The sequence below is a fragment of the Microcaecilia unicolor genome, chromosome 12 (assembly GCF_901765095.1).
Source record: "Microcaecilia unicolor chromosome 12, aMicUni1.1, whole genome shotgun sequence".
NCBI classification, from domain to species: domain Eukaryota; kingdom Metazoa; phylum Chordata; class Amphibia; order Gymnophiona; family Siphonopidae; genus Microcaecilia; species Microcaecilia unicolor.
In genome coordinates, this window is record NC_044042.1 from 56,874,216 (window position 1) to 57,018,394 (window position 144,179).

At 43.5% G+C, this 144,179-nt stretch overlaps 2 protein-coding genes across 2 annotated transcripts; both read right to left on the minus strand.

Annotated features, from left to right (window-relative positions):
* Positions 1–4,328: 4,328 nt before the first annotated feature.
* On the minus strand, positions 4,329–78,240 carry LOC115481838 (transmembrane protein 45B-like). The gene is made up of 6 exons (XM_030221258.1): positions 78,168–78,240; positions 36,456–36,654; positions 23,101–23,313; positions 18,724–18,908; positions 18,081–18,226; positions 4,329–4,877 (listed from the first exon to the last, which is right to left on the minus strand). The coding sequence occupies exons 2-6, from the start codon at positions 36,637–36,639 to the stop codon at positions 4,766–4,768; spliced, it is 840 nt and encodes a 279-aa protein (XP_030077118.1). The 5' UTR covers positions 36,640–36,654; positions 78,168–78,240; the 3' UTR covers positions 4,329–4,765.
* A 17,201-nt stretch (positions 78,241–95,441) lies between these two features.
* On the minus strand, positions 95,442–129,737 carry LOC115481837 (transmembrane protein 45B-like). The gene is made up of 5 exons (XM_030221257.1): positions 129,539–129,737; positions 113,923–114,135; positions 98,624–98,808; positions 96,384–96,529; positions 95,442–95,994 (listed from the first exon to the last, which is right to left on the minus strand). The coding sequence occupies exons 1-5, from the start codon at positions 129,720–129,722 to the stop codon at positions 95,883–95,885; spliced, it is 840 nt and encodes a 279-aa protein (XP_030077117.1). The 5' UTR covers positions 129,723–129,737; the 3' UTR covers positions 95,442–95,882.
* Positions 129,738–144,179: the final 14,442 nt, after the last annotated feature.

The window sequence follows — 144,179 nt, forward strand, 5'->3', positions numbered from 1 at the left end:
TTTAAGTCTGTTTGGACTCAAGTTTTCAGCTAAGTAACATAGTAACATAGTAAATGACAGCAGAAAAAGACCTGCATGGTCCATCCAGTCTGCCCAACAAGATAAACTCATATGTGCTACTTTTTGTGTATACCTTACCTTGATTTGTACCTGTCCTTTTCAGGGCACAGACCATGTAAGTCTGCCCAGCACTATCCCCGCCTCCCAACCACCAGCCCCGCCTCCCACCACCGGCTCTGGCACAGACCGTATAAGTCTGCCCAGCACTATCCCCGCCTCCTGCCACCGGCTCTGCCACCCAATCTCGGCTAAGCTCCTTAGGATCCATTCCTTCTGAACAGGATTCCTTTATGTTTATCCCACGCGTGTTTGAATTCTGTTACCGTTTTCATTTCCACCACCTCCCACGGGAGGGCATTCCAAGCATCCACTACTCTCTCCGTGAAAAAATATTTCCTGACATTTTTCTTGAGTCTGCCCCCCTTCAATCTCATTTTATGTCCTCTCGTTCTACTGCCTTCGCACCTCCGGAAAAGGTTCGTTTGCGGATTAATACTTTTCAAATATTTGAACGTCTGTATCATATCACCCCTGTTTCTCCTTTCTTCCAGAGTATACATGTTCAGGTCATCAAGTCTCTCCTCATACGTCTTGTAACACAAATCCCTTACCATTCTCGTAGCTTTTCTTTGCACCGCTTCAATTCTTTTTACATCCTTTGCAAGGTACGGCCTCCAAAACTGAACACAATACTCTAGGTGGGGCCTCACCAACGACTTATACAGGGGCATCAACACCTCCTTTCTTCTGCTGGTCACACCTCTCTCTATACAGCCTAACAACCTTCTAGCTTCGGCCACCGCCTTGTCACACTGTTTCGTCGCCTGGTGGATTTCCTTGCACTGTATGGCGGGGGACCCGGGGGGCTATTTATACTCTGGTTGTTCTACACTTAGATATTAGGGAATTGTGACAGAGTTTTAGGTATTAATATGTGTGGTCATTTTTCAGTTTGGAGTGAGTGTTGGTGATTGGGGGATTATCAGGTGGAAAAAGGGTTTTTCATATTCATCCGGTTTTCTCATCTTTGATGAGTTTTTACGGTGGATGTTTTTTTCCCCTTTTCCTCCTGACTGGAACCGATGAAAATAACGGACTCCATAAAGTATAGGGATTGAATTTGATTTCTAACTGTTTCCCTATTTGGAGAGTTGAGGTTCTAATTTGATTAATTTTGAGTACTTTGATTCCTGTGTTGGGAGTCTTTAAATATATCCCTAGACAAACCACTCACCAACTGAAGTTAGATATTTTCAAACTTCTTAGAGGTGTCTCATAATTATTTAGCAAGTTTGAATTTCCCTGAATTATTGTTAGGACTTGAGTAGTGAGCCCTTGTGCCACGACTGAGCATGGTGGATGAAGAGCAGTGCCGCACTCAGTCAGGCAGCCGGACAACCCCTAGCTTCACCTGGGAAGCGACCACCGTTCCCCAGGTGCAGGTAGCCACCTCGGGATCCGGACGGGGTTGGGCAGCCAAGGACCTGGCTAGTGATAAAGGCGGGTGTAACTCAGCAGGTAATCAGGTACAGTCCAAAGATCAAGGCAGGCAGCAACAGAGCGGGTAGTCAGGTCCAGTCCAAAGGTCAAGGCAGGCAGCAACACAGTGGGTAGTCAGGTATCAGCAGACAAGTAAGCAGTGAAACACACGATGCGAGCACCAAACCTCGGTAATCATAGAAGCCGAAACAAAGATGGTGGCTCAGGCCAGCTCTTAAATAGGCCTCCAATCAGAGGGTCCTGGTCTCAGCTGTGAGGCAAGAGCTCCCATAGGGCATGCCCAAAAGAACTCAAGATGGCTGCCTTCTAGTGAGCTACCTAAGATGGCTGCTCCTCAAATGATCCTTCCAAGATGGCTGCCCTTCAGATGATCTTCCCAAGATGGTTGCTGCTCAGATGATCCTTCCAATATGGTCGCTGCCAGAAGAACAAGGTAGGGTTGCAACAATTATTTAGAAATTTCTTTAATGGTATACTATTTGCAATGTCAACACAATATGTAATAGAACATTATAATTGATAGTGAAGGGTAAGGCAAAGTTGTAACATACAGATGGGTTAGAAAGTAAGGTGACTAATTTGAAGAAAGTTGCACATGAGGTCAGAAAGATGGTTAAATATTATATCAGCTAGAGTAGGAGTGGATAAACATGTCTCGCTGCAGTATGTGCAGCCCAAGTCACTCCTTGTGTGTGTGAGTGAGACTAACAAGTTAGTTACTTTCTGAGAAGTTCTGAGAGAAGAGGACATTTCTCTGGTAAGTGAACACTATTTTGCTTTGTGCTTTGGGAACTTAAACACTGGGGGTTTAAAGGAGGAATTGTAGGTTAGTGATAATAAAAATATAAAAAAGCAAATTTTATCAACTAACCTCCATAGTCTTTTCCCCTTAGTTTTAAAACTTGAACTTTGTACCGCAGAATGAACAGCCTCTAGCAGGCACTGCTGGATCTAGTTTAGTATTAAGGGGGGAATAAAAAAGAGAGAGAAAGAGAGGGAAAAGCAAGCATGATCTAGTTTAGTATTAAAGGGGGAAGAGAGAGAAAGAGAGAGAGAAAGAAAAGAGAAAAGCAAGCATTATTAACTAGTTGCCATAGTGTACAACCTTTCCCCCATAGTTTTAAACTTAAATTTTCTTTAGAAATAGGCATTTTTCCCCATAGTTTAAACTGAAACCTTTTCTACAGGTAGAAACTTAACAGCCCAAAACTCTTGTTCTAAAAGGCAGTTATTTTCTGTTCTTTGGTTGCTGGAGAGGTAGCACATCCAGTGACCTCAATTAGGTGTTAATTAAGGTGTGGGGAAGTAGAATATTTGCATAGGTTGCTGAGTTAGCGTCAAAGATCCTGTTTAAAAAAGGCCCCTTAGATTCAAAACTATATAAAGAGGAAAGGTCTCTCTGAACTTTCTTTCTGAGAAGTTCTGAGAGAAGAGGGCATTTCTCTGGTAAGTGAACACTATTTTGCTTTGTGCTTTAGGAACTTAAAGATTGGGGTTTAAAGAAGGAATTGTAGGTTAGTGATAGGCAGAATGAAAATATATAAAAAGCAAATTTTATCAACTAATCTCCATAGTCTTTTCCCCTTAGTTTTAAAATTTGAACTTTGTACCACAACATTAATAGATAGTCTCTAGCAGGCACTGCAGGATCTAATTTTGTCTTCCCACCCAACCCTAGGATAACTCTTCATTTATAGTCAGTTATTGTAATTAGGCAAACAAGCAAGGAGTGCTCCTACAGAGTTTTAAATATATTTTATTACCATCTTAGAAGGAAACACTAAAAAAAAAATCACACAATATACCATATAAACTAAAAACATTTTTATATTAGGCTAATATCCTTAATTTATTGAAAAACTCAAAAATACTAAGATGGAGACAGCAGTCCAGCAGCAAGAAGAAAGTCTGTTACAGTTTCATATAAATTGTTTTTAGAGATTAGGCTAACATTTTAAAGTTACTGTTTTAGAATTAACCATAGCATCAGTGTAAAGTACAACTGTAGTTAAAGGAAATCAGTTAGAATAGAAGGTTTGGTTGGGGCATCTCTATCGGCCAGTAATTAGCTTCTAGCAGTACAATCTTTACGTCTATGAGGGGAACCTACAGAAAAAAAAGCCCTAAATTATCATAGCCTAGCATACAGTATATCTACTGTAGCAATCTTAGGAGACTTTACATACATCTAACTTAACAACTCACCAATACCAAGTTACAGGCAGCACTCCAGCAGTAAGGTGCTGGCTCTCCAGTCTTTTGCACTGTCACATGTTTAATTATTTTCCAGTTGGTGAGAGGTCATATGGGTATATTCGATGGAAAAAGCTCCTAACACTCTGGGAACGGGCCCAATCCCTAGAGGCTAGAATAGGAGCTGAGGCAGACAGAGGTATATAGAGGAGGCCTACCTCCAGCCTGGCAACCTCTGTGCTGCCAAAGAGAAGGGTCTTCTGAAGGGAGAGCATCACCTCAAAGAGGACTTAACCTCCAGAAGATGCAATATCCTCTCACACTGAAGATGTGTATCCAGGGGCTTCTGCCCAGGAAGGAATGGTTAGGATGGCCGTTTGAGTTGGAGATTCAATCATTAGGCATGTAGATAGCTAGGTGGCTAGTGGATATGAGGATTGGCTGGTTACTTGTCTGCTTGATGTGAAGGTAGTGGACCTCGTGTTGCCTAGATAAGATTTTAGATAGTGCTGGGAAGAAGCCGGCTGTCTTGGTACATGTGGGTACCAGTGACATAGGAAAATGTGGGAGGGATGTTCTGGGAAGCCAAATTTAGGCTCTTGGGTAGAAAGCTGAAATCCAGAACCTCTAGAGCAGCTTTTTCAGTAGTTCTCCCCATTCCATATAGTCTGTTCCTTTATGGCAATGCTTATGTACTTATGTAATAAAAGTAGAATAGCATTCATTTTACTGTCAATTTCCTTAAATACTAAGGCTTTTGATACCAAGAGATCAGTCCCTCCAGGCCTTTTAAAAACTACATTTGTGGAGATTCAAATTATGAAAAGGTAAGAGTAGGGGCTCCTCTTTCCCTCCCCCACCCCCCCTTTTTTTTTTGTTTGTTAACTTCAAAGTAGGATATGCTGTCATTTGAGAAAAGGAGAGTTGGTAAACAGAAATATAGTGATTTTTGTTTGTACTTCTGTTTTGAAATTCATGAAGCCGTTTGGAAACCTGTTGTGCTGTGTCCTCATTACTCTTCTTCAGAACCAGCCAGAAGGACGGCTTTTTCATCCTTATCTGAATTTAGCTTCCAAATCCCAACATCCATTTCACAGTTGCTCCACCTTTGTCTGTTTACAAAGCTGTGTAGAGCAGACAGGATGAATAGGTTACATAGCAGTCTATAAATGTTGTTATATTACAGTATATAACGCAGCACCTTTCTTGCTAACAGGATCTCTGCAGTTCTTGCACAGTCTAGTGGCACAGCTGAGACAGATTTCCTAAAGGATGAGTTCTCTAAGGCAGGGAGAGGGAAAGTGATTTGCCTAAGGTCACAGTCATTAGTAAGTGGAATATACTCTTCCATAGTTATTCTGAGTCTTCCCTCAAACAGGTTTTTTTTTTTTTAAATTTAAAGGGAGACTGACATACAGTTGCAGTTTCAGGTAAGCATTTCAGTTATATGCAGGCATGCTATATATATATATATATATATATATAGCGGGGTACAAATGTAACAAAATTATATATATATATATATATATATATATATATATATATATATATATATATATTATTTTTGTTACATTTGTACCCCGCGCTTTCCCACTCATGGCAGGCTCAATGCGGCTTACATGGGGCAATGGAGGGTTAAGTGACTTGCCCAGAGTCACAAGGAGCTGCCTGTGCCTGAAGTGGGAATCGAACTCAGTTCCCCAGAACCAAAGTCCACCACCCTAACCACTAGGCTTATCAAATTATACTAGATTTTGTTTGGTGGGGAGAATCTAAAGTAAAGAAGGGAAGGACATCCTTCCTCTCCTCGACTGACTACAGCTATGGAGTCAGACATATTTTCAACTTCACTCTCCCCAACACTACTTGTATGCACAAGTATTTCAGTTTATGCACAGTCTCACAGCATGGATCCCACCTCTCCCTAACTAAGAAAATTCCTGTACTGTTAGAAAATGAGCATGAAATAAAAGGTGCCATGTTTGTTCAGAGCAATAATCTGTTGGGCCTAGCATCCTGTCTCTAACTGACCATTAGCTGGCAGATCCTAACCAGGAAAATCCATTCACTGTTGCTTACTCCCAGAAGAAAGAAGTGGAGACATCCAATTCTACCTAGTTAGTAACTGTTAATGAGCGTGTCCCTTCAGGAACATGTCCAAACCTTTTTAAACCTAGCTATACCACTCAGCGCTGCCGAGAGACAAAGATGAGCCCAAGGCAGGGCCGCTGTCACTGCCCCCCTCACCCCACTCGGGCCACTGTCACCACTCCCCCCATCCCACTTGGGTCGCCATCAAAACCACCGCCCCCCCCCCCCACTCAGGTCACTGCCGCTGCCCCCATTACTGCATCTGCTCCTCCCTCGGTTTGTCACTTTTCTGCCCCTATGTGCCAGGACCTGGGTTATTACGTTAACGCAATCATCCAGGTCCCGGCACACAGGAGTAGGAGAAAGACAGACCAAGGGAGCAGAAACTTCTGCCTGCCTGCCTCCAGAAGCCTTGCCGGCCCTAGGCCCCCATTGGAGGCTGGGCAAGGGGAATCTTGCCCCCCCCTGCTACCCCATCTTGGCGGCCCTGATATCACTAGCCTATATCTTATGTAGCTATTTCATGTCATTCACCAGGGGTATTTTATGGGTCATTCCATGCCAAGTGGTCTAAACCTTCCCACCATCATGTCTCCAATTTTATTCAAATTTTATCTGTTGTGCGAGTCAGGTGTTAAACGAAGTTTCCCAAAATTTGAGGTCTCTAACGCTCATGGACTGACAACCTGTTAGAAAAGGGGGTCTAGATCTGCAACTATTGCAGTTAGAGACCTCAAATTTTGGGAAACTTTGTTTAACACCTGACTAGCACAACAGATAAAATTTGAACAAAATTGGAGAACATGATGGTGGGAACTTTTTTTTTTTTAATTTTAGACCACTTGGCATGGAATAACCCTTATGAAAAAGAGACAGACAGAAAGTTCCAAGATTTTCTGGCTAAGTTAAGTATATTGCAGAGGGTTTTCCTCAACACTGTTTAAAATCTACTTAATCTATTTAAAGCTGTATGACAATTGAACTTCAGGTGCCCTTCCCATTAGGGGGCTCATTTAGATAGTCCTTTACTGACTTAGGTCAGTTTTTTTAGGGGTAGTTTGGTTTGTGGTGTCCTTTTGAATTTATAATTACAATACAGTTTGAGAGAGGTAGTGAGTTTTTTATCCCATACGGTTTTCTCATGTAGCATGAGTTTTTGCGTTGGGGTTTTTTTCTCTTTCCTCTCTCAAACAGAACCTATGATATTATCCTACTCCTATTTATGCAAGTGATTGTGAATACTTTTGTATGGTTCCTTGCTAGGAGATTTGAGGTTCCTTTTGTTAAAACTTAATTGTTTCAAGGGGTGAATTAATTTGTTTTTTCACCAATTTGAAGGGACACCTCCATACTATCGCTACATATAATAGTCAAACTCCTCTTATTAGGTTGATATATTTTATATTGGGTTTGCCTTCTCCTTAAAAAGTTAGAGTTTTTCCTATAATTGTTTGGAGAAATGGCACAGAGTTGGCAAAGTGGGAAAAGATTCTCTGAGGATGAAAGATCTGCTATTTTACAGGCCCCCACTCTTTCTCAATTGGGGTCTGATGTAGGGTTTGAAACTGAGTGGTCACAAATTCTACTAAAGTTTAAAGAATCAGTTAGATTGGAACTTCACAGTGCTACCTTGGTTGACTATTGTAAAAAAGAGATTATTCCTAGGGGCTTACGCATGACTAAAGCCCCTAAGTTGTTTCCAGATGATCCGGATTTTGTTGTCCAATGGAATAGCATTTTGAACCATTGCTCGTTGGACCTGATGCTATTGCTTATCCAGACCATTCAAGCGAAACTGGTACAAAACAAATCCAACTTGGATGAAAAGATGGAACATCTCAAGTCCCTCGCGGATTATGATAAATTTAAAGAGGATTTTGACAACAAATTAGATAAATTTAAAAAAGAAATCAAAGCAGTCAAAATCAAAAAAATACAGAGGGACCAGAAAGATTACAGTGAGGGTTATGTCTATAGTTGGCAGAAACCAGTAAATCTAGACAAAACCCTCGAGAAAGGTAAACGAGTGGGTTTTCAGCTGTCATCTAACACGTCTAGTAGTGAGGAAGATAAAGAAGATAAGACAGACGGGGAACCACAACGAGGGGGTTCCAACAGACGTGTAAACCAACGAGGACGGGGCAATTGGAAGCCCCGCAATCGAGGAGAATCGAGCTACAGAGGAACGAGATCCCGACGGAGAGACGACTCGCTGTAATTAATCTTTCAAGCTATTCACTCACTCCGATTGAAGAAAGTGTTCTAGCTCGTGGGTTATCTTTTGTTCCCACTAATAAACATGTCCCATTTCAATTCAGAGTGGACTTTGAAAAATTCTTAAGAGTACTTCAGTTGAAATTATTTTTCCATAATGTTCCAGACTCTAAGGGAGCATATTCAGACTGTGTAGCCAAGAGCACTTGGATTCCCCCAGGTCCACTTAATTCCGCTCTTACAATTTTTAAACAATTGGTTCTCCAAGATGTACAGCAACTAGAGGATACTCAGTTTTGGGGTAGAGCCAATATGTCACGTCAGGAATTTCAAGCTTTACAGAAATTGAAATTAGAAAAGTCAATTGTGATACGTAAAGCAGACAAAGGCGGTGCTATTGTGGTCCTGGACAAATCTGATTACTTGGCAGAAATTCGGCAACAATTAGCGGATCAAAATATCTATCATAAACTTACTGAGGATCCCACTTATTGCTTAATGAAGAACATACAGGGAGTGACCAAGGAAGCTGTACAACAAGGTTTTCTTACTAAGAAAGAAAGTCAATTTTTGTGTCCGACATATCCAGTTATCCCCATCCTTTATACAGTTCCAAAGATTCATAAAAGATTGCAAGCTCCTCCTGGTAGACCTATTGTGTCTTCCAGGAATTCTCTACTGGAACGTGCTTGTAAGTACGTTGATTATTTTTTGCGACCCCTTGTACAAAATATTCCAGCGTACATTAAAGATACTTCTCATTTTCTACAGATTTTGGGTGGATTGGATGTTAGTCATGATAGTCTGTTGGTAACGTTAGATGTGTGTTCTTTATACACTTCTATACCACAAAGGGAAGCCCTAGAGGCAGTAAGGAAGGTACTTGATGAACGTCTTCGTCCTCATGTGGTTCCCACAGACTTTCTCATTCACCTTACCCAATTAGCTCTGTATAATAACCATTTCATTTTTGATGATGAGTTGTATTTACAAATATCTGGGATAGCTATGGGAGCATCTTTTGCTCCTTCTGTTGCAAATATCTTCATGGGACAGTTTGAAGAACAGTATATTTATACCAACACAGGATTTGCTATGGTGCAGTACTGGGGCCGGTACATAGATGATGTGTTCTTAATTTGGCAGGGTTCTGAACAACAATTGAAAGACTTTATTGCTAATCTTAATACATGCCATGCTACCATCAAATTTGAATGCAATTTTCATCTTGAATCAATAAACTTTTTGGATGTCCTTGTCAAGAAAGACTGCGGGGGGTTAAAGACAGAAGTTTTTGTGAAACCAACGGACAGGAACTCCTTGTTGAAGTATGACAGTATGCACCCTTACCATCTTAAACGCAGTCTACCCTATTCACAGTTCTTGCGGTATCGCAGGATTTGTGATACTACTCAAATATTCAAAGAATCAGCAGGGGAACTCCAACGTAAGTTTAAGGATAGGGGGTATCCGGACAAACTTGTAAAACAATCTTATAAGAGAGCTCTGTTTCAACATAGAGATCTTCTTATTCAAAATGATCAACAAAGCAGAGCTAAAGATACGGATAGGGTGATTTCTTGTGTTTTAAAAATTCACAAATAGATCGCCTCAAATTTCAGCTATCCTTAGGAAACATTGGAACGTTATGCTCACTCAGGAAGCGTTTCAGGACCATCATCTTAGATTGACTTATATTCGTAATCAAAATTTACAAGATCAACTAAGTATGGCAGATGTATGGTCCGACACTAGGCAATCAGAGGGATATCATAAAAAATGTGGTCACTGTTCTATTTGTTCCATTACAGTTGAAAGTACAGAATTTAAGTCTACCAGTGGTAAGATTTACAGATTAAAACATAGAACTTCGTGTGAATCAAAAAATGTGGTTTATCTTTTTAGGTGTCCATGCAATTTGCTGTATGTGGGCCATACCACTCGTCAATTCAAAACTAGGGTCATTGAACATAGACATTGTATTACTAATTCTAAGATAGAAGCACCCATGACCCGTCATTGTGAACAAGCTCAACATCAGTTTAATCAGTTACAATGTATGATTATTGATCAAGTACATATGGGTAGGAGAGGGGGGGATTTAAAAACAATTCTATGGCGTAGGGAACAGCATTGGATCTATATACTTAAAACAGTTGCTCCTCAAGGGTTGAATAGAAACATCGAATGGAATGCTTACTATTAATGAGACATCATTGGGGAGGTGTGGTTTCCTTTGCTGTTGAAGTATCATGATTGGAAACGCTATGACGTCGTGACGTTTTTATGCTATGACGTCATGACGTATTGATGCGTTTTTTAAAATAAAAGCTTTATTTCACTCAGAGTTCCGGTTTCTGCGCCATCTTTGTGATCCATGCGACTGACAGTTTAATTTTCAGTGTGAATCTGGTCTTTTAAGATGGTTATTTAGCGCCCTTCCTGAAGCAGCCACGTAGTTGGCAAAACAAGGCGCTCTTGTTGAAGGGTTGGCGGTTTTTTTCGCCACTATAGCATTTTCACAGGACTCCGGAGTCCCAACGTGGGGGGTACTTTTTCGATCGAGAGTTTTCCTGAGGGTGATTTATCTGGATTAAGTTAAGTATATTGCAGAGGGTTTTCCTCAACACTGTTTAAAATCTACTTAATCTATTTAAAGCTGTATGACAATTGAACTTCAGGTGCCCTTCCCATTAGGGGGCTCATTTAGATAGTCCTTTACTGACTTAGGTCAGTTTTTTTAGGGGTAGTTTGGTTTGTGGTGTCCGTTTGAATTTATAATTACAATACAGTTTGAGAGAGGTAGTGAGTTTTTTATCCCATACGGTTTTCTCATGTAGCATGAGTTTTTGCGTTGGGGTTTTTTTCTCTTTCCTCTCTCAAACAGAACCTATGATATTATCCTACTCCTATTTATGCAAGTGATTGTGAATACTTTTGTATGGTTCCTTGCTAGGAGATTTGAGGTTCCTTTTGTTAAAACTTAATTGTTTCAAGGGGTGAATTAATTTGTTTTTTCACCAATTTGAAGGGACACCTCCATACTATCGCTACATATAATAGTCAAACTCCTCTTATTAGGTTGATATATTTTATATTGGGTTTGCCTTCTCCTTAAAAAGTTAGAGATGTTCTTAAGGATACCATACACATAAATGGGATAGATTCACAAGTCAAGCTATTTTTACTAAAAGATACTAATTTTTTTTGAATAATTTCTTGGAGAAAAAAAGACCTTAGATCTCGCATGGACCTTAATAAGCAGGGGGATCCTGCGTGAAAGATAAGTGTCACTCCAGTTTGCTCAGCACGCTTGTGTATTAAGTGGTCCAAATATTCTGGATTGACTGATAGATGGAAAATGAATTTGCACATGAGTGGTTTTATGCACATCATGATTAGTAAATATATATGGGGGAGGGGGGGGTGTTTGACCTATGATAGATTTTTTGTTATGAGACCTTCTAATGTTGCTTGATGAATTTGAGACTTAAGATCCATACGAGATCTGAAATCTCTTTCCTCCAAGAACTTATTCATAAAAATTAGTATTTTTTAGTAAAAATAATTTGACTTGTGAATCTATCCCATCTATGTGTGTGGTTAAGTGGCAACTTGGGTTGATTGTGGTTGGTTGGAGCCATCATTTGTGTCTTAAGGATACCATAACCATGTTAGTCCACTAGATCCTTAAGGACCTGCTATTCAAAAAATTTCAAGTTCTGTTTATTTGATATACTGCAAATTTTCAGAAAAAGAAATCTTAAGTGGTTCACAATGAGCAAATGAGAAAAGGGAAAAAGACATACAAAAAAGACAACACGACAAAATACAAAAGGGCAAATGACAAAGGAAAGATTACTTGTCAACAAAAGGAACAATGGGGGAAAGGGAAAAAACCCATAAGGATGGAGGATGTCTTTCAGCATATATGCCTGAAGATAAAATACAAGGGAAAGGGAAAAACTGAAAAGGATTTCAAGGAGAAGGAAAAGCCAAGTAGAAATAATAGGGTTTTAGTTGTGATTTAAAAGTGTTAAGGGACTGCTTAAGACGTAAATATTGGAGAAGGGTATTCCACAATGCAGGAGCAGTCACACTGTAACAGGTGCTCCTAAGAGCATCTGGGAAGACCTGACAGGAAAATGGAACTGTAAGCAGGCCCTGGTTAGCAGACCAAAGGGATCTGGTAGCAGACATGGGGAATTAAAAGAGAAGCTAAGAAAGATGGTAAGCCGGAAGGATGAACCCAGGGGTCCTTTTACTAAGCTGCAGGAAAAAGGGCCATGAACTAGCGGTGGGGGCCGTTTTACTGCAGCAGGTAAAAAGCCCCCTGACAAACATGACCATGCGGTACAAGAACTCTTACCATATGGCCATGTGGCAGGGAGCCCTTACTGCCACCCAAGCAATTTCCGGGGGTTTTCTTTTTCTCCGGAAATGGTGCATGCTTAGGGCTGAACTACCGCCAGCAGCAGTCCTGATTTAGCGTTCAGTAAGCCTGCTTTGGACTTACCGACGCTTTGTAAAAGACCTCCTCAGTGAGACAAAACATTAACCCTTGTAAGAAATTCTATAAGCCACTGGAAGCATGTGTTCTGAAATGAGGAGAGGAGTTACATGATCATAGTTCTTATGATTATGAAGAAGCTTTACTGCAGTGTTTTGAACCAGTTGCAAATGGTGTAACTGATAAGCAGGCAGAGCATGACGAACTGAGTTGCAGTAGTCGAGCTTAGACAGTACAAGAGTGTAAGAAAATATGAAAAGAACCAAGATCCATAAGAGGATGAATAGAACAAAGACGTCTAAGTGTATAGAAGGAAGAGGAAACATGTCCTGGAATATGAGAATGAAAAGACGTCTAAGTGTATAGAAGGAAGAGGAAACAAGTCCTGGAATATGAGAATGAAAAGACAAAACATAAGATTATCCAGAGTAACTCCCAAAATTCTAGTTGAAGAAACATAGGGGAGAGGAACACCACTAATTGTAAAGCAAGGAGGATTTGCAACAGGAGAGTGAGAGGAGAAAATCTTGGCAACTGACTTGGACAGATTAAGTTTCAAGTGCTGTTCTGCCAACCAGTTTGCCACCAAATCTAATTTACCAGAGACTGAGGCGTAATCTGAACCAGAGCTAGAATCAAAAGTTAAGAGTAAGTGAAATATCAGCATAAATGGAAAAAAAAAGTGAAACCCAAAGATTCAAAAGGGAGGCTAAGAAAATGTTAAATAAGATGGGCCCAAGGATTGAGCCCTGTGAGGAGCACCAGAAAGCAGGGGATGGGGAGAGGAAGAAGAGTAGTGAACAATATAGGAATGGTCTTTCAGATAAGAATGAAACCACTGGAGGGCTGAACCACTAATGCGCAGATCCTTTCAATGAGCAAGAAGGAGGTGACACACCAAAAAGTCAGATGCAAAGTATAAGGTCATGTCTATAGATTCAACAATATTTTGCTGCTTCCCCAATCAGTAGTGGTAGAAGCTGCTTTGGAAAAGGCTAAGAAAATCTAATTCATACATCAGCTCCATCAAGCAAGAAAGAGCTGGAACTTGGTTCTTTTGCCAAGAAACTATCATACTATAGTTTATGCATCCAAGTATCCTGGCTTATCTATCTGTTCGGATAATTTAAAATCAGATCCAGTCACTCCCAGTTCCCATTTTTCTTTTGTATACAAAAGAACTTGCCTTGTAGTACTCTCTTGGGCTTTTGCAGCTCAAATGTGTCACCCTGCATTTTTAAATATTAAGTTTTTTAGTTTTCACACTCTAGATCTGTCCTTGAATTTTGCAAGATTCCACCTCATGTTATCTACACTTTCCAGGGTGTCTATTGCATATTTTGGTATCATTCACAAAAAGACAACCCTTTTCTGATAGCAATTTTGGCAAAATCATCACCATAAGTTAAAAAAAAAAACTTTATTATTATAATTTCAAGATTTTATCATTAAAACCTGTGCCAACAGAAAACATGCAAAGAAAAATAAAACATGAACACCACCACTATTGATCCCTTACTTTCATGTACAATATAACAGGAGCCATCAGGTAAATTTAAAAAAAAGAACAGGAAAATTCAATATTAAGAAAGGATTAACTCCCAGAGACTATTGAAACCTCCTTTTGAACCCTCCCTATTCCCTGGCAGAAATAAACTCTAAAAGCAGTTTGAAATAAAAAGAAAAACAAATTTTCAAGTCAAAGCTAACAAAACTTTAGAAAATAAAACAACAACAACAAAACCCAACTGGGCCAAGAACCAATCCGTGAGGCACAGCGCTGGTAGTGCCCCTTTCCTCACCATTACCATATGTTGCCTCCTACTCGACCAGATTCTAATCCAGTCACTCATTTTAGGGCCCCATACCAAGGACACTCAGTTTATTTATTTCTTTGTCACCTAAGCAGAATTGTGTCAAAAGCCTTGTTGAAATCTAAATACCCTTCACTTAGCACGCTCCCCTGCTCATCCAGTCAAAGAAATTGATCAGATTCATTTGATAAGAGACTACCTCTGGTAAAACTATGCTGTTTTGTATCCTGTAATCCACTGGATTCTAGAAACTGCACTATCCTCTGCCTTAGCAATGAGGAACCACATCTGCCCTTCTGATTCTAAAGAAGTATTGAAAAGGTCAAATAGCAGGGCTGCCAGAAATTCCCTATACTTCAACACCCTTGGATATAATCCATCTGTGCCCTTCACTTTGTCACCTTGTAGTTTAGCTAGATCATAAGAGCATAAGAATAGCCATCCTGGGTCAGACCAGTGGTCCATCTAGCCTAGCTTCCTGCTTCTAACAGTGGCCAATTCAGGTCACAAGTACCATTGGGTCAGGCCAGTGGTCCATCTAGGCCAATATCCTGCTTCCAACAGTGGCCAATCCAAGCCACAAGTACCTGGCAGAAACACAAATCCTCATTAACACGTTCTTCTGAATCTTTTTCATTCCTGTTTGTGTCTGTTTTCTGTAGTCCTACTCTTGGCCCTTACCACTTACCACTATGGCAGTGGTGTAGCTAAGACCGAATGAACCCCGAGCAGGAACATTGAGATGGGCCCCCTATTGCTGCCAAGACAGTGGGGATTGGGGGAGGGGGAGGACACACATTTCCCAAAGCTGACATATTACAATTAATAAATTCAGAAATAACTATTTTTTCTACCGTTATCTAAGTATTTGGTTCCAGTGTCTCTATTCTGCTTTTCTTTGTTTTTTTTCTTAACTATTTCCAGGGTTTTCTGTCCTTTTGACATTTCTTCTCTCTCTATGTCTAGCATTCATCTTTTTGGGTCCTGTCCTGTTCAGCATCTCCCCTCTGTGTCCCTCTCCCTGGGTCCTGTCCTGTTCAGCATCTCCCCTGTGTGTCCCTCTCCCTATCTTCCCCCCAAGTTCAGTATCTCTTCTTTGTGCCCCTAATTTACTCTGTCCAGCAACCCACTCTGTGTCCCTATCCCTCCCCTTGTGTCCAGTATGGTACCTGTGCCTCTTTCCCTATGTTCCCTCCACAGTTTGCATCCCGTGTCCCTGTCCCTCCACAGCCTGCGTCTCTGTCTCATCCTATGTCCAGCCTGTTTCTTCTCTTCCTCCTGCACCACACCCACCCACCCACCCTTCCTCCCTCATGGTCTGGCATCTCTCCTACTCTTTCTCCTGGTCTAGTATCTCTCTCTGTTCTCTTTGCTCCCACCCCAGTCCAGCATCTGCGCCCTTTCTTCCACCTCTGCTTTGCACCAGGTCTTTTGTCTCTTTTCCGTCTGCTCCCCTCCAAATCAGCATCTCTCCCCTACCCCTCCCAGACATTTAGGGATCTCCCTATCACCCCCTCAAATCCAGAATCTTCTCCCCCTCTGCCCCCAGGAGATTTAGACATACCTCCATCATCCCTCCCCAAATCCAGCATTACTCCTCCGGCCCCCCATACATTTAGATATCTCTCTATTGCCCTCTCCCCCAAATCCAGCATCTCTTCCCTTCTGTCCTCCACCACATATTTAGGTATGTTTCCATCACTCCTCCCCAAATCCAGCTCCAGAATCTCTCCCACCTGCCCCCTCTGGACATTTAGGCATCTGTCCCTCTCTGCTCTCCCTGGACATTTGGGCATCTCTACATCACCCCTCCCCCCATGCCTAGCATGTTTCCCTTCCTGTCCTCTATCCCCACATGCCCACGTGAGTCCCCCACCCACCGTCGGTCCTTCACATGCTGCTGTGGTCATGGCAGATGTAGGGCTGAAAGCTGCCTCTTTGGGCAGTGTGGTCTTTCCTCTGCCTAGTCCTACACACAGAAAGTTTGATCATAGAAGTGGGATGCAGCAGAGGAAAGGCCCACCGCCCAAAGAGGCAGATCTCTGTGCTGTCTCTTCCATGACTGCAGCAGCATGTGGCGGACTGGTGGTGGGCAGGGGAATCTGGAGCGAGGCTGGACCCACATGGGTACGTTGGGGTCCAACTTCAGGTGGCCCCTACTATTGGGTGGCCCTGGGCATTTTTGTCAGACTAAGTGGTAGCTACGCCTCTACACTACAGAAATATATGTTAAGCAATCATGGACAGTCATGCTAATGTCTTCAGCAACCTCTATCTGTTCTTCCCCTTGACCTTTTGAGTCTGTCAATGCCAGTTTTCAGTAATCCTTGTCAGTAATACATCTTTAAAAAGTTAGTACAGTATAATGGGAAGAGGGAAACAGACATTTTCTCTTTCATTTGCATCTTGGCTTTTCTGCCTTCTTTATTAGCTTCTCTTACCATTTTCAAAGTATTTTTGCTTGTCCTTCCTGTTTCTGCAAGCTCTCAATTTACAAATGTTAACCTTTTTTATTCTTAACTTTTCAGCTACTTATTTTCAAACACCACAGTGGTCTCTTTGACCTTTTATTTACTTTCCTAACAAAGAAGGTTGTTCTTACAATATTTTCTTGCACTTTTATTTACTGCTTTTCAACTTCTTGATATTTCTATCCAAATGATGACTCCTTGGAGATATTCCTCCTGTATCAGCCCTTAACCACATAAGTGCTGACTCCACTTCTGGAACATCCACAAGTTATTGGTTTCGGCTTAGGTGCTAACTGCGGATATTCAGCGGCAGTATAACCAGTTAAAGTGCCACTGAATATTTGCGGTTAACTGCGGACAAGTTAAATGGCCAGTAACCTCTCTGGGCCATTTAAGTCACTTTGAATATCGTGCAGTCTGTTTATAGAGTACAGGGCCACCGAGAGACTGAGCTGAGTCCGGGGCAGGTCCCCCCCCCCACGATTGTTGCCGCCACTGCCGCCCTCCCAGGATTGCTGCTGCAACTGCAAATACCTTGGCTGGCAGGGATTCCGAGGTCCTGCCAGCAGAAGAGGTCTTCCTCCAGCACTGCTCTTCACTCTGCCGCATTGCCTGTCCCTGCGGCTGCTTTTTCTTTCAGTGCATGCTTGGTTTGAAAACAAAGCATGCACGGCCTGAGGGGAAAAGCAGCTACTTGGCAGGCAATGGGCAGAGTGAAGAGCAGCACTAGAGGAAGGTCTCTTCTGCTGGCGGGACCTGGGGGGACTGCTGGCAGCCAAAACAGAGTCTCTGGCCCAAAGTCTTGCAATGTCTGCTCTCTCTGTTGCTCCTGTCAGGACGCAGTCACCCAGGTCCTGTCAGGAGCAGGAGAGAGACCCCGGCGCTGGGCCCCCCTTGGAGGACCAAGCCTGGGGAATTTTGCCCCCCCCCTCTCGGCAGCCCTTATAGAGTAAGTCACTCTTATCTGTGACTTCTGCTCTATTGCCAACTCCAGATTCTTTTCTTTCCATCTTCCTGCACATATGCTTGGAATAGACTTCCTCAGTTAGAACATCATGCTCTGTCTCTGACCTAATTCAAATCCAGGCTAAAAGCCCACTTTTTGGAGGCTGCTTTTAACTCTTAGGGGGTAAGTTATCAAGGTGTGGTAAAAGGTGAGCTTTTACTGCACCTTGATTTACTATGGGCGTCACCAACCTGCAGTACTTAGTACCAATAAACACATACCAGTAAACAAGAGAGTAGTTGATGGCCGTTAAGATCAAGGCAATCACATAATGCCAGCAGAAACACATGGTGATGAACATGATGTTGCTATGGTCTTCTTGGTTCCACTCTGGTCCTCCTGAGGGTGGATACAGCACAAATCCAATCTGGGACAAAAACAGAAAAAGACGTTAACTTTCCAACTTCAGGACCTGTGTGAGTCATATGTCTCTTCATCTTCATGGGATTATATAAGCTATAAGAGGAAAATTGCATATTTCTTGTGCTATAAGAGTGCCCATGGATCATATATGTCTCTTATAGGTAATATAGCAACCATATTTTTCAGATGTAAGATATGCAAAATTGTTTCATTGATATTTATATAAAGTAATTTTTTTTGTTTTATTTGGATTTTATTCACCAACACCATACAGGGTCTATCCTTCTTTTATTAAGTATAAAGACTTTGGGGGCTTGTTGCTTAAGATTTCATCTTATGCTACAATAAAACCCCAAGGCATACATATGTAGAATTTAACTGAACATCCTGAAAAAGAGGAGAGGAAATGTCTGTGATCTACTGGGCAAAGCCTCCTTCAATCCACAGCTACCTGCAGCAGTTCGTCAGAGCTTAAGTAACTGAAATTTGAACTTTACTGACCTGCCAGAACCAGGTTCCCTGGAGGATGGTGAGGCTGGCACGGAGGAACTCCAAGACAACATGGCCCCTCATGAATACCTCCAGAAAGGTGCTGAATGCATCACCAAATATTGCAATGAGAAGCACTGAGTGGATATGCTGGTCCAGTTGAGGGCGATTATGGACATGAAAATAGAAGAGAAATCCTGACAAAAGTAAAGGCATGGCACCCCATGACTTTGGAACTACTTAACCCAAACCAGAAAGAACAATTATACTCTTCCCCACCTCCCTCCACCCCAAGAACTATCTTATCCGGCTGCATTGCAACTTCCCTAAAAACACACATATATTGCAGTGTAGAAGATGATTTGCAGCTTGCAAATTAGGATATGATTAAGGAGTCAAAATGCTGGGACAGTTCTAAGCAATACGACCACTGAATGAATTGCACATTTTCAACATATCATTCCTATCTAACAGGGCAGTGCACTTTTGTGCATAATCCAGTCACTAGCATTACATTGAAAGGAAGGAATATAAGAGATGGCATTTTATGTTTTTTTAATACTATTTCCCGAAAGCTGCCCTCCCAGTTATATTACAGCCGGCGCTTGAATCCATACTCTATCCTAGGGAATCCCCAGCCAGTCAGGTTTTTAGGATATCCATAATGAGTGCAGTGCATGCAAATCTCTTTCATGAATATTCATTGTGGATATCCTGAAAACTTGGGAACCACCACCATACTTCCTGAAATGTGGGGTTGGTGTTACTCTTAAATGCCAGCCATGGCATTTACAGATATTTTTGATTTTTAAGCACCAGTTGCTATGCAGATGGTGACACTGAAAATCCAGATATACAGATACACACTATCTGGGTATGAGCAATATTCAAGGCCAGTACCCAGATAAATATCCGGTTAACTTAGGACAGCCTTTTTGGGTAGCAATGAGGAGATCTGTCCATATTTTTTTTTTGTTACATTTGTACCCCACGCTTTCCCACTCATGGCAGGCTCAATGCAGCTTACATGGGGCAATGGAGGGTTAAGTGACTTGCCCAGAGTCACAAGGAGCTGCCTGTGCCTGAAATGGGAATCGAACTCAGTTCCTCAGTTCCCCAGGACCAAAGTCCACCACCCTAACCACTAGGATACTCTTTTTCAGCAACATTATTCAGATGCTGCTAAAAAAAATCTGAATGTGCCCTTGGTAAGTAGGACTTATTGGGATAGGAGTGACTCTTGAATATTGGGCTCATGACCATTTTAGAAAACAAGCATGAGGATGTTATAATGCCATTATATCGCTCCATGGTGCAACCACACCTGGAGTATTGTGTTCAGTTCTGGTCACCTCATCTCAAAAAAGATATAAATGAATTGGAGAAGGTGCAGAGAAGGGCGACAAAAATGATAAAAGGGATGGGACAACTACCCTATGAGGAGAGGTTAAGACGGCTAGGACTCTTTAGCCTGGAGAAAAGGCGGCTGAGGGGTGATATGATAGAGGTGTACAAAATAATGAGTGGGGTAGAGCGGACAGATGTGAAGCATCTGTTTACACTTTCTAACAGTAATAAAACCAGTGGCACAAGATGAAATTAGAATGTGGTAGGTTTAAAACAAATCGGAGAAAGTTTTTCTTTACTCAGCGCATTGTTAGACTCTGGAACTCATTGCCGGAAAAGGTAATGACGGCAACTGGCCTTGCTGAGTTTAAAGGGGGTCTGGACAGATTCCTGAAGGAAAAGTCCATTGATAATTATTAAATTTGGGGTTTTTGCCAGGTTCTTGGGGCCTGGATTGGCTGCTGTCGGAGACAGAGTGCTGGGCTTGTTGGACCTTTGGTCTTTTCCCAGCTTGGCAGTGTTTATGTACTTATGTATGTTTTTAAGAGAATAACAGAGGCAAAAAAGGTAGAAATTAAATGTGCTAACAGTAAAATGAGTCCAGCATTCCTAAGTAATTTAGATGGTAAGATAAAACAATGGAGCACAATCACCATTAACCTTGCATGTTACCCATACACTGTGAACTCCATAGAAAAGAAAACCATACCAGCTTGAGCTGTGAGCATAGGTGCCAACATTTCAAAATGATTGTAGTTGCTAAATAGAACACAAATTTTCCCATCCTGGACATAACAAAGGAGGTTGCTAAATATTGGGGGTGCTCAGCATCCATTGGCACCCACAGAGTTGGCTCCTCTAGCTCTGAGTGCATGAGATGATGGAGAATATCAGTAGTTCAGTGATCTTTGGGCAGGAGACATCCACCAAGCACTAATGCTCAAAAGTCTGGTGCTGTTCAGCTACATGGACCATTGGTCTGACCCAGTATGGCTATTCTTATGTTCTTAATTGGAAGCAGTACACAGAAGAGGTACAAAAATGATAAATGGGAGAGAAGAGCTCACTTATGATGAAAGGAGGAACAGATCAGGGCTTTTTGGCTTAGAGGAGAGAAGACTGCATTGCTGTTTTTTGAAATTTTTTGATTCATTGCTGGTTTTTTTTTTTTTTTTTTTGCAATAATCATAATTATATGCTAGAGGTTTACAAAATCATAAGTGGGGTGAAACAAGTAAATCAGGAATATTTATGTACCAGGATTAGAGGACATGCTAATGTGTAGCAGATTTAAAACAAATTGGAAAAATTACTTTTTCCCTTAATGCACAAATTGTGGAATTTATTAAATAAGAGTTTTGACAAATTCCTACAGGAGAAGCCAACAAATAATTATTAGTCAAATAGACCTTGGAAAGCTATTGCTTAACTCTGGGAGGGAGTTGCAAGAAATGGATCTACTCTTTAGGTTATGTATGGTAATTCCTAGTGACACAGATTGGCCACTGTTAGAGACCTGTTGATTGGCCTTTGCTCTGATCCAGCATGGCATTTCTTATGTTCTTATAAATTGAAGCCAGAGGGAAGCTCAACAGAAATATGTCCTTACTGAGATGATAGTAGATGCCTGGAATAATATAGCAGCAAAAACACTTGATGATAACAATTTAATTTTCAAAGAAACTTGAGTCGGGCTGCCTACAGAAAGAAAATGTAGAAGTTGGCTGGATGCAGAGGATTGTTCCTTTTGACTGAGCTGCAGATAAAGTGCATTTTATATGCAATAGAAATTCTTCAACAATGGTTGATTATTGAAGGACTGTGGACCTATGATGGATTTTAGGAGTTTTTGACCAGTTATTATACTAGCTTATTGAACTCCATTTTCTGAGCTCCTTCAATATTTGGTATCAATTATGTTATTTCTTTATCCTGCAGTGAGAAATAGTGTTTTTGGAACAACATATCAGCAAAGGTGCCATAACCGAACCTGTGACATAATTCATATCTGTTTTGGTAAAAGCAAGGGAGCAATAATATATCAAGTTCCAAGAGAATGGGGTCAGGATGAGCATAATAGAGCTTTCATACAAGCTTAGAAATATATAGGCGGAAGAGCTGGAGATGCATGAGTACAGGTAGCAGGTTGCCTAGCATGGACGTCAGTACGGCTTGGCTATGTTACTCGGATTATAGCAACTGATCTAAGGAGTGACCTGTCAACCATGAAGAGTGGGACAATATCCTATGTAGTGGTGGGGAGAAGGAAGAACAACAACCAGAGCTATAGTAGATAAGCTAGGCCAGAGCACATGGGAAAACCAAGTGGCTCAATGGTCTTTATCTATCAACATCTACCATGTTGCTATGTTACCAATCTCTAGCTATAATTGTTCTGATAAATGGAAGTCTTTAGTCACTTGTGCTGCCAAATATCTACTAATCCCAGTGCTGAATCACTATTTCAAAAATCCTCAGGTACAGGATATGCTTTCCATAAGACTTTTATTGCCACAGTGACACAGTGCACAGGTCCTGATGATGTGATATGTGGCAATAAAAGTCTTATGGAAAGTGTATCCTGTACCTGAGTTTAAAAAAAAATAATGATTGTGTGCTGGGATGAGAACATATTTGATTCATAGCCCCCACCCAAAAAGACTGAGACTGTTTGATTTTGGAAATATCTACTAACAGCAGTAAATAAACTAAACATTAACAAAACACATTTGACCATAAAACAGAGCATCCATTCTAAACAGGAAGGGCTGGCAAATTTGGTAAATAACCTGATAAACAATTCTTGAAATATGCACGTGTCATGTTTGATAAAAGATCAACAAATCATTCAATCTAACATGACAGGGACTGGGAACCTGGAAGGATATTCACCAGAAAGGAATTTGACCTAATATGGGGGTCAAAACTCTTTGACCTTTCAATCCATACAGTACTGGCATGCAGAAGAGTCATCATCATTTATAGAATTACTAGACATTGTTATTTTTAGACTTCTTTTTTTTAATTGGTAGGATTACTGACCTTCGAAAAAAAAAGCAAGCGACAGAGACAAGCGATCCAGTCCTACGGGTACCTTGAGTGGGAAGTATGTAAGCATGTCCACCACACCAGAGAGTCCATAGAACAAGTACATGGTGGAGTGTTGCCAATTCATCAGTTTCACCCAGCTGTGATCTTCCCCATTAACAAGTTGCATGTGAGGGCCATTGGAAGTAAAATGCTCTCCTAATATTCCTAAACAAGGACAGGAAAACACAAAGGATTAAGCCTCTCTCAAAAAGCAAATTAGAGTCCTAAGCCTGCTGACTCATCAGCAAAAGCAATTCTGCGATTCCTTGTTATATAATACAGAAATGCTAATAATGAAGAAGAGAATAAGGCTGTTAACTCCACAGAGGTAAATAAATGTAGGCGCATAGATGATATCTTTCCAGTTTCAATACCATCCTGGCAGATCATGATCATTTCGGGGTGGAGGAGTGGCCTAGTGGTTAGGGTGGTGGACTTTGGCCCTGAGGAACTGAGTTCGAGTCCCACTTCAGGCACAGGCAGCTCCTTGTGACTCTGGGCATGTCACTTAACCCTCCATTGCCCCAGGTACAATTAAGTACCTGTATATACTATGTAAACCCCACAGAAAGGCAGCATATCAAGTCCCAGTTCCCGTTCCCTATTTCAGATTCTACATGGAATGTTGCTACTATTGGAGATTCTAGATGGAATGTTGCTACTATTGAGATTCTGTTGCTACTATCTGAGATTCTACATGGGAATGTTAATGTTGCTATTCCACTAGCAACATTCCATGTAGAAGCCTGCCCTTGCAGCCGCGCAGGCTTCTGTTTCTGTGAGTCTGACGTCCTGCACGTACATGTAGGACGTCAGACTCACAGAAACAGAAGCCTGCGCGGCTGCAAGGGCAGGTTTCTACATGGAATGTTGCTAGTGGAGGAGTCACCTAGTGGTTAGTGTGGTGGACTTTGGTCCTGGAGAACTGGGTTCGATTCCCACTGCAGGCACAGGCAGCTCCTTGTGACTCTGGGCAGTAGTGTACCAAGGGGGGGGAGGGCGGTGGGGGCGGTCCGCCCCGGGTGCACGCCGCTGGGGGGTGCCGCGGTGCGCGCCTGTTGGCTCTGAGCTCGTTAACTTCGCTCGTTCGCTGCAGCTCCCTCTGCCCCGGAACAGGTTACTTACTTCCTGTTCCGGGGCAGAGGGAGCTGCAGCGAATGAGCGAAGTTAGCGAACTCAGAGCAGACAGGCGCGCGCCGCGGCACCCCCCCTCCCAGTGGCATGCACCCAGGGGGGTGTCATTTTGCTGGGGGGGAGGTGTAATTTTGCTGGGGGGGGGGGGCGCATCGGCGATCCGCCCCGGGTGTCTTCCAGGCTAGGAACGCCACTGACTCTGGGCAAGTCACTTAACCCTCCATTGCCCCATGTAAGCCGCATTGAGCCTGCCATGAGTGGGAAAGCACAGGGTACAAATGTAACAAAAAAATATATCTTTTTTTTTTTTTTTTTTAATAATTGGCTCAGCAGTTTCCTCGTGTACATTTGGGCTTCCAGCTCAATAAGAACCAGCTTCTGTTTGAGCTATGGTGCTATAGACTTTTACCCTAATTTTATACCTCACTTAAGCTCACCGTGCTCATCAATGGCAGCAACAGTTCCCAGTTGGAACCATGCAGCAGGACTCCTTCCAGAATACTGTAATCATGGGTGCTAAGTCCAGCCATAGGTGTCCCCTTTGTATAATGACTGGAAGTACCTCTCCAAAGGTCTGTGAAAACCACTCCCACACTATCCCTACCCTGGCGTACTCGGAGAGCAGATTTGACCTGCAATGTGAACCCAGATCCTCTACAGTGAGCCACCAACCTAGAATATTTGTCCTGTTCTCATTTCGGTCTAATCAGGGATGCCGAAAACTACAAATTACATACTTAGGAGCATTTAAGAACTTTCAGTACAATGTTTAAATAATTTTATCTTGAGCAAAATGGTGTGGTATTAACGTTAGTGTACTAAAATATGCAGAAATAAGGATCAGAACAAGTACTAAAGTGATAATTCAGAACAAAATGTAACTCATTTCATCTTAGTAACTTATGAGCTACACTCCTGTTTTAAGGCTACTTCTTCATTCTTCTTAATGAGGGAGCAAAACTTTTGAAAGCTAGTCACAGATTCAGGCCCTAATGCAGGAACAGAAGAGGAGGTAAAATGTACTATTTTATTTATTTGTTACATTTGTATCCCACATTTCCCCACCTATTTGTAGGCTCAATGTGGCTTACATAGTACCGGAGAGGCCTTTGCAGGCTCCGGTGTGAACAAATACAGGGTGATGTTGTGGTAAGATCAAGTTCATGTGGCACAGCCACATTAGGGATTCGGAGAATGGAAGCGTACTACTCCTGTCCTGCCACTATTGCCCTAGGAGACACCTAGTCTATAGTAGACAGTGAGCTGGGCTTTGTTCAAAATTTTGGTGGGGCCATGGCCTCTTTGGCCCATCCCATTCCAATGCCTATATTTCCCATTTAGTGTACATTTTTTGCACTCCGCCTTTATGTATGCTATTTGCTTACTGCACTGGGGAGCAAAATTTGTGTTAGGTAGCCATGCATTGTGCTTTAGCACATGGCTCTAATGCACGATTACAACATAAGAACCGCATACTACATATTTAACCTTCTTCACCAAACTGGTTTGAAATTTATTTAAAGCTGAAAAATAATGGACTATTTTCAGTTATCCTTCAATATATGTAAAAATGTATAAAGAATGTTAAAAGGCTATAAAAATATCCAAAACAACAACAACAAAACTCTATTGTAACCTGTTTGTCACCAGCCTCCCTCTTAGCCATCTCTCTCCTCTTCAATCAGTCCAAAACTCTGTTGCGTGACTCATCTTCCGCCAAAGTCGCTATGCTCACATTAGTCCCCTCCTTAAGTCACTTCACTGGCTCCCTATCCGTTTCCGTATTCAGTTCAAGCTTCTTTTATTGACCTATAAGTGTATTCACTCTGCCTCTCTTCAGTACCTCTCCACTCTTGTCTCTCCCTACGCCCCTCCTCGGGTACTCCATTCTGTAGATAAATCTCTTATCCGTCCCCTTCTCCTCTACTGCTAATTCTAGACTCTGTTCCTTTTTGTCTTGCTGCACCTCACGCTTGGAATAGACTTCCCGAGCCTGTGCGTCTAGCCCCGTCCTTGGCCATTTTCAAGTCCAAACTAAAGCCTACCTCTTTACCACTGCTTTTGACTCCTAACCACTACTCACTTGACCTGTCCTTTATCCTCACCTATATATCCCCTTACCCTTAACTGTTCTGTCTGTTTACCTGTCTTATCTTAGTTAAATGTGAACTAGAACCAAAGGTGGAACTTTTATAGATAAACCAAAGTAATAAATTCATAGCCTTATAGCACTGTGCATGACTGTTATTGATTGAATAAATCTGGCATGTATATATAAGTTCACTCAAGCTTAATTTAATTACACTGAAAATCCAAACACAACCTCACACTGGCTGTGTAAAAAATCCTATGAGGCACCACACACTGTATACCTTCTGGTCAGTCTTATAGATGGAGAAAAAAAGCTTCAGTTTCGCCAACCAGTCCGCCCAATGTATCTGGCTATAAGGCTTTAAGTGCGGCGTGTCATCATCTAGCTTCAAAAAAACTCCATCCAACTGATTGACCACTTCCTAACTGGCATTTATGTGTGTCTCTACCACCTTATCAAACAGTTTCTTGTGCACTCCTAATTCCAAATTCCCATAAGTGCTTATGGTGCTTATATGAGATATAGCCGGGGACCCCGCAAAGAATCACTTAGCTTTTTCCAACTGCTGTCGTGTTCCGCTCATTTCGGTGGTCTCCGCTCTTCAACCCGACAGGGAGCCCCCGTTTCACGAATGCTGCGTCAGGGGTTATACTTCTATCTCGTATCCACAACTCAAAGCCTGTCTTCACTCTGCTGCTTCCAAGAAACACTGCTAGCAGATAGCGCTCTCAGAAAAACTGGCACCATCTTTAAAGGGATTTACAAATCTAAGTGCCAGGAAGAGGACATATTACCGTTCGTCTTAAAGTTTAATGCTCATACCGGTACTCTGAGTAAAAAAATAAGAAAACACTTTGAGCTACTAAGAACACATCCCACATTTGCTAAATCAAATATCCTATTTTCATACCAAAGAGGATGTAATTTAGGGGACATGCTTAGTCTGAATGACGTTTGGTCACCTGTTAAATTGCCGACAGAAAGAGGGAGGCATAATAAGTGTGGTCATTGCTCAGTCTGCCATATAATGATTGAAGGGAGCAAATTTATTCAGGTGAAGACAGGGCACAAATGTGTTTTGAAATCAAGGACTACCTGTGAATCCACAGGAGTGATTTATGTGATTAAATGCCCTTGTGGATTAGTGTATGTTGGTCAGACAACGCGGAGTTTGAAGGCCAGGCTGTTGGAACATAAATCTTGTATGAAATTATCAAGATGGGAAGCCCCGTTGGTAATGCATAGTGAAGCCCAACACCATACCTTTGATGATATGTCCTGCCTGGTATTGGAGCAGGTTAAACCGATGCAAAGAAGAGGCGACATGGGGTGGATTCTTCGTCAAAAAGAGCAGAAATGGATTTTCTTTTTGAATTCAGTAGAGCCTGGAGGGCTAAATGTTCGAGTAGAATGGTCAGCTTTTTAAATTTAAAAAAATTACAGAGTGAACGTGATGCAGGGTTAAAAGACAAATTGGAATCCGTGACAGAATATAGAGATACGGGAGTTACAGCTGGAGGACATGACGTAATTACGGACAAAATGAGGGCGGAACCTAAATCCCTTTAAAGATGGTGCCAGTTTTTCTGAGAGCACTATCTGCTAACAGTGTTTCTTGGAAGCAGCAGAGCGAGACTGGGAGACTGGGCATCCAAATGGCAGATGACATTTAATGCGAGCAAGTGCAAAGTGAAGCATGTGGGAAAGAGGAACCCAAACCTATATAGAGGAAAGGTCCCACTGAACTTTCTTTCTGAGAAGTTCTGAGAGAAGAGGACATTTCTCTGGTAAGTGAACACTATTTTGCTTTGGGAACTTAGACTGGGGTTTAAAGGAGGAATTGTAGGTTAGTGATAGGTAAAATAAAAATATAAAAAGCAAATTTTATCAACTAATCTCCATAGTCTTTTCCGCTTAGTTTTAAAACTTTGTACTACAGCATTAACAGATAGAATCTAGCAGGCACTGCAGGATCTAGTTTAGTCTTCTCACCCACCCCTAGGACAACTCTTAATTTATAGTCATTGTAATTAGGGTAACAAGCAAGGAGTGCTCTTATAGAGTTTTAAATACATTTCATTACCATATAAGAAGGAAACATTAAATAAATAATACAATATACTATATAAACTAAAAGACAGTTTTATATTAGGCTAATATCCTTAATACTTTAGCAAGTTTTCAATTATTCAAAAACTAAAAAACACTAAGATGGAGTCATCAGTCCAGCAGCGAGAGGGGTGCTATCCAGTCTTTTGCATTGAGTGTCACATGTGTCCTGTCTGTCCTTCCTTTATCCCTTATTTGTCCTGTCTGTCCTGATTTAGATTGTAAGCTCTTTTGAGTAGGGACTGTCTTTTCTTCATGTTCAATTGTGAAACGCTGCGTACGACTGGTAGCGCTGTAGAAATGATTTGTAGTAGTAGTAGTAGTAGTAATGTATGATTATCTCCCAGTTGGTGAGATGTGATATGTGTGTGCCCGGTGCAAAGAGCTCCTAGCTCTCAGAGAACGTGTCCATTCTCTTGAGGCTAGAGTAGCAGACTTGGTGGAGCTGAGGGAAACAGAGAGGTACATAGAGGAGACCTACAGGGATGTTGTAGAGAAGTCTCACTTCCAGTCTGGTAGCCCCTGTGCTACCTTGGAGGAGGGAGGTCTCCTATAAGGAGATCACCACCCTGGTGAAGTAGAAAGTACTCCTGTAGCTAGGACCTGCCCACCAGGGGATGCACTGTCCTCTTGCACCAAGGATATTTCTCTAAGTGCTGCCCGGGAGGGAAAGGTTAGGACAGCTGTTGTAGTTGGTGTGAAGGTGGCAGACCTCACGCATCACCTAGATAGGATTTTAGATAGTGCTGGGGAGGAGCTAGCTGTCTTGGTACATGTGGGTACCAATGATATAGGAAAATGTGGGAGAGAGGTTCTGGAAGCCAAATTTAGGCTCTTAGGTAGAAAGCTCAAATCCAGATCCTCTAGGGTAGCATTTTCTGAAATGCTACCCATTCCACGCGCAGCGCCCAAGAGACAGGCAGAGCTCCAGATTCTCAATGTGTGGATGAGACGATGGTGCAGGGAGGAGGGTTTTAGATTTGTTAGGAACTGGGCAACATTCTGGGGAAAGGGGAGCCTATTCCGAAAGGATGGGCTCCACCTTAACCAGGGTGGGACCAGGCTGCTGGCATCAGCATTTAAAAAGGAGAAAGAGCAGCTTTTAAACTAGAAACAGGGGGGAAGGCTGACAGTCGCTCAAAAGTGCATGGTTCGGGATAAGGTATCTTTCAAAGATATCACCAAAGATAGGGTATCCTGATAACGAGGTCGTAAAAGAGACCGTAGTAGATCAGGTGTCCTTAAATAAAAATAAGACAGACAAAAGATTGCAAAATAATACTGCCAAGTACTAAGCATGATGTAAATAGGAACAACAAACATAGTTTGAAATGACTATATGCAAATGCTAGGAGTCTAAGAAATAAGATGGGAGAGTTGGAATATATTGCACTAAATGAAAAATTAGATATAATAGGCATGTCTGAGACCTTGTGGAAGGAGGATAACCAGTGGGACACTGTCATACCGGGGTACAAATTATTGTTGTGATAGGGTGGATCGAATTGGTGGAGGGGTAGCATTGTATATTGACGAGAGCCTTGAATCAAATAGATTGAAAATTCTGCAGGAAACAAAACACTTCTTGGAATCACTGTGGATTGAAATTCCATGTGTAAAAGGGAAAAGGATAGTGATAGGAGTGTACTACCGTCCGCCTGGCCAAGATGAACAGATGGATGCAGAAATGTTAAAGGAAATTAGGGGTGCAAACAAACTGGACAAAACAATAATAATGGGTGATTTCAATTACCCTGATATTGACTGGGTAAATGTAACATCGGGACATGCTAGGGAGGTAAAATTCCTTGATGAAATCAAGGACAGCTTTATGGAGCAGCTGGTACAGGAGCCAACGAGAGAAGGAAAATTTCTAGACCTAGTCCTTAGTGGAGAGCATGATCTGGTGCGGGAGGTAATGGTGCTGGGGCCGCTTGATAACAGTGATCATAATATGATCTAATTTGATATTAGCTTTGAAGTAAGTATACATAAAGGGGCATAATCGAACGGAAACGTCTATCTCCATGGGCGTTTATCTCCAAGAACGGGTCCGTGAAGGGGCGGACCGAACCGTATTTTCGAAAAACATGGACGTTTATCTTTTTTTGAGCTGGGCGTTTTTGTTTTTCAGCAATAATGGAAACCGAAAGCGCCCAGCTCAAAACGAATAACTCCAAGACATTCGTGGGAGGGGCCAGGATTCGTAGTGCACTGGTCCCCCTCACATGCCAGAACACCAACCGGGCACCCTAGGGGGCACTTTTACAAAAAAAAAAAAAAGGTAAAACAGCTCCCAGGTGCATAGCACCCTTCCCTTGGGTGTTGAGCCCCCCAAATCCCCCTCAAAACCCACTGCCCACAAGTCTACACCATTACTATAGCCCTAAGGGGTGAAGGGGGGCACCTACATGTGGGTACAGTGGGTTTGGTGGGGCGGTTTGGAGGGCTCCCATTTACCAGCACAAGTGTAACAGGTGGGGGGGGATGGGCCTGGGTCCACCTGCCTGAAGTCTACTGCACCCCCTAATAACTGCTCCAGTGACCTGCATACTGCTGCCAGGGAGGGTGGGTATGACATTTGAGGGTGAAAATAAGTTGTGAAACGGCATATTTTGTGGTGGGAGGGGGTTTGTGACCACTGGGGGAGTCAGGGGAGGTCATCCCCGATTCCCTCCAGTGGTCATCTGGTCATTTAGGACACTTTTTGGGGCCTTATTCGTGGAAAAACAGGGTCCAGGAAAAGTGCCCTAAATTATCGCTAAAAACGCATATTTTTTTCCATTATCAGCGAAAGGCGCCCATCTCTGATCGGTCGATAACCACGCCCCAGTTCCGCCTTCACCACGCCTTCGACATGCCCCCATCAACTTTGTCCGCATCCGCGATGGAGTGCAGTTGAAAACGTCCAAATTCGGCTTTTGATTATACCGCTTTATTCGTTTTTGTGAGATAAACGTCTATCTCCCGATTTGGGTCACAATATAGGCGTTTTTCTATTTCGATTATAAGCAGGATAGGAAATCAAATATGTTAGTGTTTAACTTTAAAAAAGGAGACTATGCTAAAATGAGACGAACGGTGAAAAAAAACTTGAGGAGCGGCTGCAAGGGTCAAAAGTTTACATCAGGCGTGGATGCTGTTCAAAAACACGATCCTGGAAGCCCAGGCCAAATATATTCTGCATATTAAAAAAGGAGGACGGAAGACCAAATGATAGCCAGTGTGGTTAAAAAGTGAGGTGAAGGAAGCTATTAGAGCTAAAAGAAAATCTTTCAGAAAACGCAAGAAGGAACCGACTGAAAATAATAAGAAACAGCATAAGGAATGTCAAGTCAAATGCAAAGCGCTGATAAGGAAGGCTAAGAGGGACTTCGAAAAAAAGATTGTGTTGGAGGCAAAAGCACATAGTAAAAATTTTTTTTAGGTATATTAAAAGCAGGAAGCCGGCAAAAGAATCGGTTGGATCGCTAGATGACCGAGGAGTAAAAGGGGTGATCAGAGAAGACAAAGCCGTAGTGGAGAGAATAAATTAATTCTATGCTTTGGTCTTCACCGAGGAAGATTTGGGTGGGATACCGGTTCCAGAAATGGTATTCGAAGCTGACAAGTTGGAGAAACTTAATGATTTCTCTGTAAAACTGAAGAGTAGCAAATCTCCTTGACCGGATGGTATTCATCCCAGAGTACTGATAGAACTGAAAAATGAGCTTGTGGAGCTATTGTTAGTAATATGTAATTTATCCTTAAAATCAAGTGTGGTACCAGAAGATTGGAGGGTGGCCAATGTAACACCGATTTTAAAAAAAGGTTCCAGAGGAGATCCGGGAAATTATAGACCAGTGAGTCTGACGTCGGTGCTGGGCAAAATGGTAGAGACTATTATTAAGAACAAAATTACAGAGCATATGCAAAAGCATGGATTAATGAGACAAAGTCAACATGGATTTAGTGAAGGGGATTAATGAGACAAAGTCAACATGGATTTAGTGAAGGGAAATCTTGCCTTACCAATCTACTACATTTCTTTGAAGGCTTGAACAAACCTGTGGATAAAGGTGAGCTGGTTGATATTAAATTGTGTATCTGGATTTTCAGAAGGCGTTTGACAAAGTACCTCAGGAAAGACTCCAGAGGAAATTGGAGAATCATGGGATAGGAGGTAGTGTTCTTTTGTGGATTAAAAACTGGTTAAAAGAGAGAAAACAGAGAGTAGGGTTAAATGGTCAGTATTCTCAATGGAGAAGGGTAGTTAGTGGGGTTCCCCAGGGGTCTGTGCTGGGAACGCTGCTTTTTAACATATTTATAAATGACCTAGAGATGGGAGTAACTAGTGAGGTAATTCAATTTGCTGATGACACAAAGTTATTCAAAATCGTTAACTCGCGACAAGATTGTGAAAAATTACAGAAGGACCTTATGAGACTGGGCATCTAAATGGCAGATGATGTTTAATGTGAGCAAGTGCAAAGTGATGCATGTGGGAAAGAGGAACCTGAATTATAGCTACGTCATGCAAGGTTCCACGTTAGGAGTCATGGACCAAGAAAGAGATCTAGGTGTCGTTGTTGATGATACATTGAAACCTTCTGCTCAGTGTGCTGCTGCGGCTAAGAAAGCAAATAGAATGTTAGGTATTATTAGGAAAGGAATGGAAAACAAAAATGAAGATGTTATAATGCCTTTGTATCGCTCCATGGTGCGACCACACCTCAAATATTGTGTTCAATTCTGGTTGCTGCATCTCAAAAAAGATATAGTGGAATTAGAAAAGGTGCAGAGAAGGACGACGAAAATGATAAAGGGGATGGGACGACTTCCCTATGAGGAAAGGCTAAAGTGGCTAGGGATTTTCAGCTTGGAGAAAAGGCAGCTGAGGGGAGATATGATAGAGTCTATAAAATAATGAGTGGAGTTGAACGGGTAGATGTGAAGTGTCTGTTTACGCTTTCCAAAAATACTAGGACTAGGGGGCATGCGATGAAGCTACAATGTAGTAAATTTAAAACGAATTGGAGTAACTTTTTCTTCACTCAATGTGTAATTAAACTCTGGAATTCGTTGCCAGAGAATTTGGTAAAGGCGGTTAGCTTAGCGGAGTTTAAAAAAGGTTTGGACGACTTCCTAAAGGAAAAGTCCATAGACCATTATTAAATGAACTTGGGGAAAATCCACTATTTCTAGCATAAGCAGTATAAAATGTTTTGTACTTTTTTTGGGATCTTGCCAGGTATTTGTGACCTGGATTGGCCACTGTTGGAAACAGGATCCTGGGCTTGATGACCTTTGGTCTTTCCCAGTATGGCAATACTTATGTACTTATGTAACTGTAACTACGTGTTGCAAGGTTCCACATTAGGAGTCACTGACTAGGAAAGGGAACTAGATGTCATCATGGATGATACATTGACACCCTCTGTTCAGTGTGCAGCAGCAGCTAAGGAGCAAATAGAATGTTAGGAATTATTAGGAAAGGAATGGAAAACAAAAATGAGAATTTTATAATGTCTTTGTATCACTCCATGGTGCAACTGTGCCTCAAATACAGGTGCAATTCTGGTTACCATATCTGAAAAAAAAATACCAGAATTAGAAAAGGTACAAAGAAGGGCGACGAAAATGATAAACTGGATGGGACGATTTCCTCATGAGGAAAGACTAAAGCGGCTATGGCTCTTTAGCTTGGAGAAGAGACAGCTGAGGGGAGATATGATAGAGGTCTATAAAATACTGAGTGGAGGCAAGTTCTTTGTACAGTTAAACATGGTTTAAGGAACTGGTCTAAGTTACAGTGAGTGTAGCAAGCTAGTCCAGGTGCAGAGTGGTGTATAATCAGTCACCCTATGTATTAAAGGCTTGGGAGAAGAGCCAGGCTTTCACCTGCTTCCTGAAGTAGAGGTAGTCTTGAGTTAGATGCAGACCCTCTGGGAGTAAATTCCAGAGCATGAGGGCTAGTCCTGAGAAGGCTGGCTGGTGGGTATCACATTGTACAATTTGTTTTGATGAGGGTACAGATAGTGATGCTCCTTCAGAGGAGCTTAGAGGTCTCAAAGGTGTATAAAGGGCTAACTTATTCTTTAAGTACTCTTGCCCATTTTGTCTGAGGACCTTGAAAATCAAACATAGTGCTTTAAATTTTGCCCTGTAAGGTACAGGTAGCCAGTGTAGTTTTTTGCAGGAAGGGTGTGATGTGGTCACACTGCTTGCAGCCTTTTATCAGTCTTGCTGCAGCATTCTGAATTAGTTGGAGTTGATTTAAACTCTTTTTGGTTTGACCAGTGTACAGGGCATTACAATAGTCTAGTCCAGTGCTTTTTTTTGTGCCAGTATGCACTGGTATGGCGTACCGGCACCTTTCCTCTCACTCCCCTACTTACTACTACATTGGACTCTGCAGCGTGAATGGTGCAGCGATTGAGAGAGGCTGGCAGCGTCAGAGCTTCCCTCTTCGAGTCTCGCCTATGTTGTTTCAACTTCCTGTTTCCACATAGGCGGGACTCGCAGAGGGAAGCTCCGACGCTGCCAGCCTCTCTCAATCGCTGCACTGTTCGCGCTGTTGAGTCCGATGCTGGCAGCCTTTCTATCGCTTCGCTGGCAGGCAATGGAGAAGGAGGACGGGCTGGGGGAAGAAGAATCACTGGATATGGGAGAGAGGAGGGTAGGGCAGGGGAGAGAGGAGAATCGCTGGACATCGATGGGAGGAGAGGGCAGGGGGCAGAGAAGAATCGCTGGATATGGATGGCAGGGGAAGACAGGGGACAGAGGAGAATCGCTGGACATGGGAGGGGAGGGCATGGGGGAGAGGAGACATGCTGGACATGGATGGAGGGGAGGGAAGAGAGGAAGGAGATGCACATGGATGGGAGGGCAGGGAAGAGAGGAGAAATGCTAGAAATGGATGGAGTGGAGAGCAGGAGATAGAAGAGAATTGCTGGACATGGATGGATGGATGGGGGGTTGGCGGGGAGAGAGGAGAAATGCTGGGCTTGGATGGAGGAGAGGGGAGAGAGAATTATTGCTTCACATGGATACAGGGGAGGGAAGAGAGGAGAAATGCTGGACATGGATGGAGGGGAGGAGAGAGGAGAAGTGCTGGACATGGATGGAGGGAAGGAAAGAAAAAAGAAGAAGATGCACATGGATGGAGATGAGGGAAAGTGAAGAGAGGAGAAAAACTGCACATAGATGGAGAAAATAGGCAAAAACTGGATCCACGTTATACCTCCTCCAGTCAATTCCATGGAGGACCCAGCTTTTACTTATGGATGTATGGCAAGAAATGAAGAAGAAAGGAGGAAAGTAAAGAAATAAATGGAAAGGAATCCCTGGGAATGGAGTTAAGGGAACAGAGAGCAGCAGAATCAGAGACTGGGACCAATATGGATAGAAAAACAAAGTCACCAGACAACAAAGGTAGAAAAATCATTTTATTTTAATTTTAGTGATTGAAATATGTCCAGTTTGAGAATTTACATCTGCTGTCTTATTTTGCATTGGGTATACTGGAGCTGTATAAGGGGTGTGGCTAATATGGCTGTGGCTATCATAGGGGTGGAGCCATATGTGGTGACCCCGCCCATAATGAGTACCGGCATCGTTTTTTCTACAAAAAAAAGCACTGGTCTAGTCGTGATGTTACCATAGCATGGACCACTCTGGTCAGACTCGTGTTATCAATATATGGAGAGAGATTTTGTAGCTGTTGCAGGTGAGAGAGACAATTTTTAAAGGCTGTTTGAATTTGTGGAATCAGGATGAGTGATGAGTCTAGCAGTATCCCAAGATTCCTAACCTCTGATTTTAGGAGGAGGTCATACTTCCCAAAAGGTATTTTGAAGTCAGGTATTGTCTACTTGTGTTAGGTTCAAAGAGGGACTGGTGGTGCCATTTATTGTAAAGAAACATGGTCATATGCCATCTTCAGTGTGAAAGTTGACAATGATAGTGTGTCAGTTCTGTTTGTTATCCTTACCTATGAGGGCAAAGCTGGCTTTAACCAAGCCCTCAATGAGCTCTAATCGCTGGTAAAATAAGCTTGAATGACAGTTGGTCTTCACTCTCTTGCTCAGGTGTTTTAATGGGTATTTCACTGACCACCAGAGTCCAAACATCAAGAGGAAGCTGCCCGGAAGTGCATGACCTTTGAAACTTCCCATTGCAGATCAGAATCCCTGAAAGAAGAAATGCAATATTAATGCCACTGAACATGCACCACAGCCAATGTAGCGGAGATTATTCCTACTGCTTTCTACAGTGCCACTAGACACATAGGATCTGATATTCAGTGGGAAATAATTAGGTAGAAGAGGCTGGATAATGCTGCTAAAAATCTGAGGAGATTGCCACCGAACTGTCTGTTTTTTAGCTGAGTGGTCCAGGTGCAGAGTTAGAGCAAAGCCAGGAGTGGTGACACCACCAATATTCAGTGGCATTAGCCTGAAAAATGCTAAATTAACCAGGCAGCTATTCATCTACTGCCATTGAAAATCTTCAGTGCCCAGGTAACTCCCAGCAGACCACCAGCTGCTGGCATTGGATATTCAGTGTCAGTACCCAGATAGATACTGCCATTGAATTTCCAGGAAACAGAGCAGTGAGGCAATAATATAAAATAAATCAAGATCTAAGAACTTGGTGTTGTTCAAATTGAAATCTACACTGATAGCTCATACACCGATACATTGACTGGTTTACCTGTGATTTGGATTACAGCAAGCTCGCTACAATATATTTGATTGACAACAATATTGGATCACATGACTCCTGATGCAGGCATTACTGTCGAAACAGGGCCGTGTCGAGTCTGATCTTTTCTGCCGCCAAAGTTTGTAGTAGAGCAATACTACTTAGTATTATCTCTTGTTGGATTGATTAATCTTTTGAAGAACACAAAGTTCTTAGATCTTGTTTTTTTTGATGGTATTGCCTTACTGCTCTGTTTCCCAGAAGACTCTGTGAGGTTTCTTTCCTTCTTCCTTTGGATTTGGCACTGAAAATCCATAATGGGTTAGATTCTATATATCGTTGAAAAAGTTGGTGCTGAAAGGCAGTACGCCTAAATCTAAGCGTAGTTTACAGAATACACCCAACACCTGTTTTCTGTGACTATATTTAACAGCGGCCATTTACACCAATGAAAACCTGGTATAAATGCTTACATGCGGAAAAGGCATATTCTATAACAGTGCGTGCAAATTCTAGGAATGCCCATGACCCACCCATGCCCCTCCCATGGCCATGCCCCTTTTCAGATCTCTTCATACAATTTATGTGCATCACTTTATAGAATATACTTAAAAATCTTTGCACATAAATTCTAATTAATGCCAATTAGAAACATAGAAACATGATGACAGGTAAATGCGAAATGGCCCATCCAGCCTGCCCATCCTCTGTAACCCCTAACTCTTCCTTTTCCTAAGCGATGCCACAAGCTTATCCCCATGCCTTTTAAAATTCTGACACTGTTCTTGACACCACAACCTCCACCAGGAGGCCATTCCACGCTTCCACCACTCTTTCTGTGAAATAATACTTTCCTAGATTACTCCGAAGCCTATTAACTCTTAACTTCATCTTATGCCGCCTCGTTCCAGAGTTTTCCTTCAGTTGAAAAAGGCTCACTTCCTGTACATTAATGCCCTTGAGATACTTACAGGCTTATTTTTGAAAGAGAAGGGCGCCCATCTTTCGACACAAATCGGGAAATGGGCGTCCTTCTCCCAGGGTCGCCCAAATCGGCATAATCGAAAGCCGATTTTGGGTGTCCTCAACTGCTTTCTGTCGCGGGAATGACCAAAGTTCACGGGGGTGTGTCGGAAGCATAGCAAAGGCGGGACTGGGGCGTGCTTAACACATGGGCGTCCTCGGCTGATAATGGAAAAAAGAAGGGCGTCCCTGACGAACACTTGGACGAGTTTACTTGGTCCTTTTTTTTTTTTTTTACGACCAAGCCACAAAAATGTGCCCTAAATGACCAGATGACCACCGGAGGGAATCGGGGATGACCTCCCCTTACTCCCCCAGTGGTCACTAACCCCCTCCCACCCTAAAAAAAATTAAATATTTTTTTCCAGCCTCTATGCCAGCTTCAAATATCATACCTAGCTCCATGACAGCTGTATATAGGTCCCTGGAGCAGTTTTAGTGGGTACTGCAGTGCACTTCAGGCAAGCAGACCCAGGCCCATCCCCTCACTTTATACTTGTGGTGGTAAATGTGAGCCCTCCAAACCCCACCACAAACCCACTGTACCCACATGTAGGTGCCCCCCTTCACCCCTTAGGGCTATGGTAGTGGTGTATAGTTGTGGGTAGTGGGTTTTGGGGGGTTCAGCACACAAGGTAAGGGAGCTATGCACCTGGGAGCTTTTTCTGAAGTCCACTGCAGTGCCTCCTAGGGTGCCCGGTTGGTGTCCTGGCATGTCAGGGGGACCAGTGCACTATGAATGCTGGCTCCTCCCAAGACCAAATGGCTTGGATTTGGTCATTTCTGAGATGGGCTTCCATTATTGCCGAAAATCGAGGACGACCATCTCTAAGGTCGACCTAATTGTTGAGATTTGGGCGTCCCCGACTGTATTATTGAAACAAAAGATGGCCGCCCATCTTGTTTCGAAAATACGGGTTTTCCCGCCCCTTCGTGGGGACGTCCTGCGAGGACGTCCTTAGAAAAACATGGGCGCCCCGTTCGATTATGCCCCTCCACATGTCAATTAGTGTCAATAATTGATTGTTAAGTTCAATTATTGGTGCTGATTGGCTTGTTAACTAATTAAGTTGCGCCCGCAAATCTAGAATACAACCGGATATGCGCAATCAAATCAAGCCACACAATTTAGAATTCAGGGGAACATAGCCAGCAGTGGATAGTGTATAAAAAGATGCTGACTGCCACCAACTAAATATTAGCCTCATAGTTTTATAGTCACACAGTGCAGATATGAGCCAACAGAATTAGTTCTTCTCAAAGTCTCGCTAGCTCTGGTGCATTTCAACACCGATTTCAGTAAAATAAATAAAATTAATAATTCTATGCTTGTGACAATCCATCAGTTTTACGGAATCATACTTTTTATTTAGTGTAGGAGGCAATATTCAGCCTGCTGTGATCAACTTTTAAATGCTGACTGCTGCCAGCTGAATTATACCCAGATATTCAGTTGCTGGTCATTGTCTGGGTATTGGCAGTGATCTCCCAATATTCAAAAGCATTTAACTGGCCAGGATTGGCACCTGGCTGGTTAAATGCCTCATGACCAGCTTTCTGGTGATATTCAGCAGGGAACAGCTGGTTATCTACCGCTGAATATTGCCAGATAGTGGCTAGTATCTATCTGGTTATATCAGCTGATATAACTGACTATCCACTGATTTTCAGTCCTACTTTAGCATTTATGTTTGACCGCTCGAATACATGGGGTATCTTTGGCCGGTTTGAACATAACCAGTTAAGTCTGACTATTGACTTAGCCAGTTATGTTCAAACTGGATATTCAGTGCCGGTCACCGCAAACAGCCTGGAATTGAATATCTGGGTTTAACACTGACCACAGGAGTTAGCCAGGCTAATTCCTGCCACCTGAAAACCCCTGAATGTCTGGGCACTCGCCACCTACCAGGTGTGACCTAGGTATTGCTATTATTCAACGACAGTACACAGATAGCTACATGGTTAACTTCGCTTAGGACAGCAAAAAGGCTGCCCTAACTAGCTAGCTCTCTGAATATTGGTGGTGTCTGGGTAATTCCTGAATCCATCCCCAGACTGCCCCGACACTAACTGGATAGTGCCAAAGTGGTCAGCCATGGAAATATTGGAAGTCTCTGGAATGGAGGTAATGTAAATCTAGGAGGAAAGGCGAAGGGCAAACAGAGCAAAAAAAGGCCCTAGGTACTGGACATTCCCTCCAGACACCGATTCAGGTGGAGAATCCCTTGCACAAGCTCTAGTTTGTGGCCAAGCTAGCTGAAAATGGTGTCATGGGTAGATGTTAAATGGATCTGTGTAGTGGAGGGTGAGAAGGTTGTTGCCTGCCGATCAAAGAAAGCGCAAAGGTGCATACGGGATAAGAAGATTAAAGAGATAGGAAGGAACAGAGAAAAGCTTTGACTTGAATACCAGGGTTAGAATTTGGAATTGTATATGTGCTGATAAGGCAGGCAATGTTCCGCTGCAAGAGGAGGTGTAACATGATCAAATTTATGTGCATTGTAAAGAAGTTTAATGGCTGTTGATTGGACTAACTGTAAACGCTTAAGGGAGTGTAAAGTAAGACTGACATAAAGAGATTTAACAGTAGTCTACATGAGAAATGACTAGTGCAAAGATCAAGGGATGGAGAGAGGTAGCTGGAATAAAACTCTTTGAAGAGCAAAAAATGAAGACTGAAGAACTGCATCAATTTGAGGTTTGAGAGAGATCAGAGTCAAAAATAACTCAGAGGATTTTAACAGTACTTTTGAAGGGAAGGGAAAGATCATCCAATGAAGAAGGGGAGGGGGGACGTGAATATCATGGGAATAAGGGAAAAGAATAGATTCACATTTTGTTTCAATCAAGACCAGAAGATTGGCTTTAAGCGATATGGTTACCTGATAAAGGCAAGAGTTAAGCTGAATTATTGAGGCAGAGTTTGAGATTCTGAAGACAGTTTGAATGTCATCTGCATAACAGAAAGGGGTGCATCTCTGATCTTGAATAGTTATAAGTAACGGAGAGTAGGAGAAAGAATAGAACCCTGGGGAACACCCAAAGACAAAGGAAACAAAGTTGTGGAAAGACGGTCAAAGGAAAGATAAGTGTGATTGGAGAGATAGCTAATAAACCATGTGAGAACAGTCCCAGAGATCCCTATTGATGCCAGATATTGAAGCAAAAGTGTATGATCAACCAGGTCAAAAGGAGGTGACAGATCGAGAGATAGCTAATAAACCATGTGAGAACAGTCCCAGAGATCCCTATTGATGCCAGATATTGAAGCAAAAGTGTATGATCAACCAGGTCAAAAGGAGGTGACAGATCAAGAGAAACTATAATAACTGAACAACGGTGATCGTGCGATGAAAGGATGAAATCATGTAACACTACTAATAGGGTTTCGGTTCTGTGGTGATGATGAAAACCAGATTGAAATGGATGCAGGATATTACTAGTTTTGGCATGCTGAAGTAGTTGGTCATGGACTAACTTTTCTATAACCTTTGCCAGGAATGGCAAATTGGAAATCGGACAAAAACTGGTCAGTGATTGCAAGTCTAAATGAGGTTTCTGCAGAAAAGGATGCACCAAAGCATGCTTTCAAGCAGAAGGGAGAGAACCTGTGGACAGTGATGATGATACCAAAGGAGGCACCAGAGGAACAAGTGCTTGGGGAAGGACATTTCATCAAAGAAGCTGACCATGGGTCTAGGGATGACAATGAAGGAACAGAAGACTTTATTGAGAGAAGATGACAATGAAGGAACAGAAGACTTTATTGAGAGAACTAGCTGTCAGTAGATTAAAAGAAGACCAAACTGAAGTTGGGAAAAATGGGGATAGGAACAGGGGGGGGGGGGGGTAGATGTAGTCATGGGGGGGAAGTGGATGATGGAAGGTCAAGACTGGCATGGAGAGAGCTAGTCTTGCTGCACCATGCCGCAGCTAAGGTGTTTGGTTGTACTGTCACAGCTGGAGCCATGGAATTCAAGGCTTTAAAAAGTGTGTGCAGATGATTGAGGGCATGGCTAATTTGCTTACCAAAGAAATCAGCCGTAGCTTTACGCAATACAATACGGTATTCCCTGTATCGAGAATGAAACAACATCTGATCTTCCAACCTATAGGGCCCTTTTACTAAGGCGCGCCCAAAAGTGGCCTGCGCTGGTGTAGATGCATGTTTTGGACGTGCACTGGTCAATTTCCAGAGCGCACCTGGAAAAAAGGGGATATTTTAATGTGCCAAAAAATGGACATGCGGCAAAATGAAAAAACCAGTGTGTCCATTTTCGGCCTGAGACCTTAATGCCACCCATTGACTTAGCAGTAAGGTTTCACGTGCTAACCGGGTAGTAAGCGTGCAGGACGTGCCAACTGCTGATTATCACTAAGTAAGGGCCCCACAGTAGAAAATAGAAATTATTTCTACCTTGTGTTTTGGGCATGCACCAAAAATGGAATGGGACATGCGGTAGCCAGGCGGTAATGCCAATTTGATGTACATAGGCACCTACACACCTCAGTAAAAGGGCCCCTATGTGATTTATGCCATTTTCTGTCTGCAGAGTGCAAATGGGCACGGAGAAGCCGCAATTAGGGAATGAATCAAGGAACACTACAAATAGGGCGTGTAGATAGAACTGTCTGAAAGTGGAGGATGTTGATTAAAAATAGACAACAATGCACTTCTTTTTTAACCTGGAACTTTTTTATTTTGGTTCCGTTATTGCAGAAAAACATTCTGATTCTAAGTTCTCCCAAGTCCCACCAAAAACACTCTTCCAAAACACCCCCTGAACTCTGTGAAAAACATCCCAATTCTGCAGTTAGAGTATCTGGGTTTAAAAAAGGTTTGGACAAGTTCCTGAAGGAAAAGTCCATAGTCTGCTATTGAGACACACATGGGGAAACCAGTGCTTGCCCTGGGATTGGTAGCATGGAATGTTGCTACTATTTGGGTTTCTATCAGAAAATAATGAAGGAGGAGTAAAACTAAAGTGCCAGCAAAGAAAAACAACTTTCTTTATCACAACTTCTAAAAAGAAGGAAAAAAGCCTGGAGGCATCAGATAAACATATAGATGAGCTGTGGAATTTGTCACAATATGAAATTTATGCCATGACCTGTCACGATATGAAGTGCCCTACGAATTAGTGTTAAGATTTTACGTTTAATTCAATAATATATGGGCAGCTAATGTAAAGATTTGAGTTAAGGTGTAACGTAGTGATGACGTGATATTCCAGTAATCGAGCAGCAACATTTTGGATAGTCTAATCTCAGGACAAAACTCTGACCAACCAACCTAAAATCTACTGAAGAAGGCGAGTTATCATCGGGTAAGTAGATTTAAGACTAACAATGTACATGTGCACTTAAAGCAATGGAAGAAAAATTGGGAGAAACAAGATTTGTACTCTGGCTTCTTCTGACATTTGTTTTTAACTATTAGAGTTGCCACCTCCACTAGCCGGTCCAATCCTAGTTTTGCTCAAGTGCATGCATGAAAGCGTAGCTCTGACTTTCCTCAGAAAAAAGTAGAACTACATCTCTGTATATACACTGGAGCAGAACTAAGTTTGCATCGTCATCTTTGGCTTGACTTGGGCAAGGTTCCTCATCAACTTCTGATTGCTCCACTCATTGTAGGCCAGTCTCTAGCACTATCCTCTTCTCTGAAATGTGTGTGTGTGTACTCTCAGGCAGATACACAGAATAGGGACCTTACTCTCAACTGATGCTATTCACAAAGTACTTCATGCTTTGCTTACTAGTCACCTTGATTACTGCAACTTGCAGCTTAATGGTATCTGTTAATCGTCACTGCAGAGGCTTCTTCATAAAGTATGGCATTACACCTCTATACTTATGTTCCCATTGGCTTCCTATTAGCTATTGGGTCAAATTTAAAATATTGATGTTAGCTTTCAAGGCTGTGTGGATTGGTCTTCCTACTGCTTTGTACGATTGTCCTGATCCCTCTGATGTCTTCTTGGTCTTTATGTTCATCGAATGACAGGCTCCCAACCATTTCTCCATCTTCTCAGGTGTGTTTGGTCTGAACTCAAAACTCCAATTTTTATATCCTTGGACCTCTTCTCTGGAATTCACTTCCCCCAAACCTTTGACTACAGTTCACATTACCTCAAATTTAAAGCCACCCTTAAAGATCTATTTATTCAATCAGGCTATCACTGAGGCTAGGTGGCCTGGTTGGAGTGGAGCTAATGGTGAACAGCCTCCATGTTCTTTCCTAATTTTCTACTCTCTATTGTTTCTTTTCCTTATTTGTTTTATTTTATTGTAAACCAATGTGATATATACTGAATGGTGGTATTTAAAACTTTTAAATAAACAAACATGACCTTAGTACCAATTGTACTTAGTACTAATTGTACAAGATTGTATGCAGATTGAAGCACAGCAAGCTCAGCTGTAGCGATGTGCCAAACCAGACTGCTTCAGCTTTTACTGTTAATTAATATTTTTTGGTTACAAATTCCCATTATTTGTACAGTGCCACTAGGTGCATGCTCTACTGTACTGACTCATGAAGGACAAGGATAGTAATTTAGTATCTCTTATAGCTTTTAGTCCTAAGGGAAAGGACCCAGGATAGAGCCCCTGTGGTATGATACACTTACTGACAATGAGATAGTGATGGAAGGGGATCTTCCAGAAGACGCAGTGGTGGAAAAGTTTTTTTTTTTAAAATTAACTCTTTTAATTTGTAGCTCAAGGTAAGTTACAAGTACCCTAGGTATTTCGTAGTCCTTGGAAGGCTTACAATCTATGTTTGTGCCTGAGGCAATGAAGAGATTAAGGGTAATGCATTTGATATACCACTTTTCTGTGGTAAAACCAAAGTGGTTCCACATATATTATATACAGGTACTTCCTCTGTCTCCAGTGAGCTCACAATCTGTTTTTTTTGTACCTGGGGTAATGGAGAGTTAAGTGACTTGCCCAAGATCACAATTAGAATTAGAAAAGGTACAGAGAAGGGCAACGAAAATGATAAAGGTGATGGGACGACTTACATATGAGGAAAGGCTAAAGCGGCTATGGCTCTTCAGTTTGGAGAAAATATGGCTAAGGAGTGGTATGATAGAGGAGAGGTCTATAAAATAATGAATGGCGTGGAATGGGTAAATGTGAATCATTTGTTTACTCTTTCCAAAAATACTAGGACTAGGGGGCACGCAAGGAAGCTACAAAGTAGTAAATTTAAAACGAACCAGAGAAAATATTTCTTCACTCAATGTGTAATTAAACTCTGGAATTCATTGCCAGAGAATGTAGTAAAAGCAGTTAGCTTAGTGGGGTTTAAAAAACATTTGGATAGCTTCCTAAAAGAAAAGTCCATATGCCATTATTAAAATGGACTTGGGGAAAATCCACTGCTTATTTCTAGGATAAGCAGCATAAATTATATTATACTGTTTTGGGATCTTGCCAGGTACTTGTAACCTGGATTGGCCACTGTTGAAAACAGGATGCTGGACTCGATGGACCTATGGTCTGTTCCAGTTCGACAATACTTATGAGTTGCAGTGGTATTAGAAAGTCTGCTTGGAGAAGCAGAAAGAGAACCAAGATAGAACTGGATCTCTGAATCCAAGCAAGGACAGATGCTAAGGAACAAAGTGTAGTTCAGTGTGTCAAAAGCAGCTCATAGGTCAAGGAAGATGATAAATACATTGAGCAAAATCCTTTAGCCTTGACCATGAGATGGTCACTGAAGACCTTACTGAGTACCATCTCTGTTGAGTATAAAGGGGGAAATCCTGATTGGAGCAGGCAGAGGATATTGTATGCTGCAAAAAAGTCAAAGCATCAAATATTCCCAGCCCCTCCCCACCCTCTGTAGTAATCTGGAATTGAGTGTGGATTACTTTTCCTTCCCTTCATTTGCCTGGAAAGGAAGGAGGTGGCAGAGTGGTTAGATCTTGCTTGTGCTGGGGGAGGGACCTTCAGATCCCAGCAAACAATTCAGTCTTATGATCAAACCCCTTCCCACATTTCAACATGCCAATTCCACCTCTCGAGTCTGTAGATTAGTATATTAATCCAAACATTTGTTTAAAAGTTAGACTGAAGTCTGTTGAAAAAGTGCTTATCTTAAACTGACATTCCAGACTTCTGTGAACAGGAAATAAGATAAGGCCTTGGAGGCTTCATTCCCTCTGCCCTGCAGCACTGTAATAAGACACAGGAGCACAGTTGATTTGTTTCCTTCGGTTCCTAAAGTAACTGCTCTATGATTCATGTGCTCACCACTCGTTTAAGAAGAAAAAAATATATATAAGCAGATTATCGGAATGTGAGCCTCACCCAGGTATGCTGACAATGTACTGTTTCCTCTCTAAGTTTTATTTCATTCACGAGAGGAAATTGGTGTATTAAGTTTCTCATGTATTCTCTGTTTTGCTAGTCCTACTTAACGTAATAGGCTTACCTAAACCCAAATTCTAATGAATGGATTTTTATAAATGTAAATGGTATGTCCATTTAAAAAGCTGCACCAGTAGCTGACAGAGTACTTTCTTGGGTTCACTGGTGGTTTTGTGCTATGAATATTATATGGTAGAAATGACCTATGTGTCATCTAGGATTTAAGTAAATCAATAATGATGAACAGCACAATTTACAAGGACCAACAAAAGGCAATGCAGTATTTTAACATTTATATGCTGCATTTCCAAATGCTCAAGGCACCATACATATCAACCAACAATTAAATACAAACAGCAAAGGCATATTAGTTGTTTGTAGAGGCCCACTCTGTTGCACAGATCTTTCCCTCTCTTGCCACTTCCCTCTGTGAATGTTGTCATTGTTTTCACTGGTAAATCTATACAGATACAGAAAGTGAAAATGTGGAAACAGCGTAACCATACAAGTCAGCAAAGAAAGTGAGGTTCGCCTCAAGAAGTGGAAGGAAAAGTCCATGAAGATTGACCAGCGCATTAATTGATAGAAAGATCCACCACAGACCACATTTCAGCTAACAGTCTGTATAAGTACATAAGGAATGCCACACTGGGAAAAGACCAAGGGTCCATCGAGCCCAGCATCCTGTCCACGACAGCGGCCAATCCAGGCCAAGGGCACCTGGCAAGCTTCCCAAACGTACAAACATTCTATACATGTTGTTCCTGGAATTGTGGATTTTTCCCAAGTCCATTTAGTAGTGGTTTATGGACTTGTCCTTTAGGAAACCGTCTAACCCCTTTTTAAACTCTGCCAAGCTAAACGCCTTCACCATGTTCTCCGACAACGAATTCCAGAGTTTAATTATGCGTTGGGCGAAGAAATATTTTCTCTGATTTGTTTTAAATTTACTACACTGTAGTTTCATCGCATGCCCCCTCGTCCTAGTATTTTTGGAAAGCGTGAACAGACGCTTCACATCCACCTGTTCCACTCCACTCATTATTTTATATACCTCTATCATGTCTCCCCTCAGCCGTCTCTTCTCCAAGCTGAAAAGCCCTAGCTTCCTTAGTCTTTCTTCATAGGGAAGTCTTCCCATCCCCGCTATCATTTTAGTCGCCCTTTGCTGCACTTTTTCCAATTCTACTATATCTTTCTTGAGATGCGGCGACCAGAATTGAACACAATACTCAAAGTGCGGTCGCACCATGGAGCGATACAACGGCATTATAACCCCCTCACACCTGTTTTCCATACCTTTCCTAATAATACCCAACATTCTATTCGCTTTCCTAGCCGCAGCAGCACACTGAGCAGAAGGTTTCAGTGTATTATTGACGACGACACCCAGATCCCTTTCTTGGTCCGTAACTCTTAAAGTGAAACCATGTATGACGTAGCTATAATTCGGGTTCTTTTTTCCCACATGCATCACCTTGCACTTGCTCACATTAAATGTCACCTGCCATTTAGCTGCCCAGTCTCCCAGTCTCGTAAGTTCCTTCTGTAATTTATCACAATCTTGTCGCGAGTTAACGACTTTGAATAACTTGTCATCAGCAAATTTAATTACCTCACTAGTTACTCCCATCTCTAAATCATTTATAAATATATTAAAAAGCAGCGGTCCTAGCACAGACCCCTGAGGAACTCTGCTAACTACCCTTCTCCATTGTGAATACTGCCCATTTAACCCCACTCTCTGTTTCCTATCCTTCAACCAATTTTTAATCCACAACAGGACATTTCTTCCTATCCCATGACCCTCCAACTTCCGCTGTAGCCTTTCATGAGGTACCTTGTCAAACGCCTTTTGAAAATCCAGATACACAATATCAACCGGCTCCCCTTTGTCCACGTGTTTGTTTACTGCTTCAAAGAATTGAAGTAAATTGGTCAGGCAAGATTTCCCCACACAAAAGCCGTGCTGACTTGGTCTCAGTAATCCATGTCCTTGGATGTGCTCTGTAATTTTGTTTTTGATAATAGCCTCTACCATTTTCCCCCGCACCGACGTCAGACTCACCAGTCTATAATTTCCCGGATCTCCCCTGGAACCTTTTTAAAAAATCGGCGTTACATTGGCCACCCTCCAATCTTCCGGTACCAAGCTCAATTTTAAGGATAAATTGCATATCACTAACAGTAGCTACGCAAACTCATTTTTCAGTTCTATCAGTGCTCTAGGATGAATACCATCCGGTCCAGGAGATTTGCTACTCTTCAGTTTGCTGAACTGCCCCATTACATCTTCTAAGTTTACCGTGAAGTCAGTTTCTCCGACTTGTCCGCTTGAAATACCATTTCTAACACCGGTATCACACCCAAATCTTCCTTGGTGAAGACAGAAGCAAATAATTCATTCAATCTCTCCGCTACGTCTTTATCTTCCTTGATCGCCCCTTTTACCCCTTGGTCATCCAGCAGCCCAACCGATTCTTTTGCCGGCTTCGTGCTTTTAAGATACCGAAAAAAATTTTTGCCATGTTTTTTTGCCTCTAATGCTATATTTTTTTCGTAATCCCTCTTAGCCTTCTTTATCTGTGCCTTGCATTTGCTTTGACACTCCTTATGCTGCTTCTTGTTATTTCCAGATGGTTCCTTCTTCCATTTTTTGAAGGCGTTTCTTTTAGCCCTAATAGCTTCCTTCACCTCACTTTTCAACCACGCCGGCTGTCTTTTGGACTTCTGTTTTTCTTTTCTAATTCACAGAATATGTTTGGCCTGGGCCTCCAGGATGGTATTTTTGAACAGCGTCCATGCCTGTTGTATAGTTTTTACCCTCTCAGTTGCCACCCTAAGTTTTTTTTTTTTAACCGTTCTTCTCATTTTATCATAGTCTCCTTTTTTAAAGTTAAACACTAACGTATTCGACTTCCTGTGTATAGTTACTTCAAGGTTGATATCAAAACTGATCATATTATGATCACTGTTATCAAGCGGCCCCAGTACCATAATGTCCCTCACCAGATCATGCGCTCCACTAAGGACCAAGTCTAGAATTTATCCTTCTCTCGTTGGCTCCTGCACCAGCTGCTCCATAAAGCTGTCCTTGATTTCATCAAGGAATTGTACCTCTCTAGCATGTCCCGATGTTACATTTATCCAGTCTATATTTGGATAATTGAAGTCACCCATTATTATCACATTGCCCATTTTGTTTGCGTCTCTGATTTCTTTTATCATTTCTGCGTCTACCTGCTCATCCTGGCGAGGTGGACGGTAGTACACTCCTATCACCATCCTTTTCCCTTTTATACATGGAATTTCAACACATAATGATTCAAAGGTGTGATTTGTGTTCTGCTGAATTTGTAATCTATCTGAGTCAAGGCTCTCGTTAATATACAATGCTACCCCTCCACCAGTCCGGTCCACCCTATCACTACGATATACTTTGTACCCCGGTATGACAGTGTCCCACTGGTTATCCTCCTTCCACCAGGTCTCAGTAATGCCTATTATAGCCAATTTTTCATTTAGTGCAATATATTCCAACTCTCCCATCTTATTTCTTAGACACCTAGCATTTGCATATAGTCATTTCAGAGTATGTTTGTTGTTCCTATTTGCATGATGCTTAGTACTTGACACTATTGATTTGCCATCTTTTGTCTGATCTTTATTTTGTATTTAAGGGCACCTGGCCTACCACGGTCTGTTGTGCAACCTCACTATCCAGAAACCCTATCTTCCCTGTTTGTGAGGTATCCTTGCAAGGTACCTTATCCCAAACCATGTGCTTTTGAGCAACTGTCTGCCCCATTTCTAGTTTAAAAGCTGCTCTATCTCCTTTTTAAATGCCGATGCCAGCAGCCTGGTCCCACCCTGGTTAAGGTGGAGCCCATCCTTTCAGAATAGGCTCCCTCTTCCCCAGAATGTTGCCCAGTTCCTAACAAATCTAAAACCTTCCTCCTTGCACCATCGTCTCATCCACGCATTGAGACTGCAGAGCTCTGCCTGTCTCCTTGGCCCTGCGCATGGAACAGGTAGCATTTCTGAAAATGCTACCTTAGAGGATCTGGATTTCAGCTTTCTACCTAAGAGCCTAAATTTGGCTTCCAAAACCTCTCTCCCTCATTTTCCTATACCATTGGTACCCACATGTACCAAGACAGCCGACTCCTCCCCAGCACTATCTAAAATCCTATCTAGGTGACGCGTGAGGTCCGCCACCTTCGCACCAGGCAGGCAAGTCACCAGGTGATCCTCACGTCCACCAGCCACCCAGCTATCTATATGCCTAATGATCGAATCACCAACTACAACCTTTCCCTCCCGGGCAGCACTTGGAGACATATCCTCGGTGCGAGAGGATAGTACATCCCCTGGTGGGCAGGTCCTGGCTACAGGAGTACTTCCTACTTCACCAGGGTGATGCTTTCCTTCTAGGAGACCTCCCTTCTCCAAGGTAGCACAAGGGCTACCAGACTGGAAGTGGGACTTCTCTACAACATCCCTGTAGGTCTCCTCTATGTACCTCTCTGTCTCCCTCAGCTCCACCAAGTCTGCTACTTTAGCCTCAAGAGAACGGACATGTTCTCTAAGAGCTAGGAGCTCTTTGCATCGGGCACACACATATGACATCTCACCAACTGGGAGATAATCATACACGTGACACTCAATGCAAAAGACTGGATAGCACCCCACTCGCTGCTGGACTGCTGACTCCATCTTAGTGTTTTTGAGTTTTTCAATAATTTAAAACTTGCTACAGTAAGGATATTAGCCTAATATAAAAGTGTCTTTTAGTTTATATAGAGGCATATTTTCAAAGCACTTTGGGAGGCTAAGTTCCATAGGTTTCTATGGAACTTTGGGAGGCTAAGTGCTTTGAAAATAAGCCTCATAGTATATTCTATGATTTATTTAGTGTTTCCTTCTTAGATGGTAATGAAATGTATTTAAAACTCTGTAAGAGCACTCCTTGCTTGTTACTCTAATTACAATAACTGACTATAATTGAAGAGTTGTCCTAGGGGTGGGTGGGTGGGAAGACTAAACTAGATCCTGCAATGCCTGTTAGATTCTATCTGTTAATGCTGTGGTACAAAGCTTTTAAAACTGAGGGCAAAATGCACTAAACTAAATGAGCCTTTAAATGAACAAGTTTTTAACCCTGGCATGTACTAAAGCCCAATTTCCGACGACGGTAGCAGCAAACGAAAAACGGAATGCAGATGAGCAAATTTTGTAGAAACCCTATTGAAATGAGATGCACTAAGGTTTTCCGCTTGCCCTAACGCTGGAAAACACCGGGAAAGCTAACGAGAGGTCTGTACCTCTCGTTGGGGCTGCCCGTGTTCCAGAACAATGTGAAAAAAAATTGGGAGGAGGCAAAAACGCTCATCAGGAGCGTCCTTTATGGACGGCCTTGTCCCCCTGCCCTAGGTCGCCGCTGCTCCCCGCTCCCCCCTGCATTAAAATCATGACTTTTTTAGGCAGCCCTGGCCCCCTCCCTTCCTCTCTTTCTCCTTTTTCAGAAAAAACAGCTCCCGCCATCCTCCGCCCTCGTGCCCCGTCCCCCCTGAGGTTGTCGCCGTCGCTCCCCTCCTCCACCAGGCCCCCCTCTGTCTGAAACCGGGCCCGTGCAGCGCCTCTCACCTCTGTGTGAAGGCGCTGCACGGGAAGAACAGCTGATCGCCTCTTCCGATGTCCCTGCATTCCTACTGGCCCGCCCTCGTCTGACGTAAGTAACCTACGTAGGTTACTTATGTCAGACGAGGGCGGGCCCAGGAGGAACGGAGGGACGTTGGAGGAGGCGATCAGCTGTTCTTGCCCGTGCAGCGCCTCTCACCTCTGTTTCACACGGAGGGGGCCCGGTGGAGGGGGGAGCGGCGGTGACGACATCAAGGGGGACTGCGGGGCACGGGGGCGGAGGATGGCGGGAGCTGCTTTTTCTAAAAAGGGAGGGAGGGGGGCTGGGGCTGCCTGAAAAGTCACGATTTTAATGCAGGGGGGAGCGGGGAGCAGCGGCGATCTCGGGCGGGGCGGGAGGGGGCAAGGCCGTCCATAAAGGACGTGTTTGTTTTTGGTTTTTTTAAAACGTTTTTGGCATGTGCAGAGCAGCCAGCATAACGCTTGGCTGCTCTGCGCATACTTTACAGGCCGATTATCGACGGTTTTAACGAAGGGTTGGAGAATGCAAGTGAGCTGCAACGAGCAGCTCATTTGCATTCCCTTTCCTTCGTGCATAGCCGTTCCGTACCGATTCGTTATGGAGTTTGGTACGGAACGGCTTTAACGAGGACTTTTGTGCATCTTGCCCTAAGTGGAAAAGACTATGGAGATTAGTTGTTAAAATTTGCTTTTTGTATTTTTATTTTGCCTAACACTAACCTACAATTCCTCCTTTAAACCCCAATCTTTTTTTTTTTTTAATGCCAAAGTTTTGTTTTACAAGTTATTAAACATACTTGTTGAAATACAGAGATCATTTTTACATTCAGGAAAATAAACATGAACCAAAAAAGGTTACTACTACTTCTACTACTATTTAGCATTTCTATAGCGCTACAAAGCGTACGCAGCGCTGCACAAACATAGAAGAAAGACAGTCCCTGCTCAAAGAGCTTACAATCTAGTAGACAAAAAATAAAGCAAACAAATCAATGTGTAGAGGAAAGAGGAGAGGAGGGTAGATGGAGGCGAATGGATACAAGTGGTTACGAGTCAAAAGCAATGTTAAAGAGGTGAGCGTTCAATCTAGATTTAAAGATGGTCAAGGATGGGGCAAGACGTAGGGGCTCGGGAAGTCTATTCCAGGCATAGGGTGCAGCAAGACAGAAGGAGCGAAGTCTGGAGTTGGCAGTAGCGGAGAAGGGAACAGATAAGAAGGATTTATCCAGGGAAGGAAGAGTGTGGAGAGATACTGGGGAGCAGCAGAGTGAGTACATTTATAGGGTAGTAGAAGAAGTTTGAACAGGATGCGAAAACGGATGGGGAGCCAGTGAAGCGACTTGAGGAGAGGGGTAGTATGAGTAAAGCGACCCTGGCGGAAGACGAGACAAGCAGCAGAGTTTTGAACCGACTGGAGAAGGGAGAGGTGACTAAGTGGGAGGCCAGCAAGAAGCAGATTGCAGTAGTCTAAACGAGAGGTGACAAGGGTGTGGATGAGGGTTTTGGTAGAGTGCTCGGAAAGAAAGGGGCGGATTTTACGGATGTTGTAAAGAAAGAAATGACAGGTCTTGGCGATCTGCTGGATATGAGCAGAGAAGGAGAGAGAAGAGTCAAAGATGACCCCAAGGTTTCGAGCTGAGGAGATAGGGAGAATGAGAGAGCCATCAACAGAAATAGAAAACGGGGAGAGCGGGGAGGTGGGTTTGGGGGGGAAAATGAGAAGCTCGGTTTTGGTCATATTTAATTTCAGGTGGCGTTGAGACATCCAGACAGCAATGTCAGACAAGCACGCTGAAACTTTGGTTTGGATGCAAGGTGAGATATCAGAGGTAGAAAGGTAGATTTGGGAGTCATCAGCATAGAGATGGTAGGAAAAGCCATGGGATGAGATTAATGAACCAAGGGAAGAAGTGTAGATAGAAAAGAGGAGGGGACCAAGAACAGAACCCTGAGGTACGCCGACAGGCAGAGGGATAGAAGTAGAAGAGGATCCACCAGAGTGGTGCGGAGGGAGAGGTAGGAAGAGAACCAGGAAAGGACAGAGCCCTGGAATCCAAGTGAGGACAGGGTATTGAGAAGTATGCTGTGGTCGACAGTGTCAAAAACAGCGGAAAGATCAAGAAGAATGAGGATGGAATATTGACCTCTGGATTTAGCCAGTAATAGGTCATTGGAGACTTTAGTAAGCGCAGTTTCGGTTGAGTGGAGAGGGCGAAAACCAGATTGTAGTGGGTCAAGAATAGCATGTGAGGAGAGAAAATCAAGGCAGTGGCGGTGAATAGCACGCTCAAGTAATTTGGAGAGAAAAGGAAGGAGGGAGATGGGTTGGTAATTAGAGGGACAAGTAGGGTCGAGTGAAGGCTTCTTAAGGAGAGGTGTGACCACAGCATGTTTAAAGGCAGCAGGGACAGTCGCAGTGGAAAGTGAGAGGTTGAGAATGTGACAGATAAAAGGAATAAGAGCAGGAGAGATGGCATTAAGAAGGTGGGTGGGAATGGGATCAGAGGAACAGGTGGTACATTTTGAGGAAGAAAGGAGAAGTGTAGTTTCCTCAATAGTAACTTCAGGAAAGGAGGAAAGGGAATGAGGGGAAGGAGAGAGAGGAGAACGGATTAGTGGAGGGAGAGGTGGTGAAGTAGAGAATGCACGGTTTATCTTTTGAACCTTGTCGTGAAAGAATTCAGCAAGGGTCTGAGGAGATAATGAAGGGGGAGTTGGGGGAGGGGGCACCTTGAGGAGAGAGTTCAATGTGGTGAAGAGAAGTCGAGGGTTAGAGCCAAGAGAGTTAGTCAGTTGGATATAATAATCCTGTTTGGCGTGTAAAAGAGCAGATTGGAAGGAGGTCAGCATGAACTTAAAGTGTAAGAAATCAGCAAGGGCCCGAGATTTCCGCCAGAGGCGTTCGGCGGAGCGGGTACAGGAGTGTAGGTAGCGGATATTAGAAGTCAGCCAAGGTTGGGGTTTTGTACGCCTTATAGGGCGGGTCATCAAAGGTGCAAGTGTGTCTAAGGCAGAGGATAGAGTATTGTTGTAAGAAGAAACAGCCTTGTTGACAGACATGGATGGTGCCACAGTAGAGAGGAGGTTTGAAACATGGGAGGATAGAGATGAAGGGTCAATATCGTGAAGATTCCTAGATAAATTAGATAAGATAGGACGGGACTGGGAGGGAGGAGATTTAAGTATGAAAGTTATAAGATGGTGATCAGAGAGGAGAAGATCAGAGGCAAGGAAACTAGAGGGTGAACAGTTGGAGGAGAAGACGAGATCAAGATAGTGACCATGTTGATGAGTGGGGTAGGTGGAGCATAGTTGGAGATTAAAGGAGGACGTTAAAGCGAGCAACTTGGAAATATAAGAGTTGGAAGGATCATTAGCAGGAGTGGACTTTGGTCCTGGGGAACTGAGGAACTGAGTTCGATTCCCACTTCAGGCACAGGCAGCTCCTTGTGACTCTGGGCAAGTCACTTAACCCTCCATTGCCCCGTGTAAGCCGCATTGAGCCTGCCATGAGTGGGAAAGCGCGGGGTACAAATGTAACAAAAACAAATATTAAAGTCACCAAGGATGAGAGAGGGGGAGGAAGGATCATGGAAGAAGGCAAGCCAGGCATCAAAGTCACTGAGAAAGGATGAAAGGGACTTATCAGGGGAACGATAAATGACCGCTATTCGAAGAGGCAGAGGAGAGAAAAGGCGGATAGAGTGGACTTCAAAGGAGGAAAAACAGTGAGATTGAGGTGGAAGAAGGGGTTCAAATCTGGAGGAGGGAGAGAGAAGTCCAACACCGCCCCCACGACCAGCAGGGCGAGGAGTATGTGAAAATAGATAACCGCCATGGCACAGGGCTGCGACTGAAGCAGAGTAGTCAGGGCAGAGCCAGGTTTCTGTAATGGCGAGCAGATGAAGGTGATGCGAGATAAAGAGGTCCTGGATATAGGGAAGTTTGTTACAGATAAAGCGGGCATTCCATAGGGCGCAAGAGAAGGGCAGAGAAGAGGAGGGGAGTAAAGAAATAGAGATGAGGTTAGAGAGGTCGCGGTGAGATCTGTAGAGTTGGGATAATAGTTGGTGAGGGGGGCCAGGATTGGGATTGATGTCACCGGCTGAGAGTAAGAGAAGGAGTAAAAGAGAGCGGAGGAGAGTAGGAGAGGTGTGGCCACGAAGGCGTCGAAGGCGAGAGGTATTTAGGTGGAATGGGGAAGGCAAAATGGAGGGGAGGGAAGAGGCGGAGATTAAAAGCCAAGAGGGAGGAAGAGGGTAGGAGATGTTGAGAATTGGGGGGTCCCGAGCCCCCCCAAGAAGGCTAGAGTGACCTTAATCTGACTCCATCTCTAAATAACACTAGTACTGGGGTAATCAAGGAGTTATTGCCTCTAAGGGAGACGTTAGGTCTAAGGAAAAGATACCAGCCTTATGACAAACTGGATTTAGGCTACAGGTTATACAATGCAGCGAATGATAGCCTGATGCAGCAAAAGCATTTATACTTACAGCCTTTCATCATTAAGTGAAGCCCACAAATCATCATTTGGAATGAGGAGTTTATTTGCTAAGGTATAAGTCAAATCAGTGATTGACAACAGGCATGTACAATCAATTAATTATAGGAATATAATAAGCTGCAAACAGGTGTTAATTATTTGCTAATCTTTTATAATTTATTTTACCAATTAGAGGTTTTACAAGGGAAAGCAATTAGGTAATTTGTCAATTCTGCTGGACACATTGGTTTCCCTTGGAGAGAGAGTGGCAACCCTATTCTCTCTAACTTAAACCAGGAAATACCCTGATTTTTATAGGTGCCCTCAGGATATGGATAATATGACAGTAGATATACCTGATTGGATCTATGCTAATGTCATGGTTGTCACTGATTGGCTCATGCTAATGAGTAGCTTCTATCTTGCTACGCCTTTCCTTTCTCACACCAGCTGACCACAATCCTGCTCACAGGAAGTCTCCCTCCTCTCTGGAACAGCTAGTTCCCTATTTTCTTTGCACCTGCTATGACTCACTTATTTCTCAACTTGTTTTTCTAACTTACATTAGAGAAAATTCCACTTTGTAACAGATACGGGCTTCCATTTTGTGTTGAAATCCTCCATTTTGTTTCCATATCTATTAACTTTTCCTAATTTAGCTTATTTAGGCCTCAATGTGGGCTACCAACTAGGCCATACTTTTCCAGTAAACTCCCAGTTGTGTCAGCCATCAGATTTCTGACTCAGCCAAGGTCTGTACTGGCCTGAGCTCTGTGACTGGGCCCTCCACCATTCCAGTGGAGGGGTCTCTGGCTGTACCATAATTATACATTCCCCACTTGTCACCCCCTCTGGGGAGGGGTGACACAAAGCTCGTCAAGCTTGTCATCATCCATTCCAGAAGGTGGCAAGCTATCAAACGAGAGGGGGAGTTTTGGTCTTACAAATTGCTAGAAGGTATGGTGCAAGACAGGAAACTTCATTCTTAGGTTATATATTATTTGGGCATATGGAATTCCCTTTATATTACCTAATCCCTTGGGCCTTAATCCTGATGTCATCTCTCTTGAGACTTACTCAAACCTGTAGTGAGAAAAGTTTTATGAATGGGACAAATCCATGAGTTCATCTACAAAATCTCATGAAGTATAGGTATGTGGGTAATAGCAATTTCAGGTGGATCATGCTAATAAATACTTTCAGGTCTTTCTATGGCTTCTATTGTATCTGTTGCATAGTGCATGGGGAGATAATCTAATGTATCTATCTCAGTGGTCTTGAGAAGGAATAGTGGTTTTGATTAAGCATTGTTATGGGCTCAACAAATATATGGTTAGTACTCTGATTGCAGGCTGTTTTAGGTTGTATGTATTCAGAATCCTTAAACAGGTCGGAATTCCTGGACCTTACCATTACTCATCATTAGCATCCAATAATGAGCACTAAAAAGTGGATAGCAAGTATGAGGTTGCCTCATACAGCAAAAAGGGTCAATCCTAGGAAAATTTATATTAACAAAGGTCATGCATGGATCTTGACATATGCATAATGACCTGGAAGTATGGGAAGCATTTTATATATCCGCTACCCCACTTGGAGCTCAGTCAAACCTACAGAAAGACATGCAGCTTAAGTAAGCCTACACCAAAGTTAAACAATTGCATAACTGGTTGATACTAACAGGGTTTACACCTACATTATGATATCATAGCCAGTATTAGGGTTTGATGTTACCCCTGTATCTGAGCAATATCAACTTCAATTTAAATTACATAAACAGAAATAACGGGGAAACTCTTAGAAAAACAATAAGAACAATACAGGAAATATTAGGAAAATAAAAATAAAACCTTTTCAATATATAGACAGGATTACTGCTAAACTGAAAATAAAACAAAATATGAGTCTATAATGTCCATAAACAGCAACAGTAAATCTCAAATTAAGTATCCGTTCTGAATTCTCTTTCATCGATCATGGTTGAGGCGGTGGAAGCGCTGAAGAATCTGGACGGAGATCTGGAAGATCTAACAGGGCTGGATTTTCACAGCAACTTGGGCAAGGAATCAGTAGAAGTGACAGTCTTAATACTAGGAATTGGGATTTGCAGAATGTATCCCCACTTCTGGCTTGCATAATGTGCAAGACAGATTGGTAATTACTACTAAGAGATGATCAAATATCAATGGTTAAGTATATGGAACAAAAGTAAAGAGTACAAAAAAACAATTAAAATTTAGAGATGATGTTGATTGTTCAAGTTATTGATGTATGGAGGGTGAGGAATATGGTGCACAAAAATAGTCAAAAAGGCATGGGCAATGCGTTGCAATCTATCGCCAATAGGTATGGAATCTTCACCTGCGATGACTAACATTCACCAAGGGTTGGGCCCTCAGTTGCAGGAGGCCAGCAGGACTTACGAGCTAGATGATTCAGAAAGAAGGGTAACTTAGGAAATAGTCATAGTCAAAGCAGAAGACTAATGTGCAGAAATTTAAAACTCATAACTAGTCCAGGTGATGGAAGTATCTTCTGGAATCACGGTCGCTGTCTGTTGTAAGAGAGAGCTCATATGTAAAGTGTCATGTAAGTTCTGGAAAAGATGAGCCTGCAAAAATATTTAATACAGCAGAATATTTAAGAGCCTAACCAAGAAGGTCTAAATTAATGACATCATCTGGACAAAAGAAAATTCTCATTGGAGGAGGTGGCGCTTCTTTTTCTTGCCAGAGGTCAGTTGTAGCACAAGTACCAAACTGGAATAGAGGCGGTAGGTCAGGAATTGGATTTGCAGTCTTCACTCAACCTACAGGACTTAATAAATAGAGATGAGATACGAGTAATGCCTAGTAGTTAAATCTTAGCACAGGATCATTAGAAAGAAAAGTCAAAGAATGCATTGCTAGTTCCATGGGGCACCAATAGGTGGAGCGTAGTTTCAATATATAAAATCATAAGTTACAAGTAGAAAACAATTTTTTTTCTCTGTAGATTAGATGCTGCTGGCACAGGAAGTCAGCAGAGTCTGAGGAAACATTGTGGTCAGAGTCTACTCCAGGAAAATACAACAGCCTTTAATATGATATTTAGAGAGATAGAGAAAAACCAATATCAGAAAAGAAAGATGTAAAAACTATATATTTCTATCAGGCCTCCTCACGTGACCTTTACAAGGTTTAAATAGGCCAAATGAGAAGGACAACAACCTATAGTCCTCTGTAATAGCTCAGAGCCAATTTGGAAAATGAAAATTATATTAAATTCTAAACTGATCATTTCTATGCTTTCACAATTTGGGTCCTAAATCATGACAGCATATCAAGATTCACATTCAGAGGGATAGCTAAAAATAAGATTATATATTCCCAAGAATCAATTTACAATTTAGAGTATATTTTAAATACAGAGGAGGAGCCGCTTTATAAGCAGGAGACAAGTTGGAGCATTCCTTAAAACATTTTAGTAAAATTCAAAATTCAAGGATATAATAACAATTTTTATTAATGCAATAAATGCACAAATTGACCAGTAGGATATGTTCATATGATAAATGGAACAGCTTGTAAGCTTACATTGTAAATTGAATTCTAAACAAAGAGTAGCAAGGATAACACAAAATCATAGAAAAACCCATCTAGTTATTAAAAATCTGAAACACGTAATGAATTCCTGTATCATATACTGAGTCCAAAGCATTTGTAAAGATGAACTTTAGAGAAAATAAGAACTACAAGGGTTAATCTCTGTTATTCGGTCCTAAGGAAATCACGAAATAACGGTGTTTCCTGTGTCTAATTTGAGTTTACTGCTCACTACAAGCATTGGATATTATGGTGACTGAAAATAGGTCTATACATCAGACAAAAACTGTAAGTTGAAATTTTTATATTAATATTTCATGCTGGTGTAATTAGTCTTCATAGAATTAATACTTCAGGAGAGGAAAAGAGGAGAAGGTTATTACTTTATCTGCTACCAGAGGTACGGTTCTCAATAAAAAGGAAGGTGGCAATTGTAGCTAGTCTTATCTGAACATAGCTCTAAAATAATAGCAACCTAAATTTCTTTAGTTCGGATTTACCAGGTAGTTATGTTATGCAAGGGTTAATCTCTAAGTGTACTTCAGCACTTATTATTTTAAACAACGTCACAAATAAACAGTGTTTTAGATGGCATATAATATAGAACCTCTCATAGGAAATATCTGAAATAATTATGCAATTTTCAAAGAACACATACACGGACGCACACCTATAAAATTAAAACTAAAAAGGTGCTTGCATTTCTAGTGAAAGCAATTTACCAGAAGTCAAAAACAATCAGGTATTTAACATCACGTCACAAATCAAACAAACATTGCTCAAATGAAATAACATACAATCCTGAAAAAAACACTCCTTTGAGATTTACTACCACTGCAGTTGATAGGCAATCTCTCAGAGTAACCTTAAAGCACTAATTTAAAACTAAAGAAATGATTCCTTAATAATTAGCTGGTTTAGTTTATGCCATTTACCACAGGACACACAGGAACATATAGACATAAAATTAAAACAGTAACCTAATCCTGATAAGTAGAAAACTTAAAGCTCAGAAGAGGAAGCAAGATATTTCAAAATGTAGTTCAAAACCAATCATTGGAATTGTGCACGGTTAAGGAATTGTTTAGGGTTTCAAAACAAAAAACATAAAAATAAATATTCCAGTAGCCAATCATAAGTCACAGCACACAGACAGAAAAGGAAAACCACACTCATACACAGACACAGTTATTGTCCCACATACAGAGGTGTCCCTGTGTATTGAGGACAAAATCTTAATCCTAAATTTGGTAAAAAATAAAACATTTAAATTAGAGCTAATCCAATAGGCCATGAAAGTATACAAAGTCAAGCTCAATAGCAACACATACAATAAATGAAAATATACTCACGATTCGTGCAATGTAATCTCCAGTGCAGAAAATCAATTGAGAAAGAGAACAGTTGGCGGGATCACTATGCCCTTCCGAACTCTCGGTGGCATAGGGAGGTCAACCGCAAAATAGAAAGGATTTGTTTCGGACGGAAAGTCCTTACCAGAGATCTGAATAGATGTCAGATCACCAGTATCTGGTGTTGGGTACGGAGAGGAAGATATGATATAATGGGTAGTGAACAACATCACCCAATATGTATAATAACGGGACCTAGTGAGCAAGTGGTCTACAAATAAGTTCCAGACCTGTAACATGCTATAGGAAAATGAATTAGGGTAGTAATATATATATTGATTAGATCTAGAACCTGGTACAAGGTCAGTGGTTCAAAAGGCAGCTTCAGGGATAGCAAGTAGACCTAGAAATGAGAATGTACTAACAGTTTACAAAAACATGTGATGATGATCCTGATAGTAGAACATACAGAGACATAACACAATCATACTCACGCATCTGCTAATGTACTCCAACATAGAGACCCAAAATAAAAATTAGTAATTGGCGGGAAGCTCAACGCTTTTAACGCAGGTCAAATTAACAGACAAATGACAGTCACAAAGAGGAAAGGAGGAAAGGAAAGGAGAGTTTAAGAAAAAAAAAAGTACAAAAAGTGAATGGTGTCAGCTATTATGTATCTATACTACTCTACCCCTAATTAATGAAAACCACTCCCCAGAGTGTGCTTCTAAAAGCATAAAGAAACCCCGTTTCCCTGCCTGCCAAGAGCTATCCAGGTTACTTGGCCATGAGCTCCAGCCCATGATAGAGCCCCCAAAAAGGGACATTGCAAACACTCCCAAAAAGAACTCAAAAAACCAGCGAATAAGGTGTCCTGAGTTGGAGAGCAGCGGTCCAATGGGTTTCCGCTGATTAGAGAACTTCTCGTGTACAACTAACCACCCCAAGGGACCTGTGATTTGAGAACTTCTCGTGTACAACAACCCACTCAAAAATTTGTGGTTAGGAAACTTCTCGTTTAAAAGCTAACCATGCTACAACATTGAAAAGTTAGGAAACTTCTCGTTTAAAAGCTAACCCTCCAAAAATATTAAAAAGCCCTCGTCAACTAGTCCAAACTCGCAACGAAAAGCGTCAGACGTCTCTATATTGCTCCCACGCTCATCTGCACTAGGTAACTCATATGTGGGCAATAATGCCGAATCCGCAGGCCACTCCGAAAATGGAATGGAAGTCTGCTTCTACTAATTGAGATACCGTCATCCATTGAAGGGTCACCTCCAATGGGTGTAAGCCCCAGGCATCGATATCGAACCCAATGGTTATAGCGTGACACTGGTATATAAGAAAATAAAAATAAAAAAAAAAATAGAAATAAATAATAAAAAAAAAAATAGAAATAAAAATATAGCATATCCCAGGGAAGAGCCCCTGAAACAAACTACAAAGATAGTAAAGATAAAATAGATATAATAAAAAAAGGAAATTAAAAGAAAGATTTGTAACACTGAACATATGTAAGCTCTTGGGGGATGGTACCATAAAAGAGTCACTAAACAATAGATTTTCTATTAAATAATTCATAAGAAGGGAACTCAAAAGGCATTAAAATAAAACAGCCGACAGTAAGGAAGCCCGCAAAACCAGGACAATACAATACAAAATAAAATCATTCACACTGTTGTACTGCATAAAAATGCATTAAAGTCTGAAACAAGAGTGACACACGCAAAATAGGAGAGTAGGTGGGACTTGGAGGGAGAAAAAAAATGATTTTGATGGACAAGCAGAGCAAACCAATGGACAAACGACTTCGTATGTTCCCCATATCAGAGGAAAAAAAAAACGGTACAACAAAATTGGAATATCAAGTAAATGAACAAAAAAAACCCTGGAAAAACAGACTGTAAATCATTATTATGGAACTTGCAATATTACACTGCAGAAACAAAAGCCATTCTAGACAAACAACAAACCAGCGCTGCCACCGCAAAAATGAAACCGAAAGCATTCAAAACACTGCTGTTCGTGGAAGAGAACACATACAAAAAAGCTAGAGAACCGGCAACTGAATTATCAAAAGATAAGTGATTTAAAAGAAATATGTACCATTACATAGGAATATCATTATGCATGCTGAGAAAATGTGCCATAAAACAAGGTTAAACTTGCAGAAAACTGAATCAAACTTGCATCCTGAAAAATTACGGGCAGGCAGTTCTACAGGAAATAAGTGGATATTAATCATGTCGTTCAGAAACAATGCCGTAAGCTAGATTCCGGAGTCAAAAAAAAACATACAAAGTCATGTTATCATGAAACTACATAACGGGTTATCACGTCAATTATCCCCTCACAGCTAAACAAATGCAGCATATGTTTGTCCTAATCCAAAAACGGACACACACAATTACTGTTAAAAATATCAATTCTAAATATAATAACAATAATCTACGGAGGGCCACACATTTAAATGTTACTACTTCTGATATGAGGGGCAATTGGAAGGAGGAAAATAAATAAATTATGTAAGAGGAGAGCATCAGAGAGGAGGGCAGGGAAGAAAATAAAAAGGTGCAAGAGTCGGTAGAGCATCAGAGAGGAGGGCCGTGAGGTGTATCCAAAGTGAGAGCCCAAAGCATTGTTAAAAAAAACAGGGCAAGACATTATTACAAAAGATTATTAGAAACAGGATTTAATAATAGATTCCAAAGCTAAAGATTAGCAGATACAAGAGGGAGAAAGAGAAGAGGAAGGAAGTGGGCACCGCCCAAGAAGCCAGGCAGTTACAGAAGAAAAGAGGAAGATAAGCAGCTACGCACTTATAAATTGAGAGAGTCAGTGAGAGACTTAAAGAATCGGAAGAAATGGGACCGCAAATGTGTGCAAATATAAAGAAAAGAAATAAAGTGCGAAGAAAAACCGTATAGGAAACCGGCATCTCCTTCATAGTCAAAAGTATTAGGCCAATAAGTGGCTAGGATGCTGAGCGCCGTTACCCGAAGCTTGTAGATAACATAGTGACAGTAAAAGATAACTCAATCTAACACCCGATTGAGTCAGAATTAAGCAGTTGAAGGTCAGACAGAGGTAACAAAAGCGTATAGGCGATAGCGAGCATCTGAGGGAGCAGGAACAGAGGTGGGGGCAAGCCTGTCAGTGTTGAAGCATAGGTGTAATGCTGCTCATAAAGCTTGACAATAACAGCGAAATAAGGAAGCAGAAAATGATGAAGTGCAGCTAAGAAGCTGACAAAGAATTGTTAGGTTTAAACTATAAATCTTTCACAAAGACACATCAGGAAAGTTTCTAACAAGGATGGGGAGAAATCAACAGTGGCCAGAAACAGAAGCAGAGAGACATGCAAGGTAGAGGTTAAGTACGGCACAGAGGAAATAAGCACAGATCTCTTGGAGGGCAGGGAAGGGACACTCCCTCCGTACGAGATCTAGAAGCAGAAGTGTATAGGCAGGAAAGGAGGTTGGGGCTCTGTGGGCTGTCAGTTTAACCAAAATGATTTTAAAGGAGAGATATAGGATTTCAGGGAACTGCAGTGAATAGGAGCTCGGACAAAAGTAAGAACACATGATCTACAGGTAGGGGGAAACATAACGGGGATCAACTTCAACATACACTGAATAGCCTAAAAAGACAGGAGAAGCTTCGCTCAAGGGAGGACGGAGACTTAAGACACGAAATGTCAAGGCGTTAGGCTAAGAATAGCCAGCATGAGACCGCTAATGACAATCGTGGCGAAACGAGAAAAAAACAGCCAGCATCTGCTAGGCGTGGTCTCCCAGCCTAGAACCTAGATGCCACTCGTACCCTTGCACACACCAAGCGCTCGAAAGGGACAGAGTATAGGTGATGAATAAAAGAAAAGATATAAGGGCACTTATCACATAATAATCGTTAGACAGACTCACAAAAGGACAGGAACAGAAAAACAAATGCGCCAGCCAAGCGCAGAAGGAGAAAGCGATAAGGGAACAGAGGAAGAAAGCAGAAAAACAGAATAGTACCAGAGGAAGGGGTTAGAAAAGGAGCGGACTGAATACCAGTTCCCAGTACCCCTCAAGTGGGCACTTTTCACCAGGGTATATGCCAGTCCAGTGAAATAAAGGCAGAAGAATAGCGTTAGTAGACATACATAAGAGTAATGATACAGTACTCTGTTACCTGATTGTGCATGTATCCACAATCCTGGTGACGGGTGAGAGAAGACAATGATTTATGAAAGACCACACATGCTCCAGAAGTTAGGCGTATAGCCCGCATTAAGACCTTGCTGGTGCCATGTGGACGAACTCTGAGCGTACCAATCCCCGAAAAGGTTTGGAAGTTTTAGGAGGTAAGAAAGACCGGCACCAAGGTACCTTAGGAGAACATGATATAAAAAGTAACAGATAAGAATAGAGACAGATATAACAGCACCCGCAGTGGACCATACCGTACCAAAGCACTAGAAATCAGTGACACGCTGGGACAGCTGCATTCAAAGGGAAAACAAAAACATAAGTTAATAACAACCGGCTGAAAAGGGACAGAGGTGGCAGGGACCATGTAAAAGCTGCGGCTTAAGGAAAAAAAAAAAATAACCCCACAGGAAGGTGTGGCGACAGACTAACAAGAATGAAGTGGGAAGGGAAGAAATTATTTCACATAAGTGTGTTTTTGAAAAAACCAACTACGGGGAGAATTAACATGTCAGCAAGGGGAAAGAGACCGGGAAAATAGCAGTGCCAAGAAGGGGAGATAGGAATCAGAGAGAAGAAATAAAGCGCAGTCTTGGACGCAACGAAGAGGGGGAAAGAAAGCACAAGGCTTACATATTATCATTGACTGCGATAGGGAAAAATAACGGAAGTGGCTTAACCACAGAAAAGAGTGAAAGCTTAGAGAGAGAACAGCAGACTGCTATAATAAGGGACATGAGACATCAGGGAGGAAATTCTTGATCTTTAAATATTGAAAGACAAAAACGTGGATGTGAACGCATAAATAAGAAGGAGAAGGACAGGAAAGGGTGGAGCAGCGTACGGGAGTCACTAATGTTGAGAATTGGGGGGTCCCGAGCCCCCCCAAGAAGGCTAGAGTGACCTTAATCTGACTCCATCTCTAAATAACACTAGTACTGGGGTAATCAAGGAGTTATTGCCTCTAAGGGAGACGTTAGGTCTAAGGAAAAGATACCAGCCTTATGACAAACTGGATTTAGGCTACAGGTTATACAATGCAGCGAATGATAGCCTGATGCAGCAAAAGCATTTATACTTACAGCCTTTCATCATTAAGTGAAGCCCACAAATCATCATTTGGAATGAGGAGTTTATTTGCTAAGGTATAAGTCAAATCAGTGATTGACAACAGGCATGTACAATCAATTAATTATAGGAATATAATAAGCTGCAAACAGGTGTTAATTATTTGCTAATCTTTTATAATTTATTTTACCAATTAGAGGTTTTACAAGGGAAAGCAATTAGGTAATTTGTCAATTCTGCTGGACACATTGGTTTCCCTTGGAGAGAGAGTGGCAACCCTATTCTCTCTAACTTAAACCAGGAAATACCCTGATTTTTATAGGTGCCCTCAGGATATGGATAATATGACAGTAGATATACCTGATTGGATCTATGCTAATGTCATGGTTGTCACTGATTGGCTCATGCTAATGAGTAGCTTCTATCTTGCTACGCCTTTCCTTTCTCACACCAGCTGACCACAATCCTGCTCACAGGAAGTCTCCCTCCTCTCTGGAACAGCTAGTTCCCTATTTTCTTTGCACCTGCTATGACTCACTTATTTCTCAACTTGTTTTTCTAACTTACATTAGAGAAAATTCCACTTTGTAACAGATACGGGCTTCCATTTTGTGTTGAAATCCTCCATTTTGTTTCCATATCTATTAACTTTTCCTAATTTAGCTTATTTAGGCCTCAATGTGGGCTACCAACTAGGCCATACTTTTCCAGTAAACTCCCAGTTGTGTCAGCCATCAGATTTTGGACTCAGCCAAGGTCTGTACTGGCCTGAGCTCTGTGACTGGGCCCTCCACCATTCCAGTGGAGGGGTCTCTGGCTGTACCATAATTATACAGAGAGAAGGTGAGGTGATGAAGTCGATGGATGGGCAGTGAGTTCCTGTAGTGGAGAGGGGTAGGGGGTGAGGGAAAAGATTAGGAAGGGACAGGGCTAGGAAGAGAATGTGAATAGGGGCCATAAATGACTGAGGTACTTTAGCAACTGGGAAGAAGATTAGATGTAAAGAGAAAAATGCTCCGTGTGCCGTTAGGCGCTGGGCACCTAGAGCGGAGGTCCTGAGTGGATCGGAGTAGACCTGGGTGTCACCCCGGAGAAGGCTGTAAGGATATGCAGATGAGCTGCAAGTCCTCCACAGCACCTGAAAGGCAGCCGGTGGTAGAGCTGGGCACCTCTCAGCTGAGGAAAGGCTTACCAGGGGTTAGGCCGAAGCCAGCATTCCTCCCCCTGAGGGGCAAATAATTTTATCACTCCCAGTAACCACTGAATTTCTGTCTAGTGCTGTTGAACATCACTGTTCACAAGGCCAAGATGATGATGCTGGATTGGGGAGCTCGAGCTTTCCCCATTTCACTGGGTATCTTTAAGTGACAGAATGTAAACTCCATCACAGTGCCCACATGTCCATGCAGTGAGAGTCTATTCTGTAACAGCACCTGAGTGCCCAGATTTCATTACAGAATATTAGTGTAACCTGGTATCAGTATGCCTTACATTAAGGTGCCCACGGTTACACCAGCTAGACTGGTATAACTGCTGGCACCCAAGTGCGGCAAGGGCACATGCAACACTGCATTCTGCAAGTTGTGTATGTCCCATGTCAACACCCCCTTGCTTTTGCACGCTATGGGGTCCTTTTACCAAGCTGTGGGAAAACGTGCCCTTTGGTGTGGGGGGGGGGGACATTTTCCCTATGCGCCAGGGCCCTTTTACTGTGGGTAAAAAGCCCCTAAAAAATGGCCATGCGGTAAGATTGCTCTTACCATGTGGCCATGCGGAGGGGGGGGGGGGTAGGGGAGACTTAAGGGATCCCACAGTTACCCGGCAGCACGCAGCAATGCCTGATTACTGCCGGGTTAGCAGTGTGCTATATATATATATATATATATAAACACTTTTCTAGCACTCTGGAAATGGCACACACTTGATGTGAAACTACTACTGGCGGACGCATTGGCCAAGCAGTAGTTCTGGTTTAGCATGCGGTAAGCCTGCATTGGGCTTACTGCTGCTTTGTCAAAGGGCCCTTATGTCATTTACGCATGTCTTTACAGAACAGTGCTTAGGGGTTATGGTGCCCCTTACATGCGTAAATGTACACTTATTCATGAATGTGACAGTATTCTGTATACGCTGAAGTGGCAGGTAAATGTGAGTGTTATGATTTCACCCTGAAGGTCACATTTTAAAAGAGTAGAAGGATTCATCATGATTTCACCCTGAAGGTTACATTTAAAAGAACGGAAACGTTGGACAGCCTAGCCACAAGTTCCAACAGGATTCGTCCCACAGCGAGTTAAGACAATTGGAGAGCTGTTTGAAAAGCCATGTGACAGAACTAGTAGAATTTGTCTCACCGAGAGAAATGTTGAAACGGAGTACTACTTGATACGGTAACAACACACAGACATGGATCGAATCCAGCATGGATGTGGTATTCCTGACCATATTACGTTAAGTGCCTAGATTTATTACATTTGATTATTATAGAAAACAGTGAAAGTTAAGGTTTACTGTTTATAGAAACAGCACACTAAAGTGATCAAGAGTCTTTGAATATAACATATTTTTACTCTTGTGTGCACGAAGTTCATTGGAGCAAGTGATAGAATTGACTCATTAGTTCTTTAATTTTGTGGGAGGTGAATATTTATATGTATCTTTTTATTATTTAAAATCAATTAGAGCACAGGTCAGGTGTGCAATTGCTCATAAAAATTGAAATAATATTGAAAGTGAAGTTCTATGATCGAGAAACTTGTTTGTTAGGGAAATTTTAATTTCTTACCAAAGAAAAGCACACTCTCAGGACTCTGAGCAAATTCTGCAGTTTATTAGATCTGTGCACTGCGAGACTAACCATCAAGGTAAAAATCCTGATGCAGTCTGACTATATTGATTCAGTATACCTTTTAAATAGTAAAGAACTACTGTTATCGTTCCAATCACCAGGTAGGTGCAGATTCTAACTTAAGTTTTTAATGAGCTTGAAAACAATAACTCTTCTTGCCTTTCAAGTCATGTTTCTCTAATAAAATAAGACTTCTAGCTAATTAAAACATACCAATGTGATGATATAGTTGAGCAGGTCTTCTGACTAGCAAGCTTTTCACAGCTGCAGAACTTTCTGGACAACATTTAATGAAGTAAACATTTCTTTGCTTTTCCCTCTAATGGCTACTGAGATAAGGCTCACATACTCAGCTGATTGAGATGATTTCATCCTATTTCCTTGCTAACGAGCTAGTGAACTAAAGTCATGGCCTATGCATGACCTTTCTTTACTCTATTCTGCAGTAAGGTCTAACTAATTCTAGCATGCATTTCTCTAAGGTAAGCATAATCACAATACATACATAGAATGATTTCATTTTCTCATAACTTCATAACAATGTGAGTTTTATAATACTGTAAAAATACTGTAAAAAATTAAAAAAAAAATTGTTCATGATGTATGCTTTGTGCTAAGCACAAATTTCAGAGAAGACAGGTTTAACTCCCTTTGAAATTCTGTTTGGCAGACTGTATATGATCCCTCAGGTTTGCCCCACTGGAAAAGAGTCATGAGGGGGCTGAGGAATCACTGGCAACATATATGAAAAGAATGTTAATTAACAAAAGAGGTTTCTCTGTCTAATGTGATTCCAGATCAGTTTGAACATCCTGAACATACTGAGCCTGAAAAGGTTCAAGCAGAGACTGGGTCCTAATCAAGGTCATCAAGAGAAAGAACTGGGCCTCGCCCTGCTGGGAAGGTCCATATCAAGTACTCCCGAGGAACAAAGCACTTGGGTACACCTGTCACACTGCAAGAAGGTAGCAGAACCTGGAGCTGAGATTAGGAAAACAGAATAGACCAAGTGACTGTCCAGTTTGGCTGTTCCAGCATTACCAGTTCAGTCCAGTAAGTCCTGCAGGCCGCCCGCACCTAGGGGCTCAACCTCTGGGAAGCGGTGGTCAGAGCAGGTGAAGTCTGATAGTTCCAGTTCTGCTCATTTTAGCCTTTTCACCTACAGCTTCAGTTCCAGTCTGGGTGCTCTGATCCTGCTTGTACTACTTGTGACAACCAACATTCTTGCAAGGGTGAGCCCGGCTAGGAAAACAAGAACCCAAGTGAGAATTTAGGGTCAAAATGGAGGCCTTGACATCTGATCCAGATGACCCACGTGAACAACTGACTGAAACCACAGTTTGGAGTCTATTTGGATGACTGGAAAAGAGGAGAGCAATCAGGACCTTAATCGATAGAGAACAATCAGACTGGTCCTAGGAGCAATCTGTGGTATGGCTCTAGGATCATCCTCCTGTTCCAGGTTTTGGACGCAGTAAAAAGGACATCAAATCCAGGAGCCTCCATGAATTTGTGAACTGAAACCAAAAGGTTCAGCAGAGGATAAATGACTCTAGGACATAGTATTTCATGACTATATACAGGAACATCACATTTTTGGTTGCAAACAAATGTTAGAATTCAAAGTAAATCAGTGTTACAAGTTGTTTTTATCTGTTATATGTTGTAACACAATCAGTTAGCCTCTGAAACAAAGAGCATAGGGAAACATTCATGGTAAGATATTTTCCTTGGACAGTCAGATAAAGGAAATAATGCACTACATAAATTATTCCATCCCATTGTGATGGTATTGATTGGTCATTTTTGCTCATGGTAGTATGCTGAGTAAAGAGAAAGTTTTCACCAAGATCCAGAGAGGCTATGATGTCCTACTCTAAGTGACCATATGGCATTAATGTGGGAACAACCTTTGTCCCTGAGCAGTTGGAGATGGAGCTGGTCTCTAGGGGTGGTGCATGCCATACTTATGTGAGTGAAGGCATATGAGTGGGATTGCAAGCTACATCGAGGGAAGCAAGAAACAGGTACAAGATCAAAATAAGATGGGCTAAAACACAATACTAAACCAAGTAGGCACAGACTAGAGAGACATGAAAAAAAATAACTATACAAGCTCTTAAGACAACACCAAACCACTGACAATAACAAACAACGCTCATCAGTAAATCCTTAACCTAAGATGATGCCAAGCTTGAAATTTTCATAGATGAAATGGACTACCCCCCCTCCCCCCCCCCGAGGAATCACCAGTAGACAGGACATGGACAGCTTTCTCACAGCTCACGAAAGAGACAGTTGCACACATAGTAAGCAAATTCTCCACCGCCTGCTGCATGCTCGATCTATATCCCAATTACATCTAGAAAATAGCCCCTGACCGATTTATCGACCACCTTACCTGAACTTTATATTCCAGGAAGGATGATTTCCAATGAAAAAGGGTGACATACTACTTACACCTATTCCAAAGGATACCAAGAAAAATATCAGACACCTCTAACCACAGCAAAGTGGCATCCATACATCTACGTACCAAAGTAATGGAAGGCATTGTGGCCAATCAGCTAGTTAACTGCATAAATAAAATTTCTATATTACACGATGATCGGGCTTCAGAACTCACTACAGTACAGAAATGGTTCAGATTACATTACTAGTGAAATTTAAAAAGGAAATCTCAATTGGGAAAAGCATCCTTTTAGTACAGTTTGAAATGTCCAGTGCATTCGACATGGTTGATTACCAAATTTTACAAAGAATACTTGATAAAATCAGAATCAGAGGAAAGGTGATTGAATATTCAATGGATACCTGACTACTTGGTCTTATCAAGTAACAATGAATACCACAACCTCTTCCCCTTGGAACACAGACGGCAGAGTCCCTCAGGGTTCACTGCTCTCCCCAATATTATTCAATCTGAGGGTATCCCTTACCTGATCACTGTCCAAACAAGGCTTCAACCCTTTCCTATATGCCGATGACGTGACAATAGTCATCCCTTTCAAGCAGAACTTGTCTGAAATCACTACCTGGATCTTGGATTGCACAAACACCTGGACATCAGCATTGAATCGGGGAAAAAACACATTGGTATTGTGTGGTAAGGTTAGTATTAGGCAAACAATTCACACACGTCAAAAACACAAGAACCTACCTCACTCCACTATCCCAACTACCAAGGCCCAAGTTACAAATCTACACTTACAACCAGTTTCACATACTGTATGTCTGCACCAAAACTTGGAACTCTCTATCAAAAGAATTAAAATCCATGAACAACTATCTCGCATTCTGAAAACATCTCAAAGCTCACTTATTTAGGAAAGTTGTTTATGATGCAACCACATAACTAAGGAGATCTTGGCCATCTCACTGCACCAGGCTTGCGTCAATCTCAAACAACTGAGTTACTGTAAGCCACATAGAACTTACCACCAGGTTGGGAAATGTGGGGTACAAATGCAGAAATAAATAAATAAATAAAAATACTAAAACTAGAGCAAAGCCAGACTCAACCCAAAAGCTCCCAAACTGAATAGAACAGATGCCAAATGACCATAGGAAACTTGATCAATGGTGAATACCTAGCACCCAAAATAAAAGATGAGCAGGAGTAAACAATTAATAATGGTGAATTATTTACTCATAATAGTCACATTTCTTATTAGCCGACATGCTCCAAGGTTACATGTCCACTATTCCTAGGCTCATACAGTTAAATATACCTATGTAAAATGGTCTAATATCTTTACTATTTTTGTTTTCATAGAATGAAAAGGGAGGAAATGTTATGAGAAAATGAAATCATTCTATGTATGTATTGTGATTATGCTTACCTTAGAGAAATGCATGCTAGAATTAGTTAGGCCTTACTGCAGAATAGCGTAAAGAAATGGCCTATGCATGACCTGACTTTAGTTCACTAGCTTGTTAGCAAGGAAATAGGATGAAATCAACTCAATCAGCTGAGTATGTGAGCCTTATCTCAGTAGCCATTAGAGGGAAAAGCAAAGAAATGTTTACTTCATTAAATGTTGTCCAAAAAGTTCTGCAGCTGTGAAAAGCTTGCTAGTCAGAAGACCTGCTCAACTATACCATCACATTGGTATGTTTTAATTAGCTAGAAGTCTACTTATCTTATTAGAGAAACATGACTTGAAAGGCAAGAAGAGTTATTGTTTTCAAGCTCATTAAAAACTTAGTTAGAAGCTGCACCTGATTGGAATGATAACAGTAGTTCTTTACTATTTAAAGGGTATACTGAATCAGTATAGTCAGACTGCATCAGGATTTTTACCTTGATGGTTAGTCTCTCTGTGCACGGATCTAATAAACTGCAGAATATGCTCAGAGTCCTGAGAGTGTGCTTTTCTTTGGTAAGAGATTAAAATTTCCCTAACATTGTCCACCCTTAGAGATACAATTCACTTCGGTGTCGTCTTGCTTGGGTGAGTTTATACTCTGAGAACTTCCTTTTAATCTTCATATATTAACATTAATATACAAAACTATCTCCATATCTTTTAGAACTTTTTTGGGGTCAATCCTTTCACTATTTTGTCTCCTTTATACCATACTCTGGTTCTTACAACTTGTCATAGTAATCATTACCAGAGACAGTTGTTACAGAATTAGGCACACATATTTTGTTATGCACTATTCTATAACAATGCCCACCCAAATCTCATACCCCCAGATGGCACTCAAAATTGTGTGTAAAAATTTGGGTGTGTGCCCAATTTGCATGCACAATTGAGTAACAAGCCCAGTAGCACCAATAAGTAGGTGTAATTTGGATTTACGCACGCATCTTGCTAAGTGCTATTCTATAAAGATGTGTACGTAAATCTTGTAGCGTGCAACCGAAAAGGGGTCATGGCCATGGGAGGAGCATTAGCAAGTCAGGGGCATTCACTAAGATGTGCACAGCATTATAGCATTTAGGGAATCCACGCCTAATTTAGGCACAAGTTTCAGTAGGTATATATCCTCCTTCCAAAAGTTGGGTGTAGGTACCCAGTCAAAATAACCCCGACAAAAAAGCTCCAAACAAAAAAAGCTCCCGACATAATAGTCCCTGACAAAATAGCCACTGTCAAAATGGCCTGCCCACAATATAACCCTTGACAAGTTAGCCCCCCCCCCCCCGACAAAAAGGCCCAATCAGGCTGCCCAGAATATGGGACTGCATTTTTTTCCTAATAATTTTACCTTGCCAATCAGGTAAGGTTGGTAAGACTATGAAATGACGACAATATTGTTTTTTGTCTTTTTTTTAATTAGTGTGTTGATGGAAGAATAGTTTCTTTAAATAGCAGAACAGATCATGAATACCAGTTTGTAGCTATAGAATTTTATTTATATATGCTTTATGCAATTGAATGCTTAGGTGTCTTTATTAGTGAAGATTTCAGTTGTAGTTTATTATATTTTTTGTGATGTGTTATTTTTTTCTTAGGGGGCTGTTTTGTTAAGGGGGGTGTTTTGTGTAGAGGCTATTTTGTCAAGGGTTGTTTTGTGGGAGGGGCCCTTTTGTTAAGGTGTGAAATGTCAAGCGTTATTTTGTTACAAGGCTGTTTTATCAGGCTTTTTTGTCAGGGTTCTTTTGTCAGGGCTCTTATGACTGGATCCCGGGGCACCCTGACATAATAGCCATGACAAAATAGCCCCGACAAAAATGCCCTGAAGAAACAGCCTGGTAACAAAATAGCCCTTGACAAATCAGCCTCTAACAAAATAGCCTGTAATCCGTTGGGTTGGTCGTGAGCCCTTGGGCCCTGGCCGAGGCCAAGGGGAGACCGACCCACCACCACACACCCCAGCTATCCAATACCCCTAAGCTACCCCTCCCCGCAGTCCCTCAGGAAGAAGGGAAATAGGCATACAGGCGGGCCTCGCAGCCGAACCGGAACCCACGCACACAGAGCCACTCGTGCGAGCCTCACGGCTGAACTGGAACCCAATCACATACAGGGAGGGGTGAAAGAACCCAGAGGGCCTCCCGGGCCCCAAGATGCCAGACACGCGCTGAACACCAGCAATAGGGCAGAGGGAGAAACAAAGGACTAGAGCGGGCCATGCCCACCCAGGGGACTAGCGCAGGACAGGGGAACTAACACAGCAACCCACCCCCCACCAGGGTAGAAAGCCCCAGGCAGAAGCCAGAGGAACCAGACACAAAAGGAAGGCAGAAAGCCTTTGCCTCAAACCCACTGTAGACAGAGGCAAACAGAACACAAAGGGTTAAGCTTGTAGAGCCAGCAGAGAGAGAGTTCCATAAATCAACAAACAACCAGAGAGAAGCTTCCCTTCCCCAAGAGGGAGCAGGGCCGATAGAACAAACACACTGGCAGAGGCAGGAACACCATACACACAGTACACAAAGGGTTAAACTCACTGAGCCAGCAGGCCGGGACACTGGGAAGAGAAATCCAGAGCCCAGAGGCTGAGCAATGCCCAGTCCCCACTAAACAAACGAGCAGCTGACCCTGATTACAGAGCTAGGCACACACACACAGCAGCAGCTAACCCAGAGGGAAGGAAAAGAATACTCTAACACAACACAGATCCCTGTCAGAACCTAGAGCACGTTCTGAGAGAAAACTATCAGGCTTTCCAGTGACCACCAAGCGTAAGTAACACAAAAGCAGAGAAACTCTTCAGCTGCAGGCTAAAGTACTATCCCCTGACATCAGCACAACCCCTGGCAGCCAATCAGAAGAGACGTCCCCCCCTCAGCCAAACCGGCAGAATCATAACATAGCCCTTGACAAAATGGCCCCTCCCACAAAATAACCCCCTTAAGAAAATAGCCCCCTAGAAAAAATGCAGTGCCATACTCTGGGCAGCCTGATCGGGCCCTTTTGTCAGGGGGCTAATTTGCCAAGGGCTATATTGTGGGCAGGCCGTTTTGACAGGGGCTATTATGTTGGGGACTTTTTTTGTTTGGAGCTTTTTTGTCGGGGGCATTTTGCCAGGACTTTTTTGACCAGGTACTGGATCCCGGTGCTATGCGCTATTCTATAAACAGTGCCCAACTCTGAGTACTGAGTGCTAAATTATAAACAGTGCTCTTTTATTTTGGCACCCAAATTTGGATGCCATTTATAGAATCTGGCACATACCATGAAATCCAAAAGGGGGCATGGCCATAGGAAGGGCATGTGTGGGTCGGGGGCATTCTCACTTGATATGCGCAGTGTTATAGAATTGGGTGATCCACAACCAACTTGTGCACCAGGATTAATGCCAGATTTGGGCGCAGAAATCTGAGTTAAGTGTTATTCTATGAAGAATAAGCACCCTTCATAGAATCGCATTTAGCGCCATTTGCTGACTACAGTCCTTCATGTATAGCAGAGCATAAAAACCCATTCTTGAGGCCATTTATGATATTTGGGTTTTCATGATGAAAAAAGGTAATGTACATTTACATTAATTACAAACCAAAGCAAGCATAGTAAAAAAAACAACACACACACGCACAAAAAGGCTTCTTAGTGAAAACAAAGAGAAGTAGATATTTAGCAAGGAGATTAAAAAAAAAGCCAGACCAAACCAATAGGCTCAGCTGCTTGAACTATATTTATTTATTAGGATTTATTTACCACCTTTTTGAAGGAATTCACTCAAGGCGGAAGGAGTGGATAAACATGTCCTGCTGCAGTATATGCAGCCTGAGTATTCCTTGTACTGTATGTGTGTGTGCATGTATCTATTGCTTATTTGATTTGCATCAGGAAGGGGCTTTGGAGGGTACACCGAGCACATTTACATCTAAATCATGCATTCATTTACAAACAAAAACACATTAAAATGGTGTAGTCTGAAGCATTAATCCATTCCAAATAAGTAGAGGTAAAAGTGCCATTTGATCATCAAGTGAATCCTTTTTCTACACTGTACAAACATCTGCTCCACAAATTCACATTAAAAATGTCTTCCTACCTATATTGGATTATATTTTCAAACACCTTCCGTATTACTGTCAACCCCCCCCCCCCCCCCAAAAAAAAGAAAATCCTCGGAACTTTTGTTGAATTGGTTATACCAGAAAGGAAGAACTAAATACATCTCAGTTTTAAATTGTTGGATGATAACAGTTTAATAATATAAGGGGGAAAGATTTGAAGTATCCCTTGAAGTTTATGCAATGGAGATATTTATATTTACTGGTTTCCTACAACATTGTACAATCAACAAAAATGTTACTACCCAAAACTCCAGGCATGGAACTTTACAATTTTATATTCCATGAAAAAAATTCCTTTAACAAAATCATGACAGACACTCTTATCCCTATCATTCTTCCCAATACAGCTGCTTCAATATTTTACATTCCAAACACTTTCTAAAACTTCTGCTACATTTTCTAATTTATTTGCAGTTACCTGTGAAGTGAATGCAGCACCTAAAACTGTCCCTCTTCAGAACCCCTCCTCCCTCACAGCACCTGGAACAGAAATGGAAAGAAAAAGGCACCAGCACTTTTGCAGGTAAGCCCGTGACATCACTCAACCAATCCTTGCAGATGTGGGCATGGACACAAAGCCACCTGTACAGGGAAGCAAACTGGGTTAACGGCTTTTGATCACATAGAGTACTGAATCGTTTATGCAGAATTATCTCGAGCAGCATTTCCCAAATACCTTTGACTACAGCCTACATTACCTCGATTTAAAGCCACTCTTAAGACCTATTTATTCAATCAGGCTTTCACTGAGGCTAGGTGTTGGCCTGGCTGGAGTGGAGCTAATGGTGAACAGCCTTCATTTGCCTTTCTAATTTCCTACTCTCTATTGCTGTTTTCCTTGTTTCCCTTTTTTGTAAACCAATGTGATATTTACTGAATTCATTTATCGTTTATTAGGTTTGATATACCGTTTCTCATTGAATAACAAATCAAAGCAGTTTACAAAATAAGGGGCATGTTTACTGCGTGTTAATGTGTGGCTCAACGTGCATATGGATGCGCGTTAGTTGCTGGAGCGTTAAATTTGGCACCTAAGCGCGTTGAATCACGCATTAATGTCTGGGGAGGAGAAAGGGGCATTTTGTAGGTGCGTCTACGAGAGGGTGTTATCACAGACACACATAGGTATACAGGGCTGCCGAGAGGGGGTGGGCAAAATTCCCCAGGCCCGGCCTTGGGGTCTCTCTCTCTCCTGCTCCTGATGGGCCCCAAGTGATCAGGTCCTGACAGGAACAGGAGAGGGAAAACTCTGGCGCTGGGCCCCCCTCCAGTGCTGCTCTTCGCTCGCTTCCAGGGCCGGTCTTAGGGCGAGGCGACCGAGGTGACCTCATAGGGCCTTGCGCTCAAGGGTGCCCCGTCCCGACCGCCCAAGCTCCAGTCCCCCCGCCCTCTGAATTTTAAGTTACCTTGAGGGCGGGACCAGAGCTGAGCAAGGGAAGGGAAAGGAAGGCTCCCGAAGCACCGCCCAGCAGCTCGCACGCTTTTCACGGCTGCTGCTACCTGCGGGCGCTCTGACGTCGATGATGAGGTAACTTAAAATTCAGAGGGAGGGGGGCCTTGGAGCTGGGTGGGGGGCCTTGGAGCTGGTGAGTGGGAGGGAGAGAGAGACAGGCCTTGGAGTGGGGAGGGAGGGGGGGCTTGGAGCTGGTGGGAGGGAGAGAGAGAGAGACCGGCCGGCCGGCCTTGGAGCTGGGTGGGAGGGGGGCCTTGGAGCTAGGTGGGAGCTGGGTGGGGGGCCTTGGAGCTGGTGGGTGGGAGGGAGAGGGAGAGAGAGAGAGACAGGCCTTGGAGCGGGGAGGGAGGGGGGCCTTGGAGCTGGTGGGTGGGAGGGAGAGAGAGGGAGAGAGAGAAACCGGCCAGCCGGCCTTGGAGCTGGGAGGGAGGGGGGGCCGGCCCTGGAGCTAGGGTAGGGGCGGGGCTAGGATGGGGCCCCATCAGATTGGTCTGCATAGGGCCCCGCACTTGCTAAGACCGGCCCTGCTCGCTTTTACCGCCGTGCTGAGCAGCTGCTTTTCCCCCTCAGGCGCATGCTCAGTTTTGAAACTGAGCATGCGCGACGTGAGAAAAAAAAGCAGCCGCAGGGGCAGGGCAGGCATGGAGTGAAGAGCAGCTGGCGGGACCTCGGGATCCCCGCCAGCCCCAAGGTACCTCATTTGCGGCAGCGGCTTCCCTGGGGGAAGTGGGGCGGTGGGCAGCAGTGGCGACGATCCAGGGGGGTGGTGACAATCAGGTGGGCAGAAGTCGAGGAGGGGGCAGTGGCAGTGGCCCTGCTCTGGGCCCGGCTCAGTCTCTCGGCAGCCCTGTTGGTACATAACGCGTTTGCTAGCGCATGAGGGCTTTTCACCATGAATAAGTGCATCAGAAACAGAAATAGCATGACAACTCAATGACTCCACCTACATACCCCATCAGCCTATGAAGACTCATTAACACACATCAATCATGTCATTCCAAATGACACTATCAGGCTTATTTTCGAAAGTGATCGCCGGGCATCTTCCGTCATAAATCTCTCAAAAGTGGCAAAATCGGTATAATCGAAAGCTGCTTTTTTGACACCATTGCTGCTTTTCCGTCGCTGAGCCGGTGAAAGTTCAAGGGGGCGTGTTGGCGGTGTAGCGAAGGTGGGACATGGGCGGGCATGGGCTTGGCTACCAGATGGCCGGCTTTCGCGGATAATGGAAAAAAAAAAGCAGCGTTGATCAGTATTTTGCCGGGTTTACTTGGTCCTTTTTATTTTCACGACCAAGCCTCAAAAAGGTGCCCCAACTGACCAGATGACCACCGGAGGGAATGGGGGATGACCTCCCTGTACTCCCCCAGTGGTCACCAACCCCCTCCCACACTAAAAAAATAAAAATAAAAACCTTTTTTGCCAGCCTGTATGCCAGCCTCAAATGTCATACCCAGCTCCCTGACAGCAGTATGCAGATCCCTGGACCAGTTTTTGTTGGTTGCAGTGGACTTCAGGCAGGCAGACCCAGGCCCACCCCCCCTACCCATTACACTTGTGGTGGTAAGTGTTGAGCCCTCCTAACCCCCTCAAACCCCACTTTACCCACCTGTAGGTGCCCCCCTTCACCCATAAGGACTATGGTAGTGGTGTAGAGTTGTGGGGAGTGGGTTTTGGGGGGATTTGGGGGGCTCAGCACCCAAGGTAAGGGAGCTATGCACCTGGGAGGTATTTGTATATATTTTTAGAAGTGCCCCCTAGGGTGCCTGGTTGGTGTCCTGGCATGTCAGGGGGACCAGTGCACTACAAATGCTGGCTCCTCCCACAACCAAATGCCATGGATTTCGCCAGGTTTGAGATCGCCGGCATTTTTTTCCATTATTGCTGAAAAACAAAACCGGCCATCTCAAACCCGGCAAACACTGGCATTTGGCAGGGTCAAACCGTACTATCAAAAGAAAAGATGGCCTGCCATCTTTTTCGACAATACGGTTATGGCCAGCTGTTGCGCCACCACCGCCAAAATAGGATCACCGGCGATCTATTTCACCGGCACCGTTCGATTATGCCCCTCTATATGTCAGTGGAGTAGCTAGACCTGACTTTTTGGGTGGGCCCAGAGCTAATATGGGTGGGCACTATGTATATAGGTATGAGTAGTGTTTCTTGGGATACTACAAAATAATGCCTTAGAATGCTGCCCAACAGCTGCCCTGCATCAATATAAACCACATACATACTTAATGGAAAAAAAACAATATTTGTAAATGTAGTTACATTATGCCATATCAAACATGATCAGACATAAGTCTACAATAATGGCAAACATCTGAACGCACACGACAGGATCCTGCATTATAATTACAGCAATGACATATAACAATGTATTCAAATTCTGGTAGCATCTCAATCATGACAACAAAATCCCGTCACTGCCAGTACTTTGTGAAGTAACACTAAATCCTGCAAGGAGGCTTCTGTTTATAATTAGGATCTGCCTCACCCATTTGCGCAGCGGAAGCCATGGGCTCTCTGTACTATCCTAGAGAGAACTGCAAATCCCCTCTAGATACTTAATTACCCCAACCCTTTATCTGCTCATGACAGGCTTACACCGTCAGGCAGTATGGACCCTCGTAATTAGAAAGGAACCCAGTATGTAGTAGATATAATAAGATAGTTTATTACAATCTTACCAATGGCAGTACAGGCGAGTCAAGCATTCATATAATGGGGCAGCATATCATGGCACGTCCTCTCTCTCTAGCCTTCTGGAGTCTTCCTTCTCTGGTCTTCTTCTCCTCTTGTCTGATCTAATACCCCTCAAACTGCTGCTTATATACAATTTTGGCCCTATTCATTTCAATGGACCCCAGTCTTTCTCACCAGGGCTCTTGGTTCTTATCAGCTGATCAGAATGACTTCATATGTTCCCAAACCTTCCTCTAGCCCCCCCTTTGGATTTTCTCACCCGGGGTGCAGCTGACCCAGTACTATCTCTACATAACCATAGCAACTCTTGCTTATGACGTCTTGCAGGTGCGAGTCTCAGGATTGTTTATAGAGTAGATGCCCCCACCCTTGCCAGCTCTCAATTACCTCATCTCAGTACTTGCCACAGTGAAATGTAACTGTGTCAAAGGTGATCTCTGATTTTTACAGGCTAGCTCTCTTTTGTATCAGAGATGATTCTGATTTTAAGAAGCCTGGCTCTTATTATGAGCCATTGGCCTGTATTTTACTGAGAGCAAGGGCTAGCATAACTCTTCACTTCTTAGAGCCTATATTGCAAACTGTCAATAACAGTACCTTTAAAAAGGCAACAGTGAATATACACAACAGCAATACGCATCCCATTGGAAAAGCCAGAAAAGTCAGACTCGTAGATCCCCATACAAACTACATGCCAGCAGAAACTCTCACCTGCTCGGTACATGCAGACCATAGACCAACCCTCATCAATTACAGAATAAAGGGCCAAAAATTAGAAAATATTGATTTATTTTCTAAATTTCTATGCCACACTACCTGCAATTCTAAGCAGATCACAATTCAACACACATAATTATAAAACATATTACAAAAAATATAAAACATAAAGACCTTCCCTTCTCTACCCCCACCCCATCCATCCCAGCAACCTGGTATCAGCCCATCCTTTCTCTAACTTACCCCCCCCCCCAATCCATCCCTGTAGCCCAGTATCAATCCTTCTCTTCCCTACCATCCATCCCATAGCTAAGCATCAGCCCTATCCTACCACCCCACCTCTCCTTGTCGCCTAGCGTCAGCCCTGTCCTACTCCCTACCCATCCCCATGGCATTAGATATAAGACATTTTTAATGTTCTGGGCACTGCAGAGCCCACCTCTACCTCACCGGTCCACCCAGAGAAAACCGCCTACACTTTTTTTTTTCATTTTAACCTAGGCACTGCAGAGACCATCCCCACCCAAAAACCCACCAACATGAGAAATAGACAACCTTTTAAAAATTAACCTGGGCACTATTAAAATTTATTGTTGTTGAATTTCTGGGTAGGGGTGGACATTGCCTAGGGCAAAAGAGATATATTTATTGATTAAATATACTTTTTTTTTGTTCTAGGCAGTGAAGAGTCCACCCCATCCAGAAGCCCACCACCAGAGCCATCATTTTGGTTGCAAGAGCAATCAAAATGCTCGCTGGTGGTGGGCTTCTGGGTGGGGGTGGGCTCTTCACTGCCTAGGGCCAAAAAAACGTATATTTTAATTATTAAATGTACCTTTTTTTGCCTTAGGCAGTGAAGTGCTTACCCCACCCAGAAGCCCACCACCACCAGCAAGTATTTTGAGTACAAACACGAATCAATTAATACATGACACGTTAAAAAAATTAAAAATACATATGTATTACCTTGCTCCCGTAGCTGTGTGGGACCGCGGGGGAGTGCTGATGCTGTGACTGTGATTGATTGACTCCCCAAGAGAACTGACTGAAAATCATAGACCCAGCCGGCAGGACAGGGCACAGGGTAGACTTGGAGCCGCGACCGTGACCTTTCCCATGCGGTGCTGCGTGTGGGGCGGCGCCATCATGCTGTGCGCAACTGCACACTGTGGGCCCCGGCCAGGCTGGGGGGGGGGGGGGGTGAGACAGCAGTGTGGTGGCGTGTGTGGTGTTGGTGTGCGTGGCACCAGCCGCAACTCCGCAAGACTTTAGTGCGAGATTACATGTGGCCCGGTGTCTGGCCAAGGAGGAGCTGCCAGTGAGTGCAACTGCTGAGAAAAACAGGTGGGAGGGGGCTGAGCGGGCCGACAGCAGATTGGGCAGAAACTAAGGCTGTGGCTGCTCAGCTGCTGTAAAACTGGGTGGGCCTGGGCCCACCCAGGCCTACCCGTAGCTATGCCCTTGCTATATGTAGCTGCAGTATCAGCAGCAGCAGCAGCATTTGGTGGGATGTTGGAGGCTCAGACCCCAGCACAACTTCCTCTACCACCCATTCCAGCACAGGGAATTCCAGCGCAACAGGGACAGCAGCACCCGGTACAGAGGCAGCGTCAGCGCCATAAGCGGGAACAATGTCCTCGGTGCCCACACATTTTCCCAGCTCCCACATTGCTTCGAGGGATGCGTGAGGACTGTGTGGTCACCCTGTACTGGTTGAGCTCAGCAGCTATAATGGAGTTATATGAACATTTAAGGGCCGGCATCCCATTACAGACAAGTCCCACCTGATACCTGGTCTGACTAAGCTACTGAGCTTCTTCCATTGCATGGCCTCCGGCAGTTTCCAACAATCTGTGGCCGCAGTCGGAGGCACGGACCATTCCTCTGTCTCTCATTGTATCTACCAGGTACTGCGTGCCATGATACGCCGGCTTAGGGACTACGTTCATTTCCTTAATACTAGGCAATAGTGGGAGGCCTTGGGAAACCAGTTTCTGAACATCGCAGGGCTACCACACATGATGGGATAAATAGATTGCACACACATGTTCCTCATACCACCCAGTGAAAGGGAAGAGATATATAGGAACCGTAAGCGTTTTCATTCCCTAAATGTGCAGGTGGTGTGTGATGCATATATGCTAATCCTGAATGTGGTAGCCAGGTTGCCAGGGCTCACCCACGATTCCTATATCCTGCGTCACTCAGCCCTGTTCCAACAGTTCAAGGAGAGCAGGTACGGCCACGGTTGGCTCATAAGTAAGTGGAATGATGCTGTTTTTCAAAGAAGTAGTCCTGCTATGATATGTGTACTCAGTGTGTCATGCCTCTCATTTATTCTGCAACGTCAAAGTGTTAGTGAAAGTGGGGGAACTCTCCTCAGTCTAGGCCTATGATTGGAATGCTGAGCTGATAAGTTGCCCATTCCAGGGGGGAGACTTATTGGCCACTGCTGATTTTAAACTTACATCTGAAAGCACTATGGTGTTTGTGGTTCATGATTCTATCCATTGAAATCAGCACTGCAGGACCCATAATGCACCATGATGTGGTTGGCAGAAATCCAAGTTCAGACAAACTTTCTCTCCTGTAACAGGTAACTTGGCACCTCTGGAAAAGCTGAGATCAAATCACAACCTGGTGTTGTGTTTCACAAACAAGGTCCCCGAGCCACCCCAGCCAGTCAGATTTTACAGGATATGCACAATGAATACTCATGTGAGAGATTTGAAGCCACTGCATCCATTCCATGCAAATCTCTCTCATAAATGTTCACTGTGTATATCCTGAAAACCTGACCAACTGGGGCACCCAGTACTAGGTTGGCAACCGCTGGTGTAATTGTCTGTTATATGCTCATGTCGCCATGTGGCTTATGTGTGACTTCTGCTCCGCTCCAGGTGTTTACACTTCACATTTCCTCAGCGCTGATAACACTTAGATGTTATATGGTGTAGGAATAGTGGCCAGGGTGCCATAAATCCCCAAACTCTCTGGGAGCGGACGGTCGTTGTAGAATTCAGGACTACCAGCTGATCCAGATGCAGGTCACTCTGGCAATCCAGTCTTAGGAAGATCCTACTGCATGCTGGGACTAGGGCTGCTGGGGGGGGGGCAGGGGGGGACAAAATTCCCCGGGCCCTGGGCCGCAGTCCCCCCTACTCACCCCCCTCCGTCTACCACCGGGCCAGGCCCCCATGAATTCAAATCATAGCGCCTCACCTCAACCTCATCAAACAGAACAGAAAAATCGGGTGATTGTAATAAGAATAATGAAGATGATTTAAATGAGGGGAATCTCACAAGCACACCACTGCCAACTGTTACAAAGGGAGAAAAGGTGGAACCAGCATCAACACGGGATAATACTGCAGCCATAAGATAAGTGAACATAGTAGAAATAGAGGAAGTCCTCCGTTACAAAATAATATGCAAAATTGTGAGAATTAAAGGAGGGAAGTAGGGCAGCAGTGCTATGATGTCTGGTATACACCATTACTAGGAAAATCCATTTCCGTTGTTAACAGGTGATAACTGAGCACTTCACATTAAATATTTTATTTTAAATATATAATCACACAAAGTTCATTATATGAAAAAAGCAAATAAAAAAAGACAAAAAAAGGGTTTCAATGTGATACTGAGAAATAAGTAAAAGTGAAACCAGAATGAACAGTTAACCCAGAATAAAATAGTATTAAAGTTTAGCTGCCAGATCCTCGACCATCCTTCTAATGTTCGGAGATCCCTTCTCATCGTTTCTACTCCCTCTAGGGCATCCACTCTATTAGCTATTTTCATGTCATCCGCAAAAAGGCACACCTTTCCTTCCAACCCTTCAGCAATATCTCCCACAAATATATTAAACAGAATAGGCCCCAGCACCGACCCCTGAGGAACTCCACTGATCACCTTCCTTTCCCTCTGCCACCTGTCGGTCAACCAGTTTCCTATCCAGTTCACCACTTTTGGTCCTAAGCTCGTTCAGCCCTTTCAGCTTATTCACGAGTCTTCTGTGGAGGACCGTTTCAAAGGCTTTGCTGAAATCCAAGTAGTTTACATCTCGTGCACATCCTCCATACAGTTCTTTGGTCACCCAGTCAAAGAACTCAATAAGATTCGTTTGGCAGGATTTTCATTTGGTAAAGCCATGTTGCCTCGGGTTCTGTAACCCATTGGTTTCTAGAAAGTTAACTATCCTTTCTTTGAGCAGCGACTCCATTATTTTTCCTACCACTGAAGTGAGACATACCGGTCTGTAGTTTCCCACTTCTTCCTGTCACCACTTTTGTGAAGGACCACATCTGCTCATCCGCTCATCTCCCATCCCGTGGAACCTCTCCCATCTCTAAAGATCTAATAAATAAATCTTTAAGAGGTCCCGCCAGTACCTCTCTGAACTCCTTTAGTATCCTGGGATGTATCCTATCCGGCCCCATAGCCTTGTCCACTTTCAGATTCTCCAGCTGTTTATAAACTCTTTCTTCCGTAAATGGTGCAGTATCCACTCAATTCCCAGATGTTCCCTCGGCAGCCAACCGTGGTCCTTCACCAGACAGAAGTAATTGTTTAGCACGTTCACTTTTTCTTCATCACTCTCCACATAGCCAGCCATTCTCATCTTTCAATCTTGCAATTCCATTCCTATCTTTTCTCCTTTCTCCAATATATCTGAAAAAGGTCGTCACCGTTCTTTACATCTTTAGCCATTTCTTCTTCCGCTTGCGCTTTCACTAGCCGTATTTCCCTCTTCACTTCTTTGAGTTTAATCCGATAACTTTTTCCATGATCATCTTGTTGCATTCTTTTGTATTTCTTGAACAAAGTCTCTTTTGCTCTTATTTTTTCAGCTACTTGTTTGGAGAACCATATAGGCTTTCTGGTTCTCTTGTTTTTGTTTACTTTCCTTGCATAAAGATCAGTTGCCATATTTATAGCAGCCTTTAGTTTTGACCACTGATTTTCCACATCTCCTACACCTTCACAGCTAAGAGCTCCTTCTTCAGGTATTGCCCCATTTTATCAAAACCAGTACTTTGAGTTTTGTGCAACCACACTCCGCCATTGCCCTTATATCAAACCATATGGTGTGATGATCACTATTACATAGGTGGGCACTGACCCGAATACTGAAAACACTTCCTTCATTTGTGAGCACTGGATCCAGCATTGACCCTTCCCTCATGGGTTCCATCACCATTTGTCTGAGCAAGGCACTTTGACAGGTGTCCACAATCTCCCTACTTCTTTCCGATTCTGCCTAACTTCTCTGTTTGTACCGGAGGTCTGTAGATAGAACCTGTCTTCTCTTTCCAGGACGATCCATAAAGCTTCTTCCTTTCCCCAGGTTCCTCACATTTCAGCCGCTCTGATATTGTCTCTCACATATAGCGCCACTCCTCCACCTCTTCGGCCCTAAGCAATGGATTTTCCCAAGTCCATTTTAATAATGGCTTATGGACTTTTCTTTTAGGAAGCTATCCAAACCTTTTTTAAACCCTGCTAAGATAACTGTTTTTACCACATTCTTTGGCAATGAATTCCAGAGTTTAATTACACATTGAGTGAAGAAATATTTTCTCCAATTCATTTTAAATTTACTACTTTGTAGCTTCAATGCACACACCCTACTCCTAGTATTTTTGGAAAGAGTAAACAAGTGGTTCATGTCTACCCATTCCACTCCACTCAGTATTTTATATACCTCTTTCATATCTCCCCTCAGCCATCTTTTCTCCAAGCTGAAGAGTCCAAATCATTTCAGCCTTTCCTCATAGGGAAGCCGTCCCATCCCCTTTATCATTTTTGTTGCCCTTCTCTGTACCTTTTCTAATTCCACTATATCTTTTTTGAGACGCAGTGACCAGAATTGAACACAGTATTCAAGGTGCGGTCGCACCATGGAGCAATACAAAGGCATTATAGCATCCTCAGTTTTATTTTCCATTCCTTTCCTTATAATATGTAACATTCTATTTGCTTTCATTGCTGCCACAGCATAATGAGCAGAGAGTTTCAAAGTATCGTCAACAATGACTTCTAGATTCTTTTCCTGGTCGGTGACTCCTAACCTGGAACCTTGCATCACATAGCTATAGTTCAGGTTCCTCTTTCCCACATGCATCACTTTGCACTTGCTCACATTAATTATCATCTGCCATTTGGATGCCCAGTCTTGTAAGGTCATCTTGCAATTTTTCACAATCTTCTTGCGATTTAACAACTTTGAATATCTTTGCATCATCAGCAAATTTAATTACCTCACTAGTTGTTCCCATATCTAGATCATTTATAAATACATTAAAAAGTAGTGTTCCCAACACAGACCCCTGTGGAACCCCACTATCTACCCTTCTCCATTGAGAATACTGACCGTTTAACCCTGCTCTCTGTTTTCTATCCTTTAACCAGTTTTTAATCCACAATAGAACACTACCTCCTATTCCATGACTTTCCAATTTCCTCTGGAGTCGTTCATGAGGTACTTTGTCAAATGCCTTTTGAAAATCCAGATATACAATATTGACCGGATCATCTTTATCCACATGTTCGTTCACCCCTTCAAAAAAATGTAATAGAGAGGCAATTTCCCTTCACTAAATCAATGTTGATGTTGTTGCATTAATCCAAGCTTTTGATTATGTTCTGTAATTTTGTTCTTTATAATAGTCTCTACCATCACAGAGATGGAATTCTCCCAGCAGGAGGGTGGGGACTGGTTGAGAACAGACTCATATCTGCAGGGCAGAGACTCTTGGTCAATACTCCAGAACTGTACATAAGTAATGCCATACTGGGACAGACCAGAGCACTGGTGGGAATGGGAATCTCTCTTTCAGTAATTCATCCTCCTGGAGTAATGGTTGTATATGATTTTTCTCATTTTTTCCAGCTCTGGGTTGTATGTCACTACAAGGGGGATTCTGTCTGTGACTTTCTTTTTATTGTACTGTAGCAGATTTTCCCTGAGCGTTTTGAAGGAAGGGGAGATTATTCTGGTGTTGTAGCCTGTTTGTCTGAAGGAAGCAGCCAGGATTTTGAGGTGTCTATCTCTGTCCTCTGGGTCTGAGCAGATACGGTGGTATCTTGGCTGTGGATGATGGATTTTTTGTATGGGAATGGTGGAAGCTGGAATTGTGAAGGTAGCTGCATTTGTCTGTGGGTTTCTTGTATATGGAAGTTTGTATGTAGCCATTGCTGATTGAAACTGTGGTGTCCAAAAAATCGACTTTTTCTAGGGAGTAGTCAATTTTGAATCTGATTGTAGGATGGTATGTATTGAAAGAACTGTAAAATTGTTTTAGTTTCTTCCCCTTCAGTCCAAATCATAAAAATGTCATTAATACACCGGTAGTATTTTAGGGGTGTGGTCTGATGTGTATACAGAAATGTCACTTCCAGTTCAGCCATAAAGAGGTTAGCATATTGAGGTGCTGTCCTGGTGCCCATCGCAGTGCCCATGATTTGAATACAGATATCATTGTTAAAGCAGAATTAGTTGTGAGTTAGAATAAATTTGATTAATGTTGTAATAGTTTCCGGTGAGTACTGATGGTCCAGTGTGGATGTTTTTAGGAGTTTCTCACATGCAGCTATGCCATTTGCATGGGGAATGTTGCTGTATAGTGATTCTACATCCATTGTGACCAGAAGAGTACCCGGTGGTAACTGCTTGATATCTTTTAATTTATTCAGAAAATCTGTGGTGTCTTGTGCACAAAAGGTTTCAGAATCCCCTCTATAAGTCCAGATATTTCCTCCGTGAGTGTGCCAATACCAGATAAGGTCTGACAGGATTTCCAGGTTTGTGGATTTTGGGTAGCACATAGAATGTGCCCATAGAGGGATGGTTAGGTATGAGTTTCTTCAGATGTGTTTGAACTTGTTTTGGTAATGTTTTGATAAGGTCTTTCAGCTGTTTTGTATAATCCTGTGTAGGATCCTCAGTTAGTTTCCTGTAGTATGTGTTGTCAGAGCTGTCTGTGCCCTTCGATGCATTTTTTTATTTATTATAATTTTTAAATTTACAATTCAAGTGAAATCACTTGTCAAGAAATACAGATAAGCATATAATTTAACAGATACATTTTTCTAGGCATATTTTAACAATCTTCTTTAGACCACAATTATTGTAGGGGGGAGTTTCATATTATTCCAGGAGAAAGAAAACTTTAAAGTAGAATTAAACCAGCATATAGCTTTACACACCAATCCAGAAATCAAATTCAATTAACCCCATTTAGATACTAGGTTGCCAACAATTTCTTAGAATTCACAAATGTTTTTAAATGCTCAGGATTGAAGAAGATATATTTAAGCCCCAAATACTTTATCACACATTTACAGGGGTAGTTCAGGTAAAAGGAGGCACCTATTTCTAAGACCTCCTTTCTTATGGCTAAAAATGCCCTTCTTCATTCCTGGGTCTGTCTGGCAACATCTGAGTACATCCATATTTTCGCCCCACAAAACAGGGACTGTGCATTTCTAAAGAATAATCATTTAACTGCTTCCAAATCCTGTTCAAAAATAAAAGAAACAATTAAAGTAGTTCTTTCAGAGTCCTCATTTAAAGAGGACTCTAAGATTTCAGTTAAATTCAAATTTTGTCCTTTCTTTTCTTTTTGTGACTCCATATCCATTCCTGGTTCACTTTTTTTTTTTTGTGGAAGATAGTAGATTTTATTTATGGGAGGAATAAGTTCTGGGGAATATTTCAAAACCTCTATTAAGTATCTTTTAAATGCGTCTAAAGGTGAAATTCCAACAGTTTGTGGAAAATTTAAAAAACGCAAATTCAATCTGCGGTTATAATTTTCCAATTGTTCAAGCTTCCTATGAATTGCTGTATTATCTTTTATAATCACATTAGAATTTCCTTGGAATTTTTCCACTTCTTTTTTAAATTGATCCATTTGATTTTTAGAGTCAGTTTTTATGGTATCTATAGATTTAGAAAGATTGTCCACAGTACTCACGAGTGTTGCCATACCATCAGTTGCGTTAGAAATCTTTGTATCTAGTTGTTGGAGAGCTTCCCATATGCTCTCAAGGGTAACAGTCTCAGGTTTTACCAAGGGAACTCTATGGGTTTGAAGACCCAGCGGTTTCAGACCTCCGTCGATTCGACTCCCTTCCTGACCTCTAACTTGAGATACTACCTCGACCACTTCCGGTTCGGGCGTCCCAACAGGAGAGAGAAGACCTTCGGGGTGAGATGGTACATGGGGTTGCCAGGGCGAAAGAGTAACATCGAGTCCCAATTCTCGTAGTTCTCCCGACAAAGAGACAGCAGGACAGCTCCCGGCTAATAATTCTGGCATCCGCACGGTGAACCTTTCGATTGATGGCTGCGAAGGAGAAGAGGTCCTGACCGATGAGGTCCCGTTCTTTACCACTCCTTTACGCTTTGTATGCGGCATAATGTTAAAGGTATAACTTGTTTATTCGCTGTCGTCGTCGTCGAGAGGTTTCATCCGTGAACTTGGCGTGCCACCATTTTGAAACATCGATGCATCGATGCATTTTTGTGTGCCCATCATCACCACGGAGCCTCCTTTGTCTGCGGGTTTGATGATAATGTGTTGGTTGCTTTGTAGGGTTCTTATGGCAGCTCTTTCTGGTGGAGTGATCTTGTACAGAAATTTCTTTTGTTTACTAGAAAGTTGTGATTTTACCCTATACCTGAAACTTTCTATGTAGTGTAAGGAGGATGTAGAGGGAAAGCAGAGAAGAGCTGACAGGGGCAGTAAGCCAAGAAAGGAAGAGCACTCTCTGACGGGAAAAGGGGGTAGGAGACTTGCAAGAAGGGAAGAGAACTACAGAACCCAACAGCACTTGCAAGGGAGGAGGGAACAAGAGAAACAGCACTACAACTCCCAGCAGGTAGTAAAGTCAGGAGGTGATTGGGAGATGGAGGATAATCAGGTGGAGGAGCAGCACCTGGGAGAGAGGGTGGGGGAAGACTCCATGGAGTGGGAGGAGATTGAACTAGGAGAGAAAAGTGAAAATGTCATGAAGGAGGCTGGGGTGGAGAAAATGGAGTTCTTTTGCTCAGGACAAAGGGAGATGGCAAAGGAAGAGACTGCAGAGGGAAGCCAGAGATGTGGGGCCGCTCAGTGACAATGCCTAGATGCGGTCTGGCTTCATGGAACTGTGGGAATTAATTACCTGAAGGAGGTCAGTCTGAACATTTGTGGGAGGTTGTCAGAGTGTTGGTGTCTGACAAGCGAGGGTGGTGAAAATGCCTCTATCTCCTAGGCAGTAAGAGAAAGGAGAAGAGGAATTGACTGAACCACAGGTTTATCCCAAGTCATTAACTAATTCTAAAACTGAACGATTATGGATCTTTGAGTGTGGGAGAAGTGAAACAAGGTGCACAGAGACTAGCAGCTGTAATACAGCGGGCAGACTGGTTTTCTCTGATACCGTTGGGGAAATAGTACTGTGAATAATCACTTGTTACAAATAAGCAAAAGCAGTTCTCCTAAGGTGATGGATTAGCCCCAATTGTGTGGGTGAAAAAAGGACAGCACGGAGAGGTGTCGAGGGGAGAGCGGATAGCACTGAGAGGTGTCGAGACAAGAGCGGACAGCACGAAGAGGTGCCTGCTGACAGTAGTTGTCCAGTTTGTTGTTTTGTCCATCCTGTGGGGTGAAATATGTGTTCTTTCGTTTAAAATTGTATTCCAGTCTGTTGGGAGTTTCTTTGTTGTGGAAGTGTACCTTTAAGCGGAGTTTCCTAAAAACTTCCTCCAGATCTGAATATAATTGAGTGCCATCTAGCTTGCTGGATGGGCAAAATGAAATTCCTTTGGAAAGTACAGATTATATGCTGTGAGTAATTGATAGTTCCGACAGGTTTACTATCCGCATTTGATTTGCATCTCCAATAGTCTGATCAACGAGGGTCTGCCTTTCTTGATCTCCTGATTTGTTTAGGTTATAATTTTCACATGCCTCAGATGGACTGGAGAGTTTTGCAGCTCTGTTTCTGCCTGTATCCCTCCCTATTCATTTTTCTTTTTAACTTTCCTATATGTCAATGGAGTTCTTTTGCCATTCTCTTCTCCAGTTCTTTCTAAATATATTTATGCTTTGTAAACCACTAAGGAAGAAGTTGCTTCTACATGGCAGCATATCAAAATTTAATAAACCTTAAACCTAATTTCTCCGGTGAAGTGTTGCTCAGTACAAGCACTTTTCTGGGTAGCAGGTATAAATCGCATCACTGATCTTTCTGAAATGGGGGAATACATTTTTTTGGCCTACTTTAGCCCCCACCCCACCCCCTCATGGTCTTATTTCATGGGTTTCCCCAAAGTTCGCCTCTGTCAAAGTAGTAAGGATGCCTAGAGCCTAGCTGTGGGTGTGGTAGCAGTAGTTATGGGGACTAGACAAGCCTTTGTTTTGAATGGAGTGGCTTAGTGCTGATTTCAATGGGTAGAATCGTGATCTATAAAATAGCACACTAAGGGCTCTTTTTACCAAGCTGCAGCAAAACGGGGCCTGCCCTGGCGGTGGCGCGTGTTTTTCATATGCACAGAGGCCTTCTTTTACCGCAGCTGGTGAAATGGAAGTCTCACTTTCCTACAGGAAATGGCCGTGTGGCAAGTAAAGCACTTGCCATGTGGCCATTTTAGGGGGGGGGGGGGGGAGCCCTTACTACCACCTGGTTAGCTCCCGCGCTAACCTCTCTCGGTCTGTTGGCTCCTGTGTGCCGGGATCCATGTTATTGCATTAATGCTATCCGTCCAGTTTCTGGCACACAGAAGCAGGAGAGAGATGGACCCAGAAGCAGGCAGACAGGAACAAGCTTCTGCTCCCTCAAAACCTTGCCGGTGCTAGGCCCCCCTTGGAAGCCGGGCTCGAGTAATCTTGCCCCCTGCACCTCCTGAAAAGAAAACAGTCCTAAAAAGAAACAAAACAAAAAAATACCACACAACAAAAAACAAACAAAAAAACAAAACCCAAAACAACTTTTTCTCACCCAATCCTTACTGGTCTTAAACAAAATCAGGAAGGTCCTACACTGCAATGAGAAGGGAAGAGGATTAAAAAGAATGACTAGTTATAACACCTGAGGAAATAAACCTGATGTTTTCAGCTATGTTTCTTCTTCCATTTGGTTAATGTGTTGACCTTATTCATTTAAAGTCATAGCAGAGAGGGCAAAACAGCATACAAATATAGACAGAAAAAAAGGCAGCACTGGGCCTTCAGGATGGAGCTCTTCTGGCTGTGATGTGACGCAACTTGACTTCCTGTTTCCGGCAAGGAAGGTGGGATGTAGAGGGAGAAAAAGTTGTGTGACCATAGGGTACTGGAGAAGGAAAGCTGCGGGATTGTTAGTGGGTGACCTCAGAACTGGCAGGGAGGAGTGACCTGACCAGGGTCCGGAGAATTGCTTGTGGCTGTTGCCCATTTGGACCCCTGAGGCAGGTGTTTGTACGCCGAAACACGGCCCGTGTCGGGTCATTTTCAGAATAAAAAGGATGCCAATTATTTCCATCCTGAAGGCCCAGTGTTGCTTTTTTTGTTTGTTTGTTTCTCTTGACCTTATTTCCCATGTGAAATAAAAGAAGTCCATCCAGCATGGAGCAAAACAGAAATTACTATGTTTATCACACAAGTTCAAACCTGCATATGGTGTGGCAGTAACAATAAAACTTAAGTGTAAAAATGTATATTTTCTCCCAACCTTGAGTACAAATGTAAAAGAAATCCTACAGTAAGAAAAATACTTTTCCTTGCATCCTCACTCCCACCTGCATCATCCACAGAGAAAAGAGATGGAGATCATTCTTGAAGAGAGGGACAAGTTCTTCAAAGAAGGGCTTTTATTAGGCATGATTTATATAAAATTTATAAACTGGAACATATATATAGACACACAAAGAAAAGGACCCAGCTGGAAATAATAAAAAGCTATAGCAAAATGCAAGACACGTAGAAAAGCATTCAATTTAAAGTCAACTTCCACAAATACTAAGGTCCCCATTTAGTAAAGGCTTTTTATATTGAAAGATCTGTCCATGCAGGCATTTTTAAAAATATATTTTTGGAGATTGAAGTTATGAAAAGGTAGAGTAGGGGCTCCTTCTCCCCCTCCTTTTTTTTTGGTCAACATCAAAATAGGATATGCTACAATTTGAGAAAAGGAGAGTTGGTACATAAAAATGTGGTAATTTTGTTCGCACTTCTGTTTTGAAATTCAAGAAGCTCCTTGGAATCCTGTTGTGCTGTGATCGCATTACTCTTCTTCTGACCCAGCCAGGAGGGCGGCTTTGGAATCCTTATCTGAATTTAACTTCCGAATCCCAATATCCATTTCACAGTTGTTCCACCTTTGCCTCTTTACAAAGCTGTATGGAGCAGACAGGTGATTAGATTATATAGCAGTCCATAAATGTTATATTACAGTAGATGTAGCATTTATCTTGCTAACAGGATCTCTGCAGGCCTTGCACAGTCTAGTGGCACAGTTGCGATAAGTGTACTCATCTTTAGGAAGCCTAAGGTATGGAGAGGGAGAAAGTGATTTGCCCTAGGTCACAGTCATTGGCAATTTGAATGTACTCTTCCACAGTTATTCCGATTCTTCCCTCAAGCTAAAACAAGTATTTTATCCCACCAATTTGAGCCCAACCTGAAATGCACCATTGTGCTAATTACAAATGTGCGAAAGACAGAGTAAATATGCATTCCAATTGCCTTTCCCAGACTTTTATCCCTTGTCGTCCCCAACACATACCAATAGACTAAAGAGTAGTTGCTGGTCATTAAGATCAGGGCAATCGCATAATGCAAGCAGAAACACAGGGTGATGAACATGATGTTGCTATGGTCCTCTTGGTTCCACTCTGGTCCTCTTGAGGATGTAAACAGCACAAACCCAATCTGGGACAAAAACAGAAAAAGATGTTAAAATTCCAGGTTCAGGACCTGTATGAGTCATGACCTGTATCTCCCCATCTTTATGTGATAAGGGTGCCCATGGATCACATATGACTCTTATTGGTAATGCGATAATGCAGTAACCATATTTTTCAAATGCAAGACATGCAAAATGGTTTCATCAACATTTTTATAAAGTGATTTTTTTTGTTTTATTGGATTTTAGAAGAAATTTGACAAAGAGACACTTGTATAGTTTATTCACCAACACCATACAGGGTGTCCTTTTACTAACTATAAAGACTCTGGGGGCTTGTTGCTTAGGATTTCATCTTATGCTACAATAAACCCCCAAGGCATACATATGTAGAATTTAACTGAACATCCTGAAAAAAAGAGGAGAGGAAACTTCTGTGATCTACTGGGCAAAGCCTCCTTCAATCCACAGCTACAGTGGGGGAAATAAGTATTTGATCCCTTGCTGATTTTGTAAGTTTGCCCACTGACAAAGACATGAGCAGCCCATAATTGAAGGGTAGGTTATTGGTAACAGTGAGAGATAGCACATCACAAATTAAATCCGGAAAATCACATTGTGGAAAGTATATGAATTTATTTGCATTCTGCAGAGGGAAATAAGTATTTAATCCCTCTGGCAAACAAGACCTAATACTTGGTGGCAAAACCCTTGTTGGCAAGCACAGCGGTCAGACGTCTTCTGTAGTTGATGATGAGGTTTGCACACATGTCAGGAGGAATTTTGGTCCACTCCTCTTTGCAGATCATCTCTAAATCATTAAGAGTTCTGGGCTGTCGCTTGGCAACTCGCAGCTTCAGCTCCCTCCATAAGTTTTCAATGGGATTAAGGTCTGGTGACTGGCTAGGCCACTCCATGACCCTAATGTGCTTCTTCCTGAGCCACTCCTTTGTTGCCTTGGCTGTATGTTTTGGGTCATTGTCGTGCTGGAAGACCCAGCCACGACCCATTTTTAAGGCCCTGGCGGAGGGAAGGAGGTTGTCACTCAGAATTGTACGGTACATGGCCCCATCCATTCTCCCATTGATGCGGTGAAGTAGTCCTGTGCCCTTAGCAGAGAAACACCCCCAAAACATAACATTTCCACCTCCATGCTTGACAGTGGGGACGGTGTTCTTTGGGTCATAGGCAGCATTTCTCTTCCTCCAAACACGGCGAGTTGAGTTCATGCCAAAGAGCTCAATTTTTGTCTCATCTGACCACAGCACCTTCTCCCAATCACTCTCGGCATCATCCAGGTGTTCACTGGCAAACTTCAGACAGGCCGTCACATGTGCCTTCCGGAGCAGGGGGACCTTGCGGGCACTGCAGGATTGCAATCCGTTATGTCGTAATGTGTTACCAATGGTTTTCGTGGTGACAGTGGTCCCAGCTGCCTTGAGATCATTGACAAGTTCCCCCCTTGTAGTTGTAGGCTGATTTCTAACCTTCCTCATGATCAAGGATACCCCACGAGGTGAGATTTTGCGTGGAGCCCCAGATCTTTGTCGATTGACAGTCATTTTGTACTTCTTCCATTTTCTTACTATGGCACCAGCAGTTGTCTCCTTCTCGCCCAGCGTCTTACTGATGGTTTTGTAGCCCATTCCAGCCTTGTGCAGGTGTATGATCTTGTCCCTGACATCCTTAGACAGCTCCCTGCTCTTGGCCATTTTGTAGAGGTTAGAGTCTGACTGATTCACTGAGTCTGTGGACAGGTGTCTTTCATACAGGTGACCATTGCCGACAGCTGTCTGTCATGCAGGTAACGAGTTGATTTGGAGCATCTACCTGGTCTGTAGGGGCCAGATCTCTTACTGGTTGGTGGGGGATCAAATACTTATTTCCCTCTGCAGAATGCAAATAAATTCATATACATTCCACAATGTGATTTTCCGGATTTAATTTGTGATGTGCTATCTCTCACTGTTACCAATAACCTACCCTTCAATTATGGGCTGCTCATGTCTTTGTCAGTGGGCAAACTTACAAAATCAGCAAGGGATCAAATACTTATTTCCCCCACTGTACCTGCAGCAATCTGTCAGAGCTTAAGTAACTGAAATTTGAACATTACTGACCTGCCAGAACCAGGTTCCCTGGAGGATGGTGAGGCTGGTACGGAAGAACTCCAAGACAACATGGTCCCTCATGAATACCTCCAGAAAGATGCTGAACGCCCCACCAAATATCGCAATGAGAAGCAGTGCATGGATATGCTGGTCCAGTTGAGGGCGATTATGGACATGAAAATAGAAGAGAAATCCTGACAAAAAATATGGATTATTACTCCATTTACTGTGAAACAGCTTTTTGAAAGGCATTGCACTCCATGACTTTTGGAAGTAATCAACCTGAACCAGAAAGGACAGTTATACTCCTCCCACCTCCCCACCCCAAACTATTCTGCACAGCAACTTCCCTAAAATACACATATATTGCAGTGTAGAAGAGGATTTGCAGCCTGCAAATTAGGATATGGTTAAGAAGTCAAAATGCTGGGACACTTCCAAGCAAAACAGCCATTGAATAATGGAATGAATTGTAGATTGTTCAACATATCATTCCTGTCTAACAGGGCAGTGCATTTTGTGCGTAATCCAGTAGATAGCACTGCATTGAAAGGAAGGAATATAAGAGATGGCACTTTACACATCCTTAAAATTATTTGCCAAAAGCTGTTCTCCCAGTTACATCACAGAAGGAGTTTGAATCCATACTCCCTGATATTTAAACTCTGGGGTTGATGTTTCTCTTAAAATGCCAGTTGTGGCATTTAAAGATATACCTGGATTTTTAGTACCAGCTGCTATGAGAACAGTGGTGCTGAAAATCTGGAGATAGAGATATCTGGTGCCATTATCCAGGTATCAGTGATATTCAGGTCTGGTACCTGGATAACCATCCAGCTAACATATGAAAACAAAGGCTGCCCTAGGTTAGCCAGATAGCGAATGATACATACCTGTAGCAGGTGTTCTCCGAGGACAGCAGGCTGATTGTTCTCACAACTGGGTTGACGTCCATGGCAGCCCCCACCAACCGGAACAAAAACTTTGCGGGCGGTCCCGCACGCAGGGCACGCCCACCGCGCATGAGCGGCCGTCTTCCCGCCCGTGCGCGACCGTTCCCGCTCAGTTGAATGACAAGCAAAGGAATGAGGAAAAAACACAACTCCAAAGAGGAGGAGGGAGGGTAGGTGAGAACAATCAGCCTGCTGTCCTCGGAGAACACCTGCTACAGGTATGTATCATTCGCTTTCTCCGAGGACAAGCAGGCTGCTTGTTCTCACGACTGGGGTATCCCTAGCTCTCAGGCTCACTCAAAACAAGAACCCAGGTCAATTGAACCTCGCAACGGTGAGGGTATAACAGAAATTGACCTACGAAGAACAACTAACTGAGAGTGCAGCCTGACCAGAATAAATTCGGGTCCTGGAGGGTGGAGTTGGATTTAAACCTCAAACAGATTCTGCAGCACCGACTGCCCGAACCGACTGTCGCGCCGGGTATCCTGCTGTAGGCAGTAATGAGATGTGAATGTGTGGACAGATGACCACGTCGCAGCCTTGCAAATCTCTTCAATAGTGGCTGACTTCAAGTGAGCCACCGACGCTGCCATGGCTCTGACACTATGAGCCGTAACATGACCCTCAAGAGACAGCCCAGCCTGGGCATAAGTGAAGGAAATGCAATCTGCTAGCCAATTGGAGATGGTGCGTTTCCCGACAGCGACCCCTTTCCTATTGGGGTCGAAGGAAATAAACAATTGGGCGGACTGTCTGTGGGGCTGTGTCCGCTCCAGATAGAAGGCCAAAGCTCACTTGCAGTCCAATGTGTGCAACTGACGTTCAGCAGGGCGGGTATGCGGTCTGGGAAAGAATGTTGGCAAGACAATTGACTGGTTAAGATGGAACTCCGACACCACCTTTGGCAGAAACTTGGGGTGAGTGCGGAGAACTACCCTATTATGATGAAATTTTGTATAAGGAGCATGAGCTACCAGGGCTTGAAGCTCACTGACTCTACGAGCTGAAGTAACTGCCACCAAGAAAATGACCTTCCAGGTCAAGTACTTCAGATGGCAGGAATTCAGTGGCTCAAAAGGAGGTTTCATCAGCTTGGTGAGGATGACGTTGAGATCCCATGACACTGCAGGAGGCTTGACAGGGGGCTTTGACAAAAGCAAGCCTCTCATGAATCGAACGACTAAAGGCTCTCCAGAGATGGCTTTACCCTCTACACGATGATGGTAAGCACTAATCGCACTAAGGTTATTCCTTACTGAGTTGGTCTTGAGGCCAGACTCTGATAAGTGCAGAAGGTATTCAAGCAGGTTCTGTACAGGACAAGAACGAGGTTCTAGGGCCTTGCTCTCACACCAAACGACAAACCTCCTCCACTTGAAAAAGTAACTCTTTTTAGTGGAATCCTTTCTAGAGGCAAGCAAGACACGGGAGACACCCTCAGACAGACCCAACGAAGCGAAGTCTACGCCCTCAACATCCAGGCCGTGAGAGCCAGGGACTGAAGGTTGGGGTGCAGCAACGCTCCGTCGTTCTGCGAAATGAGAGTCGGAAAACACTCCAATCTCCACGGTTCTTCGGAGGACAACTCCAGAAGAAGAGGGAACCAGATCTGACGGGGCCAAAAAGGCGCTATCAGAATCATGGTGCCATGGTCTTGCTTGAGCTTCAGTAAGGTCTTCCCCACCAAAGGTATGGGAGGATAAGCATACAGGAGGCCGGTCCCCCAATGGAGGAGAAAGGCATCCGACGCTAGTCTGCCGTGTGCCTGTAGTCTGGAACAGAACAGAGGCAGCTTGTGGTTGGTCTGAGAGGCGAAAAGGTCCACCGAGGGAGTGCCCCACTCTCGGAAGATCTTGCGTACCACTCTGGAATGGAGCGACCACTCGTGCGGTTGCATGAGTCTGCTCAGTCTGTCGGCCAGACTGTTATTTACACCTGCCAGGTATGTGGCTTGAAGAAGCATGCCGAACTGGCAGGCCCAACGCCACATCCCGACGGCTTCCTGACACAGGGGGCGAGATCCGGTGCCCCCCTGCTTGTTGATGTAATACATTGCAACCTGATTGTCTGTCCGAATTTGGATAATTTGATAGGACAGCCGATCTCTGAAGGCCTTCAGTGCGTTCCAGACCGCTCGGAGCTCCAGGAGGTTGATCTGAAGATCTTGTTCCTGGAGGGACCACAGTCCCTGGGTGTGAAGCCCATCGACATGAGCTCCCCACCCTAGGCGAGATTCATCCGTCGTCAGCACTTTCGTGGGCTGCGGAATTTGGAATGGACGTCCCAGGGTCAAATTGGTCCGAAGTGTCCACCAGTGCAGTGAAGTGCGGCAACTGAGGGACAGGCGGATGACATCTTCTAGATTCCCGGTGGCCTGGCACCACTGGGAAGCTAGGGTCCATTGAGCAGATCTCATGTGAAGACGAGCCATGGGAGTCACATCAACTGTGGAGGCCATATGACCTAGGAGTCTCAACATCTGCCGAGCTGTGACCTGCTGTGACGCTCTGGTCTGGGAAGCAAGGGACAGGAGGTTGTGGGCCCTCGCTTCGGGAAGAAAGGCCTGAGCTGTCTGTGAATTCAGCAGAGCTCCTATGAATTCCAGAGATTGGACTGGCTGGAGATGGGACTTTGGGTAATTTATCACAAACCCCAGCAGCTCCAGGAGGTGAATAGTGCACTGCATGGACCGGAGAGCTCCTGCCTCCGAGGTGTTCTTGACCAGCCAATCGTCGAGATATGGGAACACATGCACTCCCAGCTTGCGTAGATACGCCGCGACCACCACGAGGCACTTCGTGAACACCCGTGGGCAGAGGCGAGCCCAAAGGGCAGCACACAATACTGAAAGTGCCGTGTCCCCAGGCGGAATCTGAGATACTGTCTGTGAGCTGGCAGTATCGGGATGTGAGTGTATGCGTCCTTTAAATCCAGGGAACATAGCCAATCGTTTTTCTGAATCATTGGTAGAAGGGTGCCCAAGGAAAGCATCCTGAACTTCTCTTTGACCAGGTATTTGTTCAGGCCTCTCAGGTCTAGGATGGGGCGCATCCCCCCTGTTTTCTTTTCCACAAGGAAGTACCTGGAATAAAATCCCTGCCCTTCCTGCCCGGGTGGCACGGGCTCGACCGCATTGGCGCTGAGAAGGGTGGAGAGTTCCTCTGCAAGTACCTGCTTGTGATGGGAGCTGAAGGATTGGGCTCCCGGAGGACAATTTGGTGGAGGGGAGGCCAAATTCAGGGCGTATCCGCACCGCACTATTTGGAGAACCCACTGGTCGGAGGTTATTAGAGGCCACCTTTGGTGAAAAAATTTTAACCTCCCCCCGACTGGCAGATCGTCCGGTACGGACATTTTGATGGCGGCTATGTTCCCATGGATCCAGTCAAAAACCCGTCCCCGGTTTTTGCTGTGGAGGCGCAGGGGGCTGCTTAGGCGCACGCTGTTGACGGCAACGAGCACGCTGGGACTGTCCCTGTGCCTGATGAGGCCTTTGGGCCGGCTGGGTGTACCTACGCTTGTTGTAGGCGTAGGGCGCAGCCTGCCTGGCCCGGGAAAAACGTCCACCTGCTGAGGTGGATGCTGAAGGCGCCCGGTGGGAGAGCTTGTCGAGGGCAGTTTCCCGCTGGTGTAGTTGGTCCACCAACTGCTCGACCTTCTCACCAAAAATATTATCCCCCCGGCAAGGGACATCGGCCAGCCGCTGCTGGGTGCGGTTGTCCAGGTCAGAGGCACGCAGCCATGAGAGTCTGCACATCACTATACCTTGGGCCGCAGCTCGAGATGCCACATCACAGGTGTTATAAATACCCCTGGACAGGAACTTTCTGCACGCCTTCAGCTGCCTGACCACCTCCTGAAAAGGCCTGGACTGCTCCGGTGGGAGCTTGTCGACCAGGTCCGCCAGTTGCTTCACATTATTCCGCATGTGTATGCTCGTGTAGAGCTGGTAGGATTGGATGCGGGTCACGAGCATTGAAGATTGGTAGGCTTTCCTCCCAAACGAGTCCAGAGTGCGAGACTCCCGCCCCGGGGGCGCCGAAGCGGTATCCCTCGAACTCTGTGCCCTCTTGAGAGCAGAGTCCACGACCGCTGAGTCATGAGGCAATTGAGGCCGCATTAACTCTGGGTCTGAGTGGATCCTGTATTGGGACTCCGCTTTCTTGGGGATGGTGGAATTAGATAAAGGTCTCAACCAGTTCCGAAGCAGTGTCTCTTTGAGGACATTGTGCAACGGTACCGTGGAGGACTCTCTAGGTGGTGATGGATAGTCGAGGACATCAAGCATCTCAGCCCTCAGCTCATCCACAGAGACCACGGGAAAGGGAATGCAGATAGACATATCCCTGACGAGGGAGGCAAAGGAGAGGCTCTCAGGTGGCGAGAGCTTCCTCTCCGGTGAGGGAGTGGGGTCGGAGGGAAGGCCCACAGACTCCTCTGAGGAGAAATATTTGGGGTCCTCCTCCTCCCCCCACGAGGCCTCTTCCTCGGTATCGGACATGAGCTCCCGTAGCTCAGACCTCAACTGGGCCCGGCTCGACTTCGAGGCACCGAGTCCTCGGTGGCGGCGTCGAGCGGTGGACTCCAGCGCCGACGGGGATGAAACTCCCTCCATCGATGTCGACGGGGACTCCACCTGCGTGGCGGTCGAGACCGGCACCGCAAGCGGCGTCGAAGGCCTCGGCACCGGGCTAGAGCACGCCGGCGCCTCCATCAACGGCGCTGGGGGCGCAAGCACCCCCGGCGCCGGCACAGTCTGGTGCATCAGCCCTTCCAGGATCCCCGGAAGGATGGCTCGGAGGCACTCGTCAAGGCCCGCTGTCGAGAAAGGTTAGGGGGCCGGTGGGGGTGCCGGTGCCAGAATCTGCTCGGATCCAGGAGACGGCACTGAAGTGCCCGTGCCCTGACGCAGCGATACCTCTACCACCGAGGGGGAACGCTCCTCCCGGCGCTGTCGCTTCCTCGGCGTCGAGTCATCCTTGGAGCCGGAGCTGGTAGCAACATGCGCCGTGGGCGGCCGATGACAGTGCTTTTTGGCTTTCTTTCGGTGCCCGTCATCGGCGCTTGGCGGTACCGAAGAGGAGGAGGTAGATCCCCCTCGGCCTCGAGGGATCGGGTCTGACAGGGTTCGGTCCAGATGGCCCTGGGTAGAGGGAGTGACCGGAGCCGATTGCCCGCGCGGCCGCTCACCCCTGCCATCTCCGGAAGACCGGCGGGCCAACGGAACCTGTGCTCCTGGGGTCGGTGCCGTCGGTGCCGATTTCGTCGCCGTCGGTGCCGATTTCGTCGACATCGGTACCGGTACCGAAGATCCGGCCGTCGACACCGATGCCGTCGAAGTCGACGTCGAAGGGCCGGCGCAAGTTCCAAAAAGACGGTCCCGTAGAACTTGCCTCGCCACCTGTGTCTGTTTTCGTAAACCGAGACACAAGGTGCACGTCTTGGTATCGTGCTCCGGCCCGAGGCACTGGAGGCACCAAGCGTGAGTGTCGGTCTGCGAGATATGCCGGCCGCACCGACCACACTTCTTAAATCCACTCGGGACCTTCGAGGACATCGACGGAAAAATCGCGTCGGCGAAGTCAAAGTCGTCGATGGTGGCGGTAAAAAGCACACCCGAAAAATAAATCAACCGTGCAGCCACAAGGCCGCAACGAGGCGCCCCCTGCTCGACGTACGAGGGGAGATAAAACAAAGTTAGGTTTTTTTTTTTACAAGGAAAAACAAAACTAAAGAAACAACGAATAAGAAAAGAAAAAATTCGCGTCGAAGGCGCGATCCGGTTTCCGGGGCTGACAGAGAGAGAGACGAACACGGCTCTCTCCAGCGCGGAAAAGAAAAGACTGAGCGGGAACAGTCGCGCACGGGCGGGAAGACAGCCGCGCATGCGCGGTGGGCATGCCCTGCGTGCGGGACCGCCCGCAAAGTTTTTGTTCCGGTTGGTGGGGGCTGCCATGGACGTCAACCCAGTCGTGAGAACAAGCAGCCTGCTTGTCCTCGGAGAATGAGTATTACCAGGATCATGTTGGAGTGTACCGGATTTTCAAACATCATCACAGAAAATCTGGTATGGCCTCGGTGAGTGGGATTTATTCTCGTAGGAGCAGCTTGTCCTACCCAGATAAGTCCCACTGAATATCGGGCTTATAATGTTTTAAGGTAGATGTATGAAAAATGTGTGTGTTCAAGAAGATAGCAGAGGCAAGATAAGTAGAAATGACATATGTCAATCAAACAAATAAACGGCAAGTGACCGTACTCACTTGCAAATGCGCAGTACAGACTTCCCTCTCTGTCCCGCCCTCGCGTCAAGATGTCATGACATCAGAGGGTGGAACAGAGAGGGAAACGGAGTTGAATTGTCGGACGCCGCCGCCGCCTGGAAAGGAACATCGCGCGAAACAACCTCCCCCCATCTCTGCCGCCGCTCCCGCCCCCCTCTGTATTGGGCCCCCTGCACTGACCTGACAGCACCTCTCACCTCTGTGTGGAAGCGCTGCAGGCAGCAGCAGAGCGATCTGCTGCTGCCTGTAGCGCTTTCACATGGAGGTGAGAGGCGCTGTCAGGTCAGTGCAGGGGGTCCGGCACGGAGGGGGGAGGGAGTGGCGGCGATGAGGGTAGCTGGACATGGGGGGAGGGCAGGGGGGAGAGGCCATGGTTGCTGGACTTGGGGTGAGAGCAGGGCACAGAGGAGGGTTGCTGGACATGGGGGGAGGGGGGGAGACCAAGAGGAGGATCGGTGGACGGGGTGAGGCCAGGGGAGAGAGGAGGGCTGCAATACTCGCCTGTTTTTACGGGCTTAACGGCTAGTAGTTAATAAAATAAGAAGTGTGGAGGGGCATTTTCAATATGACATCTTAAGTCAGACTTTGGATGTTTTGTGCTAAATGTCCAAAATCCGAATAGGAAATATGTCCATTTTCGAAACCACACAATGTCTAATTTTTTTTTCAACAATACCATTTGCAACAAGGTTTTCTGCTCTCTGTGTTTATTTTTTCAGGCCTTTTTGAAAAAAAAAATGTACAAGTGAAAAACGTAGAAGCTCAAGCCATTGGGATGTAGGAGGAGCCAGTATTTTTAGCAGATTGGTCCCCCAGACATCCCAGGAGAGCAATGGGGGGCTCCCTGGTGGGCACTGCTGGGGACTTTACATAAATACTCCCCGGTACGCAGCTCACTGTTGCTCCCTTATCTTGTCTGCTGAGCCCTCCAAAACCTACTACCCCCCAACTGTACCCCCCTACAATAGCCCTTATGGTTGAAGGGGGTATCTATATTTATTTATTTATTTAGATTTTGCTCACACCTTTTTCGGTAGTAGCTCAAGGTGAGTTATATTTAGGTACACTTGACTATTTCCCTGTCCCTAGAGGGCTCACAATCTAAGTTTGTACCTAAGGCAATGCCCAACAAGAAACTCATTTTACATGGTATGTGATACTTTATATGTATACCCAAGTTTGATTTTTCCTTCCTATTCTCAGGGCACCGACCTTAGAAGTCTGCCCAGCACTGTTCTTGTACTAAAAGTTCTGAAACTAACATCGAAGCCCTTTAAATTTACACTCCGCCCCATCCGTATCTATTCAGTTATGATCAGGGCGTAGACCGTAGAAGTCTGCCCAGCACTGGTTTTGCTTCCCAATTACCGGTATTGCTACCCAATGTCTGCTAAGATTCCGTAGATCCATTCCTTCTAAACAGGATTCATTTGTGTTTATCCCTTGTGTGTTTGAATTATATTACCGTTTTCATCTCCACCACCTCCCGCGGGAGGGCATTCCATGTATATACCCCAATTTCCGTAAAAAAAATACTTCCTGACATTAACTCCCAAGTTTACCCCTCTTCAACCTCAATTCATGTCCTCTAGTTCTACCACCTTCCCTTCTCCGGAAAAGTTTTGTTTGCGGATGTTTTTTTGCAGATGTTCTTGCCCGAGTGACCAATGGTCTGTCATTATCTACTCTGTTACCTATCCTTACCTATAATTCTACTGTTCTGATGTTGAATGGAAGTTTTCAGTCATTTGTGCTGCAAATTCTTGTACATTTTAATAGCAGTAAATGAACTAAAAATTAAGCAAAACACATTTGTTCATAAAACAGGGTATCCATTCTAAACAAGAACAGCTAGCAACTTTAGAGCTTATTTTCGAAGCATATGGATGTCTCAAAATCTCCAAATGGAGTTCAATGTGCTTGAAAAGACCAAATCCTGATTTTGCAGAGGCAAAAAAGGGAAGTCCAACATTGCAGCCAGTGTTGCCAGATGGAAAACATTTTCCACGCCCAAAACCAGCCCAAAAACCACACAAAGTCATTTGCATATGAATGACATTAATAAATATTAATGTCACTCTGCATATGAATGACACCATTAATAAATATTGAGACCATTTGCATACAAATGACGTCATTAAGTCCGCCTCTGTGGGCTTCTATTGGCTGCAGCCCCAGGAAAACCAGCCAACCCACGGCCTTGCGATAAAACTGCAGCCGACGAAAAAACTGCAGTGCGGCAAAAAAGCTGCCCAAAATCCCACAACCCACACACGGCGTGAAAAAGCTGCAGCGGGTCGAGGAAAGGAGCCCAATTGGGCGAGAAACCCTTAGCCCTGGCAACTTTGATTGCAGCACATTCAAATAGCAAGGGGATGTGTTGTGGGTGTGTTTTGGGAGGGACTAGGGAGGGCCCAAAAATCAGGATGTCCAAAATCAGGATGACCAAGTCTAAAACGAAGGTTGTTCAATCACGTCTAGGGCAGGGGCGTATCTGAACTGCGGCGGTAGGGGGGGCCAGGGCCAGAGAGGGGGGGCACATTATAGCCCCCCCCCCCCGCCGCCGCCGCCGCCATTGCCGATCCCCCTCCCCCCAGCCGCTGCCATTGCTAACCCTCCCCCTCCGTTGCTCGCCTACCTTCGCTGGCGGGGGACCCCAACCCCCGCCAGCCGAGGTCCGCGTCCTCCTGCCGCTGCCGGCTGCCTTTGGTCCTTTAATTCTTCCATTGAAGCTGGCGCCGACGAAAGTTTCTTTTGAATCTGACGTCGCTGCACGTTGCACGTTGTACGTGCAGGACGTCAGACTCAGAAACAATTTCTGAGTCTGACGTCCTGCACGTACAACGTGCAGCGACGTCAGACTCAAAAGAAACTTTCGTCGGCGCCAGCTTCAATGGAAGAATTAAAGGACCAAAGGCAGCCGGCAGCGGCAGGAGGACGCGGACCTCGGCTGGCGGGGGTTGGGGTCCCCCGCCAGCGAAGGTAGGTGAGCAACGGAGGGGGAGGGTTGGCAGCGGTAGGGGGGTCCAGGGCGAAATCTGCGGGGGCCCAGGCCCCTGAGGCCCCACGCAGATACGCCCCTGGTCTAGGGTACAAAAAGGTGCTCTGACTAGCAGCTGATTATTGGAGACATTAAGGCACGACATTTCCTTAAAACCCCAGTAGTTGCTGTCCCTCTCTCTCGAAAGTGAAACTGAAAGAGGATACTAGACTATGACAACTTCAGGTATTTAGGGCATTCTTAAAGTCGGAATCAAGTCTGAGTAGACCAGCGGTTAGTTAAGTGGACTTTAAACCATTGTTCCAGCTCTGACCTACTGCTAATCTTAGTACCAGGGGACTATTTGCCAGTGGGGCACAACCTCTGATCTGCAGTTAACTGTGAGTAAACATGGTTATTTCAAGAAAGGACTTTTTCAGAGAGATTAGTCTTCAGGTGTGAACTGGTGTGCCAAAGTTATACAGCAGCAATAAGTCCTAGAGGCTATATGCAGGTCCGTGGAACAATTTTAGTGGGTGCAGTACATTTGTGGGTAGTGGGTTTGAGGGGGGGTTTGGGGGGCTCAGCTCCCAAAGTAAGGAAGCTATGCACATGGAAGCTTTTCTGAAGTCCTGCGCAGTGACCCCTAGGGTGGCTGGTTGGTGTCCTGGCATGTCAGGGAGGCCAGTGCACTAAAAATGCTGGCTCCTCCCACGGCCAAATGCCTTGAATTTGGCCGTGGTTTGAGATGGCCGACATAACTTTCCATTATCGCTGAAAAACAATCCCGGCCATCTCAAACCCAGCGAACTCCACAGCATTTGGCCGGTCTAAACCGTATTATCGAAAAAAAGAGATGGTCGGCCATCTTTTTCGATAATACGGTTCTGACCAGCTGTAGCGCCGCCGCCAACATAGATCGCCGGCGATCTATTTGGCCGGCGATGTTCGATTATGCCCCTCTATGCCACTCACTCACTCACATCACATAACACACACACACACACACACACACACACACACACACACTCAATCACTCTGTGCATCTCTCTCTTACACTGTCTGTAAAACACACTGTCACTCTCAGTCTCTCACATGGGCAACTGTATGTTGCATTCTCACGAGTAAGGAACTCTTCTGATGTGATTGTTAAACTGATTTAAGGGCCTTAACAAGGAAAGCTTTTACCACATTGTAACACAGTTTACACAAAAACTATTGTATATAAAGAAATCTTACACATATAAACAACAATTATATTCAGAATACAACCGTGGAAACATTAATGCAAGAACTCATTACATTGCTAGCACCCGTTTCATTGCGTTAAGAAACAGGCCTTATTTTTACTAGTTTTACTATAAAACAGAGGAAAAAGAATAAGCTGCTTAAGCAATCTGGAAGAACCACCAAAAAGAGATGTAGAAATCATAATAATTGATATATGAGACATAGAACCATGAATTAATATAGTATGCAGAATGCTTTAAATAAAACATGTTCAGCAACTGGAAGCCAATGCAGTATCTTCATTTAACTAGCGACAGTAGTAAACCTGTTCAGTCTGAAAATGAGTCTCACAGCAGTTTTTGTACATTATAGTAATCAAGGTGGGGTAATATCATCTGAACCAAAAGAGCAAATGTTTCCTTAGTGAAGCATGCCCATAACAACCTCAATTGTCTCAGTTTAAAAAAGGCTTTCTTCCATAAATGGTTGACTTGTGAACAATAGGACAGCGACGAATAATTCCTAATACACGAGATTCCCTTTCAACAGTTAGAATATTATTACCTGCTAATCTAATAGTGGAAGGTATAATTTCCTCTGGTCTCTTAAACCATAAGATCTTGGTTTTATTGGGGTTTAATTTGAGTTTATTTAGGGCTCCTTTTACTAAGTGGCAGTAAGCCCAACGCGGGCTTACCACTCACTATGCAGGAAGTACTGCTGGGCTACTGCAGCAGACCGGTGGTACTTCCCACCTCTAGCGCGCCGTCATTTCTGGTGCTACAAAAAATGTATTTATTTTTTGCAGCGCCAGTGTGTACTCCGCAGTAATCGGGCAGTACCATGTGCTGCCCAGTTACCGCCACCTCCCGAAATGGCCTTGCAGCAATTGCTTTACTTGCCACTCGACCATTTCCTGTAGAAAAGTGAGACTTCCCTTTTACCGCTGCGGTAAAAGGGGGACTCGGCGCACATGTAAAAATACGTGCTGACACCAGCACCAGCCCCCTCTTGCCACAGATTGGTAAGAGGGGCCCTTAGTGAAGCCCATTCTAGACATTCCACAAGTAATTACATCCGGTAATTGAGAAATTATGGAGTCCTTTTACAAAAGTGAGGTAAAAACTGGCCTCCAGTAGTGTGGGCACATGTTTTAGACATACACTGGGCTATTTCTTTACTGCATCTGGAAAAAAAGGTTATTTTTTAAAAATGGGCAGGTGGCAAAATTAAAACTAATGCGCACCTAGTTATGGCCTGAGCCCTTTCCGCCACCCATGGACCTAGCGGTAAGGGCTCACATGCTGTCCACATGGTTAACTGTGCTGGGAATACAACCCCCCCCCCCCCCCCCCCAGTGGTACAAAATTATTTTCTACCCCTGGATTCAGCACACACCAAACTTGGAATTATCACCAGGCGCACACACTAGCCCAGCAGTAGTGCCGATTTTGCGTTGTTAGCCCTCCCGCGCCTTTAAAAGGGCCCCTATTTGAGGATCTGATAAGAGCAATAAAATATCATCTGCATAAGACAATAACATCTCATCCATATTTAATCCAAGTTGCCTTAAAGATGATATAAAAAAAAGGTAGCAGGGGCGAGTCCTGAGGGACTCCACATCCAGGTGTCCAAAATCTTGAAAATTCTTTGTTAAAATGAACACTATAAATACAATTTTTTTTAAAGAAAATCATTAAGCCAATTATACACAGAATCCCCAATATCTATGTCAGCCAACTTCACAAGTAGTAAGGTGTGATCCAAGACATCAAACGCTGCCCAGATGTCAAACTGCAGCAGAACAATCTGCCTTCCTACACTCAATATCTTTCACATAGGAAGTCAATATCAGAAGAAGGGTTTCAGTACTGTGAGCAACTCTAAACCCAAATTGTCTCTTCCAACCTACCCATCCTATTACTATCCATCCATCTATTATGTTATACTTAATTTCCTACTTTACATAACAAAATTCTGTGTTACCTATTACTATGTAAGCCGCATTGAGCCTGCTTTTAGTGGGAAAGTGTGGGATACAAATTATAATAAATAAATAAGAGAACGTATCTATATATTCCATGAACAACTGACTCGCATATGTTTCAATCAGCTTAGTAAAGATGGCTGTATTGGCTATAGGTTGATAGTTAGAAGGCATGGGCGTAGTTTGACTGTTTCATTTGGGGGGGGGCAAAGGATGGGGTGGAGCATATTAGCATATTCATTTGTATATATATATATATATATATATATATATATATATATATATATATATATATATATTAATACCTCTATGGCACATTAATTGTTTCAACACAGTCTTCTTAATATATACTTTAACCTTGACTTCAGATCTCCGGTGTGCCTATTGTTTGCTTGCTAAATAGACTACACCTCTCCGCTGTACCATTGGATTTTACCACTATTAAAACAGCAGGAATCCTCTTTAGTCTAGGTTAGTAATTCTTATTTTTTATATATATTCCACCTTTATAATGTCATCAGTTTAGCACTTATCTTTTCTTCTGGGCTTTCTCACTGATTTGCTCTACACTGTGGCGTAGCCACAGATGGGCCTGGGTGGGCAAGGGCCCACCCACTTAGGGCTCAGGCCCACCCAACAGTAGCACATGTTTAGCAAGCTCTGTCAGCTGAAGACTTCCCCCTGATGGTAATGAAAATGCTGCTGTCCATGATACTGGCCCCTGTGAATGCTCAGTTTTCATCGCATGCCTGCTGTAGACTACCAAGGTGGAGAGAAGCATTTTCCCAACAGCAGAGATATTATTTGGGTGGGGTGGGAGAACATTTGGTGCCCACCCGCTTCTTGCCTAGGCCCACCCAAAATCTGCTGTCTGGCTACGCCCCTGCGCTCCTGTTTCGTAACACCTTCGTCTGGAGCTAAACCTTTATAGTGCCCTACAATTAAACAACTTATATCAGTATCTGACTGTGTTTATTTCTTTTTATCCTATTTATATCATCTCATGTACTCACAATTATCTTATTCCTCCGCTAGAACCGTTCTGTCTCCCAGCAAGAGAATATCTCAAAAAATGGCGCCGATCAGCTGATTTTATTATGTCAGACGCCCTGCTAGCTCTTCGTTCTCTTAGCCAATCAAATTACTGTAACCTCCCCCTCTCCACTCTCACTTATACCCTCATTAGTTCTACCAGTTTTAGAAAAATACTTTCCACTCTATTTTATTATTTAGTCATATTGGGTTTAGAGCTTCTAATGTATATATCCAACATTGTTCTTTCTGCAACAGTTTCCTATTTCTGTCACCTCCTCGAATGGAATTGGAAACATGACCTATCACCAAACATTTCACCGCAGAACATCAATTGTTTGAATATTGCTAAATGCTGGAGAACTCACTCTTATCAACCCCGCGGGTTGTGGTTCCCTGAAGAAGCAACGCGAAACGGGACCGTTGGGACCGCACAGAAATCTACTAATCAGCTGGAGTTCACAACATAAAGATAAGTTTATTCATGTTTATCTCTTTTGCAATTTTGATAAAGATTTTTTTGAGAGATTTGAATGCATGAGGACATGATGTATAAAGATATTTAAAGCAACATTTAAAAATAAAAACTAAAGGGGTTTTTTAGTCTATGATTACTTTTTCTGTGTGCAATCAATGATTGAGATTTTTTTTTGCCACAGTTTGTTGAGACTTTCCCCCTTTCTAATGTAGACACTATCTTACTGCTAGTATGTTTTTTGAGGTTATCATTATCAGTAAGCAGTTTAATTGATCTGTGACCAGTGTCAGCATGTTGAACAGTCATTCCCATTTCCAGAATAACTAGATATTTTTAATAATTAATTGGTAGGATTACTGACCTTCAACAAATACAGCAAGGGACAGAGACAGACGATCCAGTCCTACAGGTATTTTGAGTGGGAAGTATGTGAGCACATCCACCACACCTGAGAGTCCATAGAACAAGTACATGGTGGAGTGTTGCCAATTCATCAGTTTCACCCAGCTGTGATCCTCCCCATTAATGAGACGCATGTGAGGGCCATCGGGAACAAATTGCTCTGCCAATATTCCTAAACAAAGACAGGAAAACACAAGGGGTTAAGTTTCTCCCTAAAAGCAAGGTGTGACTAATGAGTCCTCAGTCTGCTGATTCAACAAAAGCAATTTTGTGATTCCCTGTTATTTAATATTTACACAGATGGGGGGGAAAAGGCCGATAACTCCACAGAGGTAAATAAATGTAGGAGCACAGATAATATATTTCCAGTGACAATATCATCCTGGCAGATCACGGTCATTTAGGGAGTATCATTTTTTTGGTGCATCAGTTTACTCCTGTTCCCTTGGGCTTCCAGTTCAATCAGAACCAGCTTCTGTTGGGCTATGGTGCTACAAGCTTTTATCCTCAATTTTATATCCCCTAGCTGAGGCCATGCACAGCAGGACTCCTTCCAGAATTCTCTAATCATGGGCACTAAGTTCAGTCACTAGGTGTCACCAATGCATAATGACTGGGTCTATGAACACCAGTCTCAGAATATACCTAGCCTTGGCAAACCCAGGGAGCAAAGATCTGACATTGAACCAAAATTCTCTGCTGCAAGTCCCCAACTGAGAAAATTAACTCTGTTATAACTGGTCTCAGAGATGCTGAAACCTACAAATATATGCGTATGAGCAATTAGGACTTTTATTACAATGTTTGAATAATTTTTATCTTGAGCAAAACAGTGTGGTTGTCATGTTAGTTCACTTAAATGAGCAGAAATAAGGAACAGAACAAGCTCTTAAATGATAATTCAATAGAAAGCTAATACGTCTATGACTAACTTTATTGAGTTACACTCCTGTCATATGAACGTTTCTTCATTGACTATATGGACAGAGCAAAGCTTTAGAAAGCTAGTCACAGAATCAGGCCCCAGTGTAGTATTACGTGCTAGACTTTACAGACAGGTTAGCTCTAACTTTTATGTATAATTTTGTGTGCACCCTATGTTTGGGTTTGGGACTCGATATACCACCTTTCTGTGGTTTTTGCAACTACATTCAAAGTATATAGTATATACTTAGGCAATGGAGGGTTAAGAGACTTCCCAAGAGTCACAAGGAGCTGCAGTGGGAATTGAATCCAGTTCCCCAGGATCAAAGTCTGCTGCACTAACCACTAGGCTACTCCTCCACTAGCTACATTCCATATAGAATCTCAAATAGTAGCAACAGAATCTCAAATAGCAACATTGCATGTAGAATCGCAAATAGGGAAAGGGAAATGGGACTTGATATACTGCCTTTCAGTGGTTTTTGCAACTACATTCAAAGCGGTTTACATAGTATATACAGGTACTTATTTGTACCTGGGGGCAATGGAGGGTTAAATGACTTGCCCAGGATCACAAGGAATTGCAGTGGGAATTGAACCCAGTTCCCCAGGGTCAAAATACACTGCACTAAACACTAGGCTACTCATCCACCTCTGTAGAAACAAGTTTTACAAACAAGCAAGACACTGGTGCAAGCACACTTAAATCCACCATACTGAAGCTGTCATCATAAAAGTGCATAGAAGACAAAAGTTGAACGCAACCCTGGGGCTTTAATGCAAGGAGGATTAAAAAAAAGTTTAGCTCATTTTCCTTTAGTAGCATTAGTGAGGATTTCATACGTGTTTCTCATTAATTCCACAAAGAGAATGGTTAAAAAGACAGGAGCTGCACTATTTCTAGAGGCCAACCAAAACAGTCCCAAAATCCAGGTTTGGGTTTCAGCTGAAATGAAAACTCTCCACCCCACCCCACCCCACCCCACGCCATCAGTAGCCTGTGGTGTGCTGGTAAATGTTTAACAACAGGCTCTCTCCCCGGTCCACCTCTGCACCCCCCCCCCCATCCAAATTGCAGAGCTGGCTATAGCCGGGGAGAGAGCCTGGGGGGGGGGGGGGCAATGCATTACTCCAGGAAAAAAAATTAAATGATCCCAGGCTCCAATCTAATTCATGTTTAATGTGGGATAAAATGTCATAAATAAGTAAATAAATATAAACTTTTAATGTTGAGCACCTGATTCTCAAAGTGGACATATTCCAAACACTATAATGAAAATAAAATGATTTTTTTCTACCTTTGTTGTCTGGTGACTTTGTTTTTCTGATCATGCTGGCCCAGTATCCGATTCTGCTGCTATCTGTCCTCTTAATTCCGTTTCCAGGGCTTCCTTTCCATTTATTTCTTTACTTTCTGCCTTTCTTTTTTATTTCTTGCCCTATAAGTAAAAGCTGGGTCCTCCGTAGACTTGACTGTCCAGTGGATCCAGCTTCTGCCTATTTTCTTCATCCATGTGCAGTTTTTCTCCTCTCTTCCTTTTCCCTCATCTCATCTCCTTCCTCACTCTTCCCTCCCCTCCATTCATGTCCAGCATTTCTTCTCTCCCTTCCCACTCCTCCATCCACCCATGTCCAGTAACCCTCCTCTCCCCCTGCCCTCCCCTCCAGCCACCCATACCCAGCAATTCCCTTTGCTCCCCTGCCCCCTCCAGCCACCCATATTCTCTCCCCTGCCCCCCTCCAGCCACCCATACCCAGCGATTGTCCTCTCTCTCCTGCACCCCCTTCAGCCACCCATTCCAGCGATTGTCCTCTCTCCCCTGCACCCCCTTCAGCCACCCATGCCAGCGATTGTCCTCTCTCCCCTGCCCCCCCTCCAGCCACCCATACCCAGTGATTGTCCTCTCTCCCCTGCCCCCCTCCAGCCACCCATGCCAGCGATTGTCCTCTCTCCCCTGCCCCCCTCCAGCCACCCATACCCAGCGATTGTCCTCTCTCCCTTGCCTCCCCTCCAGCCACCCATACCCAGTGATTGTCTTCTCTCCCCTGCCCCCCTCCAGCCACCCATACCCAGTGATTGTCTTCTCTCCCCTGCCCCCTCCAGCCACCCATGCCCAGCAAATGTCTTCTCTCCCCTCCCCCCTCCAGCCACTCATGCCCAGCGATTGTCCTCTCTTCTCTGCCCCCTCTCCAGCCACCCATACCCAGTGATTGTCTTCTCTCCCCTGCCCCCTCCAGCCATCCATGCCAGCGATTGTCCTCTCTCCCCTGCCCCCTCTAGCCACCTATACCCAGCGATTGTCCTCTCTCCCCTGCCCCCCTCCAGCCACCCATGCCCAGCGATTCTCTTTGCTCCCTTGCCCCCCCTCCAGCCACCCATATTCTCTCCCCTGCCCCCCCTCTAGCCAACCATACCCAGCAATTCTCTTTGCTCCCTTGCCCCCCCTCCAGCCACCCATATTCTCTCCCCTGCCCCCCTCCAGCCACCCATACCCAGCGATTGTCCTCTCTCCCCTGCACCCCCTCCAGCCACCCATGCCAGCGATTGTCCTCTCTCCCCTGCCCCCTCCAGCCACCTATACCCAGCGGTCCTCTCTCCCCTGCCCCCCTCCAGCCACCCATGCCCAGTGATTGTCCTCTCTCCCCTGCCCCCCCTCCAGCCATCCATACCCAGTGATTGTCTTCTCTCCCCTGCCCCCTCCAGCCATCCATGCCAGCGATTGTCTTCTCTCCCCTCCCCCCTCCAGCCACTCATGCCCAGCGATTGTCCTCTCTTCCCTGCTCCCTCTCCAGCCACCCATACCCAGCGATTGTCCTCTCTCCCCTGCCCCCCCTCCAGCCACCCATACCCAGCGATTGTTGGTTGTTGAGTGGATTCTTTGGGGCAGGCAGGAAAGATCCCCAGTCTTTCCTGGCCGCTGCCGGCACTGACTCTCCCGCGGCGCTACTGCATCGCTCTTCAAAATGGCCACCGAGACTTACAAGGGCAGCCTCCAAGACTTCAGCAGAAGTCTCACGAGGCCGCCGCTGGAAGTCTCAGTGGCCATTTTTAAAGAGCGATCTGGCAGCGGGGGAGGGTCAGTGCCGGCAGCGGGCAGGCAAGACTGGGGATCTTTCCTGCCTGCCCTGAAGAATCCATACACTGGGAGGGAAGCCTGTAGCTCGAGGGAAGGAGGGAGGAGAGCTGGTTCGCCCTGAACAACAACCGGCTCGCAAGACGGTAAAAGATTAAACAACCGGCTCTTGCGAGCCGGTGCGAGCCGGCTCCAGCACACCACTGTCAGTAGCCCTCCCCAGGCTTATGTTAACAAGCCCTGGTGGTATAGTGGCCTCTGGGGACAGAAAAGAGCTGCCATTGTTGACTTTCCCCCTCTCGCTTTGGCAAAAGATGTCATCAGAAATAGAGCTCCAAATTTTCAGATGTCAGTAGTCGTGACTTTGGGGCGCTACACCAGAATGAAAGGGGTAAGCTACAAAAACTAACCTCTCCTCATAATCCCTGGGACCATGAGGGGAAAAAAACTAATTTCAGGATTATCCCTTATTTGAAGGAGTCAATAAAACTCTATTATATTTACTATAAATAGAACAAGTTTATTTAACACATTCTGGTAATAATAAAAACTAGGAACAATAACATTTTAATTTCTAACCAAATTCCCTTCTATTCTTATCACAATACTAACTAAACAATTTCTCAACTCAGGTTTAATATATTAACTTGTTTTCTCTTATCTTTTTCTTTACAGGAATCACTTTTATACTCAAGAACTTTCAGGTAAGTATCTTAAAAAACCATTTCTCAATTTCTTTTAAATTAAGTTAGATAACCAATAAGCTATACGGTAAACTCCTAGAATTGATACTTTGTGTGTTCTTTGTTTTTATTTTCACAGGTACCGTCTTCACTCTAGAGAAGCAAGCAAGGTAAGTATATAAGGAATTGTCTTTGTCTTTATCTTTCCTTTTCTATTTTTTTTTCTCTATTCCCTCAATGGTCACTTAGCTGATATTAGTTCACTGGATGTGTAGTCTTTCTTGCGGAGGGGCCCTTGTTGGTTCTCCAACTTCCAGGTTCTTCTTCCAGGTCTTCTCCCTAAACCTATCTCTTAAAAACTTAATAGGAAGAAAAACCCTATCTATTCTCACACATTGTTGATACCTTTTAGTTCTAGGGAAGTATTATTTAATACTTAGGGCCAATTAAACTATTTAAATAAAATTAAATAAAAATCCCTGTACTGCTTCAAGCCTATGCTAATCACTTAATTCCCTAAACTGAATAGGCTGATAACCCTTTCAGTCACTTACATCCCAACATCCCTTAATCACCCTCTTATTCTTACATGTAATCATACCCTTTCCCCTATCATTCATATCTTTCACCACCAAAATCAATCACACCTCATACCCCCCAAGTTTATTATAATTGATCAAAAATCAAATAAAACCCCTTTACAGGCTTTCACTTTTATTCACTATCACTTTCAAACTTTTTACTATCACACTAAACTCACTTTCTACCTTCCAGTCACCAATAATCTCACACTGACTCTCCCACACTGAGCTGCGCTTCCGCTCTCTTCAGTCACAAGCCTCTCACTCCCACTGTCAGTTAGCCTCATCTCCTAGGAGACCAAGCTTTGGCTTGGGATTCCGAGCATTGCTGACCAATCCCAAGCCTTTTCCAACATTCTAAACCCTCTAGCTGACCAGCGGAATTCTGAGAAGCACAGCAAAATCTCCATTTTATTTTATAATTTCCATAGAGTTTAATGGGAAATTATAAAATTAAACTATAACTCCTTCCAATTTCCTCCAAAACACCCCAAATTTTCCCTGCCACTAAAACCCCGAATCCTCCATCTAACCATACTTTTAAATTTTAAAAATACACCAATTTTCCTATCTGCCGCACACTATCCCCTCTAACACCCCTCCAAAACTACCCAAATTTGTAAAACCCATCTCAAAAATTAATATACCCCTTCCTTAATCTACCCTGTCGAATTTAAGAATTTAACCCTTTATTAACCCCTTCAACTAGCACCCCTCCAAAAAAACCCCTCAAAATATTTAAATTCAAAAAACTAATCCTATAGAAAAATCAAGACAAATCCCCTGATCATGAATCTAAAAACCAAATTTAAAAAACTTAAACCCCTGAATTTTAAAAAATCAAAAACCAAATTTACACAATTTAAAAATAAATAAATGGAAATTTTAGGTTAAAAAAACCCCTTACCTTAATGTAGATTTTCAGCACACTCGATGCCTGCCCTCGGTTCCGGTCCCGCACGTCCTGGGGCGAAAACGGATCCAAAAATAAAAAAGCTCCGAAGCCAGCCCCAAAATTTAGGCCCCGGCTTCGGCCTAGATGCGAAGACGCGCGTTCGCGATTCGTGCATGAGGCGCGCCGCCTCATGCACACTCGCGCCGACGTTCTCTACTCACCGGCCATCTTTTTTTCTTAAAAAAACAATTCCCGGCGCCCTCCCCCAGCTGGCAAACTTCCGCGCTGCCTCCTGCAGCGCTCCTCCGGCCTCCGGTTTCCCTCTTCGGGCCCGGGAACATGCTCCATTGCTCCCGGGCCCCGAAACTCACCATTTGGTCTCCGAACCCAGCCCAACTCGCCCCGAACCTCCTCTTCACTCCCGGGGAAGCTCTCTATCGGCCCCCGGGAGTTAAAACTTCAGCGCTGCCTCCCTGCAGCGCTTTCAGCCCCACACCGGCCCAAACCAAGGCCCCAAAACCCCGCGAACCGCCGGAACCGGCTTTTATTTTATTTTAAAAACCTCCCGCTGCTACTTGTAGCACAGCCCCACGAACTCTCCCAGCACGGCCCCGAACATCCCCACCAGCACTCCTGTCACCCAAAAACAACCCCCAAAATGACTCCGGAGCCCCAGGTAAGTATATATTTTTATTTCAATTCTTTAACCCTAGGTTACATTCGCCCATGCAGAAAAAAACATAATATTGTCTCCAATATTATCCACTCTCACATCTCAATTCTCTCCAAATATCCATACACTTACCCCTTACAACACCCAATACCAACCCTAATCCATACACACTTTATTCAAATAAAGGAACTATTCTCTCCTCAACTAAGCCAAACTTTTATAACTAAATTTTCTCAACCTAGCCATCCTTTCCCAACTCAACCCAAAATAAAATTGTCTTTAAGAAATGAAGAACACATTCCCCTATTACATCTGTTTGAACTTCTGATTTCTCTAGTGCTTACAGAATCACATGTATTTCCAGCAGAATTAATTGTTATCTCAGTGTACACAATATAATCACATAAACTCTTTCCAGTTACCTTTTCAGGTACTGGTTCCACATTTTTATCATTTTTTTCAACCTGAGTTGGTACCATTACAATTTCTTCCACCCCCAAATCGTATTTCTTTACCAAGTCTCTATTAACAGTTTTCTTCCCGAATTTGTCATTTTGAATCGTTAACACATTACCGGTCTCCCCATAAATTTGGACCACCCTATAGGGACAAGTTTCCCAAACATCCTGGATCTTGTGCCTACCCGGGAATCTCTGTCTCCGGAGCAAGACCCAATCTCCCACTTGCAGAGATTCTCCTCCTGATGTTTTATCATACTGAATCTTCATTTTCATTTTCTTGTGTTCATCTGCTTTCCTTGCCAGCTCCTGTGAAAACTCCAAATTTTCCTTGTGGACTCTCAACCAATCCTCTAGATCTTTTATCTCTTCCCAATTTCTCCAATCTTCGTTCTCAGCTACTAATGCAGTTTGGGGTAATAATGTCTCCCTTCCCAAGAATAGATAGGCAGGTGTAAATCCAGTGGCACTATGAACAGAACTATTATACACCTGATTCAGCTCAGGAAGAAATTTCGACCAAGACTTCTTTTTATGATCTGGAAATGTGCGCAAGATCTGATGCAATGTCCTGTTGAACCTTTCACATCTCCCATTGCCCTGGGGATGATATGGAGTGGTTCTGGTCTTCTTTATTCCGTACCAATTGCAAAGTTCTCTGATCACTGATGATTCAAATGCCGGACCCTGATCTGAATGTAGCTTTTCAGGAACACAGTATACTGCGAACCACTTATTTACTAAGATGTTAGCTGTTGTTCTCGCCGTCTGATTTCTAGCTGGTACCGCCACTGCAAATCGCGAAAACATATCCGTCATGACAAGTATGTTCTCGTATTCCCCGCTGTCTCTCTCCAATACCGTGAAGTCTATTGCCAGAACCTCTTGAGGCCTTATTACGTTAAAGCAACTCATCTAATTTTTCTCCCTAGGAAACAGTTCCTTCGAAAAGCAGCATCTCCGGCACTTCTGTATCCAGCTCTCTACATCCTTTCTCATGCCCACCCAAAAATGGGCTTTGCGAAGGTTCTTGAATGTGGTTTCGAGAGCAAAGTGTCCCATTCGGTCGTGGAAAGTCTCCAAAATTTCATTTCTCAAAATTTCCGGCACCACAACTTGTCGCATGTTCGTCCCCAATCTGCAATCTTCATAGCCTCTGAATAGGATTCCATCTTTCTACAGCAATCTATCACGGTGTTTCCATAAACTTCGTACTTCTGGAGAAACCAGCTCTCCCTGTTGTGGAGAATGCTGAGTTTCCAACCAGTCTATCACGGTACTTACAGTTCTATCTTCTCTCTGTGCCTTTCTGATGCCTTCATTTTTATCTTCCCCTGCTACTTTGTTACAGAACTTCTGTGATTTAGATTTTCCCTTCTTGGGCTTCACGGAAATTAACTTGCAGGAGAACCCAAAGAAATCTTTTTCCTCATCACTACCAACAATTTCTGGCTCTTCACTGTCTGGTAAACGGGACAGTGTATCAGCTATCAGATTGCTTCGGCCCGGTTTGTATTCCACAATGAAATCTAGATCTGCCAGTTGGGCCAACCAGCGTTGTTCTACAGCCTGAATTTTCGCTGTTTCCAGGTACTTAAGCGGGTTGTGATCGGTTTTTAAAATAAATCTTTGGTAGATGAGGTATTCACGGAACTTCTCCGTGGTGGCCCATTTTAAAGCCAGCAGCTCGAGTTTGAACGCCGAGTAATTGTTTGCATTCCTCTCTGATTTTCTAAGCCCACGACTAGCAAACGCTATTACTTTTTCTTCACCATCCTGGATCTGACTTAATACAGCCCCCAATCCACGATAGCTGGCATCAGTAGTAAGGATGAAAGGTTCCGTGAATACTGGATAAGCTAGGATTGGTGCAGAGGTAAGTTTCTTCTTCAACGTTTCAAACGCCTGTTGACACTCATTACTCCAGCATATTGCTGCATTTTCCGGTACGATCTTCCCAGTCAATGCATGTAAAGGAGCAGCTATTTGCGCGAAACCTTCCACAAATCGCCTGTAGAAGCTAGCAAAACCCATGAAGCTTCTAACTTCAGTTTTGCTCTTCGGGACTTTCCACTCTTGCAATGCTCTCACTTTTTCTATATCTGCTGATACTCCTTCCTTAGAGACAACATATCCCAGGAACCTCATTTTCTGACAAAAAATTTTGCATTTTGAAGGCTTTAACTTTAGACCACTGGTTTTCATTCTCTGAAAGACAAGTTCTAATCTTTCCAAATGCTTTTCAAAAGTTGGGGCATAGACTAGGATATCGTCGAGATACAGAAGGAGGATCTCGAAAACATACTCCGTCATGACGGATTCCATCAGTCTCTGAAAACTGGCGCGTTGCACAGTCCGAATGGCATACGGGTCCACTCGAATAATCCAAATGGAGTGGTTACCGCCGTTTTCTCGATGTCTTCCGGTGCCATTCCCATCTGAAAGTAGCCGGACGTCATGTCCAATGAAGAGAACCACTTGATGACCCCAGGGCATCTAAGGACTCATCAATTCGGGGCAATGGGTATGCATCCCTGATGGTGAGGGAGTTTAACTTCCTGTAGTCGCAACAAAACCGTAAACTTCCATCCTTCTTCTTGATTACGACTGCTGGAGAGGCCCATGGACTATAACTCTTCCTCAACACCCCTTGTCGTACCAGCTCGTTCACATGGGTTTCTCTCCCATCAATTTTTCGTCAGATGTCTCTTCGGTTTCCACGAACTTCTGAACTCTCACTACAGACTTTTTAGCATCGGCTGTGGAAATGGTTTCCTCTTGTTTTCGCTCTCCTCTCGGTGGTACTCCACTAGGACCAGGCTTCTCAGAAACTTCGTAAGCTCTTCCAGAATAAGAACGATCAACCCTTTCGCTATAACAATCCCGGGCATAATGTCCCAGCTCATGGCACCGGAAACATATAATCTCCCCTGTGCTTGTTCTGGACGGTCTGCTCGGATTTGAACTCGAGTTCGAGATAAAACCCCGATAACCTTCTCTGCGTTCCCTTCTTTGTCGGGCCCCACTCCTCTTCTTGCCTCTCACAAAGTTTGGAAAACAATCGAGTCACTTGCTGCATCATAATTTCAGCAGATGAAACTTCTGGCCTCCGAAAATCTCCTGCATCTTCCCGTCCCCTCTGTAGGATTTTCCTCGGGGAGAACTCCACTGATGCTAGACCTCGTTCTTCTCCGGCCCAACGTATTGCGGCCTGCATAAGCTCAATGAAGGGTATCACCATTCTTTCCTGCCCCTTGTTCTGACCATTGCTGCTGCCGATTTAAAATGGCTGAAAAAGGCTGCTGCGGGCGGTCCCAGCCACATTGAGATTTGCAATAGTATAAGCAACAGCACTTGCAAAATTAGCACATGACCATTAATACAAAAAATAGGAAATTCGGCCATTTGACCCCAGTGGTAAAAAGGTTCTTAGTACACAGGGAAAAAACCCATTGAAGGGCACGCTAAGACCACTTAAAAAAATCTTTATTCAATTTCAAATTTACGTATCTCCAATATTCCAGGATAATCAAGAATGAAAGAAAACATTACAAATCAAAAAAGGAAATAATCTAAATCTTACACCCACTAGTAAGAAACAGAGATCCAAGGTGTTAGAAATAAACATCAAAGAAGAAAAAAAAAATTTTAAATAGGCAATCGTATCCCTCAAATATTATCCGAAGCCTGCCCCTAGAAGCATATTCAGGATTGTGCTATAACATTCAATTCTTCTTTAACAGCAAGAAAATTGTCCAGCTGTTTTAAGTCAAGAAATTGAACTTGTTTACTCTCAAACTACAAATCCCAAGCAAGGAAACTTCTACTCAATACTGGCTCCCAAACCAAACAACTGATAAATCTTTGCACTGCATCTGTGTCTCTCTTGAAAAAGAAAATCAGGAAATAGCTAAGGTCACTTTTTACTGCTGTTTAGTAAAAGGCAGAGCCGTAGCGAGGGGAGCTGACACCCGGGGGGGGGGGGGGGGGGGTCGCCGCTGCGCACCCCCCCCTGGGTGCAACACGGCGCACCCTCCTCCTGCTGGAGCACACCCCCCCCCCCGGAGCGCATACCTGCGGCGAGGGACGGGCGGGAGGGCCGATCTGCCCCGACTGCACGTTGCTGGGGTGTGTCGGCTCCACGCTGGTTCACTGCTCTCTCTGTCCCGGAACAGGAAGTAACCTGTTCCAGGGCAGAGAGGGCAGTGCACCAGCGCGGAGCCGACACCCCCCAGCGGCGTGCACCCAGGGCGGACTGCCCCCCCCGCCCCCCTTCCTACGCCACTGGTAAAAGGATCTCTATATGCTGAATTTTGGAAGCAAATGCAGGGTATGCGTTGTCTGGAAAGGACCTTGCTTCTGTGTTTCCTTTTACAGTACTGTGTGCTCAGAAACTTCGGGATTTTTTTTTTTACAAGGGGATGTCTTTGGACAGGTTTCAGTTTCTAGATTACACAAAACTTTGGTATCTCTTCTTCTCCACCCCCCCCCCTCCCTCTGGGAATACGGTCCACTTAAGGAGGCTTGGAGTAAAGATCTGGGGTATGAATTGAAGGGAGTAGATTTTTAAAAATGGATAAAGGATATCCCGAAGCAGGTGGGTAGTACTGAGCTCCAGGAAAGTCAATATCGGATACTACATAGGGGATATATATCACAGTCAGAGCAGGATGGATATCTGATGCTCAATGTTCCAAATGTAAGTGGGGGGGGGGGGGGGGGGGATACCTTTTTTCCATGCCTTTTGGAGTTGTGATGCTGCTCAAGCCTTTTGGAGATCACTTCATATATATTTAGGTACTCTTCTTGGACAACAAGTAATTCCTTCCTGGAAAGGAGTCTTATTAATACATGGGAGGCTTATGGGATATCTGATAAAAACTTATGTCTCCTACTTTGTAAGGCTTATGCATTGGGGAAAAATGTATACTTAAGTATTGGATGCAGGAAGAACCTCCCTCTTTTTGGTATTGGAGAAACAGATTCCATGAGTTAATTCACTGGGAAGCACGGGCAGCTCAGACCTCTATCTGGAATAGTTGCAGTGGGGGAAATAAGTATTTGATCCCTTGCTGATTTTGTAAGTTTGCCCACTGACAAAGACATGAGCAGCCCATAATTGAAGGGTAGGTTATTGGTAACAGTGAGAGATAGCACATCACAAATTAAATCCGGAAAATCACATTGTGGAAAGTATATGAATTTATTTGCATTCTGCAGAGGGAAATAAGTATTTAATCCCTCTGGCAAACAAGACCTAATACTTGGTGGCAAAACCCTTGTTGGCAAGCACAGCGGTCAGACGTCTTCTGTAGTTGATGATGAGGTTTGCACACATGTCAGGAGGAATTTTGGTCCACTCCTCTTTGCAGATCATCTCTAAATCATTAAGAGTTCTGGGCTGTCGCTTGGCAACTCGCAGCTTCAGCTCCCTCCATAAGTTTTCAATGGGATTAAGGTCTGGTGACTGGCTAGGCCACTCCATGACCCTAATGTGCTTCTTCCTGAGCCACTCCTTTGTTGCCTTGGCTGTATGTTTTGGGTCATTGTCGTGCTGGAAGACCCAGCCACGACCCATTTTTAAGGCCCTGGCGGAGGGAAGGAGGTTGTCACTCAGAATTGTACGGTACATGGCCCCATCCATTCTCCCATTGATGCGGTGAAGTAGTCCTGTGCCCTTAGCAGAGAAACACCCCCAAAACATAACATTTCCACCTCCATGCTTGACAGTGGGGACGGTGTTCTTTGGGTCATAGGCAGCATTTCTCTTCCTCCAAACACGGCGAGTTGAGTTCATGCCAAAGAGCTCAATTTTTGTCTCATCTGACCACAGCACCTTCTCCCAATCACTCTCGGCATCATCCAGGTGTTCACTGGCAAACTTCAGACGGGCCGTCACATGTGCCTTCCGGAGCAGGGGGACCTTGCGGGCACTGCAGGATTGCAATCTGTTATGTCGTAATGTGTTACCAATGGTTTTCGTGGTGACAGTGGTCCCAGCTGCCTTGAGATCATTGACAAGTTCCCCCCTTGTAGTTGTAGGCTGATTTCTAACCTTCCTCATGATCAAGGATACCCCACGAGGTGAGATTTTGCGTGGAGCCCCAGATCTTTGTCGATTGACAGTCATTTTGTACTTCTTCCATTTTCTTACTATGGCACCAACAGTTGTCTCCTTCTCGCCCAGCGTCTTACTGATGGTTTTGTAGCCCATTCCAGCCTTGTGCAGGTGTATGATCTTGTCCCTGACATCCTTAGACAGCTCCTTGCTCTTGGCCATTTTGTAGAGGTTAGAGTCTGACTGATTCACTGAGTCTGTGGACAGGTGTCTTTCATACAGGTGACCATTGCCGACAGCTGTCTGTCATGCAGGTAACGAGTTGATTTGGAGCATCTACCTGGTCTGTAGGGGCCAGATCTCTTACTGGTTGGTGGGGGATCAAATACTTATTTCCCTCTGCAGAATGCAAATAAATTCATATACTTTCCACAATGTGATTTTCCGGATTTAATTTGTGATGTGCTATCTCTCACTGTTACCAATAACCTACCCTTCAATTATGGGCTGCTCATGTCTTTGTCAGTGGGCAAACTTACAAAATCAGCAAGGGATCAAATACTTATTTCCCCCACTGTATCTGCAAAATATTTCCCATAAAGCAAGAAGTGCTGTATTAAATATGTTCCCAGGTGTTTAAGACGAATAATCAGATACAAGGGTGTTTTTGGGGTTCAGAAAGTAAATCCAATGAGGACCTGGAGTTATAAGCATCCAAACAGGCCATCTCTGTAATAACTTATAGTTATGGTTACGGTAGGGTGGGATGGGGTGTGATTAAGTAAAGCAGATATAAATGGAGTATTGCTGTATGTTCATCATTCTATAACCGTTTGATATCTTTACTTAAACTAGTTTGTTTGCTGGTTTTTGTTTTTTTTTCTTGATTCAATCAAAGATTTATAATCGTTACAATTTTGAAATATGTAGAATGTGCAGGGTGGGGTGGGTTAGATGTGAAATTGTAAAACATTGAACAAGTGTTTCCGTTTGAATTTTGTACTTTATTTCCTTGTTCAATAAAAATTGTTTACAGTTACAGTACTGTGTGCATTATCAGTTGCAAAGGCAAACGAAACAATAGGGAATGGGAACGCTGATGGGATTTGATTTACTGCCTTTCTGTGGTTACAATTAAAGCAGTTCACATATAATGTGCAGGTAGGTATAGAATGAATAGAAGTGAATCCATTTTTTACTCTTTCAAAAAGTACAAAGCCCAGGGGGACACTCAATGAGATTACATGGAAATACTTTCAAAACAAATAGGACAACACATTTTTTCATTCAATGAATACCTAAGCACTGGAATTCTTTGCAGGTGGATGTAGTAAAAGCGGTTAGCGTATCTGGGTTTAAAAAAGGTTTGGACACAAGATCCTGAAGGAAAGGTCCATAGTCTGCTATTGAGACAGACACAGGGAAGCCACTGCTTGCCTTAGGATTAGTAGCCTGGAATGTTGCTACTATTTGGGTTTCTGCCAGGTACTTGTGATCTGGATTGGCCACTGTTGGAAACAGGATACTGGGCTAGATGGGCCGTTGTTCTGATCCAGGATAGCTATCTAAGTGACTTGCTCAGAGTCGCAAGGAGCTGTAGTGGGGCATGAAACCTGTTTTCCCTGGTTCTCAGACCACTGCACTAACCATTAGGAACTGATAGCTATAGTGTCTGCTGCTCCGTAGTTTTAACTTATAAAGTCCACTGAATGTGAACTTCCTCTTAGCATGTGGAGAGGTGGTTTTGAGGAATTTATGAAATACGAACATGGATATTTTTATTGTTGTGCTGATTATTCAAAGTGTTTCAACTGAAGTAGGGCTTTGGAACAAGGGGGCATACAATGAAGTTAAGAGGGAATAGGCTTAGGAGTAATCTAAGAAAGTATTTCACGGAAAGGGTGGCTGAGGCATGGAATGGCCTTCCGGTGGAGGTTGTGGAGTTGAGGACTGTGTCAGAATTTAAAAAGGCATGGGATAAGCATGTGGGATCACTTAGGAAAAGGAAGAGTTAGGGGTTACAGAGGATGGGCAGACTGGATGGGCCATATGGTCTTTATCTGCCATCATGTTTCTATGTTTCTATGAACTCCAAACACTAACAATTACCCAGGATATCTATACACATACGGAAAACTGGTGACGCCATTTACCTAAACAAACGTCATGTGCCATCTTCAGTGTGAAAGTTGACAACTATGGTGTGCCAGTTCTCTCTATAATCCTTACCCACTAGGGAAAAGATGGCTTTCATCAGGCCCTCTATGAGCTCCAGTCGCTGGTAAAACAAGTGTGTTCGACAATTGGCCTTCAACCTCCCGCTCAGGTGTTTTAGTGGGTATTTCACTGACCACCAAAGCCCAAACATCAAGAAGAAGCTGCCCGGAAGTGTGTGGCCTTTGAAATCTCTCATTGCAGATCAGAATCCCTGAAATAAGACAATGCAATATTAAAAAGTCATTGAGTACACACCACAGACAATGTAGTGGAGCTTATTTCTACTGCTTTCTATTGTTGTACTAGAAATACACCCTGGATTCTATAACTTTGGGTGCCTAACAATGCTTTCCCCGAATTGTATATATTGCGCTGAGCTTTCTTTATGGAAATCAAAGTATGTTGCATAATTTAGTTAACAAGCTAATCAGCACTGATAATTGGAAATTAATTATCAGTACTAATTGGCATTATGCGTGTTAAATGTTTAGAATACTAGCATGTACAGGTACCCTGTGGTATGGTTGTCTATGTGGATGTGACGGCTCCTTGCCTTGTTCCTTTCACCTCTTCTATTCTGTCCTATTAATTATTGTAGTTCTTTTCCAGCAGTCCAGAGGGTGGCTACAAAATTAGTAAGTGGTCAAACACAAAAAATATAGGGACAAGCTTATGAACCTCAACATGCATACTCTGGAAGACAGAGAGGAGAGAGAGGAAATATGATAGAGAATATCTCAAGAGCCATTTAAATATCTCAAGGGCATTAATGTACAGGAAGTGAGCCTTTTTCAACTGAAGGAAAGCTCTGGAATGAGGGGGCTTATGATGAAGTTAAGAGAGAATAGGTTTAGGAGTAATCTAAGAAAGCATTATTTCACAGAAAGAGTGGTGGAGGTGTGGAATGGCCTCCCGGTTGTGGAGTCAAGGACTGTGTCAGAATTTAAAAAGGCATGGGATAAGCATGTGGGATCGCTTAGGAAAAGGAAGAGTTAAGGGTTACAGAGGATAGGCCATTCAGCCTTTATCTGCAGTCATGTTTCTATGTACTTGTAAGGGGTGTACACATTGGAGTCTAAGTGGGACTCACACATTTCTTATAGAATACTATGACACATTCATATATCTTTGTCACTTAAATTTATTTTATTTATTTATTGCATTTATATCCCACATTTTCCCACCTCTTTGCAGGCTCAATGTGGCTTACAATACATCATGAATAGTGGAAATGAGAAGAGAATAGACAATTGGTATTACAGAAGGATTTTGGGTTACATGATAATGATAAAGCATAATAGTGAAATAACAAGAAAACATTTTAAGATAATTCTGGGTACATGTGGGGGATTTCACATGTGATGATCTTAGTGATATGACTTGTTGAAAAAATGAGTCTTCAGTAGTTTGCGGAAGCTGGTTAGTTCGTAGGTCGTTTTTAGGTTGCGCGGCAGCGTGTTCCAGAATTGCGTGCTGATATAGGAAAAGGTTGATGCGTGCATTAGTTTATATTTTAGACCTTTACAGTTGGGGAAATGAAGATTAAGGAATCTGCGAGATGATTTTTTAGCATTCCTGGGTGGTAGGTCTATCAGATCTGACATGTAGGCTGGGGCATCACCATGGATAATTTTGTGAACTAGGGTGCACACCTTGAACGCGATGCGTTCTTTGAGTGGGAGCCAGTGTAGTTTCTCTCGTAGGGGTTTAGCACTTTCATATTTTGATTTCCCGAATATGAGTCTAGCTGCAGTGTTCTGGGCTGTCTGGAGTTTTTTTGAGTATTTGCTCTTTGCAGCCAGCGTAAAGTGCATTACAATAGTCTAGATGACTGAGTACCAATGATTGAACCAAATTACGGACGACGGTCCTGGGAAGAATGGTCTTACTCTTTTTAATTTCCACATTGAGTGGAACATCTTTTTGGTTGTGTTTTTCGCGTGATTTTCTAGTGTTAGGTGCTGATCAATGGTAACTCCAAGAATTTTTAGGGTGTCCAAGATCGGTAGGTTCAGTTTTGGTGTGTTGATGGTGGTAAATTTGTTCGAGTCGTGTTGAGAGGTGAGTATTAGCCAATGGGTTTTTTCAGCTGGAATGCATCTGCCCATGAATGCATGATATGTAGACTTTGGTTGATGTTGTTTGAAATTTCTTTTAAGTCTTGTTTAAATGGGATGTAGATCGTTACGTCATCAGGTTGAGGTTTTTGTTTGATAGTAGTTTGGCCAAGGGTATCATCATTAGGTTGAATAAGGTTGGTGAAAGGGGGGATCCCTGTGGAACTCCGCATTCAGGTGTCCATGTGGCAGATGTAATTGAATTTGATGTCACTTGATATGAGCGTGTGGTAAGGAACCCCTTGAACCAATTGAGAACGTTACTTCCGATTCCGAAGTATTTGAGGATGTGTAGTAGAATTCCATGATCAACCATGTCAAAGGCACTAGACATGTCGAATTGTAGAAGTAGTATGTTCTTGCTGGTTAGAACGAAATCCTGACTGGGAGTCGTGCAGTATTGAGAACTTGTTCAGATAATTAGTGAGTTGTTTGGTCACCATCCCTTCTGTTATTTTTGTTTGTTATGATGGTTCTGTGCCTATATACTCTGTGTGTACCTACCCCTGTTACACTAGTATTCTATAAAGGAAAATTGGCACATATTTTCCTTACAGAATAGGCTCCTATCAGCAGGGCCGCCAAGAGACTGGGCCGCCCCCCGGGGCCCCGCCCCCACCACTCCCCTCTCCACCGGGCCCCCTGCATTGAAATCACAGCGCCTCTCACCTCTGTGTGAAGGCGCTGCAGGCAGCAGATCGCTTCCCTTCGGGCCTCCTTCCCTCCCTGTGTCCCGCCCTCGTCTGACGTAACTTCCGCCAGACGAGGGCGGGACACAGGGAGGGAAGGAGGCCTGAAGGGAAGGGATCTGCTGCCCTGCTGCCTGCAGCGCCTTCACATGGAGGTGAGGGGTGCTGTGATTTCAATGCAGGGGGCCCGGCCTGGTGGCAGACGGTCCACGATGGAGGGCGGTGTGGTCATTCAGTGCCTAACCAGCTAACTGGCTACGTCATATAATTTAGCCACTAACTGGGATATTCAGGGGGATGGGACAGTCAGATATCAGCCAAAAGAATAGGACCTTCCAGTCTTGCGAGCTCTAGTGCATTTCACCCCTATTAGGGGGGGGGGGGGGAGTAAATCCTGTGCTTGTGATAGCTATACTTTTTATTTTAGGGCTCTGATATTCAGTGGGACTTATCAGAGTACTTGCTGCTTGCACCTGGATAAGTTCTGCTCACTGGTAGTGCTGATGAAAATCTGGTGTTACCTTGGCAGTATCCAGCCAGTGCTGGGGTGATCCAGGCACAGAGTCTGGATAGAGCTGGGAATTAGTCCTAGTTTTGTTTGGGTATCGGTCTGAATTTTTCCAGTACTGGCAGCTGCAATATACCCAGATATTCAGCCTGGTATCCAGGTACAGTCTAGCACTAAATTATCTGTGTATAAAAAGCTTGTGGCAGCTTGTGATTTAAAAAAAACCAAAACCAAAACCCACTGACTGCAGACTAAATATTGACCCATTAGTTTTTAGATGGCATCCTAAACAAGGTGCCTCATAATAATAAAAACACATCAAATTCGAACAGTAGAGAGAACATCTATGACTGTCTCTGGAAAACATAAGTAAAATCATGGATCCAAAATGTTGAGAATGGCCAATTTTCATGTCACGGGGTCCAAAGCAGTCAAAGGTTTGAACATCTGTAAATGTTTTTTATATAAAAAGCATAGGATTTGGGCTGCTGTATTACAAATTATTTGCTCTAATAAAATTAATTAAAACCTCATTTTGTGTCTGGTGATTTTTAGTCATGCTTTTCCAGAGACGGTCACATTTATTATCAACACTGATATGGGATACTGTTAAATAACTTGTAGATCTTTTCTATCCTAACCCAAGTACAAACTATAGTAATTGAAAACACTTGGGTCTTTTTGCTAAGTTCTATGCATACTATTGCCCAGTTCATCACAAAACTGCGGAGGCAGGATGTGATTCAGAGGGTCACAACACAAGTGCTATACCCAAGTGAGCTTGGATTTGGAAAAGGCGAGTAAGTCTAAAATCTAAATCAACAAGGCCTCAGATTTCTAAATAAGTGACTTTATTATAAAGTAGTTCACTTTCAAAAGTGTATTGCATTCGCCTACTGAGAGCATTTCTACCAAACCAGGGTTTTTTTTTTTTGTAAATATTCCTAGTGCTATTTAGCAGATTCTTGATTTGTGACTTCGCTTTGCACCATACTTTAAGAAGGCAGGTTATAAATAACATTACATCTTTCTAAGTTCAACAGCTCCTTCAGCTGTTCTTCAATCAAGGGTGTGGTACGATGAGGCTCAAATCTAGGCACAGGCAACACAAGCAGGGCAACAAAAATGATAAAGGGGATGAGATGACTTCCCTATAAAAAAAAGGCTAAAGTGGCTAGGGCTCTTCAGCTTGGAGAAAAAGCAGCTAGAAGATATGATAGAGGTCTATAAAATAATGAGTGGAGTTGAACGGGTAGATGTGAAGCATCTGTTTACGCTTTCCAAAAATACTAGGACTTGGGGGCATGCGATGAGCAGAATCAGTATCTTGTAACGTGGACCTTTACATTTTCAGTGTTTAATGTTTCTTTGATGCATCCTCGCCCAAGTCTCTAAATTGACCTCAAGTGTCTGTCACTCACTTTGGAAGCTAAAGAGATTGAGGCCATTTTTCTCAAAATCTGTCTTTCGTACTTCGGTTCAATCCCTTGTCCTCACCAAATCTATTTCACTTCCATCTATGCTGGACTTAAAGGTGATCTTCTCAAAAAATTGCAAACAGCTCAAAATACCGCTGCTCGTCTTATATATAGATTTCCTCGTGTCGCCAAAGCCACTCCTTTTATATGAGCTACATTGGTTACCAATAAGAGACAAAATCTCTTTCAAATTATGGGCCCTGTTTACTAAGGCACGTTAGCATTTTTAATGTGCCTACAGTTTGCGCAAGCGCTAATCATGTAGGTGCCTATTGGGATATTGTAGGCACAGTTTAACGCGTGTACATGGTTAACACATGTTAAAGATGCTAACGTGCCTATAATTTTGGTGCCTTGATAGGAGAAATTAGCAGAGTGAATTTTTATATATATCACATTCTTACAGATAGGAAAATGTAAGATGATATATTCTTCTTGTTGAAATAGTAATTGTTCAATGTCTCCATCTAGTCAGGGACTCCTGATAAACATAAATCTGTCTTTTTGGGATTTGTCCATTTTTTTAATATTAAAAGAAAAAGTCACTTTTCACAACTGGTGGTTGAGTCATCTATCATTTCACTTTTATCACTTTCAGTTTGGATGCCCACTCATGCGTGTAACTGGGTCCTTTTTTTTTGCATATTTTTAATATTTTTGATGTTATTAAACAATCTATGTTTCACTGGTCTGTTCTTATTTTTGAGATATCTGGTTTATGTTTAATGTCAAGTACAGTTTTGTAATATCTTATACATTTTGATTCTCTGACCCCCTGACCTCCTGCTGCTGGTGCTGTGATGCTGAAGCACGGCCCGTGTTGGGTCATTAATAAAGCACATTTGCTCCATTCTTGAGATCCCTTTTGTGCTGTTTTTCTGCAAAACAATTATTTTTCACAGTTTTACCGATCCTACGTAACCTTGAATACATTGCTCTGTGATAATATGTGGCAATTTTCTCTTTCCTTATATTTCTGCTCTCTCCTCAGTTAAAAAAAAACCACAACAACAACAACAACAACAAAATTTCTTCAAAAAGAAGAGAGCCTAAGAGCACAACTACACCTGGATATATCAGGTAAGTAATACTTTAAGGGTTCCTTTTACAATGCTACAGTAGTATTTACAGTGGGACAAATGCGACAAAGCCCATAGGAATTAAATAAGCTTTGTTGCATATGGCACACATGCTAATCACTAGTGTGGCTTTGAAAAAGGAGCCTTTAGTAGTCTCTTGAGTATTTGAAGCTTTAAAAAAATATATATATACATACATATACATACACACACACACATATATATCTATATATATATATATCAGATATATATAGATCTATAAATATCTCTCTCTATATATATATACACACATTTACATTTATTTCAAATTCCTTGCTGGACCAGAACCAGGAATGGGATCAGAACCTTTGCTCTCAGAGCAGGTCAATACCTACTACCCTACTTAACCCATTAGTGCCCAATGTTCCCATTTGGGAACAAATCAATTTGTTTCCATATGGCTTATTATGGGAACATTGGGCACTAATGGGTTAAAAAAACAAAAACAAAAGGCTAACTTCCTCAGTTTTGTGTTAAGCTAGCTACTCCCCATAAAGAGAAAACAAATCGAGGGTTCCTTTTACTAAGGTGTGCCAAAAAATGGCCCACGCAAGTGTAGACGTGTGTATTGGATGCACGCAGGCTCATTTTTCAATGCCTGCAAAAAAGGCCTCTTTTTTGGCTGAAAATGGACGTGCGGTGAAATAAAAATTGGCGCTTGTCCATTTTGGGTCTGAGACCTTATCGCCACCCATTGATCTAGCAGTAATGGCTCACGCGTTAACCAGGCGGTAATGGTCTACACGCATACAATGCCAATTACCACCCGGTTAGCGCCACGTGCTGGAAAATTTCCAGCACTTAGTGGACATGTGTAAATAATGAAATTACCACCCGGGCTGGGTGGTAGTTCAAAATTGATGTGCGTAGGACAGGCATATGCGCTTACGCCCGAGGCATCACATCTGGGCAAAATACCTTCTATTAACACACAGTCAGTATCAGTCCTTTCAGTCTGCTGCCTGGGGAAGGAAAGGCTCATCTCTAGCCCTTTCAACTAGTGCATGAACTTTCAGGTCCAGACATTTAAAGGCAGGGTCAGAATTTTATTCTATCCCCGACTCTGGCAATCCTGTCCTTCAGATCAGCCTTTTCCCAGCATAGCCTAAAATGCCAGAATACAGCTTCTTTAATTTGAGTTTACTGCACTTTTCTTTATAAGAACTGTGCTCAGGCAGTTTCAACCGGCTCAGAAGTTGTGTAGCACTACATTCCTGAATGAGACTTCTTAAGGTTCTCCCTTGAAAACTTGCCAAAATCTCCAGTGGAGTCCAACTTGTATAATAAAATTCCACCTCAACCAAGATAAACAGCTCCTTTCCCTAAACTCCAGAGTTCTGCCCATCTTCAAGGAACCAGGAACTTCCTTTTAAAATTACAAATTCAGCTTCAAAACCTGCTTCAATATAATTATCTAGGTTCTAGTAGGCAAACCTATTCTGTACCAAGCAGTCTTTGTCAGACTTTTTCTCAGGCACCTAGTCACTCATTTCAGAACAATTCTCACACATTCCTTCCAATAATCCCCACAAAGTACATCTATTTCTAGTGACTTTTGGGCTAGAATTACCCCTCTCAGGGCTCACTTGCACAGCAGCATCCTGCTCAGTCAATCACTCATCCCCAACTGCCAGCAATGGCTCCCTGAGCCCAGTAATATCACTGCATCACTGCTCCCATATGCTTATAACCATGCACTGCTCCTAAGCACCCTTGTGCTCTGTTCAGACCATGCAGGGCTCTCTGTTGCTCTTCTAAGCTTAAAAAACTGTGCCCATATTCCATAAACCAGTGGTGTGCTGGAGCCAGCTCACACCGGCTCTCGAGAACCATTAAGTTTTAAAGAATTTTGGGAGCTGGTTGCTAAAGTAGTCACAGAGGGCCTGACTCCCCCCCCCCCCCCCCCCAAATTTGGGCTCAGGCCCACTCATGAAAACATCAGCCAACATGGCAAGACCCGTCAGCCAAATAAATGGACTGCTGCTGCTCACTGCTGCTTGTTTCAGGGGGAGGGGGGAAAGTGGGGGGGAGAGTGGGGGGGGGTAGGGATGGAGGAATGCGTTTCCCCTCCCCAGTCAACTCCTGGGCCTCCTCCAAATTGGAGGACTGTCTACATGCACGCTTGCATGCTTGGAGAATTTACCTGCACACCACTGCCATAAACCCACTTACAAACACAGTTTTGTGCTTTAAAATCATTATAAAATTATGCTGTTGGTTTAAAGTGCACGCGACTTTAGGCGTGTGCAGTTCTCCCGTGCATTCCATGCTCTGCTCAGTCACCCTGCCAGACAGAGTCTCCCATTTGCATGTGCACCCCCCCCTAATGTGACCAGAACACACAGTTTCAAGTTTGTCTCAATATACCGCTCGAGAGAGAACAAATCTGTGCGGTTTACAATTAATAAATGAACTACAAACATTTGATAGGAAAGGGATAGTCAAGTAGGTAGGGTTTATAAAATTATAGAAGAGGAAACAAAAAACACACACACACTACTGTAGTGGCTGTTACCTTCACCCTAGGAGGGATGAAGGTAGGAGGAAAATTTATCTAAGTCTATACAGAATACAGTTCAGTTGTGGAATGCGTCATGGAATAGAAAGACTTTTAGTTCTTGTTTGAAGGTCAGATGAGATAGTTCTAGTCTTATGAGCAGGGAATGCCAAAGTTTGGAAGTTACTACACTGAAAGTTCTTGCTCGAATGGAATCAAGGCCTATAATATGGAATGAAAGAATCAGACGGTTGTGCTGCAATGACCAGAGACATCGTGAAGGGATAGGAGTTGTCGTCCTTGTGGTGAATTGTATGGGTGAGAGTGAGAATTTTCTAAGTTATCCTGTAGGCAGCTGGCAACCAGTGCAAAGGAGTTATATGATCAAATTTGCGAGACTCCGTGATAAGTTTAAACAACCAAGTTTTGGACAATCTGTAGGTGTCAAATGTTAGCTGTATGAACACCATTCAAAAGGGTGTTACAATAGTCAAGTTTACTGATAACGAAGCATGAGCCTTTCTATCTCTGTTAGCCCCTGCAGCCACTACCGTTCCATTGATGTCTCTCTCACACTCTGTCCAATGCTCCACGCCCCTTTCAATGTTTCCTGTCGCTTAACATGGCTAATCTGTTCTGATACCACTGCCAAAAACACAGTGGAGGTGACAGAAAATATTTTAATGTAAATCTTCACATGACTCGACACGATCATGTATCATAGTAACATAGTAGATGACGGCAGAAAAAGACCTGCACGGTCCATCCAGTCTGCCCAACAAGATAAACTCACAAGTGCTACTTTTTGTGTATACCTTACCTTGATTTGTATCTGCCATTTTTAGGGCACAGACCGTAGAAGTCTTGCCCAGCACTAGCCCCGCCTCCCCACCACCAGCCCCGCTTCCCCCCACCGGCTCTGCCACCCAATCTCGGCTAAGCTTCAATGACAGATCCTGCATCAGGAGTCTAAACACATGAATAAGTAAACAAATATAAAATATAACCCCCCTGTTTACTAAACCACTCAAGCAGCAACCAACACAGCCCGTTCAAAGTGAATGGGCAGGGTCAGTGCTACCATGGCTTAACAAATGAGAGGGGTAAGTAAAAAAAATTACACCAAACATACACATAATGTAAAACAAGATCAACCAAAGCCTCCAAATCATGCACTCCTGGGCGGATGCATTCCAATTAAAACTGAATGCTGAAAAAACACAATGTCTTGTATTCACCTCACAGCATAATACAAACAACTTCACCACCATAACCACACCAAACTTTTCTCTTCCTGTCACAAACAACCTGAAGATTCTTGGAGTCACCATTGACCGAAACCTCACACTTGAAACTCATGTGAAGAACACTACGAAAAAGATGTTCCACTCCATGTGGAAACTCAAGAGTAAAACCTTTCTTCCCGAGATCCATCTTTCATATCCTGATACAATCAATGGTAATAAGTCATCTGGACTACTGCAATGCACTTTATGCTGCTGCAAAGAACAGACCATTAAGAAACTCCAAACAGCCCAAAACACCACTGCCAGACTCATATTTGGAAAACCAAAATATGAAAGTGCAAAACCCTTAAGAGAGAAACTCCATTGGCTCCCACTTAAGGAACGGACCACGTTCAAAATCTACATGATAGTACACAAAATCATCCACGGAGACGCCCCGTCCTACGTGCTAAACCTCGTGGACCTGCCTCCCAGAAATGCCAAAAGATCATCCCGAAAATTTCTTAATCTACACTTCCCCAGTTGTAAAGGACTAAAATACAAACTTGTACACGTGACCTCCTTCTCCTATATGAGTACGCAGTTGTGGAACGCATTACCAGCTAACCTGAAAGCAATCAACGAAATATCCAACTTTCGTAAATCCCTGAAGACGTACCTCTTCAATAAGGCCTACAAAGAGACCCCCATAGCTTAACTATACCACCTCACCAATCCACTCTAATCCGAAAATCATCTTTCTATACCTATTTTATTAATACTTCTTTCCATCCCTAATCTCTTTGCATCAACAATTGTATCTGACATCCTGGTATGCAATACCATAACAGACCTCTGTAAGCCACATTGAGCCTGCAAATATGTGGGAAAATGTGGGATACAAATGCAATAAATAAAAATAATAATAAAAATTAACAAGAAAATAAAAATCTAGTACAATTATAATTATAAATAGTGGTAAAAACATTACTAAACCTCCACAATGGGCAATGACTAAAACATGCTATTAGAAATGAATTACACAGGATACTGAAAACTATCACTAAAAACAAACATATCATCAGTGGGGCTTAATTAAAACATCCTACTATATAAATGAAGAGTGACCGACATTCTGCGCATGCGCGGCACATCACAGGTCTCTCTCTACGTGCTGTTGACATCAGCCGGGAGCCGTCGCTCGCCAAACACGGGCCGGCCCGCCTGCTTACAGAGGCGGCGGAGGAGCCCGTAGTAGCGGTGGGAGCACAGACCCTACGGCCGCCCCTCCCTCTCCGATCTGGCCTAGGAAGAGGTGCACCTCTTCAAGGCTCCACCAGTGGCCTCTGGGCATCTTCGGAGCAGCAGCGCAGCATTAAGGAAAGCAGCAGGAGACGGACTCTCAATCTCGGCCACTAAACGCCACCAGGGGCTGAAGCACGGGCGCCTCACAGAAAAACACAATATGCCCCTGCTGAGGGTCTCTTTTACCCGTGCAAATCACACCCAGGTTTTACCTTCACCAGGGGTGCAAATGCACGATCTGACTGAAGCCAGCTAAAAAGGAAGACAGGCAGGCAAAGAGCCCGCGACTTTAAAAACAAAAAACAGGGAAAACTGAACAGAAACTTCAGAGAAGAGCCGCGAGGCACAAAGACCAAAGGTGGAGAGCTACTGTTTGGGATGGCAGTTGCTCCAAGGAAGAGTGAATTTTAAACCTATTTTGTTTTCTTTCTCCTTTCTGGAATGATTTCAGCTATTTCCAGCCCTTGGATCACGCAGCTCTACCACTGTCACAGGGACTCCTAGCAGCTCACTCTCACACTCAGTCTCTCTTTCAGATGGACACACACACTTTCTCTCTCGCACGCACACAAAATATTAGAACAAGGGGGAGGGGGTGCAGGCGACTGAAAAACGAGCCCTGGTTTGCTGCCTCAAACAACTGGCTATAAGGAGCAACTGACCCTCCACTGTCACAGGGAGTCTTAGCAGCTCTCTCTCTCACACACACTCTCACTCTCTCTCTGAACTCACTCTCACACTCTCTCTTTCAGACAGATGCACACACACACACTTTCTCACATACACTCACTCTAACAGTATATAAAAGTGTACTATAGAAACAAACTCACATTACGTTCATCAACGTTTAAATTACATTTCAGAAATAAAAAATATTGCCTGTTTTAATGGGCTTAACGGCTTGTATGTATATATATATATATATATAGTCATCTTAAAAGTTACACAACCTAATGTATACATACCTACATAGAAGCATGTGTGTGTGTTTATATACAAGTATATTTGTTTTCAAATAAGCAAAATATTGCATACTGAAAAATATGCATGTACATTCACTAAAGAAAACATACAGTATCATACATCAAGGCCAAAAGAATACAAGACCTAAAATCTTGTTGTCACGGCAGTGGCCATGCCCCCACATCCACACTCACCTTTCCTTCTTGTGGGGCACACAAAGAAGCTACCATGTAGTAAATTTAAAATGAATCGGAGAAAATATTTCTTTCCTCAACACATAATTAAGCTCAAATTTGTTGCCAGAAAATGTGGTAAAAGCAGTTAGCTTATCAGGGTTTAAAAAAAAAAAAAGGTTTGGCTAATCTTCTGAAAGAAAAATCCATAAGGTATTATTAAGATGGACTTGGGAAAATCCGCTGCATATTCTAGGGTAAACAGCTTAAAATCTGCTTTACTGTTCTGGGATCTTTTCAGGTACTTGTGATCTGGATTGGGACTGGCCACTGTTGGAAACAGGATACAGGGCTTGATGGACCTTCGGTCTGTCCCAGCATTGCAATGCTTATGTGCTTATGGTCAGGTTCCACTGCTTCTCCAGACTGCCTCCTATCTGCACCGATGCCTCTGCTGCCAGTTCCTCTGTGTTCCAAGCCTCACTCTGATGCCCCAGCATTCTAGCCTCATTCCAGAGACTATGCAAGCCTCTCTGGTGTTTCAGCAGTGTAGCCTCTTCCCGGTGTCCTGCTGCCTCCTTCAGTGTGGTCCAAGCCTCATTCCCGGGCACCAGAGACATGACATCACCACAAGGGCCCTGGTAAGGAACAATGGGACATTCATGCATTGCCTTTAAAACATTTGCTCTTCTGCTTTGAGTTCCAGTCTCCTGATTTCCAGCCTTCATCTCTGTGGTTTTTCTGCCAGATATCCAATATCCAATTTGGTCTGGAGGTGACTGGAGTTCCCCTACATCCAGAGTTTAGAACCAATGATGGCCCAAGGGCTCACTATTGGACAGACACCCAGAACTGTAACACTTATTAAATAAAAACTCATATGGAATGGAGGTGAATATATAAAGGAATAAGAAGGCAGCATTCGGGAGCAATAAAAAGCTAACACAAAATACCTAAATACATCACTATAAGAAACTTAGCGTAGCATGAACTAGGCTAAGATCTAAAAAGATCAGGAGACTGTTCATACACAGAAGGATATAATGGTGCCAAAACAAAGAAGTGTAATGTGAGGGTGCGACACAAAGTACTACCAATATGCTAGGTAAAGAAATGAAAAGTGAAATATAACCAATGTGCTAGATGAAAAAAAGGATACTGAAAAGAAAAAAAGCGTGAAGAGAGATTGAATGTGTCAGTGAGAAGACAGAAACAGAAATAATGCCGATAACACAAACGAGGATATGTGTGAGGTAAAACAACCCTCAAAATGTGACTAGCATAAATCTTCTATACACACCAGAGAGAACTACAAAAATTGTCAAAGTGTCTCTGAGAAGAACGAAAATGTTCCAATGTCCATGAAAAAGCGCAGAAATTCCAAATAATTGACATGTTGAAATATTTAAAAACAAGCGCCGACATGTACAATGATATAAAGGAAATACTTACCATAAATGCACTTCCGCCAAAACTATCAATTGTGTAAAAACACCACGCTTGTTCAGGAAAACCAGTTCAGAATGTGTTATACATCAGCATAACATCTCATGAATATTAAATGCACATAAAATGTCAAACACTCATGAATACCAGTATTGCAAATGGACAAGGACACCTGTTGTCCATTTGTGAAATATGCCTGCAATTTCTTTTGGTCCTTGTTTCCAGGCACTGAAGTACACTAAATGCTGCTACTGTCCATAGGTATAATGGTTCATCTGTTCTAGTCACAGAAAAAGGCACAAAAATACAAAAATTAGATGTAAGGGTGGTCTTCCAAAGTTTTCCTCTCAGTTCTTCTGCCCTTGCAGGTTTTCACAAAATCTTTCAGTAGGACCTCTCTCTGTAGTGTTCAACTCCTGAACATCACCTTTATGGGATCTGAAAACACTTCGCCTCCACTCACAACTATGGGTTCCCCAAACCCAGGGGAACCCTGGCAAATCTCCCCCACCAAATATTCTTCTTCTTTTTGGTTAAGCATCAAACACTCTGCAAGTCCTCTCACCCAAATTCCTCCTCTGATCTTAGGACTTCATCTCGCTGTTTAGGCTGTACCTCCTCTCCCACATGATCTCTCCACTTCTGCTGCATTTTCAGTGGTCAGACAACTGCAGGCTTCCCCATCAACTTTCCTTCAAGTGAAGGAAGACAAAACCCAATAACTCTTATTAGGTAACACTTTTTCATTTACCTCAAAACTATTGTAGTGCATGGGGCCTATCCTGTCACAGGGTCTGAGGCCCCTAGCTGCTGAATTCTTCTCTGCCTGCTTTTGACATGCAGAAGAGAGACAAAAAGACTAACTTCACTTTTCCCTTAGTCGAAGGAATAGGCCAATATTCAGGAATCAGCCTCTAAGAGATGTGTGCTCCCTTTTGAGCTTGGCAGGTGTTCTGTCTGCCCAGCTCCCAGGTTCTGTATATTTCTGTTACATTGATTTTCTATAGCATTTGAGTGCCTTGAATGCAGATTCTGCCCATTATAAACAACTTGGCAGTTGTCTCTTTTGCCTCTACTAGTGTTAGGTGTGTGAACTTTTGACTTGGAAAGCTGAACTAGGATGCTTCACTTTG

Excerpts from the sequence above, each read along its gene's own strand:
- LOC115481838 (XM_030221258.1), bottom strand. The coding sequence starts at position 36,639 with ATGGGAAGTTTCAAAGGTCATGCACTTCCGGGCAGCTTCCTCTTGATG. Across the intron at positions 18,909-23,100 it reads GCTTGCTTTTTTTTTCGAAG|GATTTCTCTTCTATTTTCAT; the intron begins GTCAGTAATCCT and ends TACTTTTGTCAG. Across the intron at positions 4,878-18,080 it reads AACTACTCTCTTGTTTACTG|CTTTGTAAACAGACAAAGGT; the intron begins GTATGTGTTTAT and ends TGCTCTACACAG.
- LOC115481837 (XM_030221257.1), bottom strand. The coding sequence starts at position 129,722 with ATGAGAGATTTCAAAGGCCACACACTTCCGGGCAGCTTCTTCTTGATG. Across the intron at positions 98,809-113,922 it reads CCTTGCTGTATTTGTTGAAG|GATTTCTCTTCTATTTTCAT; the intron begins GTCAGTAATCCT and ends ATTTTTTGTCAG. Across the intron at positions 95,995-96,383 it reads AACTACTCTTTAGTCTATTG|CTTTGTAAAGAGGCAAAGGT; the intron begins GTATGTGTTGGG and ends TGCTCCATACAG.